The sequence below is a fragment of the Euprymna scolopes genome, chromosome 24, assembly GCF_053919585.1.
Source record: "Euprymna scolopes isolate OS-2025 chromosome 24, ASM5391958v1, whole genome shotgun sequence".
NCBI lineage: Eukaryota > Metazoa > Mollusca > Cephalopoda > Sepiida > Sepiolidae > Euprymna > Euprymna scolopes.
Window position 1 is genome coordinate 25,861,963 of NC_136505.1, and position 144,179 is coordinate 26,006,141.

A 144,179-nucleotide genomic window follows, 5' to 3' on the forward strand; every position below is an offset into this window, starting at 1 on the left:
TCAACAGAGTTAAATCGAGTTACATTTACGTTGAAAAATAATAATATGAAATGTAAATATGGCGGAGGACAAATTTAAAAAAAAGGAGCAAGCAGGAAAAATTTAAGCGTGGATACAATCAAATAGAAACACATTAAATCCTAAAAGATTTTCTTTTTGCTTTCAAAGAGAAGGTCTAACTGACTTAATATAGATGGTTTATCAAATTTTCAAATGAAATAACGAGTGCGACTTGCTGACACCCATTATTTCTTTGTTTATTTCGGAAATTATTTTGACATGTTCTAATTCAGCATGTACATTATATGAACTATAACGGCATTCGTCCTATCAACTCAAATTGCAAAGAAAATGATAGTCATATTAAACTATTCCGAAAATAATAAAAATAATGTTTGAACGATAGTGGACCAGTTTTGATGTGGTCCAGAATTTGTAACACATACGGATTTAGCATGCACATTGTCTGGACTATGATGACATTCTGTGATTCGTCCTTTCACTTCAAACAATAAAGAAAACGATAGTCATATTAAACTGGTTTAGTTTCTGAATTTAATTAAGGTTTTTTTTTCTTGCATTCAATATTGAACATAAATGGCATGAGGAAATTTTTTTTATTCTTAAGAAATTAACTACATCAAATTATTGAAAAGAAAAAAATAATGAAAAGTTAAATATTTGCCCCTAAACCATATGAAAGCAGTTAAGAGAGAATATCTACTACAAAGGAAATCTTTGAAAACGCTACGTTAAAACGTTTATGTTTCAGTCCAATCAGGTTATATGTTTGCCTAAATATCCACGAATAGGCAGGGGGTATACTAGTCATTGTTTGAAATAGAATTCTCGTCAATCTACCTTGCCTTTAAATAGGGCTCTGGTAACAGAATATTCTTTTCATTGTTTTGACTCTCGATTATATATCCGACACAGTTAGACACAGTTGATCAACAGAGAACCACATCTATCTAAAAGCATATAAGATATCAACGGATATACACCCGAGAGTCAAAGCAATGAAAAGAATATGCTGTTGTCATAGCCCTAGTTATAAATAGCAAATATTCTTGGTCTGTCTGGCCCTGATAGAAATAGAATTTGCATCGGTTGGTCATTCATAAGTTTGAAATAGGATTTTTATTTGTTCTATTTTCTTTTGTTTCAAATCGAATTTTCGTCAGTCTGTCATGGCTAAGTTTGTAATTAGAGTTTCACTTTATATGTCTGGCCTTGGTAGAAATAGAATTTGCATCGGTCTGTAATTTCTAAGTTTAAATAGCATTTTTTGTATTATGTTGACTTGTTTGAAATAGAATTTTCGTCAGTTTGTCATGCCAAAGTTTGAAATAGAATTCGATTTTATCTGTCTGGACTTGGTAGACATAGAATTTATATCAGTCTGTAATTTCCAAGTTGCAATAGCATTTTTTGTTTGTTTGTTTGTTTGTTTGTTTGCTTTATCTTGACTTGTTTGGAATAGAATTTTCGTCAGTTTGTCATAGCAAAGTTTATAAATAGGAATTACATGTCCGTTGTACTCTATTTTCTTGTATTTCCATTGTAAACCAATTTCGAATTACTTGAAAAGTACAGCCGCGTAAAAAAAAATGATATGCTTACATTTCAGGTTAAATCTTTTTTCCTTACTTTTATCTACACTTTCTCTAAAATTAATCACTTCTTGTTGAGATTCTAATATGTTTGCCTGTATTTCTGCAACGATATTTCATTATATTAGAGGGTCGGTGTGCGTGGGAGGGGGATAGCGTTGTTTCAGGACTGGACTTGTTCACCTGCAAACAAAAATGGATCTATTTTCCTGAGTGTCAATGTTTCATTATTATTTTGCCTCCTGCGTGTTTATATTTCTTTACATTTAGACGACTAAATCCTACAAATTGTTCTTGTTTTTTTTTTTTTATAAAGAAAAATCATTTCGCAGGTGGTCACCGTCTCTGTTCGTTCTTCGACTCCTTTTTCGCGTTTATTATTATCATTTTCTTTTTAATGTCTATTTATTATGTACCTTATTATAATTGGGAATTGTAAGTTCTAACAAATCTGTGCTTAATCTATCTCACCTGCTCCCCCACAAAAAAAAGGGCAACTTATCAAAGGACAGCACCTCTTGAAATACAACTAATCACACTCACCCATCCCGCACCACACATTCCTATCCGTGACTCAGCATCCCCCATCATCCCATCTGGCACAATCTTATTATAGTATACCCCTCTCTAATTTCCCCCGTCTCACAGCCCAAACATCTCCACAGATACACGTGCATAGAGTGATATTTTGAGAGTCGGCGAACTTTACATTAAAATAAATCAGAGAAAAAATTGTTTTCATTATACAAAACATTTTTGTTATACAAATGTGTGGTTTATTCTAAAGATCAATTCTTAAAATTTACAACCGATAGTTGCCAAATCTACAATTAAAGTAAATAGAGTTGTCAATTTAAAGTTTGTCGCCTATTAAGAAGCACCCTATACGTCCCTTAAATGTAAAGAAAAAATGGCCTAGCAGATTATAATAGAGAAAATATATAAAAATATCAGAAATAAAAGTAAAAAGTGGCCCTAAAGTTCGTGTGCTCCTCACAAATTTATAACTATATTTATTTAAAATAATCTGAAAAAAGGATTAGAAAGAACTATTTAATAAGTTGCAAGTTTTCACATGTCTTTCATCATTAGCAATTAATAGGGGAACAAGATTGTGTATGTCACAGAAAACATTTTCAAACTGATTTACAGTAATGCCTGACATCATATTGGTTATTTTAGCTTTTAAATCTATTAATGAACTTAGTCTGGTTGCATATACAATTGTTTGCACATGACCTCATTGAAAAATCGCATTATTCAAAGTATTAAAAACTAAATTTAGTTTGCACTAGTATTAAACACATTCTGTGAAAGTATTTTTAAAATAATGTAGCATTGCTGCGATGGGACACATCATATTTGGCAAGTGCTGAAATACTTAGCTTTCTCGTTTGAAAATATATTTCTGTCTATCATAAATCATTATTTTGTGCCCACAAGATGTACAAAAGTAACTTAAATGAATTAATTCATATTAGCAGGACCCGTGGAAATTCCATGGTAGTTAAAATCTTTTAAAACACATCAATAAGAAATTCCTTATTGTTATATTACAAAAATTAATGTATGGAAGCAAGTAGAACAAACAAAGAACTTTAGTTAAAACTTTTATTGATGGCCAATGCGATCGTAACTGATGCTGTTGATATTGTCAGGAAGTGCTGGTGATGATTGAGGCGGTGACAGGGACGTCGATCAGCTGCTTGGAGTGAGAATAGTGGTCAGTCAGCAGGTTCTGGGGAGTCAGACTGTGAATTTTAAAAAAACTGTGTGACATTGTTGACATCGATTTTGTGAAAGTTCTGATGACCCCAAGTTGTTTAATATTTCCGGACATCTTGGATTACATGTATAGGTAAGGAATAGGTCTGGCTTTCCATATTTACAGAAAACTGCCATTGCATCTTGATACAGTTGTTGAAGATTCCTAGGACTTCCTGTAAATGAAGATGGTAGAATAACTGGTACACCAGAATCGCCATCTTCATTCCTTGCTAAATGATCCATTAAGTCAGAATATTGAGCAGCTCTTGGTTGACTTTGATAGCTTTTAATGAAGTTAAATAAGCAACCGTCAACTTTTGCATATGCAATAGACTTTTCTATTTATTTTGAATTTTATTCAATGAAGATTTGGAAATTCACAAATATTTTTTAAGTCGAATTATTGATATAGATTTCAATTAATGCATCACAACTTCCTGATAATATAAATAGAACACTTTGAATTTTCTGTACAAAGGTTTTTTCCATAAAAACATTGTAATCTGTTATAATATTCAGATTCTTGTGTATTACATGCATATAAAATGAAGTGTTTCTGTAAATCTTACGAAGTACAGTTAAATTTTGATTTTTCGATAATCAAAATGATGTGAGGTAGGTTGTACCTATCAAATTTATGTCAATGTTATATAATTAAGTAAAGTTAAACAAACTGTACACTACTTTTTCATCAAATTATGAATTTTAAATATAAGGAAAGCAATTTAAAAAAAAACTTTCCAAAATCATATTTACATCCAAGTTAATTTTTAGATTCCATAGCTGTTCCTGATTGTTTTCATAACACTTCACGGTAAACAATATTCTTAGTATATGTTACACCACGCTTTCTGTCCTGATTATCATTTCTATGCAGTTGCATTACCTTAAATTTCACACTGTGCTTAGATCGAGCTCTTGAACATGCCACATACAGTTGACCATGAGAAAATACAGGTTGTTGAAGATATATACCAACCTTATCCAAAGTTTGGCCTTGTGCTTTATTGATGGTCAGTGAATATGCTAATCGTATTGCAAACTGTATCCGATGAAATGCAAACGGAACATTTGCATCACTTGGCTTCAACTTAATTCTTGGAATGATAACTGTGGAACCTCTATTAGATCCATTAATTAAAATAGCAATGATGCTGTTTTGATGACATTCTTTTATTTTCATCCTAGTTCCATTATAAAGTCCTTGATTTATGGATAAATTTCGCAGTCACATTACTATTGCCCCTATTTTCACATTAAGTCGGTGAGGTAACATTCCAGATGGAGTTAATGAATTTATGAACTCGATAGGATAATTTTGAAGTTCAGCATCATCATCGGAGATTTAATCTGTACTTAAATATGTATTTATGCCTCCGGGAAGATTATTTAGAATTTCTACATTTACTGTTAAACATTCTGTATTTTTTGGAGTCATGATGATTCTATTTTCCATTTCTTGAGGGCTGCAATCAAATATTTCTGAGATTAGAGAAGCATTACATACCGAATCATCAGGAACATCTATGGCATCTACAGGAACGTCATTAAGACTGATCGTTAGTGTACCATTACCAAGATGAAGGAGACATGTAGAAAACTCCTGTTCATTTATGTTAGTTCTGACGTCTTGTGTTAGTTGTAATTGACTGAAATGATGCCACAATGGGCATCTTTTAAGACAGGTGTCTATAATAGATGTAGGTGATCCATGTGGTACTACTGGCAAAATTTGCCTGAAGTCACCTCCAAGTATGAGAAATTTTCCACCAAATATTTTATCGTTATTCATTATATCTTGTAAACATCTATCTATAGCAAGCAGTGCATGATTAGGTATCATAGAGGCTTCGTCTATGATGAATACCTTTACCTTTCTCCAAAAAGAAGCATGCTCTGATAAAGGAGAAACGTTACAGACACCATTTTCTGTCAGGGGTACAGGTAGTTTGAATATACTGTGGAGTGTTTTCCCTGAAGTTAGTAGCATTGCAGCAATGCCGCAGTGGCGGTTACAGTGCTGCTGGAGGTGAAGTAATCATATAACATGTTGAATAAAAAGGTTTTTCCTGATCCGGCTGGGGCATCTAAATAGAAGCAATTGTTGTGTGGGGCTTCTTTTTCAGTTGCCATGACAGCCTTGATTATAGTATTAAAGACCTCTAATTGTTCATTGTTTAACAATTCAACATTAGGCCCGTTTGTATTTCGAGTCATATTGGAGGATCACCTGTTGGTTCAGGTAAACCCATTGCCTGGCAAGAAGAACCATGCTCATTAAATATTGCTTTTATCAAATGAATAACTGGGGGATATGTATATACACTGGCCCCCGCCCTTTGCGGCCCGGGCGACAAGATCAAAGTATAGTATCTGTTCTGACAGATACTGCAAGCAAAGACCATATGTGGGGGTAACCCCACATATCTACCTTGGTCAATGTAGGGGCAACCCTTCATGCCAGCAGTTCCTATCCAACTCCCATTTCCCACCCATCGGGAGCTGGTCCTCCATTTCCCTCCCCCTCCCTCTCTCTCCACATTAAAAAACGGCCTTGTGCCTAATTTGCTCAGTGGGGAAGTAAATAAATACAAACTGGGGGATATGTATAATATATCCACCAGTCCACTACACTTTACCGTAAAATTCGGCTAAAACAATTGTTGACGAATTACCTCCTTTGAATCGATATCGTCTGCTTGTGACAATTGAAACGAAAACCTTATTAGGTAATTAAATGCTAAAACATTTTAATACAGCTGGCTAATTGACTATAAAGTAAGTTATTCCGAACTTTGATCTAACAGTTTAATTAAAAAAAAAGAACTTAACATTTTCTTGTATCTTTTTTTTATCTTAAGAAAAATGTAAGCATCATGCTGAAATAATAAAAATGCCATTCTTAATAAGGGGAGAGGGTTTGACTATTCTAAACCTTCACCTAAATAACCATTTAATGAAAAAAATGTTTAAAATGTTCTTGTGTCTTTTTTATAATTTTTGTTAAATAAGAAAAATCAATAAACTTTGATAACACTATTGTAAGAATCATGCTGAAAGCCATTCTTAATATGGGGAGGGGGGTTAACTATTCTGAAACTTTACCTAACAATGTAAAAAAAAAATAAGGGAAAAATATATGTATGAACAATAAATATTTCTTCAGTTAAATAAAATATACTGAAAATCTTGGTTATCCTGACGCTCCGCACTTCTTTATTTACCTTGGAAGTGACATCACACAAATCTTATAATACGGATGGCTACAATTGTAAAAATAATTTGTTTTATTTTTCTTTCATTTTGAGCTCCTTTTTTCTCCCGTTTGTTTTTGTTTTCTTGTGGCTATATTTTGTTCCTCTTAGTGTTATTTTTATTGTTGTCATATTGTCACCTTTTTATGCATTTTGTTTTTTTTTCTTTGCTGTCTCATTTAGGATTTTGTTATTGTGTGCTTTAATAATCATTTCTAAGTTTTGCCAGTAACTGAAGGCCAGTTTTAAGTTATTTGTATTGAATATTATGCACAAGGGAGCTCTTGATTGGATTTACGAATTTCTAGCCAAGTTTATTTTTAGCATTTATTACAGGGCGATGTAAACCAGATTAGATTTCTTTTTCTTCTATTTCTAATTTTATTATAATTATTAGTATCCTGTTGTTTATATTTAATTTCGATATTATTATACACACTACCATTCAGAGCTATGCTGTACATTTTCCTGGAATTTTTAAATACAATTTGGTTGCTAGAGTTATTGCTAAGCCTATGTTCAATAGAATTAGAAATAGGGTTTATGATTAATATGAGGTGATGAAAGCACATTCAATATCAAAACAACAAAACAAAAACGCTGAATAAAAACGGCACTAACAACCCATGACTGGACACTCAAAAAAAAAAAAAGGAATGCTCGTCAATAATGAAGTGGAAAATAGTAAAACATGCCATTGCACACATAAATTTAAGACGATGTGTGTAAATTATATTTGAATGAGATGTTTGTAATTCTAAAGTATAAAGACTCCCAAAGTCAAAGTGCTGTAAAAAAAAACGTTATACTCATAATAAACTTTACTATAGGATAATAATGTATAAAAAATAATTAAATTCATAAAAGCTAAACTAAACCAATACCTAAAATAGCAACAAAATATAAGAAAAACTAATTCAAGCATGTGTATGTTAAAATAAAGTAACATGTCAATTCGACCCAGTCAAAAAAGGAGTGTGTCACCCCTATACAAAACAATAGAAAGTGTCAAGTAGTACCATTGTTTGAGATAAGTCCTGCTTTTGTTAATGAAAATATTAATCGATGAGAGGGAATAAAAATGTAATTGATTAGTTAAGTAGTAAGACAACACGCTACATGAATATATAAAATACTCAGTAACATGAATTCCATATATTTTAGCTTTCACATTCCTATGAGGATTAAATGCGAACGCCTCTGTATAGTTTAACTTTGATAAATATATTTTTATATTTTACTATCCAGCTACAATCATGTATTGGGCAATGTTAAAGTAAATATTAAAAATCGATACAAAATATATTATCTCTCCTTATAATATGATATAAGTATACATGAAATGACACACACACACACACACACACACACACACACACACATATATATATATATATATATATATATATATATATATATATATATATATATATATACAGTGGCACCAAAAAGAAAATCCGCACTTGTAATTTTTTCCAAAACCACAAATTTAAGCTAAATTGAATGTAACTGTTTAAACAATCCATACCTCATTTGATTCGCCTTTTATTCCTCTATAATTTTAACTGTTCATATCTGACTTTTAATTGAAGTATCCTAGTGTTTATGTCGAATAAAAAAAATTTAACTTAAACCCGAGAAGGCAAAAAGAAACTCTGCAGCAACAAATGAGCTTAAAACCAGATTAAAATACCCACCCACAGAGTGAAGATCAAAGAGATGGAGAAGGGGAGAAAATACACGGAAAGGGCTCTGGGAAATGAAACGTCAAGATAACACCACTAATAGTAGGAATGATAGGAACGATACCGAAAAACTGTGGAAAAAAGAATGGGAGAGATTGGAATCAGGGGAATTGCTGAGAAGATACAATGTATAATAATAATAATAATAATAATAATAATAATAATAATAATAATAATAATAATAATAATTATTATTATTATTATTATTATAATAATAATAATAATAATAATAAAACTGCAGAAATATTAATGAAAACCTTTGAATGTGGAGACTAACACAAATGAACTACAGACACAAACTGGGCATACAGAAACGGGTACAGTTGTAAAACACAAAGGAACATCACATGGAATTGTGTCTGGTGCAATATGTGGGTCAGACATCATTGACCCCTCGGCTTTATGTAGTTCTTCATATACCTCCTACTCCCATACAAAAAATTGATAGCCATAATAAAAGTGACAGAAAAACAAGGTCAAAAAGAACCGTTTTTATTGTTTAGTTTTTTTTTTTATATAAAAATAGTATTTTACATTCGTATCACAAAAATAATGTCAAACCTTTTCTGAATAGAAAATTATTGAAGTTAATTTGTATTAGATTTCTTAGACATGACACAATTTGAAAAGAAATAATTACGAGGTGCCCTCAATAAGTTTCCAGACTTTTTTCGTATGGGCACTTTTATTGATACTACACAAATGAAAATCTAGTACCCTTCGAAGTAATCTCCTCTGACTGCAATGCACTTGTTATACCGTCTTAATAACTTCTGGAAGGCCCCATAGAAGTTCTCTTGTGTGAGCATGTTAATAACCCTCATCGCAGCCTTCTTCATCATTTCAATCGTTTCATAACCTCTAAGTTTTCCCCTGAATTTAGGGAATAACCAAAAGTCACAGTGTTATGGTTTGTAATAAGCCACAAAGAAAACAGAACAACGGAATAGAGTTTGAACAATGTATTACTGGAACAACAATGTAAAAAGGTTACAACTGAAAAGAGTAGTAAACGTCACCGAGCAGGCGAGGGTCGCTCTGGTGTTTAATCCACACCTGGGATCAAAAGGTCTATGGTTTATATAATGGATAGAACAGTCCATTTGGAGGGTGATTCCCCCACAACACTCCCCTCCCAAGCTGATTTCCGCGGTTGTGAAAATCAGTATTTCTTTCTTTTGAAGCAGACCACCAAGGGGTTTGTGCGCTTCCTCTTTCTGCCAGAACGTCTGGGTTCTGACATCCCTTTTGGAGAGTCTATGTCAAAACGGTCATACACAGTTTCAATCGCCTCACTATCGTCCTACGGTGGTTCTTCTTGATCCTCGTAAAAGCGTTTCCTGATTTGGTTCAGGTGCCTCTTATGTTGGAACTTTGGGCCCTGAATGATGTATGTAACATGGCCGATTCTTTGTAAAATCGTTCCCTGTTCCCAAAAAGAAATGTCTAAAATACACGCTATCTCCGCTGTTAAACCGTTTCATTGGCATTGTATAGGTTCTGTTGTGTACTATGTGTTTGGGTAGCAGTTTATCAAATACGGATTTTATTTTCCATCCAAACATGATTTCTGCTGGGGATCTTGCATCTGGTTTGTTCGGATTTATCATGATTCTGTAAACCTGCAGAAACTGCTGAAGGGCCTTTTCTGTTGGTGTACCGGGCGCCTTTTTTAATGTCCTTTTAAGTGTATTGACGAAGGGTCGGCCTGACCGTTGCTTCTGGCATGGTACTCGCGAGTCATAATATGCTTGACTTTATATGTCTCGCAGAATTCCCTGAACTCTGTCGAGGTGAACTGTGTAGTGTTGTCGCTAACCAAACAGTCTGCAACCCCAAACCGAGCAAACAATTCCAATAAAAAAGTTGTCGTTGTTGCCGTGGTCGGTTATTTGCATCTTAGTACCTCTGGCCATTTAGAGTAAGAGTCAACTACTATCAGGTAGTAAAAATCCTTCACAGATCCCGCATAATCGATGTGGATCCTCGACCATGATTGTTCAGCCTTAGGCCAAGGTTTATATGTTATCGGTAGTGCTTTTGCGGCCAAAGCACAGCCTTTGCATCTGTTCAACATGTCAGTAATATCTTGGTCCATAGCTAGCCAATAAACAAAACTTCTCATTAGGCTTTTCATTCGGTTTCTTCCTGGATACTCCATGTGAAAATCCCTGAGAATTCTTTTTTGAAGAGTTTGTGGAATGACAACCCTTTCACCGTATAACAGTATTTCGTCGCAACCAGAAAAAAGTGTCTGACCTGGTGCCACCCAGTGCTAATTTCTGTTTCATGGTTTGAATGAAATTGTCATTTAAGGATTCTGACTAAATTTCCTGAAGTGTGACCGGCAGTTCGCGGATAATATTGTTTATCATGGTTTTTACATCACTATTAATACGTAGTGCCGCGATTACTGAATCTTCAAGAGGTTCTATTTTAGCAGGAATCAGTCTCGATAGACCGTCTGCATGGGTTAGTTGTTTTGAGGGGAGAAATTGAATTGTAAAATTATACTTCAGCAGAATAGTTCCCAATCTTAATATTCGGTTCACAGTGAATGTTGGAAGTCCTTTTTTTGATCCAAAAATGAATATCAACGGCTTATGGTCGGTTTGTAGAAAAAATGCCTTCGATACAAGAACCGGTGGAATTTTGAAACTGAAAATATAATTCCTAAGGCCTCTTTCTCAATCTGAGAATAATTCTTTTCTGCTGACAAGAGAGTCCGTGATGCGAAAGCAATATGCTGTTTCGAGCCATCCGGCATTCGATGTAGCATGCACGCCCTGATGCCATATTGACTAGCGTTACTAGCTACTATTAAGTCTAACTGCGGGTTGAAATGTGCTAGGAATAGTTTTAAAGTCAGGATTCTTTTTATTTCTTGGAATGATGTCTGGCAATCTTCTCTCCACTCCCAAGCCTTATCCTTTTTCAGCAATTCATTAAGTGGTGTGCGCAATTTGTGCATATTTGGGATGAACCCATGGTAATAATTTGCCAAACCTAAAAAAACTCTGCAATTGAATTATGTTTACTGGTGCCAGCATTTCTTTAATAGCGGTCGCCCTATCTGGGTCTGGGCGTCTGCCATCTTTATCGATTATTTGACCCAGGTATTTAATTGTTTGTAAAAAGAACTCGCATTTATCTGCTTTGATCTTAAATCCATAATCTTGTATTCGACTGGATACTTGTCTGATATGTTTTTCATGTTCCTCCCTGCTTTTGCTCGCTATGATAATGCCATCAAGATATGCGATTGCGGTGTCCAAGCCGGACAGCATAGTATCCATTACTTGCTGGAATATTGCGGATACCACCTTGATACCAAACACGAGTCTTTCGTATCTGTACAAACCCCGATGAGTGTTAATACAGAGGAGGTTAGCGCTTTTGTCGTTTACCGGAATCTGTAGGTAAGCGTTGTTTGGGTCGATCGAAAAAACTTGCCGCCATGTAATTTCGTGAACACTTCTACTGGACTAGGTAATGGATAGTGAAAATCTTCTAAGGACCTGTTGAGTCCGGTCACGAAGTCGGTGCAAACGCGAATTTTCCCGGACTTTTCTTTACGTAAACAGCCAGAGCAGCCTACTCACTATATTCAATTTTAGCCAGTATACCGATGCTTTCTAATCTGTCTAATTCCCGATTTATTTTGTTCTGGGAAGCGAACGGGACATTAAGTTTCTTTTTAAACACCGGTTGTATGCCAGGTTTCAACTTAAAATCTGTGGCCATTTTTGTACATCTCCCCAGGCCAGGAGTAAATACGTTTGTAAATTCTTTTTTAAAACAAGTTATAAGTTTTTCCGTTTCTGCTGGGTGGGTATCTATTTTCTTGCAGAATGTGGATATAGGAAGATCCCAGAGACGAAACTCCTCCAAGCTGTCAGAACCGAACAGGTTTTCATTATCTTTTAGCACATACAATCTTAGTTCTTTTGTTTTCCCCCGTAAAGTGACGTTTGTAATTAATTCACCTCCAAAATGGATTTTTTGAACCATTAACGGCCGTCGCCGTTCTGTTAGTTTTTAACATAGTCGGCTTTCGTAATATTTTCCACGTTTTGAGATTTATTATTGAAAGATCCGATCCACTGTCTAATTGGAATTTAATAGTCTTGCCGAAGATGTTAACCATTACATATTTGCGTAGATTTTCATCTACGACGTCCTTAGTTCTGGTTTTGACGTACACGGCTTCTATTCTGAGTTTTCCTACAGTGCGAACTTTTATGACCGATCTTATTGCATAAATGGCATCTTTTTATTAAAAATGGGCAATCCCTTACCAATGTATTCCACCACATCTGAAACAAGCACTCGGTGGTTAGTGTCTGTGTGTCATTTCGACGGTTTTTTCTTAGTTACTTTCTTTATATTCGCGATGCCTGCTTCGATATTTCTTGCATCTTTTCTTTTTAATAATTTCTACTTTTTGACAATTCTCAGTCAATTTTTGAAGTGTTAAGTTTGGTTAATTTTCTAATTTTGTAAGGACTCTGCGCCTAATTTCCGCATCTTCTTCCGAGGTTAACCCTTGCGCAAACACAAGACATTTAAAATTGTTTGCTGTTAGTTCAGACAACTTAAAGTCATCACAGTGTTTGTTCACTACAGCTGCGTAGGTAGCAAAATCGTCATTATCGTCTTTTACCACATTCAAACATCTCCAACGCTTATGGAAAAGAGACGTTTTCGGCGAGAAAAGTTCTGTTAACAAATTTACCGTCTCATTGAATGATACATCTGCTGTTTTCGAAGGCAAGATGTAATCCACGAATTTATCATGCTCAGCCGTTTCCAATTTTCATAGTAGAAGTCTGGTTTTCTTTTGATCAGACCATTTGCTGCAGTCAATATTAAGAAAATCTTCATAACGCCGAAAATACGCTGCGAATGATTTTTCCTCTTCCTCGTATTTAAAATTGTCTATCGCGGTCCATATTGTATTCTGAGAAAATACTGAATTGCTTTCCGCGTTCGCATTATTTTTAACAATTTCTGTAAGTAACTCCTCTGTTCGTAATTGACGTTCGGCTAACTGTTTTTCGGTTCGTATTTAACATTCCGCTAACTTTTTTTGTAATTTATTTTGCTGTTCCTCGAATTGTGACTGACGCTTTGCGGCATCGATATGCAACTTGGTCAAATGTTCCAACGCTACTTTCAAATTCGTCCATTTTGCTGTGTCAGCATTAGCAATTTCCAAACGTTCGCTGAATTTTACAAAACCGTTTTATTCTTTCTTATTTCTTCCTCCAGACAATAAAATGAACAGAAAAAAAACATAAATATATAAAAAGTTCATTGTCTAAAGAAAAAAAAAAAAGTCGTATATTTTTCTCCAGAAAAAAAAAAATAACACCCGATTTTAGCAGCAAAAACCACAAGTGAGGAATTCTTTTTCCAAAAGTATAAAAATTTACCTTTCTAAGTCGCGACAAACCTTTTTCTTTTTGCAAAAGTACAGCGCTATCTTTGAAAGTCGTGACGAACTTTTTGCTTTTAGACTCTTTTTTTCCGTAATGATCTGCGTGTTTATTTTGTTTATTTTTAGTTACCGTGAACCTTTCAGTTGCAAGTGTTATGTTAGACACTTCCTTAGTCTTGATAACATTTGAGTCCGACTTTGTTAGTATTTTTAGAATACTATTTCAACGCGAGTATTTTTTCTTTAATGTTACTGGTTTCGATTTTTGTATGCACCTTGAGTCCAATGTCGTCAGTGTTTAGTTTTTTAGAACACTGTTTTTAAACGTTAGTACGTTCTCCGAATCAAATAAGCCACAAAGAAAACAGAACAACGGAATAGAGTTTAAACAATGTATTACCGAAACAACAACGTAAAAAGGTTACAACTGAAAAGAGTAGTAAACGTCACCGAGCAGGCGAGGGTCACTCTGGTGTTTAATCCACACCTGGGATCAAAAGGTCTATGGTTTATATAATGGATAGAACAATCCATTTGGAGGGTGATTTCTCTACAACACACAGTGAGCAAGTTATGCACAATAGGGAGGATGAAGAACCGTTTTGATGTCCAGGACAATGTCCATGTTTCTTCTCTGAGCACCTTTGTGACAAACTTTGTACAAATCTTCCGAATCTTCAGATCCTCGCGAATAATTGTGTGTACAGTTCCCACACTGAAATCAAACTGTGCGCTTATTGTCTCGATAGACACACGACGGTCCTTACCCATGAAATTCTTGATTTGGCCAATCAATTCTGGTGTTCTGACTTCCTTACTTTCTCCACACCTCTAATCATTCTTCACAGACTCCCTACCTTCCTTGAATCTTTATGCCACTTAAAACCTGATGTCTATCAATACAAGATGCTCCAAAAGCAATCTGAAGTATTCCGTACGTTTCTGTGACATTTTTCATAAGTTTAAAACAGAATTTTATTGCATATCGTTGTTCTAAAATTTCATCACATCTAGATTGCATTTTTGAAATTGACCAGCTGTGACAATCAGGCTTTAGTAGGGTGTATTTCAATTCCTGCTGTAGCTATTCATTTAAACCTGAAATCATAAAAATTGGTCAGTCATCTCATAAGATATACAGCGATAACATACTGAATTTTCAAGGTTTTACTACAATTTTAAATGCCTGTACAAAAATGTTTGGAAACTTATTGAACGCACCTCATATTTTTAAAATCATCAGGTATTTCAGTCATTTACCCCTGACTATATAATTTTTTAGCCCTAGGGGTACGAAGACGAAAATGAACTTTTTTGTGCTCCAGAATTTATTTTTCATCATAGTCACCACCATTCTCAATTCTACATTTGTCAGCCTCTTTTGATACCTCGATGGTAAAATCTGGAGATCGCTTTATCACTCGCATCTCTGTTGCCACTCTGAAATCGACAGAACCCATCTCCTAACTGTGATGATATCAACTACATCAGCTTTGTCAACGTTCAACAGGCGCCGGTGAATGTGGATCGGTTCAATTTTTTCCGCATGGAGGAATTCAATGACACATCTCTACTTCTGATGCATATCCATGATCGGGTTTGCTTTCTTTGAGTCTCACACGGTAAATATCTGCAACAGAGAGATGAAACTCTCAGGTTTTGAATGCATAAGTTTAGTGATCATAACAATGCAATTTTGCAATCCCCTCTGGCCCATTTGAGAGGAATTAAAAAAATAGGAAGCATTCCATTGAGAACGTCCCTCGCATATGAGCAATAATAAACGGAGCATAAAAAAAATGTAATGATTGATTTCGCCTTTTGACTTTTCTAAAAGTATATCAATTTTTAAAAAAGTGAAACGAACTTGAGTCTTTTTGAATCATAGTTGTTGAAACGGTTGAGCCGCGGATCAACTTTACGCACTTTGTTAATTGGACATTTTAATTAATTGCAAGAAAAATTGACATTGGCTGATCTATCAGAATTACAGGCTTAAAGAGAGAAAAAGTTGTTTTTTTTAATGAAAAATCAAATCATATTCTCTTGTTTTTCTTCTTTGTTCAATAATTTGAATAAGAATGTAGCCGTTCTTCATCATTTAACCATTTATAAATGATCGTTTGGATTTTTTCATACAAAAAATAATGTTTTATACATTTATGGACGATCAGGCTGGCTTTGGTGTTGTGGGAGGTCATGTTGGTGATGTTTTCGACGTATGATGAAACGAAGTAGTCCAGCATATTCAGGTCGGGAGAGTGTACAAAGTCGTAGCATTCTTTCTGAAACCAAGCCGGAGTCTCTTTGGACTTGTGGGTCGGTGCAGAGTCCTTCTGCCACACCTAGGGGTTGCCATCGGGCACCTGATTGCACCAGAGGGTCATCACACTCATCAGCACATCCAAGTACACTTTGGTGTTGACTTTCAAGCCGACTTCGAAGATGTGAGGTGACATGATGTGACCCTCAAATATGATATTTATGCGTATTTTACGACCGGGCAACGTCGGGCCGACTGCTAGTATATATATACACACACACACACACACACACACACACACACACACACACACACACACACACATATATATATATATATATATATATATATATATATATATATATATATATAAAAGTGAACGCGTGTTTGGGTGTGTGTGTATGTGTGTTTGTGTACATTTCCCTACGCAATAACTCTATCAATTTTCAGTCGAAATTTGATTCGACTCCAAATTTGATATACAGGGTACTGAGACTTGAGAAAATCGATGTGATCGATTTTCGGCCAGAAATTTAGCGATTAAGGGGTCAAAGTTCAACGATTTGACCTTTGATAATTCTACCAAACTCCTCCAACAATTTTGGGTCTAAACACTTGAAATTTTAGATATAGATTCCTTGAACATAGATCTAACTTAATAACTTAATTTGAGCCCAAAAGAATAAATGATAAGGGGTCATAATAGGGGTCAAAGGTAAAAAAATTGACCTTTTTTTTTTGCTCAGCATAAACCTCCAAACACCCGGGCAACGCCGGGCACCGATGCTAGTATATATATATATATATATATATATATATATATATATATATATATATATATATATATATATATATATATATATAATTTGCTACTTTAATAGACCGATTATTATGAATGATGTTAGAACGCATTGATTAAGCACGGTTCTTTGAGTTTCAATTATTTCTTATCACCCTGACCTTTAACTGTAAATTTTAGACACGTTAGAAAGCCAGACATATGATTCTAAATATTCCTTACGTTGACGGAACTCTCTTAAATTGTTAACACAGAATGCTCAGGTGCCCCTGCTTCAAATAGAAAACGGGGCTCTACATTTCAAAGTCGCTGCCATTTGGATTTTTTTTAAAACCGCTTCGTTAATTAAAACATTTTTTTTTACAAACTACTCAAAAATACAAACCAATGAACTTTTCTATGATAAAAGTAACTTTTATTGACTATGGTAACATTTATTTCTTGTATATTTTAATCATTTATAATATAAAGCTGAAAGTGTGCATGTGTGCGTATCTGGCCACGAATAGGCTCCTATATGGTTGACTATTAAAAAAAAAACTTATTACATATAATAATAGAAGATGTATCGAGGATCAGGAATGGGTATATTTGATCTGGCAGAACGGTGGTTCATAAAAATTGTGGGGCCTGCGTTCGCGCCTGGCCTCCAAAAAATGGAAATAAAAAATGAAAAAAAAAACGTTTACAAGGGTTTTTGATATAGATGTACATAATAATACTTTGATAAGTATATTTCAACTTAAATAGGTATGGTATAATAATATTGTGGGGTCTGCGTTCGCGCTTGTACTCCATGGAAATATGGTATAAACTTTAACAAAGAATTTTCATATCTATTTGCCTAAGTATACTTTGATAATTATGTTTCAGTTTGAAGAAATATGGTATAACAAAATGATTGGGTGTTCGTTCGCTCCTGACCTCCATAGAATGTAAATATGTCACAAAGTTTAACAAGGTTTTTTAAAAGGGGTGAACGTCCACAATAACCCCTTAACTTTAATCTTAATTCACGTTAGCTTTTATTTATTTTTTTTAGTTGAATCATATTGTGTCGAATAAATTCACCTCATAAATTCACGTTCTTATTAAAGTGAAAGCAAAAAAAAAAAAAAGTCGGAACTTTAGACAATTCTCGACACAAATTTTGAATAACTCTGTTTTTTCCTTCTCCACTTGCAAGTGGCACTCTTTCGAAAATAGATAAATAGACAAATAATAAAAGATAAGAACGTTACTTGTTATCGTGTCAAAAGAAGGAAAAATCCAAGTCACGTGATTACGTGTCTTTTTAAAAACATTTACATAACCTTTTTATTTTTATTTATATATCTGTTGAAGCTTTTTTTGTCAGTGTGCTAGAAGGAATTCAGTTGATTACAACCCTTTCTGCGTGTTCTTTACATTACAATAGTACAACCCTGAATCCGACGGCACAATACTACACCGTTCAATACTGTAAAACTGAAACGAAGCTGTTCTGCTTGAAAACGGCGCCATTTTCTTTTTATTCATATTTATATCGATTGTTTGCTTGAAAAAACTAAAGTAATTACGTGTTTACTTTTTTAATATCCCATTTTGCTGTTTCGAATGATTTTACTGAAGTAAGTAAAGCTTCATTATTTTTCAAAACTGTTTTTGTTTCTTTGTTTTTCGATATTTTGTCGATATTATTTAGTAAGAGTGTTTAGAAGAAAATCCAACAAACGACTACCATAAAAAAATAAAATATACAAGAAATACATGTTACCAGAGTCAATAAAAGTTCAGTTCATGTTTTTTTTGTTTTGAAATAGTTTTTAATGATCTTTACTCGAAATAATTTCAGCGAACCGAAATTAAACCGAAATTTGAGGCGATAACTACTTCAATGAATTTTTATATAAACACATGCCATAATCGAATATTCCTCAAGCACAAAATAACGGAAAACATTAAAATATGTTTATAAATATTGCTTACGTTGACGGAACTCTCTTAAATTGTTAACACAGAATGCTCAGGTGCCCATCCTTCAAACTGAAAACGGGGCTCTCCATTTCAAAGTCGCTGCCATGTGGATTTTTTTTAAAACCGGTTCGTGAACTAAAAAAAAAATTTTTTACAAACTACTTAAAAATACAAACCAAAGAACTTTTCTACCATAAAAGTAGCTTTTAATTACTATGGTAACATTTATTTCTTGTATATTTATATTATTATATATATAACATTTTCTCTTTGTAAGGAAACATCATTTTGTTGGTCACTCTTGGCTACGAATGGAAACAAAGTTGATATAAAATATATATTTTCGCGAAAATTATCTTTACTTTCATCATATTTTGCTTAGGGTAAAATTTTTGAGTATCAAAACCTATCTCTTTACAACCCCCTCCTTTACATACTTTCATCAATCACAGTCCATTTTGTGTAGGCTGTTTTTTTTTGTTTTTTTCTACTATATATATATATATATATATATATATATATATATATATGTATATAGATAGATAGATAGATAGATAGATAGATATGATATATGAGATAGTCCTATATAGCGAACTCTCTAATGGCCGTCGTGACAGAGGGGCACCGAAGAAAAGATATAAAGACTCTCTGAAGAAGCCCCTCAGTGACTGCCACATTGACCACTTCCAGTGGTCTACTCTGGCTGCTGACCGTGTTACCTGGCGACATACTGTCCACCAGGCTGTCGCCTCCTTTGAGATCTCCCGCACAGAGAATCTGAGAGAGAAGCGCTGCAGGAGAAAGATTCGGGAAGCCACGGCAGCCACACCTGATGAGACTTTTGACTGCACCGCTGTGGCCGAACCTGCTTGTTCCGCATCGGGCTCGTCAGCCACAAGGGTGCCTGCAGTCGACGTGAAAATCTCTCTCATGGAATCTTCGTTTGCGAAGTACTGCCAAGAAGATATATATATATATATATATATATATATATATATATATATATATATATATATATGCACACACCCACTCACACACACACACACACACACACACACACACACACACACACACACACACGGCACAATCACATTGCCACTACAGTTCTAGCAAGATCACCGAAGTTAAGCAACCACGAACCTGGTCAGTATAAGATAAGTGACCATTTGGGAACGGTAGGCGCTGTATGACTTCTCCATTGTTTTCACTTGTCTTGGACTTATATATACTTACAATTGGAATTAAAACAGTGCCAACTCAAGAGAGGTGTGGTTGGAGATTGCGCAACTGCTGGACAGACGCATCGTGGATTTAGAAATAAAAATGTAATGTAACCTATTTTATAGACATTTATTCATGCTAATGTAATATATAATAATCTGACGGGGTAACTTGCGCATGGGTTTTCTTTTTTTTTATTTTTCTTTGTTGTTTGTCTTTTTCCCTTTCTCTCCTTTTCTTTTTCATTTTTAAAGTTTTTTTCATGTATCCGACGAAGACGGAATTCACCAGGCTTGCATTGTAAACAGTTGGAATTTTTGTTAAGGAAAAGTTTGTTTGCAACAATCACGCTGTTGCAGATGAAGACGACGATGATGATGATATATCTCACAGATTATTAAAAAAAAAATGAATAAGCAAATGAAGTTCAATTTGAAAGAGCGTTTAAAACGGCAGATTTCGTCAGTGATCATATCGATGTTGATGATGAGAACAATTAAGTTATTTTAAAATACGATACGTAGAGCAAGGAGGTATGGGCGGCGATGTTTTGTGCCAAGTTCAAATTGACAGAGCGTTTAAAACGTCACATTTCCTTAATGATCATGGCGATATATATATATATATATATATATATATATATATATATATATATATATATATATATATATACAAACAAAAAATAAAACAAAAATATTATCTTATCAACACCCTTATCCATAGAGCGTGTATGATATGTTCAGATAACAAACTAAATGATGAAGTCAAATTTATTACCAAGACTCTTTGCAATAATGGTTTTCCATTGCAAATCGTGGAATCTACAATTAAAAATAAAATTTCTAATTTCAATAAAATTAAATAGGCATCTGTCGACAAATGCCCTATCTACCTACGCCTACCTTGGCTAGGTAATATTAGTGAAAGATTTGCCAAGCAAATTTCTTCTGTCGTACAACAATGTTACTTTGCATGAAATACCCGCGCTGTTTTTTTCTTGTAAATCCATTTTGTCTTCAATTTGTAAAGACGTTCTTCCCCACCGCCCACCATAACATTCTATTATTTATTCATTTAAATGTAGCTGCGCTGTGCGCTACGTCGGGCGGACGTCTCAAAGATAGGATAATAGGGTAAAACAACATGTTCCATCCAAAATTCGAAATGGAAACTACCTACCTTCGGACGTTTTGAACAATACCCATGGCTCATCTATAGGAGACCACCTTATAAATAATCGTATTTGCACTTCGAATTTTAGTGCGGACTTTTTTCCATCCTTAGCAAGTCGCACTCTTTTTACCATCTCAAAATTCTAGAAACTATATATATTAAGACTCTGAGACCTTCTCTTTGCAAACAAAAAGAGAATCTCTTAGGGCTTAATCTAGTTTCTATTTAATAATTAATCCACCCCCTCCTTTTTTTCTTCTCCCCTACTTTTTCATCTCCGATTCATTGTTCCCCCCCCCTTTTCTTTTAAAACGTAATTAAGCTCGATTTTAGCTCTGTTGAGCGAGCTTCGAAACCGGTCAGCTGACAAATCAATTTTATTTTTTAATTTCACTATCTAAAATAATGTTTTCGAACAAGTTTAAATTTAGTCTTTACATAACCATAATATATATATATATATATATATATATATATATATATATATATATATATATATATATATATATATATATATTTGTAGTCATCGAATACAGTCCTGTTTCGTTGTATCACAACTCATCAGTGCCGCTAGACTAGGATCTCTCCCGAGCCAAGGATTGAACCTAGAACCGTCGTGTTGACAGTTCTCCCACTCGACCCTGGAATCGACGCCCGTAAATACCTCGTCGGAATGTCTATTTAAATAGATACTCGCCACCACTTTTATAGTGCTCAAATCGCCTGTTCGTAAACAAACAAACAACGAGCTTCGCATTTTCAGCCAATTAAGTAGCGGGTGAGATTATTTACGACAGTGCTCTACCCAAAGAGGGGGGCTTAAAAATATATATTTAAAACGAGGGGGGGGAGCTTAAAATATATATATATTTAAAAAAATGGTCGATCAAATATCAGTATCAAACCACACAGCTTGTTGATCATCAGTCAACTCACAGGACACGAACATCTGTATTTCCTTCTTCTTGCCAATCTCTGCCAGATGTCTTTTCAACTGATTCATGAGGTCCAATGAAAAAAAATCACGACACTTATTAAATACAACTATGTATTACTTAGTGTTTGGTCTAATAATATTTTATCTTTATGCATAGCTTCACACACACACACACACACACACACACACACACACACACACACACACACACACACATATATATATATATATATATATATATATATAAGACAAACATATATACGCTTGTATTCTCCGGAGGTTCAGTGTGAATGCGGACCACACGATTGTAACAAACAAAAAAAGAAAGAAAATAACAAAAAACAATACAAAATTAATATGGTCATTGGATTCTTCATAAATAATTACTTGAAAAACTTGGAGTTTGGTATGCTCCTCGTAATTTTCCAAACAGTAAACAGACAGTCTAAATATTTGAGGACTTAAAAATAGAGAGTCGGATATTTTGAAATTCTAGGAGTCGAAATATTTTGAATTGACTCCAGAACGCTGCTTTAAAAAAAAAGAGACGTTATAGCTCTCCCACAGCTGAAAAGTAGATTCTCTATTATTCTTGTTTGTGATTGCATGACTTGTTCATCAACCTGGTGTCAGAAGAATTTAGATCAATAATTAAAAATAAATATTTTAATTAATTTGAAGTCTGTTCCATGAAGCCTGAAAAATGTTGTCTTCTAAATAACTTTTCATTCAAATTCAGATTCATTTGTGTTTTCTTACTAATGTCTCACCACTTATCAAGGCTAAACAACACTCGAGTATAAGGGTTAATAATAGCGATGGAATTGGTATGAATAATATGAGAGGATTGAAAATATCTGCATATCAACTACTCCAAATAAAACTTGATGCAGAAATCAGCAATACCTCCTCATTTATTTTCAGAAGCATAGCTCTTGAAATGTGAAGATTAAACGACAAAGAGAAGTGGTAGTAATTGTAACCATTTTGGTACGCCATGAATTAAGTACCATTTATAGTGTACTGCTCTGTCTCACTCTCTCTTTGTGCCATGTGATGTCATGTACGTTTCTATTAATTCCCATAATTTTCCAATCCTCACCTCAGATTCATCAAATTAACTCTCCATTTCCTGTTATTCTCAACTAACCATTTTATTTACTAGTGGATTTACTCGACCAAATCTAACATTTGTATATATTAGCAATATACGAGCGACGTTCCACAAATAATGTCTCCTACTTTTTCATTAAATGCAGATGGATCAAGATCAGACAGGATTTTAAATTGTATTGTTATGATGAGTGAACTTATGCATTCATGATTTTAAACCTTCATGTGCCTGTTACAGATATTGATGGTGTGAGGCTCTAAGAAAGTAACCCCTGTTATGGACGTGTCTCAGAAGCAGAGATGCATCATTGAATTCCTCCATGCAGAAAAATTGAACCGATAAACATTTACTGACGTCTGTTAAACGTTGACAAAGCCGATATAGCTGATGTCAGCACAATTAGGAGATGGGTTTATCGAGTTCAGAATGGTGACAGACATGTAAGAGACAAATCACGTCCTACCCGCCATGCACAGCCGCTATCCCATCTCTATCAAGATTGCATTGAGAATGGTGATGATTACGTAGAAAAATAAATTTAGGAGCACAAAAGTTCGCTTGTTTTAATGGTACCACTCCTGTCTATGTAGCTCTTCAACTTTCTTTTTAGTTAAAAATTAAGGTGCTTTACTTTTCGAACGACCCTCGTGTATATATATATGTGTGTGCGTGTGTGTGTGTATGTGTGTTTGTAGAAAACTCAGATTAGCTTGCTTGCTTGGACGTTTAATTTTGGATATAACCATTAGCACATCAGCTGTAGATCTAGCAGAACGGAAACCATATTGCATGTCACTAAGGAGGTTATTTCTGCTGAGGTGGTTGACTACTTCTTTATTTAATATGGATTCCAGCAACTTACTCATGACACACAAGAGACTTATTGGTCTGTACTGAGAGGGAGATGACTTATCACCTGAGTTCTTAAATACAGGGCATACTGATGAGGTTTTGCAGGGTGTTGGAAAGCACTTCTCCTTAAGGCAACGCTTAAACAGTTTTGTAAGTATGGGGGCAAGTTCTGCTCAAAGCTTTTTCAACACTATAATTGGAATGCCGTCTGGGCCAGTTGCTTTACTGGAATCAAGGTTCATGATTAGCTTGGTGACCTCATGCACAGATATTTGTATGTTGCATAGTGTGTTGTCTGTTGTAGGAGAAAATACGGGGAGTTGATGGCCTTTGTTGCAGAGGGTAGAGTTAGATGCAAAGTTCTTGGCAAATACTTTGGCCTTGTCTGATGCTGATGAGATGACCTCAGGCCCATTGATGATGGTTGTGATAGAACGCACACTTCTGTTCAGGATCTTGTCTACTATTTGCCAAAACTGGTGGGAACCAAGCCGCTGATCAGCTACTTTGGATTTAATGGACTGAGCATATAGCTCTCTTGCATTTTCTATTACTCTTTTACAGTGGTTGCTGGCAGTCCTGAAAGCAGCTTTAGTCTCAGTACATCTATTACGTTGGTAGCTATGGAAAAAGTGATTTCTGTGTGCAATGGCAGCAGCACATTCTGGGGAGAACCATGGTTGGCTGTTAGGTTTTTGTTGGAATTTTTTGATGGTATGAATCGGTCTATGCCTACAATTAACCATTCGGTCAGGTCTGATACTATAGAGGAACCATCCTTTTTAAACATGGAATGCAGAGGTAGGTCAGATATGATTGTACAGAAGCTATCCCAGTCAGCCATAGAGTATCGATATACAGTACGGTGGAGAGGTACATCTGAAGACTTATTGTATTTCATTATTATCTTAACTGATACGACGGAGTGGTCAGAGGATTCCAGGGGAGATAGGACAGAACATGAACATAGCTCAGGGAAGTTGTGAGAAAAAGGTCTAGAAGGCTTGCATACTGACCGGTAGTATTGGGCACATGGGTGGGTTCGTGAACAATCTAAGTGAGGTCATAGGCAATGGCAAAATCATGACAAAACCTCCTCTCATCATCTGTCTTATTTGACTGGGTCAGCCATTCCACATTATGGAGAATGAAGTCATTGCAAATGTGAATGTGAGTCGAAGGATGAGCAGACAGTATGAGTTCAATTTTCTCAGATATACTCATAAAGACAGTAGCCTCGCTGTTGTGGGGGCAATAGAGGGCAAATATAAATGCAGTGCTGTAAGCAAGTGCAACCCGGAAGCACATATAAGGTAAATTAGGGTCTTTTCTGGAGATATCTCTACCACACGGAAAGCCATCTTTAATGTAGGCGCATATTCCCTGTCCATGGCTATCTTGGGGGTCAAATTTAGATGTTAAGTTAGAGTATCCCTTTATTATGAACTCATCTAGAGAGGTGGTCGGCCCTATGCCAGTTTCACTTAGAAAGAGTATGTCCGGTTTTGTCTCCTGTAATTTGGTTTCAACCTCTGGAAGGTTGGAACATAGACCCCTGATATTGGAGAAGTAGACATGGTAGTAGGGGTCTACGTTGGAGGGTGGGGTTCTAGGTTTATTTAAGTTTTTTTTTTTTTGAGACATTTCATGTTGAATTTTGGAGGGTTGTGGAACAGATCGACAGACTTGGTTAGAGTAGGACAGAGAAGAAAAGTAAGAGAGAGAAAGAGAGGAATGTTTTTTTGTAGCACATGATAAGGTAAAGCCGTAACAATTACCGACTAGTATGGCATCAAGAGGCCCCACCAGAAACTACTGCATGGTCCAGAATCCATTCACCAAATGGCAATAGAGCAGCCCCAGTACTTTACACCTGCTGATAGGTCAGCCTCCTTAGTGGTTAATCCAAGGTTCGGGTCCCTGACTATCAGGCGGGTAACGTCAGCCCAGATGGAACGTTTACCTCCAGCACCCTTACTAGTGACGTGGCCACAAGAATAGACATAGAAACAGAAACATTTCCGAAATCTCAGGCTACTGTTCACGAAGTACTACCGACATGGAAAGCAGCTTTTTCTTCACCCTTTGTCAGAAAAATCACTCATTGGAAATGAGGACTGAGGGACAAAAAAGGAGAAGTGAGAGTTACTGGAGCTGCCGATAACACATCCACAGTGTATTATCTACTCTCCATTAAAAAAAAAAAAAAGATTGAACTTTTTTCAAAGTAAAAAGTCGCAAAAAAAAAGAAGAGAACAAAATAATGATAATGGTGGATGGGGCTGAAGGAGGCAATGTCAAAACGGAGCTGTACATCGGTTCTGAAAATGGGGGATCGATTTACTAGAACATTGTACGTGAAATTGAACCCCCTTCCAAATCTTTTAGCATTGATTATTTTTTATAATCAGGTAGCTTAGTGTCCAATAATTCGCAGAAATAGTTGAAAAAAAGACAAAAAGGGGGTCATTTATGAGGGGTGCCGATTGTTCAGGTGCATCTACTATTATTTTAGAAGCATTTTCTTTACCCAAGTTGTGCGTGATTAAAACTAGAACTTGATCTTAAAAAAACTCCGTTTTTCGTGTCCAAAATTATTTATTTATGATTATTTTACTTGTATTTTTCATTACAAGTTGGAATCGTTTTCAAAAAAAAAAAAAGCAAATATGTTTTGCTAATGTAAAAAAAAAAAAAAAAACTTGATCAATTTACATATTTAAAAAAAATATTCGGGTCTTTTTACGACCTTACCCAGCGTAGTTTACCTCCTAAAAAGAAATCAAAATCTAATTTTTGGAAGGCTAATTCGTTTCCACGTCCTTTAATGATAATATAAAAGAAGGATTTTTTTAATAATAAAAATTTTACATTTTAGCATAGGGGATCACTTTTCTATATAAGTTTAACATAAAATGAAACCCCACATCTTGGTGACATAGGGAGACCTGTAATTGTTAACATTTATTTTCAAGTTTTGTGGCTAGGTTGGGGGCAGAAAAGGGAAATGGGGTGGGGTGGGAGTCATGAGTTCCAACCATTTTAAAAATATGTATACACACTTCAAAATGTGTGTGTGGGGGGGACTTTTCATTTTTTTTTTAAGATTTGCTTTAAAAAGGTCTCACCGTTAAATATTACTTAATCAGTTAATTATCATTTATTGATATTTTAAGGATGTTAACACACACACATACAAAAAACAAACAAACAAACAAACAAACAAACTAGGGTGAACCTATACAATGCACACTCCTGCATTGTATTTTCTTTTTCTTTTCGTTTATTTTTAATTTTTTTTCATCCCTCTTATATAAAGGATTTTTCATTTAATCTAAAGACAATGCTGTTGCGATCTTTATTATCCAATGTATTTTATATTGTTTCCGCTGGTTGTTATATTTGTTTTCGTGTGCGCGTGCATTCAATTTTTGCGTGCTTATACATTAATTCCGTATACTCACTTGCACTTCTATATATTAACTAATTAAATTATAATCATTATTCTACACTACGTGTCAAATTATTAACGCTATAACATTTTTTTACCAGTTTCAGAAACTTACCGGTAGTTTCGTATCAAAAGCTTCGGAAATGTTGGAAATGCTGAGCTGTGCATACTGTGAAATTTTCGTACTGTTCCATGCAATGTAAACAACTTGTCATCGTAATTGCTGAATCCACGGTATTTGTGGTGTGTCAAATTATTAACAAGGCAGTTTGTTTCGTCAATAAAATGGGCCGTAAAGGTGGTTTGAGTTGTTCTGAAAAGAGTACTATTACAGAACAGTTAGCAAAAGTTAAAACTATCCTCGAAATATCGAAAATGATAGGAAGGTACCAGCAAATTGTGAAAAACTTTGTCAAGGACCCTTGAAAGGTACGTAAGAGAGCTGATAAAGGTAAATCTAGAGTTGTTTTACGCCATTCTCTACTCCAAATTAAACGTGAAGTTGTTAAGCACTCTGGGAAGACAAGTCGAGAAGTCTTTGACCCAGCCGGATTGAAGAATGTCTCAAAAAGTACTCGATGTCGTCTTCTGAAAGAAGTGGCAAAGTCTGTTAAGCCGTGACAAAGCCTCTATTAAAACAACATAACATAAAAAACCGATTGAAATGGGCAGAGAACAACATGAAAACGGATTTTTCCAAAGTTCACGGATGAAGTGCGTGTTGATGGCCCAGATGGCTGGAGCAAGGGATGGGTCGTAGATTGACGACATCGTCATCAGCGTTTAAGGCGCCAACAAGGTGGTGGTGGGATAATGATTTGGGCTGGGATTATCGGAGGTACATTAGTTGGCCCATGGAGAGTCCCAGAAGGCGTAAAAATGACGTCAAATGCTTACATCAGTTTTCTGAAGGAGCACTTTGAACCATGGCTGAAGAAGCAAAGGTTGACGTTCAGAAGAACCATTATTTTATGCAGGATAATGCTCCCTAACATGCAGCAAACAAAAGCAAAGAGTATTTGCAACAACTGGGGTTCGTTGGGCTACGGAGGATGGAGTGGCCTGCGAGTTCACCAGATCTGAACCCAATTGAGAATCTTTGGAGCATCATCAAGCGACGCCTCTATGCAAATCAACGCCAATTTAAGAGCAAAGATGAGTTGTGGGATGCTCTCCAAGAGGTATCGCAAGGAAGAGCTGTTGACGAAATCACAAATTTGACTAATTCTGTTGACCAACGTCTTTTACAAATCATTCATAAAAATGGATCGCATATTCCATATTAATTATGTCAACGTAAAAATTGCTATGTAGTTATTGTGTCTTAGCATTTTTCCTAGTTCATTAAATATTTAAAAATTATTTCAATAAACAAGTTATGGGTATATTATGTTTTTTTTTTCAAACTCGTTAATGACTTGACACACTGAAATCAACAGATATTCCTATCGTGTGCCATAGTTTCGCTAATACTATTTTAAATACTTTTATTTTCTGACTGGAGTAGCCGAATAATATTGTAAGCACTTTCTTAAAGTTTCATGACTTTTTATTCACTCGTTCCTTAAATATTAAAAAAAAATGTAAACTTGTTAATAATTTGATACGCAGTGTATAGCTAGCTATAACCTCTACTTACCCAACGGGTCACGAGTAGTCTAGTATATATATATATATATATATATATATATATATATATATATATATATATATATATAAATGCACATTAATCTTTTTCTAATGTATGCTGCGCAGTAATACATACGTCTTTGATTTCTATGCAAAGAATTGTCAACCTAATTTTTCATATGATTGAACAATGGAAAATTGTGTTTTGGCATCAGAACGAATTTCTTTGTTGTTATAGGACTTTCATTAATCTTTGATAATATTTCTTTCAAAAATTGATATCGCTCTCCGTTTTCTCTAATTTAACCCCTTACAAAAATTTTCCAATGAAAACAGATTAAAATTGAAATCTTTCTTCATCAGCTTTCCTTACTTTTACAAGCGAATTTCTTTGTGGCTCTTTCAATTTGTTGATAAATATTTTTAACGCAATGTTTCAAAAGACTTTTGCTTTCTGTGTCTTTTCTGTCACTGGAGATTTTCAGAGAATTATTGTTTCCATTATTCTATAAATCCATTTTTGCACCTTTCACAATCTTTGGTTTTCTCTGAGAAATTTTGTTTGTGTTTTTTCTTTTTCTTTTCTAGATGAGTCTGCACATCTCTGTGAGAGGTTTTGTCTGTCGGTCAGTAGTTAGGTTTGTCAGACTGTCGCGCATTTAGTTTAAAATAGTATTTTCAACCTTAAATACACTGATTGAGTGATTGCATCGGGTTTAAGATGTATTAAGGCTCTAATCCATTGGTCAGTCTGTCACATTTGAAATAGCATTTTTCTCATTATAAAAATGAATAAGTTTTAAATAATTGATAACACTTATGTTTATCATCACATTTTGATTGTCTGTCACACTTAAGTTTGAAATAAATTTTTCCTTAGTTTGTGATGTTTTAATTTGAAATAGCATTTTCTTGATTCTAAAGCGCTTAAGTTTTAAATAGCATTCTCGTCAATCTACCGTACGGCATTGAAGCTGCACTTACCCTATGCGGGTTGAACCAAAGGAGTAAGTTTCATGGGAATATGAAATTCATAAGCGGTTTTCAGTCGAATGTATATTCTCATCAATCCGTAAGACGTACGAGGGGTGTGCAATAAGTAATGCCCCTGACCCACTTCCAGTTACCTGATCTAGCTGAAATTTTGCATGTGCAATGATTTATATCTCTACGGGTTATGTAGCAAATTACAGCTCTGAACTAATTGTGGTTTCTGTTTTACAGGTGTTTGAACTGAGTCAGGTGTCAAATGGAGCCTCTTGAATGTTGAGCAGCGATCCGGTTTTTGTATTTGAAAGGACGCACACCACAAGAGACTTTTGATGAAATGAAAGAAACTTATGGTGATAATGTCCCATCATATGACATTGTAAAACGCTGGCATCGTGAATTCAAACATGGCCGGAAGTCTATGAAAACAGCTTCCAGACCTGGTCACCCACCTTCTGCCATTGATGAGGCATCTGTCTGTAAGTTGAGGCTGCCATTTTGGAAGATCGGCGCATTACTATTCGCCAAATAGTCCAAGATGACAAGATTAGTACAGGGTCTGTGGAAACTATCATTCATGACCATTTGCATATGCATAAGGTGCCTTCCAGATGGATTCCCAGATTGCTCACATCATTCCAGAAGCGAGAACGCATTGAGTGCTCGAGGATGAATTTGGAGATGTGCCAAGAAGATGAGTCAAAGGTTTTCAAAAGACTGATTACACAGGATGAAACCTGTGTCCATCACTATGATCCAGAGACCAAAGCCCAGTCAATGCAGTGGAAACACTTGGACTCACCGCCTCCAAAGAAGGCAAGGGTGCAGCCCTCTGCTGGCAAGGTCATGCTCACAGTCTTCTGGGAGCAGGACGGAGTTGTGATGACAGATTTCCTGGCAAAGGCTACCACAATTACAGGAGCCTATTATGCTTCACTTTTGAGGAAATCAAGGGAAGCTATCAAAATCAAGAGGCAGGGCAAGATCAGCAAAGTTTCCCTCCACCTGCAGGACAACGCTCCAGTCCACAACTCGCATGTTGCCAGATCAGAAGCACAGGCATGTGGTTATGAAATCCTACCCCATCCTCCCTACTCTCCTGACCTTGCACCCTCTGACTTTCACCTCTTCTCAGCCATGAAGTTGTTTTTGAAAGGAAAGCGTTTCCCAGATGATGCAGCCTTGATTTCTGAAGTCACATCGTGGTTGGAGAACCAACCTGGGGTGTTCTACAAAAACGGTCTCTAGAGCTGCATCAAACGGTGGGAGAAATGCATAACTCTGGGAGGTTCCTATGTAGAGAAAGACTAATAACTGTGCCAAGTTTAGTTGCTCTACTCCTATGGGAAGTGGGTCAGGGGCATTACTTATTGCACGCCCCTCGTATGTGCATAATCACATAATGTTGGTCTCTCATGCTTAAGTTTGAAATGGCATTTTCATTGCAAAATAGCATTTCTGTTGGTTTGTCTCACTAACATTGTAAATAACATTTTTCTTCAACACTTAAGTTTGAAATAAAATTCCTTAAAGTCGTTCATGCTAACTTTTAAAATAGCATTTTTGCTGGTCTGTCATACTTAAATTTCAAATAGCATTTTCATTCATTGATTGGTCTGTCACATTTAACGTTTAAAATAACATTTTTCTCTGCCACACTTTAGATTGAAATAGAATTTCCCTTTGTCTTTCATGTTAAAATTTAAAATAGCAATTACTTCATTTAAAACGCTTTAAACAACATTTGCTTCATCTGTCACACTTATGTTTTAATTACATTTTCGTTGGTCTGTCATACTTAAGTTTGAAATGGCATCTTTGTAGGTCTGTCACGCTTCAGTTTTGAATAGTCTTTCCTTTCATTACAAAATGTTTAAGTTTTGTTTGTCTGTCACATGTAAATTTGAAATAGCATTTTTCTCTGTTATGTCATACTTAAGTTTGAAATAGAATTTTTCTCTGTTATGTCATACTTAAGTTTGAAATAGAATTTTTCTCTGTTATGTTACACTTAAGTTTAAAATAGAATTTCCCTTTGTCTGTTACACTAAAGTTTGAAGCAAAATCCTCATTGCAAACCAGCATTGTTGTTAATCTGTCACACTTAAATCTGAAATAGCATTTCTCTCTGTTATGTCACACTAAGGTTTAAAATAAAAATTTTCTTGAGTCTATCACTCTTAAGTTTGAAATAGAATTTCCATTAGCCTGTCATGCTTAAGTGCGAAATAACATTTTCTTTATTCTTAAATGCTGAAATAATATTCTTGTGGATCGGTCGCACATATGTTTTTAATCTAGTCTTTCATGCTTAAGCCGGAAATAGCATTTACCTGGATGTATCGTTCTTAAGTTTGAAGTAATATTTTTCCTTATATGTTAGCCTCAAGTTGTAAAAGTGCCGATGGGTTTGACATGTCTTGAAAATATCTGTTCGCGTTTTATTCTTCATAATAATTCTTCGGTTCATAATTATTATTTATTTCCTTTATCTTCCTTCTTCTGCAGAAACTGATTACATGTAAATCCTTTTTAACCCTCCCAATATCAAGACAGATTTATCAAATTGCTCAGAATTAATTAAGTGCGCTTTCAAAATTATTCCCTCCAAAAGATGCGAGCATGTGGCTGATATTAAAGAAATCAATTTCTCTGCACAATCAGATCCGTATTATCCAATCGTCAACTTGGAAACACAATTTGCAAGCGTTTTCTTTTTTTCAGGTTGTGTTTCTAGATTTATAGAAGAATCTTCATTGGGCTTCCATTTTAACCTTTCTTGTATAAATTTTGCCTCCATGTTTTGCGTCCATTTGTTTTTCTCTCGTGTTTTTCTTTTTTAATTTCTCTATTTATATTTATAAGCCGAAGTGCACATTTATGTCAGGTAAAATATTATAACTAAAAGCTTATAAATAAAATCCTCCTCATTTTTTTTTATATAGCTTTAACTAAACGGAGTTCAGAGTAATGACTCAGTAAATTTAGAGTCATCTCCCTTGAATCATTTTCAAATTACCTCCCGTGATCTATCCAAGCCAGGGTGAGAAATGAATCTCCAGTTTTTGAAGAACAAAAAAGAACTCGCACTTGCACAGCGCAAGATTCAAGATTGACAGAGTATTTTTTTCCAAGCTTTGGATTGGAGTAGACCAGACCTTTGGTCCAGTTCTCAGTTGTGTACTCATCGCTTTGCTCTCCATCTTCTATATGGGAATTCGCTTTGATATGCTGAGATGGGACCCTCAAACAGTAAACCATTTTAACATGGGAGGTGAAGGTGGTCAAGTGGTTAACGAAACTGGCTGGCGACCTAGGTGTTCCAAGTTCGAATTCAGTTTGTTACACAAAATCACTTTCACTTAGGATGCTGGCATTTTTTATGTGTTTCCTCCCGTAAATACTCAATGTTTTTCTAGACTAGGAAAACACCGTGAAAACCAATGCCAACAAAAGAATCTTCAGATTCAGACGATATATATATTTTAACATGACATCTTCCCTATACAAGTAAGTGTACATGTTCAAGTTCTCACGTGTTTACCAAGCAATCCATATATTGTCTTTGTAATCCATCAGATTTGTTTTATGGAAGCTGACTCAAGCAGCTTACTTTTTCCTCCCTTGAACACTTTTTTCTCCTTTCATCTAATTTTGGCCAACAATCTCTTCAAGAAATGTTGATATACCTTGCGACTCTTGAATCAGAAAGAGGTCTACACAGACACTACAAACTATTTCACGGCTGATTTCAATTAAAAGGAAGAGGGTTACTTTCTCAATCAGAATCCCTGCACCTTGGAATATACTTCAAAGGGAGGTAATAAATGCACTAACAATACAACAGTTCACAGTAAATTTGGACTGGTTCTGGATTACTGTATCTCTTTTGTGTAAATTTCTGCCACCTTTTCGCTATAATATGGCAGTAGAAACACAATTGTTTTATTTCTTGCCAAATAAATTGAATTAACTGATTATATCAGGTTTTTTTTTGTGTGTATCATGTTTCTTGTAAGTTTAATGAATGAGTGCATGTTTGTTTATATAAATGCAGTTTTTTCATCATCGTTGCTGTTTTCTTTTCTGTGTGTTTCTGACCATCATCATATTATCTTTTTTTTTTTACTGTTATTTCATCCTGAACAAGGTATACTGCCACTAAGCCGTAAGGGGCTACTATTTGGAACCAGATTTGCAGGCATACAATATAAGGAGTTTTATAGTGAGATGTATATTCATGTGATGTCATAGATCGCTAGGTGCCATAAAGTCTTCTACTAAAATATTTTCTTTTCTTGAACTGCTAGACTTTAGAATTCACTCCCAGATCCCTGCTTCCCTAACTGTACTGACATGCAGAAGTTCAAGTGTAATGTTACACTTTAGAATTCTCTCCCAGATCCCTGCTTCCCTAACTGTACTGACATGCAGAAGTTCAAGTGTAATGTTACACTTGAACTTCCGTATGTCAGTACAGTTAGGGAAGCAGGGATCTGGGAGTGAATTCTAAAGTCTAGCAGTTCAAGAAAAGAAAATATTTTAGTAGAAGACTTTATGGCACCTAGAGATCTCTACAGTGTAGGGGTGGAATTTTGCTGCTTATTTGTTTTTTTTGGGGGGGTATTATAATCTAGAGGGTAGTCATGCTTTGAGTTCGTCAGAGCACATTCCATTAAAATACTTGTAAAACAGGCACAAAGGTGCCATATTTTGGTGATGGGACAGAGGTTGGATTTTGGTTGCTAGTGCGGGACCTATTAGGTTGGCCATGTTGTTTTAAAGCCTATCTAAGAGCGAGAGACTAGTAGCAGATGCACCAGCCAGATGTTGCAACAATATTCCATGCATGGGAGAATAGTGGCTGAGTAATCTTCTAGCATGGTAGAGAGAGCCCACCTTCTTTGCAGTAGCCTTGGCAATTGCTTCAATATATTTGTTCTCATTCATGTTGCCTGTGAATGTTAAGCTTTGTTTACCCAAGAAAATATTAATCCAAGATGGCATTACCATTGTTAGGCAAAATGTTAACCATGTATGTGACTATGAAAATATACTAATGGAGTATTTAATAATAGAATATTATATTTTCTTGGATTTTGTTTGTGCAGCGTTTCAGGTTGGTTAGTTGTTAGGTTTTATAGCATGTTTACTCTTTTTAGCTCATTTAATGTTGGAACCTCAAATGTGTTTTGTACAGGAATGGTTTGTAGATTAATTGGCTTTGTATATACGAGCGGCGTTCAATAAGTAATGCCCCTGATCTACTTCTCTTAACAGTAGAGCAACGAAACTTGGCACAGCTATTAGTAGGGCTAGGACAACAGCATATTCTTTTCGTTGTTTTGACTTTCGAGTGTGTATCCGTTGATATCTTATATGCTTTTATGTAGAGTGATGTGGTTCTCGATTGATTAACTGTGGCAGATATATACTAGAGAATCAAAACAATGAAAGGATTATTCTTTTTTCATAGCCCTAGTTATTAGACTTTCTCTACATAGGAACCACCCAGAGTTAAGCATTTCTCTCACTGTTAAATGCAGTTCTCCAGACCGTTTTTGTAGAACAACTCAGGTTGATCCTCCAATGGCGACGTGACTTTGAAAATCAAGCTTGCATCATCTGGGAAACGCTTTCCATTCAAAAACAACTTCATGGCTGGGATGAGATGAGAGTCAGAGGGTACAAAGTCAATAGAGTATGGGAAATAGGAGAGGGCTTCATAGGCTTATGCACCTGCTTCTAACCTGATGACATTCACATTGTGGACTAGATCATTGTCTTGCAGGAGGGGGATAATTTTGTTGATCTTGATTTTGATAGCTTCTCTTAATTATCTCAAAAGTGAAGCATAATAGACTCTTGTAATTTGTACCCGGTGCCAGGAAGTCTGTCATTACTATTCCGTCCTAGTCTCAGAAAACTAAACCCTTGCCTCCTTTGGACTGGTCTCTGAATCATAGTGAGAGACCCACGACATAATCGCATTGACACACCGGTTCCCGCTGGATCAACGAAGTTAAGCAACATTGAACCTGGTCAGTACTAAATGGGTGACCATTTGGGACTTCCATGTGCTGTATGTGCTCTCCGCTAATCTAGGCATCGTTTCCAGTTGTCCTTGTCTTTTCCTTGCCACTGGACTCAAACAGTGCCGATTCAGGAGAGATGCGGTTGGCGATTGCGCAACCCTTGCCTCACAATTACATGCGCTACTGTCCCTAAGGGGTATCCTTTGTCTTTCAATACTGAAAGGAAGCATAGATGGATAGACCCAGATTTTATCCTGTAGAATCAATCATTTGAAAAACCTTAATTCATCTTCTTGGCAGATCTCCAAATTCATCCACAAGAAGTCGATGTGTTCTTGCTTCTGGAAAGATGTCAACAAATCTGGTGATCCACATAGCAGCACCTTATACACATGTAAATGGGCATGAATAATAGTTTTTACAGACTCTGTATTAATCTTGACCTCATGGTCAATTTAGCCAATAGTTCTGTCTCGATCTTACAAAATAGAAGCCTCAACTAAACTGAGAACTACATCAGCAATAGGTGACCAGCTCTGGAAGCTGTTACCACCGATTTTCGACCATATTTAAATTCATGCCAGTGTTTTACAAGTCCATATAATTAGGTATCATCACCATATGTTTCTTTCATTTCACCAAAAATCTTCTGTGGTGAGCATCCATTAAATACAAAATAAGACCACTGTGTAACATTCAACAGGTTCGATTTCACACCTGACTCTGTAAACCAGAAACCACAATTCATTCAGATCTGTAATTTACCACATAACTCATAGAGAAATAAATCATTGCACATGCAAAAATTCAGCTAGGTTAAACAACTGAAAGTTGGTCAAGGGTATTACTTATTGAATACCGCTCATATCTTATAAATAAACAGATGGGCCATTACAATTGCAAACCTTCTGGGGGAAAAAACAAAAACATCTCGGACTAAATCCAACTTAGCAGTGACTCCACACTGAGTATGACTTTAACTTTAGCTAATGGTGAAACCCAACATGGGAGTTTGGGAGACCAATTTAGGAGTTTGATAGGACCAACTTGAAAGTTTGGAAGCCTAATTTGGGAGTTTGGAAGCTCAACTTAGAAGTTTGGAAGACCAATTTGGGAGTTTGGAAGCTCGGCTTGGGAGTTTGAAAGCCCAATTTAAATCGAGCCACATTTATTATTACTTTGAGTTGTCTGTGAGAGGTTTCCATCTAGACATTAATTAGAGTTCGAACAGACTATTGCATTAAACTACATTAAGTGGTGAGACCCTAATTTGAAAAGTTTGGGGTGTGGTATTAAATTATATACATGTTATAAACAATTAATTGAACACAATTTGCTAGTACATCGAAGTTATGGAGAATTCGTCGCTTTCTCAATTGTATTATGGTACTAGAAGAAATCCATTGGGGTATAAACTCTTCTTTTTCCTACAGCCTCTTTCTGACAGAAGATATTCATGGTAAGAACTCGTCTTATTAACACAATACAAAAAACTTTCATTTCTTTTTCCATGAGCCTAAAATCAGGTAAACTTTCTATCAACAGAGTCTTTATGCAAGAATTTCTCGTCTGTGAAACACGTTACCATGTCACTGCTTCTCTGCAGATTTCAATATAGCCGTCTTTAAATCTAATATGAAAAAATACTTCTCCTAAATCGTTCATCATAAATTAGTTCATTCAATTAAACATTTCAATCCTCTTATGATGTTCTTCATCTTTCAACTGAGAATCATTCCATCTTATTGTAACAGAGCCGCTGACACTGGGAGCACAGCAGCAGTATATAACCTATGCAAATGGCCAAGCCGGCTATGCGATGTGACGTCACAGCAGAGACAATAAAGACATACGCTGTAAAGACTGAGAAGGAAGAACGTTAGGTGTTCGTAGGAGTAGTGTTTGAGGCGTGACAGATGTTCAGAAAAGCACGTGTTGAAGACACGTGGGTGACGTCATAGCAAAATGAGATGTCACACGCATATTTAGAAAAAAAAACGCGTTATTGGAAATACCAGATATAAAGGCTTTTATTAAAAAAACAAAAAGTGCGTTGAATTTTTTCCTTTCTTCTCTTTCTTTAGGATGGAGTGCACGTGTTGGTCCATTAATATGTAACAAGACTTTAAAAAAAGGTGTATAACGTTACATTATTAATCCTTATCCTTGAGTAGCTTTTGACCTTGATAAGTCGTGACTCATTAGTAAGTAAAATGAAATAAATTTAAATATAAACTGATTGACAGTTATTGTTATTTCGATTATTTGAACTAATGATCTCATCTTGAATGTTATTTTCTCAATGTTGTGGACGATGTAACGGTCGACTTTCTTCAAGTACATCTTGTCGAACTCAGGAATCTTCATGTCGAACTCAGGATTCCAGAATTCAACATAAAAAAATTGCAAGAGGTAAACAAAATGCACCTGAAGAAGATTGTAGGTTACATCGGTCGAAACGTTGTGAAAATAACATCTTAGATGAAAACAATAATCCAAGTAATTGAAAATGTTACAAATGATCGTCAAACATCAAGAAAGATGATGGATAGAGTCGTTTTTATAAAAATGCTTGCATCTAAAAATCAACTTACTTACTTACTTGCCTACAGAAACGGTTTGTAAAAATACATCAAATATCGACACTCACTCAGGCACATCTGCCGTGCACAGATTTTGTATACAAAACTTAGATAATGAATCCTCGCCTGCAGGAAGGTTGGAATAAGATACTAGACTTTCTTGCTTCGTTAGTTATGAACAAGGATCACTGTGTTGCGTTGATTTGAGCGGATGGATGCCCCAGCAATTGTAATTTAATTCAACCTGATGAGATTTTAATTTTACTCTTTTGTTTTGGCGCCAATTCTTTGGTCAGCCAATATCTCCTTTGATTCGTTTCTTCATTCGCTCCAACTCAACTCTGTTTCCGGTTTTCTCACTTTAACGCATACGTACACTATTTGGTTTTTGTTCTTTTTTTCATCAAAGAAGCCATCTGTAAAAGTGTCGAAATCAAACATAAATTTAGGACAGTATTTTCTTTCTTTTATCAACACGCCACCAAGAATTGCTTCTGTGGGTTTTTGATTTAATGACAAAATTAATACCTTATTATAGCTTCCAATCTATTGACATCTTTAACTTTTGGATTCGTATCTGAAAAATTCTGATAAAATACTTGACTTTATACATGTTATTAATAAAAATAAAAATCTCATTAGCTTCTATAGATAGAGTTAGGCATCTGTATATCTTTATGTATTTATATATGCAGGATTCGCTCCTAAACTAATTAACTGATCATTATGAATTTCGCAACATATTGATACATTTTATAAACAATCATGAAATGAACAAACTTAAAATGAAGAGAGCATATGGGAAGCGCACAGTCGTTCTACACAAACGCACACTCACTGTACTTGTAGGTTATCGCCGGTGAGCGATAAAAAAACACGATCAATTAATAAACGCATTCTCTTTGTTTTACAAATATGTGTCATCTGATCTTCATTCTTGATTGTTGCTTTTTTCATGTGGCTATTTCTTGTATCGTCTAGTGGCTGTGATCGGCTGCTTAACCCAAAACAAGTAGAACCTATGCATGAGAACAATAGGAGATTTGTTGACGGTTTTAAAGGTTTTATTGGGGAGAGACATTTTTTCACAAAGAGAAGAGACCAAAAAATTTTTTCCTTATAAAATATAAGCTAAAAGTAGTTTCTTAATTAATTTTCATATGTAATAAAAATTGGCCGATGAACAGGGTGTTTTGAAGAGATTTACTTAGATTCCTACTTTGTTTATACATTTAGATCAGCTGCTGCCTCACCACAAACTGGGTTATCGCCGGTGAGCGATCAAGAGACACAATAAGTTCTTTTTTGTTTTACATATATGTGTGATAATTCTTGATCATCGCCTTTCCATGCGTGTGGCCATCGATCTGCATTGTTCAGTGGCTGTTTAACTTAGGCGAACAAAACTCATGGATGGAAACACAAGGAGACTTGTTGGCGGGTTTAAAGGCTTTATTGGGGAGACAGGTTAGTTCATAAGGGATAAGACCGAAATAAAGGCTAAAAGTAATTCATTCTTACTTAATTTTTTTACTAAGTTTCAAAAATGGTAGATGAACAGACAGTCTCAAAGAGATTCACTTATATCCCTACATTGTGTGGGCACGTCTGGTGTGGCAGCTTCTTTGCTACAAACTGACCAAAGCTTTGTGTCGAATACATGACACAATCTCCATCTAATGATTCGGTACATGTGTTTAGCTTGTTTTGTCTAGGGAACTGACCCTTCACCCCTATTGCCTTGCTGATTGGATGCACCGGGGCTATTTCTGCTTGCCATCAGGCCATCTCAACATGTACTTCCGAAATTCATAATAGTTAACATAATTTCTATTTACTGACGAACGGTCCCAATATATAACAGCATATGTAAGGCATATGAGGTAGTAACGTGAAATGTATTTAGTTTCATGCAACAAGGTAAAAAGAGAGTGGAAGACCAAGAATGAAAATTTAGATTCGAATTTTGCAAAATTTTAACAATAAATATTAAAATATAAATCAATAAATATTCCACAAATTTCAATATTTCTGGAGTATTTGAACGGTTTTTAGGGGTCGTAATAATAATGCAACCTACAATTTGAAAATTCAGATATTTAGATTTGCACTGAATTAGATATATCGCCATTAACATTAATTAAGCAATATTCCCTTAATTTCAATTTATTCTTAAGAGGCCTTAAGCTTAGCCTTAAATTTTAAACATATAGAATCAAAACTTGAATGAGGATTCTAGTTATAAAGTTTAGTAACATTGTATGGCTACATTGACAGAAAAGATGAGCGTTCTTGGATTAGTAGATGTAGAGTAGTTGACTTTGCAGGTTAAGTTCGCAGGGAAATCCAGGGAAAATCTGAGAGGAAATGATAAGAATGTACTAGGAGAAGTGGGGACAAATAAATACCTGGCCAGAGATAGATTAGTTTGGAAGTAAATTTTTAAATGCTTAGTCCAAGTAACTTTATTTTCAGAATTATTATTGACATTTTTTTTTTTTTCTTATCATTTTGTTCGAGCGGAGGATGGGACGAGAGACCTTTTAAAGATTTTAACCGTCCCTTTAAGTGAAATTGTTTGAATCTCTCTGGCACTTGGTTCACCGGGTATATTTTCAAAGTAGTTTTTGAAATTCTTTTTCATGAGTCCAGTTGCTCTTATGAATACTGGAATAATGGAGATCTTCCTAAGATTCCAATTTTCATGTCATAAGACCTTGGTATTTTGTTATCTTTTTCCTTCTCAGTTCTTTTTAACCCAGCATCATTGTTTAAGCCATTGGAGACACTAACTTCTACTAAGGTTACTTCTTTCTCCTTCTTGTCTCATATCGCTATGGCAGATTTTATAGCTCCGTTTCATAGAGATATAGCTGTAGGAATTGCATAGTCATAGGGGATGGTGTAGGACTTATTTCCAACTGTTTTTGCTGGTATGCATGTTCCAGGGCTTGCTGCTGAATTCGATATTCAACCTTTTATAGATCGTCCAGTTGAGATATTTACACACTCCATTGGGTCACATTATACAATAGCCCCCCTCCCCCCCCCTCCGCAAAACCTTACAGCGGGATGTCAGGTGGCTCAAACTCTACTTTTGTGTGACAGAACCTGGACTTGTTATCGTTGCTGAGACCATATATCTATTTCCTCATATACACAAGCAAATGGGCTCACTTACACATGCATACATGCGTACATGCAAATGATGAGGACTGAACCATTAAACCTTCGGGAGAATATCATTTTTTACAATTGATTTTTTTTTTCAAGTACTCTAACCACTGCGCCACGTATCCTTGGAAGAAATAAATTGTGAAAATGATATTTTCCTGAAGGTTGAAGTTCTCCTGAAGGTTGAAGATTCAACTCTCGGTGTGGACGACCGAAAAAATACAATTGCAAATTACTTAGCATCTCTATCCAATCATGGCTGATGGAACAAGAACACGCTACCCCCATGAAGTAAATAAAGGGTTCTGTTCGAAATTCTGTCCGGATTCTCAAGTTCGACAAGATACACTTAAAGAAGGTCGGAGGTTACATCAACCAAAACGTTGTCAAAATGACACTCAAGATGAGAACAGCAGTCCATAGAATCCAAATACGAATAACCATTCTTCATACTCTTGTTCTGTCAGTTCTAATTTGAAATTGTATTTTGAGAATTGCCTACATTATGGATTGAACCTTCAACCTCCGGAACAGAATAACTTACAATTGAATTTTACTACGTACTTTATTCTCTATGCTACTGGTTCTTGGGAAAAGAAAAAACCCATCAGTATTCCATTATTTACCTTGCTCATAAATGGACAAATGTTTAAAAAAATTGGAAACTTTCTTTGGAACACTATTTCTTTTTATTTAAAATGTTTATAATTTATCAAAAATTATCCGATGTAAAAATTCTTTTTTTTTTGGTTAGCTGTTTTTTTTTTTTTTTTTACCTGAAGAAGGTCAGAGGTTACATCGATCAAAACGTTGTGAAAATAACACTCAAGACGAGAACAGTAATCCAAAGAATCCAAAGCCCTCAGACGTACCCCTCCACCGTACTGTATACCGATACTCTATGGCTGACTGGGATAGCTTCCGTACATTCATATCTGATTTACCTCTCCACTCCATGTTTAAAAAGGAAGTGTCCTCTATAGTATCAGATCTGACCGAATGGTTAATTGTAGGCATAGACCAATTCATACCATCTAAAAAATTCCAACAAAAACCTAACAGCCAGCCATGGTTCTCCCCAGAATGTGCTGCTGCCATTGCACACAGAAATCACTTTTTCCATAGCTACCAACGTAATAGATGCACTGAAACTAAAGCTGCTTTCAGGTCTGCGAGCAACCACTGTAAAAGAGTAATAAAAAATGCAAGAGAGCTATATGACTAGTCTGTTAAATCCAAAGTAGCTGATCAGCGGCTTGGATCCCACCAGTTTTGGCAAATAACAAATACGATCCTGAACAGAAGTGTGCGTTCTATCCCAACCATTATCAATGGACCAGAGGTCATCTCGTCAGCGTCAGACAAGGCCAAACTTTTCGCAAAGAACTTTACAGCAAATTCTACCCTATGCGACGAAGGCCATCAACTCCCCATATTTCCTCCTATAACACAGAACAAGCTAGGTAACATACAAATATCCGTGCATGAGGTCGCCAAGCTAATAAAAAACCTAGATTCCAATAAAGCAACTGGCCCTGATGGCATCCCAATTATAGTGCTAAAAAAGCTTCAACCAGAACTTGCTCCCATACTTACGAAACTATTTAAGCGCTGCCTTAAGGAGAAGTGCTTTCCGACCCCCTGGAAGACCTTATCAGTTTGCCCTGTATTTAAGAATTCAGGTGATAAGTCCTCTCCCTCTCAGTACAGACCAATAAGTCTCCTGTGTGTTATGAGTAAGTTGCTGGAATCCATATTAAATAGAGAAATAGTCAACCACCTCAGCAGGAATAACCTTCTTAGTGACACACAATATGGTTTCCGCTCTGCAAGATCTACCGCAGATGTGCTGACAGTTATATCCCACAGGATTAGTGAATCTCTTGACAAAGGCTTCCTGTCTAGGGCAATTGCTCTTGACATATCAAAGGCCTTCGACAAGGTATGGCATAAGGGTCTACTTCACAAGATTTCCAGCTACGGTATAACTGGAAATGTTTTCTCAATCATTAAATCATTTCTCTCCGATAGGCTCATAAGAGTAGTGGTAGATGGACAAAAATCGGAGGCCTGCAATATAAATGCTGGAGTCCTGCAGGGGTCAATCCTGGGCCCAACTCTCTTCCTGATCTACATCAATGACCTCCCTAAACACATACTTAAATCATTCGTTGACATCTATGCTGATGACACGACCATCTACGGCAACACATCAAAGGCTGTAAATGACAAAGTTCTCTCTAATTCTCTCTCCTCTGATCTCGAGCGCGTGGTTCAGTGGGGGAAGATGTGGCTGGTTACCTTTAATGCATCCAAAACCAAACTCCTATCCTTACATCATCAACGCTCTGATCCCCATCTGGCATCAATTGTGATGGATGGCTCTCGTCTGGGTGAGGCCCCGTGTTTTGATAAGCTTCTGGGCTTCACCTTTACTCCTGATCTGAAATGGAACACGTACATCAAGTCTGTTGCCAAGGTTGCTGGAAAGATGGTGGGATCCTTCTACCGCTCCAGAAGATATCTCACTACTGATGCAATTCTCTATCTATATAAAAGCCAAGTACGTCCAAGGATGGAATACTGTTGCCATATCTGGGCAGGAGCTGCTAAAAACAGCCTATCATGCCTTGACAGAGTACAAAATAGACTTCGTGGTTTAGTGGGGGATGCCCTTTTCTCTACCCTGCAACCTCTCTCCCACAGAAAAGACGTTGCGAGCCTATCCTTGTTTTATCGTTATTTTCATGACAGGTGCTCGTCTGAACTCCAATCTCTGGTCCCCCCTCGCCAATCTTTCACGAAAAACACCCGTCTAGCTGAATCCACTGTGAAAAATTTCCCCCACTCTATATCTGTGCCTAAATCAAAACGCGGATTCCATGAACAAAGCTTCTTTCTTAGAACTGCACGCCTGTGGAACTTTGTTCCGTCTGCCTGCTTCCCTCCGGACTACAACTTGGATATCTTCAAGTCCAATGTTAATAAATTCCTAATGAACCGCCCCCCTAATTAAACACTTCATCAAATCTCCACACTAACGTTATGTACTTGCAATAACCCTTATCCCTGAGTGGCTTCCGGGCCTTGATAAGTGGTGATCACTGTGTAAAAAAAAAAAAAATGATACGAACAATGACTCCTCATCTCAAAAATCCAGAAATGTGTACGTACACTTTTGAAGACAAACAGACACACCTAAAGGTAGATAACTCTTATTATGTATTTGCTTAGTTTGTCGCTTTTCTTATCTATTTGCTCATTTTCATCTATTTACTTATTCATATTTGAGAAGAACTAAGAATTATAGCGCGTTTAAATAGCCATTTTGCAATATGTTTTTCTAGTGTTTAATTTACTTCAATTCAAAGCTATCAACTGACATGCTGAAAAAAAAAAATACGACTCCACTCTTTCTGTTTACTTTCTCATGTCTTATGAATAAACCTTATTTAACGGTTTTATAAAAGGAATTCTAAAGATATTACAAAACAATATCTTTTTTACTTAAGCCTTTTAAGAAAATATGACAAACGAAATAAAAATGCAAATTCACATCTCTACGGCAAAACTCTTTTGCAATTAAATTTAATCTATAGATATATGTATATAGGTATATGCATATAGACATATGTATATAGATATATGTATATTAGCTAGGCACCGCCAAAACTGGGGGGGGGGAGGTAAGTACTTTTTGACGGACCGTCTTTTTAAAAATCTACCAAAAATCAGGTAATTATCCAATCAATACGAAATTTTCAGCTATTATTAAGAGAAGAATGAACTTTATAACAGTGTACTTATTTTTCATAAACGATATTTATATATATATATTTTTTTGCTTACAAACTTCCCCCCCTTGTTTTGAGGGGGTTCCAAATGTGCTTAAAATAATCATCTGAAACTGAACAAAACATATTGTGTTGTTGTAAGGGACAGGATTAAAGATTAAAAAAAAAATTGTTTGTATACCTTATTTTGACGTCTGAATATCAGGACTTCGACTGTGTTTAATTATCCCGCTTTTGAGTTTTGAAGTGTGAAATTCGGTGAATATGTTAAGTAAAATAATTAATTTAAGTTAAGCAAAACAAAAAAAATTTTTCCTAATATTTATACGAAAAAAAGCCATTTTAAAATTTTTGATAAATAAATTAACAATTTTTTTTTTTAGCGAGCCATCATTAAACAGGACATGCTTTGAAGAATCGATATAAAAAAATTCGATAAATATTGTACCCTTTGTGTTAAAAATATCATCATTTTTTCGATCCCGTTTGAAAACGTTTGCCGCCTTTTGACTAATATTAGCTGTATATAGCCGACATTGCCAAAGTGGATGAACCATAGCAAAATAAGTCAAAATAGAATATTTTTTCGATGACACTTTCTCAATAAAAAGATCAAATAAAAAAAATAAAGTAGCACCGTTCTTTCTTTACTTTTCATTATTACAAAATTCATTATTACTTCAGAAAACTAGAAAACTACTAACAACCGAAAGTATCGTGTACCTCTATAAGGCCATTATTTGCCCATGTATGGAGTATTGCTGTCACATTTGGGCTGGTGCATCTGCTACTAGTCTCTCGCTCCTAGACAAGGTTCAAAAGAGAGTCACAAATCTGATAGGCCCTGAACTGCCATCTAAGCTTCAGCCTCTGTCCCATCGACGTAATGTTGCATCCCTCTGCCTGTTCTACAAGTATTTTAATGGTGAATGCTCTGGCGAACTGCAGACACTTGTGCCTCCACGACGTAGACACCCTCGACAAACGCGACAGGCAGCTAAATCCCACCCCCACACAGTAGAGATCCCTAGATGTAAAAGATCTTTCTGCTCCAGTAGTTTCTTTCCCAGAACCGCTAAACTCTGGAATTCCATTCAAGGCCACTGCTTCCACAACTGTACTGACATGCAGAAGTTCAAATGTAACATGAACCGACATCTTGCTGCTCAAATCCCAACATAGTACCCCAGTAGTTGTTGCCCCTGATAGTAGCCCCCTGCACAAAAGTGGCAATGTGCCTTGTTTGGGGTGAAATTGTAAAAAAAAAGAAAGAAAAAAAAGTTCTCTCTGATTCTCTCAATGGGGAAAAAGGTGGCTGGTTACTTTTAATGCATCTAAAACCAAGCTTCTATCGTTACATCATGAACGCTCTGATCCTCATCTGGCATCAATTGAAATGAATGGCTCTCCTGTTGGGGAGGCTCCCTGTTTTGACAAGCTCCTGGGCTTGACCTTTACTCCTAATCTAAAATGGAACACATACTGTTCAACACAATCTGTTGCCAAGATCGCTGGGAAAATGGTGGGATCCTTTTATCGATCCAGTAGATATCTCACTGCTGATGCAATTCTCTACCTATATAAAAGCCAGGTACGTCCAAGGAGTATTGTTGGCACATCAGAAAGACCTTATCCTGCCTTGACAGAGTTCAAATTAGACTTTGTAGCCTAGTGGGGGATTCCCTTTTCTCTTCCCTGCAACCTGTTTCTCACAGCAGTGATGTTTCGAGCCTATCTCTGCTTTATCACTATTTTCATGACAAGTGTTCGTCTGCTCCCCCCCCCCCTCGCCAAACTTTCACAAGAAACACTCGTCTAGCTGAAAACACTATCAATAATTTCCTCACTCTTTATCTGTGCCTTAACCTAAACGTAGATTCTATGAACAAAGTTTCTTTCTTAGAACTGCACACCTGTGAAACTTTCTTCCATTTGCCTGCTTTCCGGCTGACTATGATATGGTCGTCTTCAAGTCCAACATAAACAAGTTCTTGATGAGCCGTTCCCCTTAAGTAATCCAATTTACCAAATTTCCACTACTAACAATTACTACGACATTTTCCCATTGACCACTGTACACTTATTAACTCTTATCCTCGTGTGGCCTCTGGCCTTGATAAGTGGTGATTCCTTTGTAAAAAACAAAATACTAGCTGTACGTAGCTGACGTTGCTCTGGGGGGATAAACTATAGAAAATAAATCAATGTAGATATATACTAGCTGTATACGGTTTTTCTAATTAACTTAAACAATCTGTTGCACGTGTCCCTCTCTGTAATACACCGTCTTACACCTGAACTTCCTGTTCTCTCCATGGTTCTATTTATGCATCTAGTATTGTTTCAATTTGCATAAAAATGGCGAGAGTTTGTGTTACATGATCGTTAAGTATAAAAGCAACTGCAAGTCACCATTTTTTTTTCTTGTCAAGCGACCAAACCTTACAAAGCACACACATTTACTCAAGTAAGTAAGGATTTTTCTTACATTTTAAGATTACACATCTATTTCGTTGATTAAGGTAAAAAATTTTCCGGTGTTAAAAAAAATGAATAAAATAAACAACGAATTTCTGCAATTTGCTACAGCTAACAAAAAGTATCACGTTGGAATAAATTTTTTTAAGAAATAAAATATTGAATGGAAATTATATTCTCACCAATAGTACAGTAAAAGAAAAAAAAAGTAGGCTAGTCCGAATCAATCATCGGTATGTAAGATAGATTGCTATTTATGTATAACTTCGAAAATTCGACCGACTTAACTTCATATATTAGAAAAATTTTTCATCAAATTTGATATATAAAAAGAATTGCAAAATTACGTTTTCAATGTTATTTACAAAGTACTTAATGTTACAAATTTATATCAGCTCATACAACTCTTAACATTACAAATCAGCTTACATGCCTGAATGTTACAGCAAGTTCAATCATTATTTTTTAGGTAATTATTTCAATGCAGTGTGCCTGATTGTTGCGTTCAAATAATTACTTAAAAATGATTCCTTTTAGGACGAAACCATAGCAGAAGCAACATCTGATGAGTGTCTGTTAGAGGCATGACACCCGGTGTAATATTGGAACACTTTGGGTAAGTTGTAACTAAAAAGGCAGACCCAAATCAAACTTTGGTTATGACTAGCAAATTTTAATTTGATATCGTTCTACCATGTTATTGGCAATATAATAAAGTTTTTCATGACAATTTATTTTAAAAATTATTTCCCCGATAACTGATAAAATAAAACATTTTTAAATGATCACCTAAAAATCCAAATAAGCAATCATGAATTTTCTGCTTTTAATTGAAGATGTTAATGGGCCAGGATACCAGTGTTCAATTCTTTATTGAGTCATACCAAGCACTAAAAAATTTTCTTGATACCTTTTGAGTTGTTAGTCATTTTAGTTTTTAAAAGAAGCAAAATTTTGTTCCAAAAAAAAATGGCAGTATCAATCCAAAGAAGCTTGGAACTGTAAAAACTTCCAGACTTTAAGTACTTTAATGGGATGTGTTCTCTTAGATAGAGTCCCAAAACGTCTCCAATTAAATAGGTCCCAAACTATCAAACAAGCTCCAACCCCCGTCCCATCACCACAAATGTTACATCCCTGTCCCTGCTTTACAAGTACTTTAAAGGGATGTGTTCTGACAAACTCATTCCACTTGCAACCCCTCGATGTACTAACCCTGGACAAACCTGTCTAGCAACAAAATCCCACCCCTTCACTGTAGAGGTCCCTAGATGCTCGAAAGCCTTCTACTCTAATAGTTGCTTTTCTCAAACTGCTAGATTTTGGAATTTCATCCTGATCTCAATGCTTCTCTAACAATATTAACATGCAGAAATTTAAATGTAACGTAAACAGGCATCTCGCGCATATCCTATGTCTCTGTAGATGTGTTCCCAAATCGTAGCCCCTTATGAAGAATAACTTAGAATTATAAAAATTTGCAGATGAGGAAAAGCATTTCCAGTATGTAGCCAATCTGTAGAAGTCCCGAGATGAAGAACAAAGTTCCTTTACGAATGAAGACAAGAAAGTATGTGCCGAAATTCTTAAAAATTCTGTCTATTTTATGGAGTGATTCCAGTTTCTGATTGGTTGCTAGTTCCATTTGATTGGTCAGTTCTTATCGCCATGTCTATAAGTAGAACCTTCAAAATTTGTGTAATTGTACTCTTATTATAGCAAAAATATTGAAACACTCAGTATTGTAAGGTAAAGAATCAAGAGTACGTGAAGTAATCTTGGGAAAGGAGTGGCACTGTCCCTGACATATCGGTTGTAGGTAATAAAAAGGGAGCCTTTGGATTGTGATCTATGCTCGGTCATGGACACACATCCTTTGTTAGGTATTTCAGTGTAGTAGGACCCGTTGATTTGGCTGGTGTTGATTTCACCTTCGGGTTGATATGCCGCTGGAAGTGAAATAAATCTCATGCACACAATATTTACTTAACTACAATATTTACTTAACTACAATATTTATTTAATACAATATTTACTTAAATACAATATTTAGTTAAATACAATATTTACTTAACTACAATATTTACTTAACTACAATATTAACTATATTACAATATTTACTTAATTACAATATTTACTTAACTACAATATTTACTTAACTACAATATTTACTTAAATACAATATTTACTTAAATACAATATTTACTTAACTACAATATTTACTTAACTACAATATTTACTTAATTACAATATTTACATAATTACAATATTTACTTAATTACAATATTTACTTAACTACAATATTTACTTAACTACAATATTTACTTAAATACAATATTTACTTAAATACAATATTTACTTAAATACAATATTTACTTAATTACAATATTTACTTAATTACAATATTTACTTAATTACAATATTTACTTAACTACAACATTTACTTAACTACAATATTTACTTAAATACAATTTTAGTTAAATACAATATTTACTTAACTACAATATTTACTTAACTACAATATTTACTTAACTACAATATTTACTTAAATACAATATTTACTTAATTACAATATTTATTTAATTACAATATTTACTTAACTACAATATTTACTTAACTACAATATTTACTTAAATACAATATTTACTTAAATACAATATTTACTTAACTACAATATTTACTTAATTACAATATTTACTTAATTACAATATTTACTTAATTACAATATTTACTTAACTACAATATTTACTTAACTACAATATTTACTTAAATACAATATTTACTTAAATAGAATATTTACTTAAATACAATATTTACTTAACTACAATATTTACTTAATTACAATATTTACTTAATTACAATATTTACTTAATTACAATATTTACTTAACTACAATATTTACTTAACTACAATATTTACTTAAATACAATATTTACTTAACTACAATATTTACTTAACTACAATATTTACTTAATTACAATATTTACTTAAATACAATATATACTTAAAGACAATATTTACTTCATTACAATATTTACTTCATTACAATATTTACTTAAATACAATATTTAGTTAAATACAATATTTACTTAAATACAATATTTAGTTAAATACAATATTTACTTAACTACAATATTTACTTAACTACAATATTTACGTAATTACAATATATACTTAAATACAATATTTACTTAAAGACAATATTTACTTCATTACAATATTTACTTCATTACAATATTTACTTAAATACAATATTTACTTAAATACAATATGTACTTAAATACAATATTTAGTTAAATACAATATTTACTTAAATACAATATTTACTTAACTACAATATTTACTTAATTACAATATTTACTTAATTACAATATTTACTTAATTACAATATTTAGTTAATTACAATATTTACTTAATTACAATATTTACTTAAATACAATATTTACTTCATTACAATATTTACGTAAATACAATATTTACTTAATTACAATATTTACTTAATTACAATATTTACTTAACTACAATATTTACTTAACTACAATATTTACTTAAATACAATATTTACTTAACTACAATATTTACTTAACTACAATATTTACTTAATTACAATATTTACTTAATTACAATATTTACTTAATTACAATATTTACTTAACTACAATATTTACTTAACTACAATATTTACGTAAATACAATATTTACTTAAATACAATATTTAGTTAAATACAATATTTACTTAACTACAATATTTACTTAATTACAATATTTACTTAAATACAATATTTACTTAATTACAATATTTACTTAATTACAATATTTACTTAACTAAAATATTTACTTAACTACAATATTTACTTAAATACAATATTTACTTAAATACAATCTTTACTTAAATACAATATTTAGTTAAATACAATATTTACTTAACTACAATATTTACTAAACTACAATATTTACTTAATTACAATATTTACTTAATTACAATATTTACTTAAATACAATATTTACTTAAAGACAATATTTACTTCATTACAATATTTACTTCATTACAATATTTACTTAAATACAATATTTAGTTAAATACAATATTTACTTAAATACAATATTTACTTAAATACAATATTTAGTTAAATACAATATTTACTTAACTACAATATTTACTTAACTACAATATTTACTTAACTACAATATTTACTTAATTACAATATTTACTTAAATACAATATTTACTTAACTACAATATTTACTTAAATACAATATTTACTTCATTACAATATTTACTTAAATACAATATTTACTTAAATACAATATTTACTTAAATACAATATTTAGTTAAATACAATATTTACTTAAATACAATATTTACTTAAATACAATATTTACTTAATTACAATATTTACTTAATTACAATATTTACTTAAATACAATATTTACTTAAATACAATATTTACTTAATTACAATATTTACTTAATTACAATATTTACTTAATTACAATATTTACTTAATTACAATTTTAGTTAAATACAATATTTACTTAACTACAATATTTACTTAAATACAATATTTACTTAAATACAATATTTACTTAACTACAATATTTACTTAATTCCAATATTTACTTAATTACAATATTTAGTTAAATACAATATTTACTTAAATACAATATTTACTTAAATACAATATTTACTTAAATACAATATTTAGTTAATAATAATATTTACTAAATTACAATTTTAGTTAAATACAATATTTACTTAAATACAATATTTACTTAAATACAATATTAACTTAAATACAATATTTACTTAATTACAATATTTACTTAATTACAATATTTACTTAATTACAATATTTAGTTAAATACAATATATACTTTAATACAATATTTACTTAAATACAATATTTACTTAAATACAATATTTAGTTAATTACAATATTTACTTAATTACAATATTTACTTAAATACAATATTTAGTTAAATACAATATTTAGTTAAATACAATATTTAGTTAAATACAATATTTACTTAACTACAATATTTAGTTAACTACAATATTTACTTAATTACAATACTTACTTAATTACAATATTTACTTAATTACAATATTTAGTTAATTACAATATTTACTTAATTACAATATTTACTTAATTATAATATTTAGTTAAATACAATATTTACTTAAATACAATATTTACTTAAATACAATATTTACTTAACTACAATATTTAGTTAACTACAATATTTACTTAATTACAATATTTAGTTAAATACAATATTTACTTAAATACAATATTTAGTTAACTACAATATTTACTTAATTACAATATTTAGTTAATTACAATATTTACTTAAATACAATATTTAGTTAACTACAATATTTACTTAATTACAATATTTACTTAATTACAATATTTAGTTAAATACAATATTTAGTTAAATACAATATTTAGTTAAATACAATATTTACTTAAATACAATATTTACTTAAATACAATATTTAGTTAAATACAATATTTACTTAACTACAATATTTACTTAATTACAATATTTACTTAAATACAATATTTACTTAATTACAATATTTAGTTAAATACAATATTTACTTAAAGACAATATTTACTTAATTACAATATTTACTTAATTACAATATTTACTTAATTACAATATTTAGTTAATTACAATATTTAGTTAAATACAATATTTAGTTAAATACAATATTTAGTTAAATACAATATTTACTTAACTACAATATTTACTTAACTACAATATTTACTTAATTACAATATTTACTTAAATACAATATTTACTTAAAGACACTATTTACTTCATTACAATATTTACTTCATTACAATATTTACTTAAATACAATATTTACTTAAATACAATATTTACTTAAATACAATATTTAGTTAAATACAATATTTACTTAAATACAATATTTACTTAACTACAATATTTACTTAATTACAATATTTACTTAATTACAATATTTACTTAATTACAATATTTACTTAATTACAATATTATGTTAATTACAATATTTAGTTAATTACAATAGTTACTTAATTAGAATATTTACTTCATTACAATATTTACTTAAATACAATATTTACTTAATTACAATATTTACTTAACTACAATATTTACTTAACTACAATATTTAGTTAAATACAATATTTACTTAAATACAATATTTACTTAAATACAATATTTACCTTACTACAATATTTACTTAATTACAATATTTACTAAATTACAATATTTACTTAATTACAATATTTACTTAACTACAATATTTACTTAACTACAATATTTACTTAAATACAATATTTACTTAAATACAATATTTAGTTAAATACAATATTTACTTAACTACAATATTTACTTAAATACAATATTTACTTAAATACAATATTTACTTAATTACAATATTTACTTAATTACAATATTTACTTAACTACAATATTTACTTAACTACAATATTTACTTAAATAAAATATTTACTTAAATACAATATTTACTTAACTACAATATTTACTTAATTACAATATTTACTTAATTACAATATTTACTTAATTACAATATTTACTTAACTAGAATATTTACTTAACTACAATATTTACTTAAATACAATATTTAGTTAAATACAATATTTACTTAACTACAATATTTACTTAACTACAATATTTACTTAACTACAATATTTACTTAATTACAATATTTACTTAAATACAATATTTACTTAAAGACAATATTTACTTCATTACAATATTTACTTAAATACAATATTTAGTTAAATACAATATTTACTTAAATACAATATTTACTTAAATACAATATTTAGTTAAATACAATATTTACTTAACTACAATAGTTACTTAACTACAATATTTACTTAACTAGAATATTTACTTAATTACAATATTTACTTAAATACAATATTTACTTAAAGACTATATTTACTTCATTACAATATTTACTTCATTACAATATTTACTTAAATACAATATTTACTTAAATACAATATTTACTTAAATAAAATATTTAGTTAAATACAATATTTACTTAAATACAATATTTACTTAACTACAATATTTACTTAATTACAATATTTACTTAATTACAATATTTACTTAATTACAATATTTACTTAATTACAATATTTAGTTAATTACAATATTTACTTAATTACAATTTAAGTTAAATACAATATTTACTTAAATACAATATTTACTTAAATACAATATTTATATTTACTTCATATCTATATTTACTTCATTACAATATTTACTTCATTACAATATTTACTTAAATACAATATTTACTTAAATACAATATTTACTTAAATAAAATATTTAGTTAAATACAATATTTACTTAAATACAATATTTACTTAACTACAATATTTACTTAATTACAATATTTACTTAATTACAATATTTACTTAATTACAATATTTAGTTAATTACAATATTTACTTAATTACAATTTTAGTTAAATACAATATTTACTTAAATACAATATTTACTTAAATACAATATTTACTTAATTACAATATTTACTTAATTACAATATTTACTTAAATACAATATTTACTTAAATACAATATTTACTTAATTACAATATTTACTTAATTACAATATTTACTTAATTACAATATTTAGTTAATTACAATATTTACTTAATTACAATTTTAGTTAAATACCATATTTACTTAAATACAATATTTACTTAAATACAATATTTACTTAAATACAATATTTACTTAATTACAATATTTACTTAATTACAATATTTACTTAATTACAATATTGAGTTAAATACAATATTTACTTAAATACAATATTTACTTAATTACAATATTTACTTAATTACAATATTTACTTAATTACAATATTTAGTTAAATACAATATTTACTTAAATACAATATTTACTTAAATACAATATTTACTTAAATACAATATTTAGTTAATTACAATATTTACTTAATTACAATATTTACTTAAATACAATATTTAGTTAAATACAATATTTAGTTAAATACAATATTTAGTTAAATACAATATTTACTTAACTACAATATTTAGTTAACTACAATATTTACTTAACTACAATATTTACTTAATTACAATATTTACTTAATTACAATATTTAGTTAATTACAATATTTACTTAATTACAATATTTACTTAATTACAATATTTAGTTAAATACAATATTTACTTAAATACAATATTTAGTTAAATACAATATTTACTTAACTACAATATTTAGTTAACTACAATATTTACTTAATTACAATATTTACTTAAATACAATATTTACTTAAATACAATATTTAGTTAACTACAATATTTACTTAATTACAATATTTAGTTAAATACAATATTTACTTAAATACAATATTTAGTTAACTACAATATTTACTTAATTACAATATTTACTTAATTACAATATTTAGTTAAATACAATATTTAGTTAAATACAATATTTACTTAAATACAATATTTACTTAAATACAATATTTAGTTAAATACAATATTTACTTAACTACAATATTTACTTAATTACAATATTTACTTAAATACAATATTTACTTAATTACAATATGTAGTTAAATACAATATTTACTTAAAGACAATATGTACTTAATTACAATATTTACTTAATTACAATATTTACTTAATTACAATATTTAGTTAAATACCATATTTAGTTAAATACAATATTTACTTAATTACAATATTTACTTCATTACAATATTTACTTAATTACAATATTTACTTAATTACAATATTTAGTTAAATACAATATGTAGTTAAATACAATATTTACTTAAATACAATTGTTCATATTTTACTAGACTCCACTGAGCCCAAAATTAACAATTGATGGATTCCTCTCTCTCAAGATGGCGGTGGAGGAATGCGGGGAAGAGAGGGGGATGACAACTCTCAAAAATCTCAGCTCGACTGACTATTTTGGTGCTGGGACTTACGTAGTGAGGTGATGGAGTAGATTGAGGCCGCTTCCTGGACCAATCGCAACTAATTACGTCATCTCAGAGAAATCCCCTATTTTCCCGTATGCACCAGCAGTTCTGCAAACTATCTTAGGTCTGTTCCTCACGATCGAAAGACCTGTGACCTCTCGGTCTGGTACTGCACTCAGAGACCAAGCAACTCTGAGTCAGCACTCGTTGGCATCGGAAACGAACTTATATTTCGTTATGTCTCTCAAAGTGACATCAAGTTGTCATTTTCACCAAAACAATAAAATTTATAGCTCAAATCTTTCTTTCAGCAGGTTTGGTTGCCGTCGCCTGGGCATACAACAACACTTAACAAATAAAACAATCATATCTGCCCGGCATTTTCCAGTGTTTCAGGAGTCTCAGTCTTCTCCCAGTGGGGAGCTCAATCGCTCCCTAGGACGGTCACCTTCAACTATGGTTGATCGCTTTATTTATTAATTTTTTGTTTTGTTTTTACCTTACAATAAGTTTGCTATAAACTAATTCAAAACCAATTGATTACTGACAATGAAATTCAGTGGTATATGTAGTTGGCTGTAACTGAAATCTTTAAAGATGTAATTAATTAGGTTAGGTGGATCCGTAGTCTTGAATTGGTAGGAAAATGTTAAACTTTTAGTTATATAACTTGGTCGTTGTGTCCCTTGTTTTGTGTGAAGTATCTACGACAATAAATATGACGTTTAGACAATCATGTTTCGTCCATAACATTATTATGATGCTAAAAAACTAACGGGAAAATCCTTCTTCTGAAGCCAAGTCATAGGAATTATTTGTTTATCTTAAGGAAAAAATGGTTTAATAAGAAAAAATTTGATGGTAATAGTTTCGCACATGTCTGGAGGGAAAAATTCAATTTGTATAATCCTCAACCACCAATGCCGTGATTAATAACATATACCTGAAAAAAAATCATACAAACTCCTAGGCTTAACATTCACAGGTAATATGAATTGGAACAAATAAATTGAGGACATTGCCAAGGCTGCTGCAAAAAAGGTGGTTTCTTTCGACTGTGCTAGAAGGTTACTCACACCTGAGAGTATTTTGTATCGCCACAATTCGTCCATCTACCACTAGTCTCTCCCTCTTAGACAGAGTCCAAAAAAGAATCTCCAATTTAATAGGTCTCAAACTATTAACCAAGCTCCAACCCCTGTCTCATCACTGCAATGTTACATCCCTGTCCCTGCTTTACAAGAACTTTAAGGAGATGTGTTTTGATGAATTCATTCCACTTGCAAGCCCTCGACGTACTTACCCCCAACAAACCTGTCTAGCAGTAAAATCCCACCCTTTCAGTGTAGAGGTCCCTAGATGCTGGAAAACCATCTACTCTAATAGTTTCTTTTCTCAAACTGCTAGATTTTGGAATTTCATGCTGGTCTCAATGCTTCTTCGACTATATTAACATGCAGAAAATTAAAGGTAATGTAAACAGGCATCTCGCTCATCTCCTCATATTAGTCTCGATAGATATGCTCCCAAATCGTAGCCCCTTACGTCTAAGTGGGAATATGTTTTGTTTGGGGTAAACATAAATAAAAAATAAAAATAAATAAAATGATAGTTAAACAACATGTAAGTATAATGATTTTCTTTTTCTTCTTTAGCCATGACTGCCCTTACTCTTTAGACCTTGCACCTCTTGACTTTCACCCCTTCACAGCCAAAGGAAAGCTTTCATCAGTTGATTGATATAGTTTTGATTTCTAAAATCATGTCGTAGTTTAAAAACCAACCTGAAATTTTCTACTGGTCCTTACGCAGAGAAAGACTAATAACTGCGGCAAGTTTCGTTGCTCTATTGATATGGGAAGTGGGTCAGAAGCATAATTTTTATTGAACGCCGAAGCGACAACAGACAAGGCTATGCGCCATAAAAAGTGAAGAACATCATAATATCTTACATCTGTAATATATTGTCAGTTCAAAAATGTCTTGAGCGAAAAACAAGGGAGTGTTTTATGAACAAAGAAAAAAAAAAAGTGCTTTAGGCTAAGCAAGTCAGTCACGTGACATGAATCGAAAATAAAATCTATCGTGAAGATTCCATAATTTCTGAGCAATTGCAAACTGATTTCTCAACAGGATAACAACCAAAATTAGAATTAATTTCTCAATTAAATTTGTTTTTTTTTCTTTTTTTTCTGTTTGTAAAATCATTCTTGGAGTTAACAGATCTGCAGGTTTATTTCTCATTTACTCAAAGAGTTGATGCCAAACTGATCCATGTGTGCCTTAAGGATTTATAAAACAAAGGAAAAGGAATGAAGCAAAGCAATATTCGGTGTAAGTATTTGGCGAAAGAGTCGGCGGCGGCGGTGGCGGCGAGGTTAACAAGCAAAATTCTTGCAGACAGAATCCCGGTGAGTGGTTCGGTATTTGATAAATCAATGAAACTGTTTATCACGTCTCCCTCTCTATCTTCCCCCCCCCTCTCTCTCTCTCTCTCTCTCTCTCTTTCTTTTGCTGTTTATTTCTGTTTCTTGGTGTTTCTCTCTCTGCAAATATGCTTTTTTTTATCTCTACATCTGTCATTCTCAGTGCGCATATTTATCTCTCTGTCCATCTGTTTATGCCATTCAGTAAGCATGCTTCCTCTTCTCTTTCTCTCTCTCTCTCTCTCTCTCTCTCTCTCTCTATATATATATATATATATATATATATATATATATATATATATATATATATATATATGTTCATCTGTCTCTAGCTTTGTCTCTCTGACTATCTGCCTGTCTTTCTTCCCCCTCTCTCTCTTTCTCTCTTTCTCTTTCATGTTTTTGTCTTTATTTTTTTCTGTATGTAAGGTTCTCTCTTCATTTCTCTCACTCTCTCGCTCTCTGCATTACTTATTACTTCATGTCTATTTGTATTCCTGTGTGCCACCCTCTTAGCTCCCATCTCTGTCTCTTTCTCTCTATTTCTCTCTCTCTCTCTCTCTCTCTCTCTCTTTCTGTCCCGTTCATTCGTTCTCTTCGTATTGATTTCTCTATGTTTATCCACATGACTGTATTCCTCTCTCTTTTTTATCACTCTTTATTCCATTCGTCTGCGGCTTATCTCTCTGTCCTTCTCTCACTCACTCACTCACTCACTCACTCACTCACTCACTCACCCACTTTCTCTCTATCTCTCCCTCCACAGGAAAGGCTAATTGTGTCAGTCAAAAAGCGATGAGTGGATGAATTAAATGAATGACTGGCTGCAGGGATATGACTTTCGAGAAGCAAAGATTCGATAAAATTAGAGAAGAAGAAAAACACACACACACACACACACACACACACACACAAAAAAAAAAGAAATGACATAAAAAGAGTGCAGTTGGTGCAGAACACAATTCGGTTTTAGTCTGCCCTGGGGGCCATGGCATGATATTTACGGAAATATTAACTTTGGGGCGAAAATCAGAAAACAAACTGTAATTAAGAGTACGATTTGATATACACACAAAACATGAAGATAAATAATTTCGTCTTATTTAAACTTACCTCTCTCTCTTTATCTATCTATCTATCTATCTATCTATCTATCTATGTGTGTGCGCGCTCGCTCGCTCGCGCGTGTGTCTGTGTATTCACATGCACGTTTTTATACTATATAAATCTATAAATCTAAGGAAAACACCCTGACACATATACAAAGAAAAATTATGTGTCACCCAAGCATATGTATATATATATATATATATATATATATATATATATATATATATATATATATATATATATATATATATGCTCGGGTGACACATAATTTTTCTTTTTATATGTGTCAGGGTGTTTTATAGTCTTTGACTTTGATAAATTTTTGTGGCAGGAGGCGCGTAATCTTCAGCCACAACTCTCCTGAGTTGACATTATTATGCACAGGACGACTGGAAACAAATGCCGAGATAAACGGAGAGTACATACAGCGCCTAGAATTCCCAAATGGTCACCCATCTGATACTAACCAGGCTCAACGTTGCTTAAACTTTGGTAAGCTGACGATAACCAGTGTGTCAACGCGATTATGCCGTATATATATATATATATATATATATATATATATATATATATATATATATATATATATATATATATAGATGAGGTAGGAACAGTAGGCGCGTTTTATTTTATAGATGTCTCGCCAGTAGCCGTAATCCTCTTTTCTAGTTTAATCTTTTTAGTTTTTAGTTTTTCCTCTTTCAAAATATAATGTAAGAATTGCAATCATTATTTTATATCAGAGTGCATATGTGAAAACTGTTAAATCCCCTTTTGTTTTAACTATTTAATGTACATTTAATATATATCTAAAGATGACATTAGTAATTTATTCTATTTAGGAAATAATTAAAGTTTTGTTTTCAGCAGCGCATATCTAAACACTGATAAATGTACCTTTTGCATGATTGTGAAGAGCCTCTACATAAACAACATTTTAGGTATGACCTCAAACAGGTGTGTAAATGTAGACTTTTTCAGGACTTCCAATGCGTTACCAACTGGCCATGAGAAAAGCGAGGTGTATGAAGATTAAGTTCAACAACTTAAAGCCTTTGTTTTTGAGCTATAGGTATAGAAAAACTGATTTTTATTGGGAATTGTAAGCGCTTGAACTAAAATGGCATGTCAGAAAGAATAAGGGGAATCCGAGGAATTAACACAGTTTCATCTTTAACATTTCCAGTTATCATAATAGTTTCCTGAACATTTGCTTTCAAAGATTTTATTGCTAACCGTGTACTATTACACGGTATGAGTGGATCAAGATTCTTAATAATATAACTTGAGAAATGAAATCCTTAGATCATTCGTAGACATTTATGCTGATGCCACTACTATCTATGGCAGCACATAAAAGGCCGTAAACGATCAAGTTCTCTCTGATTCTCTCTTTTGATCTTGAGCATGTGGTACAATGGGGGAAAATGGCTGGTTACTTTTAATGCATCTAAAACCAGCTTCTATCTTTACATCGTCAACGTTCTGATCCCCATCTGGCATCAATTGAAATGAATGGCTCTCGTCTTGGGGCGGCTCAATGTTTTGACAAGCTTCTGGGTTTGACCTTTACTCCTAATCTGAAATGGAACGCATACATCAAGACCGTTGCCAAGGAAAAAATGATGAGATCCTTCTATTGATCCAGTAGATATCTACCCGCTGATGCAATTCTCTACCTATATAAGAGCCAGGTACGTCCAAGGGTGGAGTATTGTTGCCATATCTGGGCAGGAGCTGCTAGAAAGGACTTATCCTGCCTTTACAGAGTTCAAAGTAGACTTTGTAGCCTAGTAGGGAATGCCCTTTTCTCTTCTCTGCAACCTGTTCCTCACAGAAGAGATGTTGCGAGCCTGTCTCTGCTTTATCGTTATTTTCATGGTAAGTGCTCATCTGAGATCTAATCTATGGTCCCCTCTTCGCCAAACATTCACGAGAAACAATCGTCTAGCTGAAACCACTATCAATAACTTCCTCCACTCTTTATCTGTGCCTAAACCTAATCGCAGATTCCATGAACAAAGCTTCTTTCTTAGAAATGCACACCCGTGGAACTCTCTTTCGTTTACCTGCTTTTCAGCTGACTACAATATGGCCGTCCTCAAGTCCAATGCAAACAAGTTCTTGATGAGCCGTTTCCTTTAAATAATCCAATTTACCAAAATTTACATTTCTAACAATTACTATGATGTTATTCCTTTTGACTACTGTACACTCTTTAACCATTATCCTCGAGTGGCCTCTGGGCATTGATAAGTGGTGATTTCTTTGTATACCCCCCCAAAAAAAGCTCCTTCCTCTAATATCAGGTATGGTTTGACATTTCAGGCGGTTGTAGTGAATTCTACAAGAAAATCTACTGCCTGATCTTCATTAATAACACAATCAAATGATTGGTAACTTTTGCAAAATATTATAATTGATTATATCAACACCATAATTTGTAGGGGCCATGATTGCTCTTTCACAAAGCCATCTAACAGTGCAAAAATTTTGAGTGAAGCCTTAGAAAACCTTAGTCATCAGGTCACCAATTTAATTTACCGTCTGTCCATATGGTAATTTGTGCAATTGAAGATCTCTATTCAATGTTATTGAACCAGTACCAATGAAAAAACAGATGATTTGAGAAAAGTGCTGCAAACTGATGATCAAATAAATGTGTCATCATAATAATATTCTCCAAACTTAAAACTAAAAATGTAGTTACCACGCAGTATTGCAGAAGTGCTAGATAAAATGTAAAAATGTACCACGCAATATTGCAGAAGTGCTAGATAAAATGTAAAAATGTACCACGCAGTATTGCAGAAGTGCTAGATAAAATGTAAAAATGTACCACGCAGTATTGCAGAAGTGCTAGATAAAATGTAAAAATGTACTACGCAGTATTGCAGAAGTGCTAGATTTTCAGATCACATTTTAAATGGAAAGAAAGAATTCGGGAACGAATCAAACGTTCGGCTCCCTATGACAACATCATTTTATTTGATAGATAAACCACTTATTGCAGTCAGTAACGTTCTGTTAGACGTATCTCTCTTACCATTCATCGGGTAACTTATAGTAATATCATAATTAAATATTAATGATTCAAAGTTCTGGTGTAGGATGATTTCGGAATACGATGTAAAAAGAACATAATTTTACTTTCAATATTGTAATGACTTGGCAATTGCCGCTTTGCACTTCTACCGGCGTGGTGTGAATGAACATAAACTTTATTAAATTTATTGTTTTTGAGCAAATTCAAATTTTATTGAATTTCGTTTAAAAATAATGCGCAAGAGAACTTCTGTTTATGTTTGAATGATTGCTTTTGTGTCAACCTTTCATTGGTTGATTTCATTCTCGTGGCGGTTTTTGGATTGTAAATGTCGACTTTTATAGATTTTCGGGTATACTGACAACGAATATCACAGTCAAATTTAGGACAGATGAGTCGTTCACTAAATATGAAAACATATGATATCCAACATAACAGCTAATGTAATCCCTGGCAGCCATTTTGTTTTCCCAACCGAGTAGTTAGTAAACTACTCAGTTAGGAAAACAAAATGGCTGCCAGGGATTACGTGTAACTGAAGCAGATGACAAAACAAATATTTTTTCATCCTCCAAATGGAGAAAATGAGGTATTTATTCTGAAGCCGTTCTTAACATAGAGAGGTTGGGTGTGTTTATTCTGAAAGCCGTTCTTAACATGTTGGGAATGTTTAATCGAAAAGATTTTACGCATGCGTATTACTAATTCTTCATTTGCGAAAAAAATTGCTGCCAGTGATTATAATAACTTTTACGTTGGATAACAAATATTTTCATATCTGGTAAACTACTTATTAGCCCTAAATTTTACTGCGATATTCGTTGTCAGCATAGCGAAAACCTAGAAAAGTCGACATTTTGAATGTGAACGATGAGTTGTAGTTTCTGTAAAAAAATACCGAAAAATTGGTATTTTAGTCAGAGAGACCTATTATTTAAAAAGCGTTATCGAAATTAATATTTATTTTCTCCAAATTTAATGATTATTTATATCTTATTAGCTACGAAAATTTCTATTTTGTATGAAAATAAACCTCTATTTCGTGTTGTCATAATTTTCTTTAAAAATATTTGAATTCAGCAAATGTGTAAGGAAAACTTTCTAAAAAACACAGCAAATGCATTCGAAAACTTTAGAACTTTGGATTTGAGATAATTATTTGTTTATCTAATCGATTAATGAATAAAAAGAAAAGATATAAAAAGATGTCTTCGTTTGATTTCTTTACAAAAATGGAGAAATTATTTGTAGAAAAAAGAAGTTATTTAAAGTAAAGTATAAGTTATTCAGAGAAAAGAAAATTATCTAAAGGGAACCGTAGTAATAAAGTTAGGTCAGACTATAAATATTTTCAATTTAAGAATCTCGAGCAATATTTACGTATTACTTGAAAAAAAAAAATGAAGAAAGAATAAAAGAAACGTAGGAACCTGACATGAGTCCAAGTAAGCTTTTCTATCAAAACTGTACTTAGAATTTGTCCACTGTCGTGAAAGATTAACGTAAGAAAAGTATAATTGTTTTTTCATTGATTTTTGTCTTCGTTCGTGAGGGATTTCTGTTAAAAAAAAATAATTGTCAAAAAAATATTTATTGTCTTAAAAGACTGTAAGAAATTAAAAAGAAAAATTTTTATTTTCCAAGCCTATAAATAAATATTTCGATTCCGCTTTCCGTAAAATACGTTTAAATATATTGAAGAATCATGCAGATATTCGCATTTGACATGATGGCAAAGTAAACAGCAGCGGCGGCTTGTACCTAAGATTAGTGGGGGTGCTGCTTCCAAAAGTTTTACCTATTGTTTTAATATTGTGCAAAAGAAAAACAAAGGTAAAACTTGCGGCGAATGCTCTGTTAAAAATTGCTTGGAGCTGCGAAATACACAGTTACACCTTCTTAGTGAAATTCTATTGTATGCATGCGCGCTTTAGACAGCCGATAAAGGCTGCTGGTGAACTGTCGCTTCTCGCAGCTCCGTGTCTCAGACGCTCATGAAATTCTGTGTTTGATTATTCTGTCTGTGCTTATATATATTAGAACATTTTTTTTTAAAGAGGCTTATTTACAAATGTTGGTAAAACTTCCGGGGAACGCTCTGTTTTACGGTTGTTTTAAAAGTGGAACGGAAATTTAAGTTTCGTTCCGGTTGACACTTTTTAAGCGGCGGCTTGTACCTAAGATTAGTGGGGGTGCTGCTTCCAAAAGTTTTACCTATTGTTTTAATATTGTGCAAAAGGAAAAAAAAGGTAAAACTTACGGCGAATGCTCTGTTTTACGGTTGTTATAAAAATGGAACGGAAATTTAAATTTCGTTTCGTTTTAAAAACAACTGTAAATCAGAGCGTTCTCCGCAAGCTTTACTTACCTTATATATAAAAAAAATAACAACATTTTATTAACAAAAAAAAAAAAAACGAAATAATTCAATTTTTAAATGAAAAAAGTCAATAAGGTATACCTTTTTGATATTTTTTGCGTAAGTCCAACTCACCGTTAACATCGGAAATGTCGATTTTTATCGGTTTACGGGTATGCTTACAACTAATAGACACCCTTACCTCCCCATTTCAGAATAGACAACCCAACCTCCCCATGTTAAGAACGGCTTTCAGAATAAATAGCCCAACCTTCTCATGTTAAGAACAGCTTTAGGCAATACTCTATGTTCAGTGAGAACCCCCTAAATGTTCTTGTTCCCAAAATTTTGCTATTGCATAAATATTCTTATATTTGAAACTTGTGCACATATCGATGGTCGTGCTATCAATTTGTTAAACTTAATTTTTATTATTTTATAAATTACTTTTGATTATTTGGGGCCATGCGCAAAAAAAAGTGTAAACCGGAATGAAATTAAAATTTCCGTTCCATTTTTAAAACAACCGTAAAACAGAGCGTTCTCCGGAAGTTTTACATAAATTTATAAATAAGCCACTTAAAAAAAAATGTTATAATACAGACACAGTAAGCAAACACCGAATTTCAGGAGCGTCTGTGACAAGGAGCTGCGAGAAACGACATACCTCAGCAGCATCTATCGGCTGTCTAAAGCGTGCATGCACACAATAGAATTTCACTAAAATGGTGTAACTGTGAATTTCGCAGCTCCAAGCAAGTTTTATTTTTATTTTTATATGAATTTCGAGGTGGTTACCGACATTAAATTTAAGGATTGTATAATGTACACATCGAAAGAGAAAATAAAATAATACAAAAACAAACGTATTATTTTTAATTTTATCGATAATATTGAATAAGGATGCTGCAGTTCCACAGACCTATGCACGAGCCGCCACTGGTAAAAAAATAAAATGACTAAAGCCATCAGCTAGAATATGAACTTCAGCGTTTCAGTCGCGTTCTCTATCTATGCTGTTATCGAGAGAAGCATAATAAAAACTAAATATTAAGACTTGAACAAATGCATTTTATGTGAGTATTGCGCAGAAAGAAGTACAAACATGTCTGCCAATTGAAATGAAAATTTTGGATTTCCACTTGTCAATATATGTCTGTACGTGTTATTTATCAAAGGTTTTACTCGTTATAAACAATCGTTGGTGAATAATTACTATTTCCTGTCAAATTTTATGTGACAAGTAGTTTAAGAGTTTACCGTTAAATATTTCTACACACATGCATCTACTGTTTTATTTATATTGAAGAAGATATAATATATATATATATATATATATATATATATATATATATATATATATATATATATATATATATATATATATATGATGATTGCCGCATCTGTCCAGATGATCGCCGTCACATTGAGTTCTCACAATCTTGTCGTCCATGCTATCTCAGATGACTCTGGACTACCGCCGCAGAATTGCACACCTTGAAGCAGATGTGACATACGAATTGAGCAATTTCCATCGAGTTGACTTCCTCTGGCGGTTGAAGGTTATATATATATATATATATATATATATATATATATATATATATATATATATATATATATACACACACATATATATATATATATATATTACACACTAGCGGGGGTACCCGGCGTTGCCCGGGTGTTTAGAGGTGTGTGTGCTCGGGCGGAGTAATCAAAACATAAGAATGAGCTAAATAAATATTTTTAAATATTAAAATGTTAAAACTTAAAAAAATCGAAAAAAAAAACACCCAAAAAATCTAACATAAGGCAAACGAACGATATTAAATGTAAAAATCGGGGAAAAAAAGAAAACGCGAATGTGATGGAAAAAGAAAACAGAAAAACGAACGTTAAAACTTCTTTAAAAAATGTGAAAAATAAAAACAAAAAACACATGAAAAATAGCTTAAATAACCCTGTTTAAATATTAAAATTTAAAAAATCGAAAATAAAGACACCTCACGATTCGAACCCAAAACCTTTATATAATTACCCCACCCTCTAAGCAACTGAGCTACTGACGAAATTGTACCGTTTTTTTTTAAATATTTAAACTAAATCATGTTCTGACGTCATTTGCGCATGCGTAGAAGCTAACTTGTCAAGAGAGGACGGTTTTTGCTAACCCCTCCTTGTAGAAAACTGATGATTTTAGGGTGAAGGAATTAATGTTTTTGGCCAATTTTTCGATATTTGTCGGGCGAAGGTTGGAAGTTTAAAATAATACGAATCTCTTGAAAATCCGTGACCTGTGCCGAAAGTTTTTGCGAGACATACAAACACACATACATACATACATACAAAAACACATTTTCGCTTGTATGTATATATATATATATATATATATATATATATATATATATATATATATTCATACTAGCGAGGGGTACCCGGCGTTTCCCGGGTGTTTGGAGGTGTGTGTGGTTTTGGGTAAATCAAAACTCCGAGGGGGGGGGGGTAAAATAAAAAATGTTTTGGTAGGTAAGTATGAGGATCGAACCCGAACCGTTGAGGAAAAGTTGTACATTACAGTGTGAAAAAAAAGAGTGCGACGGTTTAACCATTGGGCAAGCGCAAGATGCTAACGGGAACACGTTTGAATTTATTTAATTAGTTGGATTTGGCAGGTGCACGTTTTAATGATTTAATGAGGTCAAGTTTGACTGCGAGATAGTATTTCATTTACTGCGGGAATGCTTTTTTTATTTTTATTTTCCCAAGTTGTTATAGGAAAAAGACTAACCCACATGCGGCGAGCGACAAATGTTGAATATTTATCTTCCCGAAGTCGAGCAAATTAAATAGACAGGCGAGCTCCGTTGTTAACTCTGAGATATTACGATTTACATCTGATATAAAAAGTTTTAAAAGTTGTTGGGCAACCGACCGCTTCTCTGAAAAAAGCGTTTCTTGGACATGCACAAAAAGCGAACATACATTTTCGCTTTTATATATATACTAGCGAGGAGTACCCGGCGTTGCCCGGGTGTTTGGATGTGTGTGAGGGGGAGGGTTTAAAAAAAGTAAGTATGAGGATCGAACCCGAACCCTTGAGGCAAAGTTGTAAATTAAAGTGTGAAAAAAAAAACAAACAAAAAAAACGTGCGACGTTAACCATTGCCTCACCGCGAGATGCGAAGGGAAACTCGTTTGAATTTATTTAATTACTTGGATTTGGCAGGTACCCGTTTTAATGATTTAATGAGGTCAAGTTTGACTGCGGGATGGTACCTTCATTTACTGCTGAAGGCTTCCACCCCCCAAGATGTTATAGGAAAAAGACTAACCCACATGCGGTGAGCGACAAATGTTGAATATTTATCTTCCCGAAATTGAGCAAATTAAATAGACAGGCGAGCTCCGTTGTTAACTGTGATATATTACGATTTATATGTGATATAAAAAGTTTTAAAAAGTTGTGAATGTAGAGATACAGAAAAAGCGAACACACATACATACATACATTTTCGCTTATATATATATATATATATATATATATATATATATATATATATATGTAAAGGGTGTCCACAAAGTCTGGCTACATTATGTAGCGAGACTTCCACAAAATCTGTCTACATAATGTAGCGAGACTTTGTGGACAGACGATACTAGCAGGAAATGAACAAATGAAACAATGACTTTTACTTTTTTCTGAGAAATTGATCCAATGAAGTAGATATTTCGCTGATTGATGGAGTAATATATATATATATATATATATATATATATATATATATATATATATATATATATATATATATATATACTAGCAAATGTACACATCGTTGACTGGGTTCAAAAAGGCCTACAGAAAATGGACTCTGATTTATGAAAGTATGATAGGTTATGAAAAGGAAGGGTTTTAAAGAGATAGCTTCGAATTTGGGGGTATCAAAACCAAAGCAAAATATGATGAAAGTAAAAATGAAATAGATAAACCCTATAATTTATTATACCATACCTGTTCACACTGAAACACTTATCACAATATTAAAAAAAAACTTGTTAAACTTTGTGACATATTTCCATTCTATGGAGGTCAGGTGCGAACGAACACCCCGTAATTTTATTATACTATATTTCTTCAAACTGAAACATAATTATCAAAGTATACTTACGCACATAGATATGAAAAGTCTTTATTAAATTTGTGCCTATTTCCATTCCATGGAGGCCAGGCGCGAACGCAGGCCCCACAATTTTATCATACCATCCCTATTTAAGTTAAAACATACTTATCAAAGTATTCTTATGTGCATCTATATCAAAAACACTTGTAAAGGTTTTTTTTTTATTTTTAAATTTTTTATTTCCATACTGTGTGGACCAGGCGCGAACGCAGACCCCACAATTTTAATGAACCACCGTTCTGCCAGATAAAACATACCCATTCCTGTGTCTCGATAATCTTTTATCATTATATGAAATCAGTCAACCACATAGGAGCCTATTCGTGACCACACACACACACACACACACACACACACACACACACACACACACACACACACATTCAGCTTTATATTATATATATATATATATATATATATATATATATATATATATATATATACTGCGTATCGAATTATTAACGAGTTTACATTTTTTTTAATATTTAAGGAACGAGTGAATAAAAATTCATGAAACTTTAAGAAAGTGCTTCCAATACTATTCAGCTACTCCAGTCAGAAAATTAAAGTATTTAAAGCAGTATTAGCTAAACTATGGCAGAAGAAAAGAATATATATTGATTTCAGTGTGTCAATTTATTAACGACGTGAAGAAAAAAACATTATATACCCATAGCTTGTTTATTGAAATAATTTTCAAACATTAGATAAACTAGGAAAAATCGTTAGAGAACAAGAACTACATAGCAGTTTCTACGTTGACATAATTAGTAGGGAATATGCGATTCTTTTTTATGAATGACTTGTAAAAGACGTTGGTCTACAGAATTAGTCAAATTTGTGAGCATCCACAACTCATCTTTGCTCTTTAATTGGCATCCACTTGCATAGAGGCGTCGCTTCATGATACTCCAAAGGTTCTCAATTGGGTTCAAATCTGGTGAACTCGCAGATCACTCCATCTATCGTAGTCCAGAGAACCCCAGTTGTTGCAAATACTCTTTGCCTTTTTTTTTGCTGCATGCAGGAGAGCATTATCCTGCATAAAAATAATGGTTCTTCTGAACGTCAACCTTTCCTTCTTCAGCCATGGTTGAAAGCGCTCCTTCAGAAAAGCTATGTAAGAATTTGACGTCATTTTTACGCCTTCTAGGACTCTCCATAGGCCAACTAATGTACCTCCGATAATCTCAGACAAAATCATTATCCCAACCACCACCTTGTTGGCGCCTTAAACGCTGATGACGATGTCGTCAATCTACGACCCATCCCTTACTTCAGCCATCTAGGCCATCAACACGCACTTCATCCTTAAACAAAACTTTGGAAAAATCCGTTTTCATGTTGTCCTCTCCCCATTTCAATCATTTTTTTTTTTATATTATGTTGCTTTAATGGAGGCTGTGTAACAGGCTTAACAAACTTTGCCCCTTCTTTCAGAAAGTGACATCGAATACTTTTTGAGACATTCTTCAATCCGGCTTGGTCAAAGACTTCTCGACTTGTCTGCCCAGGGTTCTTAACAACTTCACGTTTAATTTGGAGTAGAGAACGGCGTGAAACATCTCTAGATTTACTTTTATCAGCTCTCTTACTTACCTTTGTAGGGTCCTTGACAAAGTTCTCCACATTTTGATGGTACCTTCCTATCATTTCCGATATTTCGAGGATAGTTTTACCTTTTGCTAGCTGTTCTGTAATAGTACACTTTTCAGAACTAATCAACCCACCTTTACGACCCATTTTATTGACAAAAAAACTGCCTTGTTTATAATTTAATCAAATACATGGATTCAGCAATGACGAACAAATTGCGTGGAATAGTATGAAAATTCCACAGTGCGCGCAGATCAGTATTGCCAACGTTTCCGAAGCTTTTGATACGAAACTACCGGTAAGTTTCTGAAACTGTTAAAAATTTATCTCATTAATAATTTGACACGCAGTGTATATATATATATATATATATATATATATATATATATATATATATATATATATATATATATACACATGCATATAGTAAGTTATAAAATATATATGGCGATTAAGCTACACAGAATATTCTGCGTTTCATCCACTCTCTTACGGCTGAAAAATCCTTGAGTGGATAACTTACTAACTAGCTCTACTTACGTATTGAGCACTGTTGAAGTAAATACTTTAAGCTTACGCATAAATTTATACTTTCGTATATTAATTTATGTGAGTAAATGAAGTAGTTATATATATATATATATATATATATATATATATGTGTGTGTGTGTGTGTGTGTGTGTGTGTGTGTGTGTGTGTGTGTTTGTGTGTGTGTGTGTATAAATTGTACAATTTTCTTTAAAAGTATAAATATTATCGGGCAACTCAGGGTTGTAATGAAAAAAGAACTTGTGCATTCGCATTTGAAACCAAATTGAGACTTGTGGCTTGATGACGCTGAATTTTGAAAGAAATCACAGCTGAAACATGTATGCGTATATGTAGCCAATCATTTTATGTAAATAAAGAAAATTATACAATAGCACAGTTTCACTTGTAATTAAGCATTATTTTATAAACACCAGGATTTCATTGGATTAAGAAACCACAGCAATACAATCACACACACACACACACACACACACACACACACACACACACACACACACACACACACACACACACACGCACACGCACACACGCACACACGCACACACGCACACACAGAGTCTCTCTCTTTCTCTTTCTCTCTAAATACAACTTTGTCTCTGTGTGTATGAGTTCGTTCCTTATAGACTTCGAAACGACAGCACAAATTTTCTTTCAAATTTACAGAACTTTAATGTATAAGTCTGGGTATGATCTTAGTTAAGTTTTGTCTAAGAATACCCCCGATAATTACTGATAATCGATAATCGAAACCGTTATTTTTAATTCATCTATCATCGGTAAAGCCATTTTTTCCATGTCGTCGCCTAGTAACAATGAGTCGCCTAGTAACAATGATAGAACAACGGGCTGTGAAAATTCTACTGAGTGTAAGTTGATAGCGTGCTTTAAAAAAATTTTGTTTTTGCATGACGTGGTCTGTAGGTTCCAACTCCTCACGCAAATTTCTTTTTTTTTTTCATTAACTGCAAAGAATTTCATGAGACTTGAAGATTTACATGTTTTTGTTTGTGTTTATTTATTTGTTTATTTATATATTTTGCACAACGTGGTCTGTAGATTCAAACCCCGCACATAAATTTCTTAATTTTTTTTTCGTTAACTGGAAAGAAGTGTATATGAAATAATTTTATGAAACAAACAGTAGGTTCTCTAGAGTGCAATGTAGAATAACATATTTTGGACTAAGTTACTGCATGGAAGCATGTGAAGCTTCCTTCCGGGCGATTTCACGGATTTCGATGACAATAAAAATATAGGAGTGTGAAATACTTGCTGTTATATCCCTGCATTCCTCGAAATATATATAATTTATGTTTTTCTCCCATCCAGGAAGTTTTTCCTTTGCTCTCACCCCCGAACCCAATATCAATATTTGTATTCGAATTTTTATTTACTATAATGTTACATACTTTATTAATTTCCTTACTGTCGGCTTCAGTTTAACAATGGAAAAATAAAAGCAGAAAATGCATAATGATTTGTCGCGATTAATTTAAATAATAGTTTTAATCACTCCAAAGCAAATGCTATTAAAATAAGAAAAATGCAGATCCCACGTAGTGAATGTTAAATTCCAAACGAAAAATAACCTGCATTTTAAGAAAGAAAGCGAAACGAATTATAGTGAACTAAAATTGTTATCAATTTCATTTGCATCAGACTGCGTACATCTATGCCTGATAGATTTTTCCCATGGACGCCAGCCGTAATGCACTGCTGATTAGTAATGGAAGAAGTGTTAAGTAATGAGATCGGGCAAAGCCGGAATAAACAAGAATGAAAATTGAAGTAAAATGACCCACCCACCCCAAAAAATCAGCAAGTGAGAAAAAGGGACCCAGATTCTGACCTTTGACGAAAATGTCAATGCTAAATAAAGGAACAACTGATTCAGAGTTATGCAATCGTAATAAAATCAAATAGTTTGGGTAAAAAAGAGATCAGTCAGTCGAGACGTCAGAGGCACGAGGAGAAACGCTTGCTACGAATCGGCCTGTCGCCACCACACCCAAATCTCCCCCTGCTTCAACCACGTACCGGCCAAATAAATAGCACTCGTTTTGATAACACCGACTTGTCATTTTATTGATAGACACAGTTATACGCTCGCACGCACTGAGTGTACGTAGAACCCTCTTTTGTGCATACATTGCAAGGGACGTTTCGTGTCTGTTTATATGTTTTTTTTGTTGACAGTGGTATATATATATATATATATATATATATATATATATGTGTGTGTGTGTGTGTGTGTGTGTGTGTGTGTGTGTGTGTGTGTGATTACTTAATTTCATCACATGAATTAATATACGAAAATATGAATTTATGCGTAAACTTTAAGTATTTACTTCAACAGTGCTCAATATGTAGGTAGAGCTAGGTAGTAAGTTATAAAATATATATGGCAATTAAGCTACACAGAATATTCCGCATTTCATCCACGCTAGGCTTCATCAGGCTTATGCATAATATATATATATATATATATATATATATATATATATATACGTTATACCTACGTTTACAGATATACACCTCTATGTAATAGAAATTTCTTGAAATTATTCCATCCACTTATATCTCTTGCACCAGTTCCCCACTGTGCTCTAAAGGTTTCACCAAGATGATAAAACTTCTGAACAACCTTAACAGCCTTGTCATCCAAATATACTTTCTTTACATCTGAATTCGCAACTATCTCTATTGTCTTACATTTTCTGCATACAGACTGGTTATTATCTTTCAACTGGCCTTTAATTCCACTGCATTTCTTGTGTAACCAATGCTTATACGTACCACAAAAAATATAAATAAAATATAAATAAATAAAATGCCCCTCTTTTTCTACAAACTGTATTAAGTAAACCTTCCTCTTGTTGGGAGCTTTCTAACACTAAAACCACTGCCAATCAGTTTGGTTTTGGTAACATTCACTTTCAACTCTTTAATTTTTATAGAATTTCTTTCAGTATTAGGGAGAAATCTCTCGTTATTGTACTTGAAGAAAACTGTGCTGTAATATGGAGGGAAGCAGTTCAGCAGAAATATGTTGCACAGACGGAAAGCCCCCTCAAAGAAGCTCTGTTTATAGAAATTTTGCCTTGATGCTAAGGACACAGAGAAAGAAAGAAACATTATTTTTTGTTCTGTGTAACCAAACAAGTTCTTACTGTGAATGTTTAATAAGCGAGAACCAGCGATTAGAGCTCAGTCGAACACTTTCAATGGAAATAAGGATAGAGTAGAAAGACACTAGCCACTTCTCTTTTATGAAAGTAGTATTTATTTTCACTGAGAAATTTGATTTAATTTATTTAAGTGTCGAAATAGCTAGTGCCTATCTAACCTAATGCTTTCAAGGTCAAAATTAAAGACAAACTGACTACCATAGTTCTGGGGCATGGAACATGATACCTCAATGCTGGGAAGATGTTTCTTGAAGGGCTGCTCTGTCGGGGGAACAACATAATCAGTTGCCCAGTTGTAAACCACACACAGACACACCCCCTTCAATTAAATCAAAGTTAATATCGTTCATAGTTTGACGAATCTTTTGCTCTGTTTTTGGCATCATTAATTCTCTCCAGAGAATTTATTATCTGGGCTGGGACCAACAACTGAAATTGAATGCTTGTCTAAAAGGAGCGAACAACATATATTTTTTTCATTAAAATATAAGATTTATTCATTAATTTCAAAGGAACATATAAAACCCAAAGATCGGTTCGTTGGTTTCATGCGACCAACGTGAACAAAATCAAAATTCCAATTGTAAAAATTTTCTCTCTTGTGGTGACAAAGATGATATATATATATATATATATATATATATATGTGTGTGTGTATATATATATATATATATATATATATATATATATATATATATATATATATATATAGAGAGAGAGAGAGAGAGAGAGAGAGAGTACATGAATAAATTTTAAAAACAAAGAAACAGAAAAATGTTGCTATTAGATCTACAGCCAAGTTGGTTTGATCATTGTCCCATCAGATCCACCTTCCAAACTCAATTTTATAAACATCTGTCAAGCTGTCACTGTCATGTTTTAATATCATCTTTTTGATTCTATGTGTCTCTTCACGAGAATCATAAAAGTTATACTCAAGACCTACTTTAATTGTGAGAAACTCCAGCTCCCCTAAAAGCGCACTTATCATTATGCTACAATGTCGGCATAAGAAATATTTGAACCGAACAGACCAACCAAGACAAATATGCCTCCAAATATGATATGTAGAGGTTTAGTGATACCCGGGTGATGCGCTGGTTTTGCTTGAAGCCAACTCCTTTACTGCATGCCCTGAAGACTCTAGTATAAGTCCTAGTACTTAGCAATATGAGAAATGGAGTTTCTTTTTGTACTAATTGATCATCACTTATTAAGGTCTGTAGGGTCACTTGAGAATAAAGGTTTAAGATATTGTCAGTTGGACGATCAAAAACACCATGAGAAGATTAGAAACGATAGGTGGCAAGGGCAAAATTTGATTATCCAAGATGACGGCTCAACAAGTATTTGTTTACACTGAACTTGAAGACGATCATGTTGTAGTTAGTTGTAAAGCAGTTCTGTGGTATTTTATTCCATAGATCGGATGTTTTAGGAAATATATTTTGTTCATGGAAATTCCATTTAGATTTAGGTACAAAAAGAGAAAAGGGAAATTTGGTTATAGATGGACGAGTTCTTTCTGTGAATGCTATACAGATAGAAACCAGATTAGAGCTCAATCGAGCACATTCCATGGAAATAACAGTAGAGTAGAGAGAGACTAGCGATGTCTCTTCTGAGAGAAAATGGCTGCAAGGAAGAGAAGAGATCTTCTCTCGCTAGATTTTGAAGTCAATTTTGTACTCTCTCAGGATAAGAAAGTGTGCTCCAAACGGCACATAACCAAGTATGACAGCAATACTCCATCTGAGTTTAAATATGATTAGAATGAGCTCCCAATTTGCACACCGGTGGGGTGAGGGAACCATTCCGCCCCTACCCCTTCTCCTGCATACCACTGGCGAAGATGCATCTAAAAATTAATATTTTTGAAAGATTAATTTTTTTTGGATTGTTAGAAGAGAAACTTTTAAAATCATAGGTTAAAATGCAAATTGATTTTTAAATGAGAACGAGTAATTATAAATTTGCATAACTCTTATTGTAATTAGCACAGTGTATTACTTTTTAATTGGTTCGCCAATTGCTCTTGGCATCAAGGAGACTTAACGTTTAAGGAGGTCAATCAAAGTAGCACCAAGAAAAGACAGCTCGAACATTATATCGCTACTAGTGCAGAAAACATACCAGAATTCCATAGGGGAACGATTCTGGTGTTTGAGAACGATTACCTCAAGTTTTTTTTCTTATAGAGGCCAAAAGTCACTTGAAGATAAGGGTTTGTTTCTTTTCTTACTAATGTGTCCCAAAGAATAATAGTCAAACATGTGTCAGGTGGACAGTGAGACAATACCGTGATGATTGGTAATTATGGTGGTGATAGGGAAAAATTGGGCTATTTAAGAAAGTAGACTTGATGGAACTCCTGTACTCAAAGGCTGTTCGAGGATAAGAGTTAACTAAGTATCAGTTGGATGGTGGACAACAATGTGATGATTGCTAATGATGGTGATGATTGTTAATGATGGTGATGATTTCTAATGATGGTGACGATTGCTAATGATGGTGATGATTGTTAATGATGGTGACGATTGCTAATGATGGTGATGATTGTTAATGATGGTGATGATTGTTAATGATGGTGACGATTGCTAATGATGGTAATGATTGTTAATGATGGTGACGATTGCTAATGATGGTGATGATTGTTAATGATGGTGACGATTGCTAATGATGGTGATGATTGTTAATGATGGTGAGGATTGCTAATGATGGTGATGATTTCTAATGATAGTGATGATTGCTAATGATGGTGATGATTTCTAATGATGGTGATGATTTCTAATGATGTTGATGATTGTTAATGATGGTGACGACTGCTAATGATGTTGATGATTGTTAATGATGGTGACGACTGCTAATGATGGTGATGATTGTTAATGATGGTGACGATTGCTAATGATGGTGATGATTGTTAATGATGGTGACGATTCCTAATGATGGTGATGATTGTTTATGATGGTGATGATTGTTAATGATGGTGATGATTGTTAATGATGGTGACGATTGCTAATGATGGTGATGATTTCTAATGATGGTGATGATTGCTAATGATGGTGATGATTTCTAATGATGGTGATGATTTCTAATGATGGTGATGATTGTTAATGATGGTGACGATTGTTAATAATGGTGACGATTGCTAATGATGGTGATGATTGTTAATGATGGTGACGATTGCTAATGATGGTGATGATTGTTAATGATGTTGATGATTGTTTATGATGGTGATGATTGTTTATGATGGTGATGATTTCTAATTATGGTGATGATTGGTAATGATGGTGATGATTGTTAATGATGGTGATGATTTTTAATGATGGTGACGATTTCTAATGATGTTGATGATTGTTAATGATGGTGACGACTGCTAATGATGCTGATGATTGTTAATGATGGTGACGATTGCTAATGATGGTGATGATTGTTAATGATGGTGACGATTGCTAATGATGGTGATGATTGTTAATGATGGTGATGATTCCTAATGATTGTGATGATTGTTAATGATGGTGACGATTGCTAATGATGGTGATGATTGCTAATGATGGTGGTGATTGGACAAAGTATGATTATTTAAGAGAACGGTTCACCAAAATTTAGTTCACAAGGAGCTTGCAAACAACCATATTGTAACCGTGCCCTAATCTCTGGTCTCCCCTCGCCAATCTTTCACGATAAACACCTGTCTAGCTGAAACCACTGTCAATAGTATTCCCTACTCTTTATCTGTGCCTAAATCAAAACACAGATTCCATAAACAAAGCTTCTTTCTTAGAAGTGCACGCTTGTGGAAATTTCTCCTGTTTGCCTGTTTCATACCTGACTACAATTTGGATGTCTTCAAGTCCAACATAAACAAATTCCTGATGAACCGCCCCCTTAAGTAAGACACTTTATCAAATCTCCAATACTAACGATTACTACAATACTATCCCATTGATTACTGTACACGCAATAACCCTTATCCCCGAGTGGCTTCCGGGCCTTGATAAGTGGTGACTACCATGTAAAAAAAAGACGAGCAGTTCTAAAAGAAAGAAGTTTGCTCATGGAAAGGTCCTACAGGAACTATCAGTTGAGTAACAATTGGCTCCACTTCTGATGGTTAAGAGTGATTACCTCAGTTTTTTCTTTTTTTTACATATGAAGGCCAGAGACCACTCGAGAATAAAGATTGAATGAGTATTAGATTAGTGTTAGGTGAGACAACACCGTGATAATTGCTACAATTCGATTCTTTACGGGGGCGGTTCAATAAGAATTTGTTCACATTAGATTTGAAACTGACCATGTTGTAGTCAGCTGGGAAGCAACCCGTGTGACCTTGTTCCACAGGCGAGCAATACTAAGTAAAAAAAAACTTTGTTCATGGAAGTTCCATTTAATTTACAGTAGAAAGAGAGAGAGAGAGAGAGAGAGAGAAAGAGAGAGAGAGAGAGAGAGGAAAGTGAAACTATTCAAAGTGGTTGTATCTAGATGAGTTTTCATTGTGAATGTTTACGGAGGATGGGAACCATAGATTAATGCTCAGTCGAGCATCTACTATGTAAATAATGACAGAGCAGAGAAAGACTAACGACATCCCTTATCTAAGAATGATTATTAGTTAAATGATGAAGGACCTTATGAGAGGATTTGGAAAGATAGATAGGATAAACCAAGCTCAAATTACTACTGCAGATTGTTTGTAACAGCAATTTGTTGACACTGGATTTTAAGACGACCATGTTGTAATCTACAGAGACGCAATCTCGCGTAAACATATCCCACAGTTGGGACACCCTTACAAAGAAACTCTTGTTTGTGGAAGCTATGTCCGATGCTAGGATTGAAATAGGAAAGACATTTTTTTTGTTATGGTCATCATCTCTTCATATTGTATGAAATGATTCTATTAATTACATTGGTTTCCCCGATAGTTTTCTAGTCAGAATTCTATCTAGAATAACGTCGGTTACTTACAGGAGGGACCATAAATATAATGCCTGAGCAGTGTCGATAATGAGTACGGAAAAGAGAAGTAAACAAGCAAATATATATATATATATATATATATATATATATATATATATATATACATATACACACGCGCGTATATATATATATATATATATATATATATATATATATATATATATATATATATATATATATATATATAACAACTAAGTGTTTCCGTAGGCAATGTAATTTAGGATAAATTATTTCACAGACACAGAAATTATAAAAACTGGCGTAAATTTAGTCAAATAAAAAAGGATGAAAAAATAATAAAAATGAAATTTTGTTCTGGTTTATTTCAGCCTTTTGAGCTTATAATGTGTTTTACATAAAAAATAAACAGTTTATAGATTTGTTCTGTCTGTCAACAAACGAAAACAAAATAAAAGTCTACGGACTGTAAGCGGTTGACACGATAAGTAACATGATTGAAGTCTAGAGAAATAATATAAGTAAGTAAAATCATCCTCAGTAATAGTAAATGTTATAAAAATAAGAAAAATATGACCCCCGAATCAAACGAAAAAAAAAAAAAGAAAAGAAAATAGGATCGTGTAAGGATGGAAAAGGCGCCCCAAAATCGATAAAGAAATAATTGTACCCGTGCGTTGATTTCTGTTTTATCGATTTTTCTTCTGTATGGTCGGTGTTTAAACTACGCTGTGCAGTCACACACACACACACACACACACACACACACACACACACACACACACACACACACACACACACACACACACACACACACACTCGCGCGCAAATAACGAACCATTATTCATTTCGATTTTCCCCGCGCGTTAAAAAAACAAAAACATGTTCGTTCGGCAACTGCTCATATTTAATAAATACGCCCACACACTTTTTTTTCAAAACAACAAAAGTAAAAATAACATGTTCGGCGGACGTAGCTGAAAGCAGGTCACGTAACACAACTAGCCAATGAAAAATTAAGAATATACTCTTTTTTATGAATTTCGAAAAGCGAATATAGCAGCAGGAGCGGTCCCTTCCTGGGGTCGTCCAAAAAGGTATAAAATAGCCGTCTACGGAGACATTCCAGCTTTATCTCCCTCTTAGCTCACTTCGTGACACCACGAGAGTATGTTCCTCTTGTTCACGGCCTCGCCGCCACCAACGTCGTAAACCTCACACGCATACGCCATGCAGACACAAAAACTACTTGTGCACACACGCATTCATCCCGGACCTCTACTAAAGCTAATAACAACAAAATCACTCACTTCTTGAATTTCTTTCCTTGTGGGATTTTTTAAGCAAGGCGAACTTCGCCAGATACACAAACATTGAATTCCTTTTCTTTAATTACTTTCACGCAGGATTTTCATCTAACATTTCTAATTACTATGACGTCGAAAGAACTCTCACTCTTTTGACCCTTTTTGATCACCTTATTGTTGTTGTTTAAAAAATAAATGCTGCGTATTTGAATCAGAAGGAGGTGTCGTTTGTTTCATTCTTTTTCTTATTATTATTTGTTTGGGTCGAGGAAATTTAATCTCACTTAAATTTCTGACCCCCCATTACAACCCGGCCAAGTCGAAAATATGGTCGATAACTATGTTACTTTATTCAATCAAGTGTTTACGTTGTTCATTACTGAAGATTTTCCGTTTTATTTTGTTTGTTTTTTCTGTTAAATAAATAGGTATAAATATATAAGAGATTAGATGTTCTTCGTTTACATTATTTAAGTATGTGTCAAATTGGTTTAAAACAATTTTCTGTAAATTCCAAATCATATTTCCCACGTGCATTGTTTTTCAATAAAACGTTCACGTTTTATTTTTGATCGTAAATTGTTACGTTTAAGTACAGTATTTTTTCTTGAAAAATAGTGAACGTGTAAGCATGACTTCCTTAGATTTCAAAACCCGATACTATGACCACAAAAGTACATTCAGCAATAAAAAACACCGTATAAAAACAACACTAGCGAATAAATACTGGGAACTCAAAGAAAGCGAACATTCGCCGGTAGTCGAATGGAAAATAATAAGACAAGCTACCACGTGTAGGCATTTAGACGACCCATGTAAATTATGCCTTCATGAAAAATTTGCTATCCTGTACTTTAAAGAACCCCAAAATCTATTAAACTGTAGAAGAGAAATAGCAAATAACTGTGTTCACAAAATAAAACTTACTCTAGGATAGCGATACAAAATAGTTTTAAAACTAACAAAAACAATAGAAAATAAACAAGTAAATAAATTAAATAAACATGAATATACATAAACGATCACACATATATGTGTGTATATATATATATATATATGTATATATATGTGCATATATGCATGTACACATATGTATATTTATATATATATAAAAAAATGTCTGTCTTAAACAACTACACTAGTTTCAAAACAGATCCTTTGTTCGATAAAATGCATGCCCATTGGCTGAGAGGAAGTGGCGCGGTGGATACTAGAAAGCTGATTGGCTAACTAAAATCCTCAACAGAAGAGGACCGCATAAAAACGATAAACAACCACAGAATTCGCGCATAAGCCTGACGAATCCTAGAGTGGATGAAACGCCGAATATTCAGTGTAGCTTAATCGCCATATATATTTTATAAATTACTAACTAGCTCTACCTACATATTGAGCACTTTTGAAGTAAATACTTAAAGTTTACGCATAAATCTATACTTTCGTATATTAATGTTATGTGAGTAAATGAAGTAGTTATATATATATATATATATATATATATATATATATATATATATATATGTCTGTGGAAATGTTTTTTTTTCAATTATATTTTACTTTTTTTACATACTAATCTTTAATTCATGAAACTCAATATAATTACAGAGCATATATCAAAGAAATGACAAAAGTCTAAATTCCAAATTTCATGATGTTGACCATCTTACACTTTATTCCTTTAATCACGTTGACTTTTACAATTCTTCACAGTAACTATATATATATATATATATATATATATATATATATATATATACATACACACACGCATATATATATATATATATATATATGACAAAAGTGTATATTCCAAATTTCAAGATGTTGACAGTCTTACCCCTTATTTCTTTAAGTATGTTGAACTGTTCAATTCTTGACAGCCACTGTTTCATTCATGTAATTATTTTTGAATTTATTCCGCCCTTAATTCATCAGAAGAAAAGAAACTCACACCCTTTAAGAGTAACAAAAAGAAAACACAATTGCAATTTCACTTCAGATTTTGGGATTTTGTAATCATGCCCATATTCCTATATTTTCTTGTAAAGTTAATGATTTCCTTTTCTTCTAATGAAATTCGGAATGTAGACTTCAAAACTTGTCTAGCTACAACCATTTTCAATTATTTCCATTTGTCGCTCTCTGCATTAAATCTTAAATAGCAGTTCTATGAACATAGTTTCTTTCCTAAAGCTATCTGTCTGTGGAAGACAATACTATGGAGTTACTTTCTAGCTGACTATAACGTAGTTCTTTTCAATTCAATGTGAACAAATTCTTGTTTAGCCGTTGTCTTAAATAATCAAATTCTTCTAGCTTCCTGATTAGTAATTCATTAAATCTCCTCGAATTAACATAACTGCGAAAACAAAACAAAGAAAAAGAAAAAGAAAAAGTAATGAAAAAGAAGACAAAAGAATTAGAAAGAAAAAACAAAATATGAAAAAAATAAATAAATAAAAGTAAGCCGCCAAGAAATCAAAGACATTTATAAATGACTAATAATTAAACGTAAGTATAACAAACAAAAGTCAAAATAAAAAAGAAAATAAAAAAAAACATGTCTGCTGGTGTTAGAACTGATAAGTTAAATGATAAGCAAAAAAAAAAAAAGACTAAAAAAAAAACAGAATATGTTCGAGCTAATTATACCATTTAGTGTTTGATCCTTGACATACTTCTCTTGATCTATTACTCCATTTTTCTTTGACATGGAAGAAAAAATAAGAATGTGTCTTTGATGAAATTACTTGAACGCTTTCATTTATGATCTCAATTCAATTAACAATTTTATCTTCACAGCTTTTTATTTTTTTGGAATGCAAGCAAACAAAAAATATATGTGTTCCTCAGAAAAAAAAGGCATTTCCAATCAACTGACAAAATAAGACGATCCCCAATGAAAGGCACAAGAAATCGTTCCGGTTCAAAATCGATAACTTTTCAGAAAGATTACATGATTACATAAATGAAAAAACGCAAAACGAAAAATCAAAATCGAGACTGACGTGACACTTTCAAAGCTGCGACTTTTGAGCAAGGAAGGGTTGACGGTAATATTCTATAAATAATTCACTAAAGTTCACATCTCAAATATGAGAGAAAAACGAACGGCCCCCTGATAAAATTGTGTCCGAGATGGGTATATACATGTTGATGACATCACAGTCTATAACAGACATGAAGGAAAAACGAATGTACACATATCCAAGGCAATGGCAGAAACCTTAGAAAACAACCACAGTCTGTAGTGGAACAGGGCCGTAATAGATGAAAGAATTGGCTCTTAATTATCGCCCTTTCAGTCTCCTCCCCCTCTTTGTTACAATCTTTGAATCATTAATCAATCAAGCGCTAGTCCACTACCAATGTTAAACTTCTTTCTAATCAACAGTATGGATTTAGGCAAATCTGTTTTACTGCAGATATTTTAAGTCATCTCTGAACGCATATGCCATGCAAAGGATAAGGTAGGGGAAACTTAATATATCCAAAGCTTTTGACAAGGTCTGGCATGAAGGTCATGAAAATTAAATCATACAGTATATTTTTTAATTAACATGATCAGATCCTTCTGAGAAACATCCAGGTTTTCCTTGATAGCAGTAGTTCCAAACAACATGATATTAATGTATGTGTCCCTTGTTAGTTGATCCTTGAACGTTTAGCATTACTGATATTTGTGTTAGAGATGGGTACATTTGATGATGAAATCTAATATAGTTATTAGACATGAAGGAAAATCGAATGCGCACATATGCAAAGCAATGGCAGAAAACTGCGAAAACAAACTCCAAATGGATGGTAACATCTAATGCTTCTTTCTTTTGCCAATTACAAGAAACCTTCCCAAACATCAATAACCACGACTAATAACACCTTACCCTAACAGCCCATCTTTCAAACTCTTCGGACTAACATTCACAGGCAACATATATTGAGGGATATTGCCAAGGCTGCAGCAAAAAAGGAGGATTACCTCTACCATGCTAGAAAACTACACTCATCTGAAAGTACCTAGTATTTCTAAAAAGTCACCGTTAGGAAATCTTATCACTGAAATATTTCATCCCTGAGTATGTTTTGCAAATACTTTAATAGAACATGTTCTGAAGTACTCGTTGTACTTTCTCTCGCTCGACGTACATACACCTGACAAACGTGTCTAGCAGCAAAATCCCACCTCTTCACAGCAGAGGTCTCTAGATGCTGGAAAGCCTTCTAATCTAAGTTTTTTCCCCTCGGACTGTTACACTATAACATTTCCTCCTTGTTTTATGTTTTCCTGACTATACCAACATGTAGAAGTTTAAATGTAAAGTTATAACACTATCTTCACGCACCAGGCAGCACCAGATCACCTTGCTTACAGGCTCAGGTGTGATAGTGGGATGTTTGCCACGAGGTTTGACGGTATCTGAAATTATTTAAGGCAATACTTATTTTCGTTTACTTATTTTCATTTATAAGAAAATGATCTCTGAAGTTATGATTGATTATTGATTGCTTTGATCTTTGGAAGATAATCCAGTTCATTTCCAGGTCTACCCTAGAACCTGATGTTCAAACTGCAGCTGCGAGAGGCCAATTTCTGCTGATCAATGCACCTGTAAGGAAGAGCTCAACCTCAACAACTAACAACAAACGACCAGCATGTTAAAGATCCTGCCACTCTGACTTAGAGCCGTGCACATGTTGTGCACTCTGAGCGTCAGAGCATTAATTCCAGTGACTAGTAAGGGTTCGTCACTATACAAAGATAAAAGTGTAGTCACTGGTACTTAGGGTTAGCGCCCCTTTGCCGAGATCGACGACACAACACTCCCGGTCTGGTTAAACTAATTGGTGCCATGATGCAGTATTGTGCAGCATCTTTCCGACGTGGCTCCAATGATATCTTGCTCATCTCCTCATATAGTCCACTGTAGACTTGGTTCTAAATAGTAAGTCCTTGCGTCCCAAGTGGCAATATGCTTTGTTTGGGCTGAATAAGAGTAAAAAAAAAAATACTTTATTAATAATTCACAAAAGTTCATCTATCAAATACTAGTGAACCAATTTTACCAATCTGTGATTTAATCAGGACTAGCGATGGGTACCCGGGGGGGGGGGTTAAAAAAAAGTAAGTATGAGGATCGAACCCGAACCCTTGAGGCAAAGTTGTAAATTAAAGTGTGACAAAAAAAAAAAATGCGATGTTAACCATTGCCTCACCGCGAGATGCTAACGGAAGCACGTTTGAATTTATTTAATTAGTTGGATTTAGCAGGTGCCCGTTTTAATGAGTTAATGAGGTCAAGTTTGACTGCTGGATGGTATTCATTTACTGCTGAACGCTTTTCAGCCCCACCCCCAAGATGTTATAGGAAAAAGACTAACCCACATGCGGCGAGCGACAAATATTGAATATTTATCTTCCCGAAATCGAGCAAATTAAATAGACAGGCGAGCTTTGTTGTTAACTGTGATATATTACGATTTATATGTGATATAAAAAGTTTTAAAACGTTGTGAAGCGAGCGACCGCTTCTCTGAAAGAAGCCTTTTGTAGACACACAGAAAAAGCAAACACACATACATACATTTTCGCTTTTATATACATAGATAACTTTGAAATATCAGCTTCTACTTTGACACAAGCATTTTTAAAACCTATCTGGCAGATAAGATGGGTAAAATTAAATCCTTGCACAGAACAGTTCTGTCCAACACTGAGGTCTCCTCACAAGCATTTAAATCAAGATAGCACCTTTTTTGCAGCAGCCTTGGCAATGTCCTCAATGTATTTATTCGAACTGATGAAGCCTGTGAATGTTAAGCCGAGAAGTTTGAAGGGTGAGCTCTCTCTTTCCTTAACAAAATTGATTGAAAATTGAAAAAATTAAGCGTAATAGTAAAATGAAACCAATCGTCTAATAAGAAACCATAAACAATGAATGATTAATTAATGAACGATTGTTTTTTAAAGGAATATGCAAATTCGTTCACCTTCATGAAGTCGCATATCCATGACTGAGTATATTAAAAAGTTCGTTTTAATAATTTTCGGGTCATACACGGAAATAAAAAATGTTTTAAACAATTCGATTCTAAGTAGGACGTCCCCCAGTACGAAAGGGTGAATGCGGTATTATGGTGCAAGATACTAGCTAAGAGAAACTTTTGTTTTAGTTCTGGAGTGACAAGGATGACCAACGACCCCCACTTTTTCCCCCCTTGTGCCTAAGTTATTTGTTCAGTTGGAACTTACTTTGTAATTTTAGCCTGGATAAAGAATTTAATATCTCAAAGTGTAGTACCTGTTCCGATGCTACTCTAAATAAATACTAATAGAAAAGGTAGGCTTTTTATATCAATGTCAGAACGAGAAAAAAAGAAAGAAAAAAACTCATCTTTATAGGTATATAGACAGACAGATAGATAGATAGATAGATAGATAGATAGATAGATAGATGATGTATAACTTACAATAACTATTGTGTTTTTAGATTAAATAACAAATTTTATTTATGGCATGTGTACATTCCACCCCTGCTGTGATTATTTTGTAATTTTTGTTCTTTTTATTGTTGTTATTGTTGTTGAAAAAGAAGAAGAACAACAACAATAACCACCACCATCATCATCATCAATATCATCATCACATTGTCATTCATTGCATTTCGGATTTAATTAGAAATGTGTGGTATATCTGCCGTGGATAAAAGCGATCAATTGTGATTGTCGAATAGGTGCTTGTAATTAACATGCATAATTACGTAGAAAGTGTTAGGGGAATGAAGGGGCGATGCTGGGAGGGGGAGTAGAAGGAGGAGGATCAATAGAAATAAACGTATTCTTATGTGTACTTGCATAAAAGGAGACAGAAAAACGTAACTTTTTTTTTTTTTTTTTTAATTAATCTTCCATTATTTTCGTTTGCTTTTATTTCAATTATTTCGACAAACTTCGACACGGAATTAGATTCCTTTATTTTGAGTGACATAAGAGAAATAATGAACTTGATATGACTATACAATTATTGGGATACAATGCAGAGACAATGATAATAATTACGAAGTGAGATGGAGAGATGAAGACAAGATGATGAATGGTGACAGGGATACCAATGAAAACTGACGATCTGCCGTACCATTACAGATTCCCGTCGATTCCTTAGTACCACTTCCACTGAAGATGCTTATAAGCTGCTTGTGTTTCTGAATATTTGAAACGAAGATTGGTTATTCGTATTATCTGGATTCTTCAGACAACTGTTCTTATCTTGAGTGTCATTTTCACAACGTTTTTTTTTTTTTTTTTTTTTTTTTACAAAGGCATCACCACATTATCAAGGCCCAGAGGCCACTCAAGGATAAGGGTTAAAGAGTGTACAGTAGAAATTGGTCAATATAGTAATCATTAGTAATGAAAATTTGGTAAATTTAATAACTTATATGGAACGGCTCATCAAGAACTTATTTACTTTAGACTTGAACACATCCATATTGTAGTCAGCCGGAAAGCAGGAAAACGGAAGACAATTCCACAGGCGTGCAGTTCTAAGAAAGAAGCTTTGTTCATGGAATCTACGTTTAGGTTTAGGCACAGATAAAGAGTGGGGGAAATTATTGATAGTGTTTACAGCTAGACGAGTGTTTCTTGTGAAAGTTTGGCGAGGGGGGACCATAGATTGAAGCTCAGTTGAACACTTTCCATGAAAATAACGATACATCAGAGACAAACTCGCAACATCTCTTCTGTGAGATAGAGGTTGCAAGGAGGAGAAAAGGACATCTCCTACGAGGCTACGAAGTCTATTTTGAACTCTATCAAGGCAGGACAAGTCCTTTCTAGCAGCTCCTGCCCAGATGTGGCAACAGTATTCCATCCTTGGACGTACCTGGCTCTTATATAGGTAGAGAATAGCATCAGCAGTGAGATATCTACTGGATCGATAGAAAGATCCCACCATTTTTCCAGCGGCCTTGGCAACAGATTTGATATACGTGTTCCATTTAAGATCAGGAGTAATGGTCAAGCCCAGAAGCTTGTCAAAACTTGAGGCCTCCTGAAGACGAGAGCCATTCATTTCAATTGATGACAAATGTGGATTAGAATGTTGATGATGTAAAGAGAGAAGCTTGGTTTTAGATGCATTAAAAGTAACCAGCCACTCCTTTCCCCATTGTACTACGTGCTCAAGATCAGAGGAGAGAGGTAACCTCCGACCTTCTTTAAGTGTATCTTGTTGAACTCGGGAATGTTTCTGTCAAACTCACAATGACTCATAGCACAGGTTAGAGTACTTGGAAAAATCAATTGTAAAAAGTGATATTCTCCCGAAGGTTCAAGGTTTAATTCTCAGTGTGGGCGACCGAAAAATACAACTGCGAATTACTTAGTCATCGCTGACGGAACAAGAACATACTACCCCCGTGAAGTAAGTAAAGGGTTCCGTTTGAAATTCCGTCCAAATTCCCGAGTTCGACAAAAACATTCCAGAGTTCGACAAGATACACATGAAGAAGGTCAGGGGTTACATCGACCAAAACGTTGTTAAAATCACATTCAAGATGAGAATAGGAGTCCGATGAATCCTAATAATATGATGAGCTTCTTGTTGTTCCCTCTTTTTTTTTTTTTACTTGGGAGTCACCACTTATCAAGGCCCGAAAGCCACTCGAGGATAACGGTTATTGAATGCAAGGTGATAGTATAGTAATCGTTAATGGTGTAAATTGGGTAGAATTTGATTATTTATGAGAACGACTCAACGAGAACTTGTTTACATTGAATTTGAAGGCTACTATGTTGTATTTAATTAGAAAGCAGGCCAGGGGAACAGTGTTCCACAGGCGTCAGTTCTGAGAAAGAAGCAGAATTTTTGTCAGAACCTTTTACTTAATCTACGGGGGTAGCATGTTCTTGGTCTGTCAACAATGATTGGATATAAGTGTAACATCACCCTGCACATTATAGCTTCAGTCGCAAAGTAGACAAAGAATAGGAAATAACTTCAATTCGCTTTTTCTCGTTGTAACAATGACATTTATTTCATCATCCTCCCACCATGCATAAGTTTTCGTTATGGTTGTGACGTCACACACGTCTATAACGTGCTCTCGAATGTCGTCCACGTCTCTAACGTGATTGTTTTCTCTAACGAGCTCTATTTATTTTTTATAGTCTTTTTTTTTTACTGGTGATATCATTTTGTATGCATTTGCATACATGCATCTGCGCTGTTACAAAAGTCCTAAGTAATTCACAATTATATTTTGATTGTCATCAGCACTGAATCTTCAACCGCTAGAAGAGTGTAACTTTGCAACTGACCTTACCAAGTACTTTATCTACTATGCTATGTACACTTATAGCATGAATTTTAGACGCTTAAACCTATTTTTGTTTCTAGATGTACAATCTTACTACTTATTATATATCACTATTTATGACTACATTTTATTAAAGTTTGTGCACAGTCCTAAGTTCGAAAACATACACCTGGAGAAGGTTGGAGGTTATATCGCCCGAAACGTTTTGAAAATAACACTAAGGATGAGAGCAGGAGTTCAAAGAATCCAGACAGTATGAATAGTCAATCCTCATCTCAAAAATTCAGAAACGTAAAAGCAGAATGAAGCTGATCAAGAAATTGTAACATGCTGATTCATATGAACTATGGCATTTTGGCTCAAAGTGTAGCATCTGTTTTGATACAAAGGTCAAAGGTCTAATGTCAAGGTCAAAGGTCATGGAACAAGCTAATCTGCAACCAGAAGTTTGACTCAGGGTAGCGGACATTGACATCAACGCTAGACAAAGAATACACCCTCAATGTCAGAGGTCAATGGCCATAGGTTCCTCAAGGTCAAGGGTGGTGGTAAAGGTTAAAGGTCAAAGCTGATTCGTATGAACTATGACGTTTTGCCTTGGAGTAAAGTGTAGCATCTGTTGTGATACAACATATTATTTCTATTTTCGGTCAGTGAGGAAGAAATCCTTCTAGATAAAGACAATTTTTATTGTTGTTCCAACTAAAGATTCCCCTTTTTGGAGAAGGGGAGCTGAATTTTCACCTCATTAAAAACTGATCTTGTGTTCTCGTGAGGGGCTGGTAAGTAAATAGGAACTACGGTTTTGACTATGCAAGAGCAAAAAAAATTATAATTTGCATTATTCGAACTACATGTGATTTCAGACCTTGTTTAGGTGCATCTTGTCGAACTCAGAAATTTTTAACTCGAACTTGTGTAAACATGAGTGAAAGTTTCATAGTTGCTGATATATTTGTCTTGCACACAATCCTTAAATTAAATTCACTAAGTAGTGACTCATAGTTTTAAGGACATGGATATGCATTAACTCGATTTTGTCCTTTAGTCCTCACATTCCATGAGCGATATTTCTGACAACGAGGAAAAAATTGCTGTTTCCTAGGTCAGAATCTATTCTGTCTAACTCTTATCATTTGCAAGTTTTTAACCTTGAAGTACTATTTTTTACCTCTTTACATCAAGTGGCTCCATGCCTTGTCTAGAACGATTTCCATAAATTATAAATAAAAAATAACTAAAGAACAAATAAATTAACATAGTAATTAAATTATATAAGTAATAAGTACTGTTGTCACATCTGGGCATGAGCTGCTCAGTGCCCTTTGATAGAGCTTTGATAGAGTTCAAAACCAGCATCGAAATCTAGTAAGTGATGCCCTTTATTCCTCTATGCAACCGCTTTCCCACAGAAGAGACGTTGCGTGACTGTCTCTGCTCTATCATTATTTTCATAAGTGCTCGACTGAGCTCCAATCTATGGTTTCCGCTTGTTAAACTTTTACAAAAAACACTGGACTAGCTACAACTACTATATATAGTAAATAAATTAACGTAGTAATATCATAAAAATCATTACAGAAATTAAATTACATTTAATCCTATGTGACCGTTTAAAAACATCATTTTTTTGCAAATTAATTATTGCAGAAATTATTAAGCTTGGCAAGTGTTAAGGATCTATGGAGAAAGGTATAAATTATTAAGAATATACATTTTTAAGGAGAGTAAAAAGTGGATCTTAGATTTACCATCGGCAACTGCATAAGTCTTGCTTCCCTTATTTTGTCCTTTGGTCCTCACATTCCATGAGCGATATTTCTGACAAAGGGGGAAGAATTGCTGTGCTCTGGATCAGAATGTTTTCATCTAATACTTATTGTAAGTTAATACAATATAGTAGCCTTCAAGTCTAATGTAAATAAATTCTTAAGTCACTTTAAATAATCAAATTCTACCCAACTTACACCATTAACGATTACTACACTACCACCTTAAATTCATTAAACCTTATCCTCGAGTTGCCTTTGGGCTTTGATAAGTGGTGACTTCCTTGTTAAAAAAAGTCCCGTATAGGCGAGAAACGAACACACAAAGTGGTGACAAAATATTAACGAAATGTAAGAAAACTGCTCAGTAATAACTCCATAATATGAAGGAGATAACTTATATTTTCATCTGCGAAGATTTATCCCTCTTACATAATCTGAGTCATTATTTAAAATTATCGCCATCATAATAATCGTCTTGACAAGAATAAGTTTTTTTATTTTCTTTTTGCAAACGAACTATTTATGCGTGGACAAATGTAAGAGTTTGTTGTCCAATATTTTGTCATGTTTAACTCGCCCCTTTAACATGCACTATAATTGCTTCTAAGTTTGAATAATATTGAACATATTTGAATGGAATGCTGAATCAGTTTTAGATAAGAGGCATTCCGGCACAGTGATGGAAACATTTCATTGTGTAATCACTACCCATGTTTATTAGACGGTGATATCTGATTTGGTGTCCCCAAGGAAACATCTTCCAACAAATATTTTAACTGAAGAAAGTTATCACATTCTTAGACGAATTATTATTATTATTATTAGTAGTAGTAGTAGTAGTAGTAGTAGCAGTCGTCGTCGTAGTAGTAGTAGTAGTAGTTTGGCGTAAGAATGAGACTTTGTTGTAAAAAAATGTTTATTTACTTTTAAGAATGTTTCCCATAAAAATAAAGTTCACAATTACAAGAAATAAATATTACATTGTTCCAATTATTTTCATATAAAATGTTAATAATAAATAACAATAAAAAAAAAATAATATTACAATATTACATATTATATATTATAATACACAATATCTGTTGGAAGATGTTTCGTCAGGGATGCCAAATCATCAATCACCGTTTAGAAAACAGCGAAAGCAATGTAACAATGAAATGTCTCGATAAATATGCCGGGATGCCTAGATAAGTTATGCCTAGTAAGAATATTGCAATAGATAAACATCCAAGACTCAAAATGAAGAATTTGTAATCTTTTAATTTAAGAGTGAAAAAAGTTAAAACAATATATTTTCTCTTTCAACTGACTATAATACAAATTGAATTATACACTAAAGCTTTTGTTTTTATTTCAGGAGGGAAAGGTAGGGGAGAAGATAAGCCAAAAATAAAAACAATAAAAAATAAGTGAGCGAAAGAAATACAAAAAAAAACTTTTCATCCATCTGCAAGCAATTATTAAACGCTCCAAGAAACTGCAAATAAAACCCTATTAAGAAAACAGCAGACATTTTTGTCAGAGACCCAAAGATTGCAATCCAGATAGTTCAAGTCATGTAATAATTTTCTTGGGTGTGAGTAACATGGGCTGAAGTTTAGATTTGAAGATCTTTCAGTACTTCTGAAGTTTAAATCTCGTTTTTCCGTGAACCTCGCTCGGCAACGCCCAGTGGACTACGAAAACTGCCGGATTATACCGAGCGATCGGAAGTCAATACAAAAACGAAAAAAAAAATAAATAAATAAATAATAAATAAATAAAATAAACAATTTACCGTAATAAATTCATAGAACTGACTGTTTTATTTTTTATTGTCAACTGTTGGTTTTTTTTTTTGTGTGTGTGTGTGATAAAAGTTCTGTTTCTTTGAATTAGTGGACAAATATTTTTTTTCTATTTTTTTATGCATGAAAAGTTATTTTTATTTTAATTTATGAAAAAAGTATTTGTTTTGTTCCAATTTGGTGTCGTCTGCTCATTCGCGTTTCTTTTTTGCGACTCAGTTTCTCAGTGAATACGTTCACTTGGCATTTTCCAGGCTGGTTTTCGTCGTTCGCCGGGCGTTGCTGAGTGAGACTCACTGCAAAACGGGATTTAAACTGCAGAAGTATCGACTTTTCTTATTGCGTTGGTTGACAACATGATATGTCCCACGAATGGGATATATCCATTTTACGTAAAATATTTGGCACCAGATGACTATGTAAGTAGATGAGCAAAATGTCTGTTTACATTACATTTAACTTTCTACATTTTAGTAGTCAGAGAAGCAAGAAACAGGAAGGGAACTCCAAAGTTTAATAGTCCGAGAGAATAAGCTATTACAGTAGAAGGCTTTTTGGCATCTAAAATCTTTATAGTGAAGATATGAGATAAACGATAAACGAGTTTGTCCCGGGTATTTATGTCGAGGCGCACAAGTATAATGAGTTCATCAGAGTACATTCCATTAAAACACCTGTAAAACATGTACGGGAATGCACCATTGTGGCGATGGGACAGTGGTTGAAACATGGTTGATAGTGCAAGAACTATTTCTGTAATGTGGCCGTTACACTTTACTTTAGTAATTCATAAAAATAAAACCAACCGTAACCAGACATTCTTCATTTTTGGACTTTACGCGTCCATTTTCTTCAACGTCAATTTGCTTCTCTGCAGAGCACGTGGTGTCCTTTTTTTCTTTTTCTTCAGCCACCAGCTCGCACACACTTCCTAATTTGCATATGTGCCTTTTGTTGGCTACTGCTGCTAGTAGCCTTGCAAGCGAGCTATCTTACAGCTGCTGCTGATATTTTCCATGACGCTCATATGCGTTCTGTTACATTTCTTTTTCATAAGGCTTATTTTGGATATAGGGAAAGATTTATTTTTAAAAATAAATTGAGGGAGATATTAAATATTTATTTTGGGAACGATTTTTAATAATAATCTATAAATATAAAAGCGAAAATGTATGTATGTCTTTTTTCAGAGAAGCGGTCGGTCGCCTAACAACTTTTTAAAACTTTTTATATCACATGTAAATCGTAATATCTCAGAGTTTACAACGGGGCACGCCTGCCTATTTAATTTGCTCGACTTCGGGAAGATAAATATTCAGCATTTGTCTCTCGCTGCATGTGAGTTAGTCTTTTTCCTATAACATCTTGGGAAAATAAAAATAAAAAAGCGTTCCCGCAGTAAATGAAATACTATCACGCAGTCAAACTTGACCTCATTAAGTCATTAAAACGTGCACCTGCCAAATCCAAGTAATTAAATAAATTCAAACATGTTTCCGTTATCATCTCGCGGTGGCCCAATGGTTAAAACCGTGGCACTCTTTATTTTTCACATTTTGCCTCAACGGTTCGGGTTCGATCCTCATACTTACCTACCAAAACATTTTTTTTTAATTTTACCCCCCCCCCGGAGTTTTCACACACACCTCCAAACATCCTGGCAACGCCGGGTACCCCTCGCTGGTCTAATTTATAAAACTCACTATGTCTGTCTGTCTGTCTCCATATTATCAAACTCTATCACTTCCGAAACTAAAAGGCACAGAGCGGCGCTGAGGGACATCAAATGATTGGATTTTTATGGAGGGTTCTTTTATGGGTCTTTAGCCAGTAAAAATAGCTTTTAAGGCGTCAAAAAGGGGTCGAAATTGAAAAAAAAAATCGCTATACATTTTGTATATTCATCTTAATTTATTTTGAATCAGCTCATATGTGTGTCACGTTGGTACAGTGGTAACGTCACCAGCTTTGAATGCTACACTTTTGGTTTCGATTCTAGTTGATGGAACCCAAATATTTTTTATTTTTTTACTTTTGAAATCACGACTCTATAATAATATATACGAAATTTGGACAAATCAAAATATCATATTTAAGTATTTTTTATGACCGGGCAAAATGGTCCCTTCCCACTAGTTTAAATATAAATTGAACAAGTGAAACATGCATGGTCCTCCCGTGAGTGCACAGTGAATGAGACATAAAAAAATGACTAAGTTCAACATTTCCCCCCCCTCCTTCCTCCTATTTAGCCCCAAAAGTCCCCAGGGGACGTCAAATTCTGGTGGAAATGAACAGACAGTGCAGTTTTAGGTCTTAACATATTTAAATTTGAGTTCAGCACCATGCAAAACTGCTAAATAGACATACACAGAAAATTTTGGACAAATATGGTAAAATAGTCCCAAAATTAGAGTGTTTTTATTAGCCCTAAAAGAACCCCTGGGGCCCACCCAAGAGCTATACCGAAGTATAGGCAAATAAAATTATATAGAAATCAGTCAGTTACAACTTTTGCAGAAAGTTTTATAAAAATCCAAGGCATCAATTTTTTTTAATAAGCACAAAAGTATCAATTTTAGTCATTTTACCCCGAAAGGCACACCTAGGGGGGGGGGCAACCGGAGTTTTTCCGGAAAATCCGTTCTGTTAATTTTTTTATTCATATCATATTTAATGTTTGTGAAAAATTTCAAAAATTTTTTCAACTCCCAATTCTGATTCTGATTAATCGTCCCAACACTAATTAGAGTAGAAGGTTTCTGGCACCTAGGGACATCTACAGTGAAGGGATGGGATTTTGCTGCTTCGTTTAATCAGATGAGGCGTTTTTCATTGTAAAGGCTTTGATCAATTACTAAACCTAGCATCCACGTTACTTTACTAATGAAACGTTCTTGAAAAGTGTAGAACACATTTCAAGTGGAAAAATGGTGGGATCATTCTATCACTCCAGTAGATATCTCACTGCCGATGCAATTCTCCACCTCTATAAGAGCCAAGTACGTCCTAGAATGGAGTACTGTTGCCACATCTGGGCAGGAGCTGATAGAAGCAGCTTATCCTGCCTTGACAGAGTTTCAAATAGACTTTGTAGCCTAGTAGGGGATGCCCTTTTCCCTTCCTTGCAACCTCTTTCTCACAGAGGAAATATTGCAAGTCGGTCTCTACTCTATCGTTATTTTCATGGTAAATGCTCGTCTGAGTTTCAATCTATGGTTGCCTCCTTGCAGAACTTTCATGAAAAACACGCGTCTATCTGAAACCATTATCAATAATTCCCCTCCTCTCTTTATCTGTGCCTAAACCCAAATTTGGATTCCATGAACAAAGCTTATTTCTTAGAACTGCACGCCTATGGAACTGTCTTCTGTTTGCCTGTTTTCGATTTGAATATAATATGATCGTCTTCAAGTCCAACATAAACAAGTTCTTGATGAGCTGTTCCCTTTAGTAATCCAATTTACCAAATTCCACTACTAACGATTACTACGATATTGTTCCATTGACTACGTACACTCATTAACTCTTATCCTCGAGTGGTCTTCAGACTTTGATAAGTGGTGACTCCTTTGTAAAAAAAAGTGACAGTAACTAACAGGTGTCATGGTTTGGAATGCTGTTCTTCTGAAGATGCAAACTTGTTCTTAGAGAAGAATCGCTGTTGAAGAAGATGGGAAAGTGAACAGTAGTGTTTATTTGCAAAGCCTGAAGAGTTATTTGAAAGTTGCCATGTCTTCATATGAGACACGCTCGTGAACACTTGCCCGATCCAATGCAAAACTGAAGCAAGAAACATTTCTGAAGAATTTTTGATTTTACTATTGTTGTGCTGCTCAACCTTACTAATAAATGACCTCTAATAATGACCTCTTCCACTATAAAAACGGAAGAATATGTCTTATTCGCTTATGCTCGAGTCTTGAATTTGTGGCAGTCGGACTGACGTATACCAACACTCTTTATTTGTTTCATTTACTTTTCTATTTATTATTTTTGTTTCCTCTAATTACTGAGTTGTGTTTTTTATTCTGGAACCTCACAGGACTACAATACAATTATATGCTGAGTATTTTTGTTTTATCTTTTTACAAGGGATTTACCACTTATCAAGGTGTGAAGGTCACTCAAGGATAGGGACTACAACATAGTGATCGGTAATGATGGAAGTTGGGTAGAATTTAAGGGGACAATTTAGCAAGAACTTGTTTATATTGGACTTGGAGACTCCCATATTGTAGTCAACTGGGAAACAACCTTGCAGTACAGAATTCCACGGGCAGGTAGTTCTAGAAAAGAAGCTTTGTTCATGGAATTCATGTTTAGGTTTAGGCCCAAATAGAGTGGAATAAATTGTTGATAGTCGTTGTAGCTAGATGAGTGTTTCTTGTGAATGTATTGCAGAGGGGCATAGATTGGAGCACAATTGAGCACTTACTATGAAAATAAATAGGTTTCTAAGCCGGTTTGGAACCCTGCCAAGACAGGAAAATGTGCTATGAACAGCTCCACCTCCACCTCCTCCTCCTCCTCCTCCTCCTCCTCCTCCTCCTCCTCCTCCTCCTCCTCCTTCTCAAATATGGCAACAGGACGCGATTTTAGAGCGTATTTAGCTTTTATACAAGTTGAGGATTGCGTTGGGAGTGAAATACCTTAAAGCAAAAAGTAAAAGCAAAAAGTACCAGTAGCATATCACCAATGAAGCAAAAACTAAATAGAGGCAGAATCTAGTTCCTATTTACAATGCCTCCTCACGGGACAGAGTTAGACACCAGGGTCGGTTTTAACGTTGACAAAAGGAACAAAAATAAAAATTGTCTCAGTCGTGAAGGAGTTCTCCTCCACTGAGAGAGAACAAAAAATTGAAGTGCAGCATCTGAAGAACAGTTAAAAATTGAATTGTATTTAAACAGATATAATAACAAAGCGTGTTTCTACTGGAGAGGCTAGAGTCAGTGTGGCTTAGTGAAAGAAGGGGTTGAAGCTAGGTCTCCATTTCGTGAGCAGAGTGAAAAAGATGAGTATATATATTTATATTTATTGATGTCGGTAAGGAGAATCTGTTTGAAGCTGTGTACAGATTTAAGGGCAAAACCTGTAAAGACGGTTTTTAATTGGCAAGTTATTCCTACTTGTCTGAAAGAAAGATCAATGACTCAACAGTTTCTGCCACTTCCTGCTCCTTGAGAAACCGTTGGTCATTGGTTCTTTCATCCACATTTTCTCTAACTTGTTTAGTTTAAAGACTGTAAGAAATACAGCAGAACCTCGGGATACGGTGTCCCCAGGATACAGTTTTCCAGGTACGATGTGGAATGCAATGTTTTTCCGGCCCCTGATTACGGTATTTGCCCCACCCTATGCTGTTATTTATGTTATTTGATTATATACATATGTATTATATAATATACTGCATTATGTTACTAATTTTTAGTGTCAATTAAGTTTGACACACCGTTTCCCCATCAGATCACTGAAGTTAAGCAATGATGAGCCTGGCTAGTACCAGATGGGTGACCAGTTAGAACTTCTAGGTGCTGTATATGCTCACCGCTTATCTCGGCACTGTTTCTAGTCGTCCTGGACTTCTCCTTGCCACTTGACTCAAGCAGTGCCGATTCAGGAGAGGTGTGATTGGCGATTGCCCTACCCTTGCCCCCACAATTACATGCGCAGTTGCCCCTATAGGGGGTATCCTTTGTCTTTTTTAAGAGTACTTCCTAAAAATCTTTTACCTCGCCAATAGTGACATTTACTTAATCTTTGATGATATATTGAGTAATCTAGTGAGTGAATTGAGATGCGATTCGAATGAACGCCAAAAAGTGAATAGGCACTCTCTTTTCCTGTTTGTTGGAATACACTCTCCTCTTACTTCCAAATAGTTTTCACAGGAATGTATTAACTCAATATTTTTCAACAAGTGAAAATCGTTTTAAACTCCAAATCTAGAAAGTAAAAACAATGACCTGGTCAATGAAACCAGAATTCTCCAGCCAACACACCTGAAGGACCCAAGAACATATGCTCATAATCCTCTCTCTGTGCCTTTGGCTGGGGAGGGGGGAGATGAAAGAGATAGCACTTCAAGAATCATGTACAAATTCCATTACTTCGGACACATCTACTCATGCACTAACAGAACAAGGTAAACCACGCTGCCTAATACTCATATACACATAAGACATACATATACCTAATTCACACTGACAAATATATAAATATACACCACTCAACCCCTTGGAACATTAATGGAATATGTTTTTACTAAAAAATAGTTGTATAAACTTTTCATAAATAAACATTTCTGACTAAAATGACTTTTAAGTTTTTATAAAGTTTTTGTAAACTTACAGTTGTTCTGTTATTTAATCATGTTTTTCTTGATTTTCCGTTTACAAAACGTCGTTCATGTTAGTTTTTTTTGGATTGCTCCGATTACTGTTCTCATTTTGGTTGTTATTCTCAGAACGTTTTAGCCGAGGTAACCTTCTGACCTTCTTCAGGTGTATTTCCACAATGGCTGTTTTTCACTATTCACCAATAACAGCCATTGTGACCAAAAGAAGGTCGGAGGTTACATCAGCCGAAACGTTGTGAGAATAGTAACCAAGATATAGAAAAGTGGTCCAAACAATCTAAATAACATCGGCCAACAATTTTATTTTTACTTTTTAAGTGGTGTCTGGATTTCTACAATTTACAATTAAAGACATTTTGGCACTGATGAATCAGAAAATGACATCCGGCTTTCTCTATCAGGTCAGTTTTTTTGAGAGGGTTGTTAATAAAAAAAAAATCTTGTGACAAAATCTGTTGTTGGCAAAACACTTTTCTCTTAAAAATATATGTAGGATATGTGCTAACAAAAATCAGCCGATAATGCCACAAAAATGGATGTGAGGATCGTCAAAGGTCATTTCAGGCATATAAGATTGAAAATTACAAGAGAGAGAAAATCATTAAACGAACGTTAAATAACCCGTTTACTTGAGTTCTTATACAAAGTTTAAAACACGCTATCCGCTATAAGAATCTCCTTCGTCGTTTTACAGTTTCTCGAGTTCTATTTACTATTTAACACACTACGTGTATATTGATGGTGTTTTAAACCGTTGCATTTCATATATATATATATATATATATATATATATATATATATATATATATATATATATATATATTGAAGAGTTTAGCTCCTAAATATTTGCGTCTTTTATATTAAGATTTCTCCAATAAAAAACAAAGCCATTTCACAAAATACCGAAGTGTTAATTATTTGCTCACGACGATTTCATCTTGTGACAAAATCGATTATATTTTTGTCGCATTATCAGCCGATTTTTATCAGCACATATCATCCTAAATATGGTTTTAGTAATAAAAAAAAATGTTTTGTCGACAACATATATTGATTACCTGATAGAAACATCGATTACTGTAAACTATATGGCAGGTATCGATAAAGATAAGTACACGTAAATTGGATGTTGATTTACAATTGTTCAAAATTCAGGGCTTGAACTTCCGTTTCTTCGAACTGCTGGAATGTTCAGCGGCAGGAAGGTCTTTCTTCAAACTCCAACAGTAGTCAGCAATCATGACTGCACCTCAACGAACCTGATACTTTGTCTTCATCTCTTTCATGAACTGATGGAATCTTTCCCCCTTGCTCGTCACCCATTAAAGCCAGGTTCTCAGGAAACCGGTCCATATGTGACAATAGGTAGTGAATCTTGACGCTAATGTTGTAGCTCTGGTTTCTGAAAGCAGTCATCATGTTGTTGACAGCTTTCACATTGATAAAAATCAATGCCAATTAATGATTAAACTGCCTTCTAATACCTTCAACTTCTGATAAGGTAACCGTTTCGCTAGAACCGTGTTCGTTACTGTTCAAACCTCTTTCAGACCCCCACGCCGCCTGGTATCGTCGCAAAGGAACACAGAAAGAAAGAAACAAACAAAAAATCTGACTCGGCTTTCTTTCGATTTAAGCTAAAGGCATTCATTAGTTAATTTCCAAACTTGTTTAATTTTTTACTGTTTATTTTATCTACCCTGAGATCAACAAAACTCGACCGTCTCGACACCAGCTTAAAAGTCTCTCGCTGACATCCCGAGACTACACGTTCATCCCGCACGGTCGCGTTTCTTTTCTCGCTTTATTGTTGCCAAGAAAGTTCCACGCTTCCAGTTCCACATCGTTCATTCAGTATTCGAACTCTGGATCTTTGATGAACTGCCGGATCTGAGAACCGTCAAAGATGCCAGCTTTCAACTTCTCCATGGTCAATCCTAGAAGAGCCTGGTACAAGTAAGTGAAGTAGTCACGATCGTTGTCCAGAGCCTTATTAAACTGCTTGATTAAGCTGAGCTTGATGTGCAGCAGTGGGGACAATATTCTGTCTCTGTCCACCAGATGGCGTTCCTTTCTTTGCAAGGCACGAATTCCTACCACACAGGCCAACGCTTTTTTCGTGTATGCTGGGCGCCAATTTTGGAAGATTTCGAGGTTTTATAACTTTTCGATATAATCACCCAGAACTATCGGACTAGAATACTTTTTATCATTAAAATAATAATTTTCAATGAAAAAATGGCATTTTACCGTCACCAATTAGTTTTAAAATGCTTCACACATGCGCACATGTGAACAAAAAACGTAAAAACGATGTGTATTAGCAGCTATTAAAAACGATGTGTATTAATAGCTCAAAAACTTGGCCTGATTGAACGAAACCAATGTGATTTTAGAATTCAACGTATTAGATCCGTTCTAAATCATGTGAAAAAAATACAAAGAACAAATTTGGTGTTGACTAGTGTGATTGATAATGTCATCTTGTAGTAAATAAAAATTCATTATCTTTAGATGTATCTTCATAATGGCTGTTAATAGTGGATATTAAAAAAGAATGTTTTTTGTTTTTTTTCCAACGAACCATAGAATACAGAATGCGTAATGTTTTTATGAAACGCCAAGAGCGTCGAGTCATTTCCACTTTGTATTAATTCGAGTCCATACCGATTTGATATAATATCTTTGAATTTTTGAAGATTGATAATTTGTATTACCATGTTTATGTTAAGTTAGCACTTGCTACCTGGTGACCCTAATATTACCTAATGTTTAATTTATTTCATTTTAATATGCATTCACGCTTGTTTTATATGCTTTATTTTTTTCTTTGCTATAACATAACTTTCATGAACAATTTATATTAATTACCGACTAATAGCAAAAGATACTGTTGTTGTCACCTGTTGTTAACGACAATAGCCAAAGATGCAGTTGTTGTCGCAAATGGTCCTCTTATCATTGACAAGTTTTTAACCTTGAAGTAGTATTCCATAACTTCAGACACATCCACTCATTCACTGAACTAACACACACAGTGCTACGCTGCCTAATACTCATATACGCATGTGTACACTGACAAATATACAGAGCACGACAGAAATATGTACTCCACACATTTTGACATGCAGTCTTCCAAGTCGTGCTCATGCAGTTTCTGAGCAATTATTAATTTGTATGCATGGAACTGCATATCAGTGTGTAACATTCTTCTGACTGTTCGATCAGACAATTTCAAGGCCAAAGCATGTTTGTGAGCTGAACGTGTAGGAGACTGAATAACAGAAAGTCTCACAGCTCGAATACTGTCTGGTGTTCCAGCGCTTCAAAGAGTTCCAGATGGATTTCTTTTAAGTACCGAACATGTAGCTCTGAAATTTGCAACCCATGGGTGTATTAATTTTCTATTTTGAGCAGTATCATATCATCCTAGCTTGTAATGAATTGGAAAGATCTCTGTGTTGCAGTTACAGATCCATCATTCTTCAAAAACATTTCTATAATAAAAGCACAACATGCTCTAGTCTAAACCATAATATTTAATAAGAGTACTTAAAAAAGTGGCTAGTTATTAGCTTATTGCATAAGTTCATTAGCAACATATAGTTGAAAGTTTAAAATGTGGGAGATATTTCTGCCGCACCCTGTAAAAATATACACCGCCCACCCGTCAGAACATCAACGGAATATTTTCCTACTAAAAAACACGAGTTGTATAAACTTTCACAAATGAACTTTTCTGACTAAAAATTACTTTTATCTTCTTGCAAAATTATAATTATATAAATGTTTTGTTGTTTAATCATGTTTTCCTTGATTTTCCATTCACAACACACTGTTAATGTTAAGTTAGCTCTTGCTCTAATATTTCTCAATGTTTCGTTTATTTCCATTTTAATAGGCTTTCTTTTATCTTACTGCTAGCGGGGGGGGGGTTAGCCGGCGTTGCCCGAGTGTTTAGAGGGGGTGGGGGTGTTAATGAAAACCTAAGAATAAGCGAAGTAAAAAAAGAAAACATAAAAACGAAGCGGGGGGAGGTCCCCGAGGGGGGGGGGGTAATCAAAACATCGAAAAAAAACCCACAAAAAACTAACGTAAGACAAACGAACGATGTTAAATGTAAAATGTGGGTTTCCAAAAGCGGTTGTTCTGGAAGATGTCTCTTTGGTTAAGTAAGTCGTTTTAGTAGTAGAGGCGAGGAAATTTATTATTCTCCCGGATATGAGAGTTTTTTCATTCTTCACTTGAAAGTTCTTTTTTTATTTGAGATAAATAATCTCAAGTAAAGTGTGCATAAATTACAATCAAATCACATATGCAAATTACATATGCAAATTACCAAATCACATATGCAAATTACTAAATCACATATGCAAATTACCAAATCACATATGCAAATTACCAAACACAATTCAGAAAATTTCCAACAATTGGTATAATTTTAGTTTCTGCAGATTCTTTTAAATATTTTATCTAAACTTGCCAATTCTGCCCATGAAATTAATTCTTTATGCTATAATCAAAAGATCAGTTAATATTACGAGAGTCATTCCAAAAGTAAAGCTCTCTATTTTCTAACTCCACAACTAAAACGTTGAAGAGCTACGAAAACGGGAGGGATATCATTAAAATAAGCGACCTTCTGTGCTCCAGAATTTACTTTTAGCTATATAGTCGGCACCATTCTTAATGCCCTTTTGCCAGGCTCTTTTGATGTTTCACTAGTGAAATTGTAAAGTTTTTGGCATGAGGAGCTATGTAATGTAGTCGCTAGTTCTACCATTAAATGGTCAAGCCAGGACATGTACAGATATTGATGACCCACGTGCCGAGTTAATGTCGCGTCAGTATTTTAAGGCGTTGTGTGAGTGTGACATCACAGAATGAAATATATATATATATGTGTGTATTAAGATCGGAAGAAAATGAGGAAGAGAAGAAAAGAAAAAGGAAACAACGCGTGGCGATTTGGACGTTACATTTCACAAGCATATAAGTTTGCTTCCTCCTACATTTTCAAAAGCGAGTCAGCCGACCTGTGAGTCATAGACAGAATTTAACCCGCCACTATACTGTTGCTAAAAACAAAGAACTGCTATCTGATGATAAAGAGGGAGAAAGAGAGAAAATACTTGTAAATATGTTTCGGCGACTTGTGAAACGAGCAAAGTAAATAAATCTTTCTTTCACCTGAAAAATTCGTGTCAAAGTTATATTTTCTTTGCAAGTCTCTAATTACAACGTTTGGGTTCACATTAAAAGTAATAACGACGTTACAAAATTCTAGAACGCGTTTTGTCACTCACATCTTTGCTGCGACTCTGCAATCGACAAAACTCATCTCCTAACCGTGCTGCAATTCACTGCATACGTGTTATAAACGTTCAACAGACACTGGTTAATGTTAATCGGTTCAATTTTTTCTGCGTGGAAGAATTCAATGACACATTTCTGCTTCTGACGAACGCCCATGACAGGAATAACTCTATTAGAGTTTCACGCCGTAGATATTTGCAACAGAGAGATGAAACTTTTAGGCCATTAATGCATAAGTTCAGTCATCATATTAATGCAATTTGCAACCCTCTCTGATCGATTCGGACGGAATAAAAAAAAATAGAAGGCGTTACTTTTGGAACGTCTCTCGTATTTTTAAAATCACTAGATAACCTTTGGGTAAACGTTGGTACATTGTATATTCGTGTATACATTTAATGCCTCGAACTGATTATGAAGATAAATTAGCTAAATATTTTTTAAGCACATTTATTCATGATTTAGATTCTTAGAAACAATTTACAAGACATTCTTACATTTTCTCATGATTAACTAAGTGTTTGCAATGGTACCAGAATCAATAGAGAAAACATCCAATTTTTGGCACGTCCCATTTTCGCGAAGACAAAGGATTTCCGAATACATTTTGGCATCATAAATAGATCTTGACATTCTTCCCTCTCTCTCTTCTTCCCCATCTCTCTCCACCGTCCTCTCCATTTTCTATATCTTCACTTTCTCTCTCTCCACCTTTCTCTTTCCTATATCTCTTACCCTCTTTTTTTCTCTTTCCTCACCGCTCTCTCTTTTTCGTTTATCTCTCTTTTCACCTTGCCTTCTCTCCTCATCTCCTTCTTTTCTCTTTTCTCCTTCTCTCCATTTGTATCCTCCTTTTCCCCTCTTGTCTTCTTTCTTTTCATTCTCTCTCTTCCTTTTTCGGCTCTTTTATTTCTCTCTTTCTTAATTCCTCATATTCTTTAATTTCTCACCTCTTCGCTTATCATTTACCTTTATTATATAGGTTATTCATCATCATCATCATCATCATCATCATCATCATCATCATCATCATCGTCGTCGTCGTCGTCGTCATCATCTTCATCATCATCATCATCGTCGTCGTCGTAGTCGTCGTCATCATCATCGTCATCATCATCATCATCATCATCGTCGTCGTCGTCGTCATCATCATCATCATCATCATCATCATCATCATCATCAAACGTCAGTTTTACATGTTGCCATGTGTTTGACAGCTTTTAGTAATTGATTTTCGAACCAACCAATCTCTAACCAGTGTTTTTTTTTTACATCCACAACCCTCTCAATTTCTCTCAAGTCATTATTATAGCGTTTCGCTCCATCGTCAGGCAGTGCCAAAGACATCATTCAGGTTCGCATTGGAGCAGGCCTTACTTAAGTAACAGTCTGCGAATATGTGTGCGGTAGTCTGCAGATTAGCAAAACAGGGACACTGAATGTCCTGTACATAATTCCACTTGTGCAGGTTGTCGTGTGCTTTGGCAACCTTCGCTTGGGCTCAGTTTGAGTGTTACATACTCTTTCAGGGGGAGGTCTTCTTTTGGAAGAGCATCGTTATTCTTGTCTTTGGCGGATCCATTCCACCAACGCAGGCAGAAGGATACTGGTGTTGTTCGTATGAGGCGTGTGACAGTAGCAAATCTCTTGTAGGATGGTAGTTGCTGCGGTACTTCTTCATGTCCAAAAATTGTCGTTGCTCTGCTTGTCACACTTTGCCTTCGCTATCGCCTCTCTCAAATGCATCAGTATAACTTCCTCCCTGTTTTCCTTGGCCTTCCCCTGTGAATGGAACCTGATACCTCAACTTTTATGCATCTACTAACCCAAGAACTCTCATCCATTCTTTCAACATGGACATACCATCAAAGTCTATTCCTTTGCACACATAATATCTATAAGACTCACATTACACATCCATCATACCATTCTCATACCGTTTCACTCCATGCGTTGCAGAATGTTTTCAACTCTCATTGGCCAGATTTCATTTCTATACATCATTAGTCTGTATACACACGTCTCATAGATTCTTCCGTTCGTTGATAGTGATAACACTCTGCTGATTAGTAATGGCAGAAATTTGCAGAACTTACTCTATAACTTATAACTAGGACTATGACAACAGCATATTCTTTTCCTTGTTTTCATTCTCAGGTATAAATCCATTGATATCATGTGTTTTTATGTAGAGTGATGTGGTTCTCGGTTGATTAATTGTGTCTGTGTCGGATATATACTCGAGAGTCAAAACAATGAAAAGAATATGCTGTTGTCACAGCCCTACTTATAACTCTTGTGCTTGCTCAACCCTGTGCTCCAATCATATCACAACTATAGAATGGTATCGTCCGACCATCAAAAACATTTATGTACAGACGACGTTTGAACAGCGACAAAACGTTAGCAAACAAGATTCTCAGAGTTTTAGTATACATGGATATACGCTAGTAATATTCTGGACATGATTGGACGACGTCTTCTAATAATTAATGATTATCGTGAAACTAGTTATAAAACTAGAACTTTTATAAACTTGATATTGCTGTTCAATTTTAATTTGATCCAGTCTTAATTTGTGTCGTCCTTTACATCTGATTGCAAATCTTGCATGTCGATGTCAAATTTGAATTTAAAATATTTCCATATCAGAATCTGAAAATCTTTTTGATTTCTGTTGCTCTTCAAACTATCATTTACGATGCTATTTACATTTTGATTTCGGAATGATTGGTTCAAATTTTTCCTTTTTTTTTTTTAAATGTGTTCTCACATTTCTGTAAAAGGCACTGTCCGTCGGTCATTCAGTCTTGCTTAAATTTAAAATAACGTTTTTGTCGGTCTGCCATACTTGGTTATTATTTGGATTGTTTAGACTACTGCTTTCATTTCGCTTTTTATTCTCACAACGTTTCGGCCGATGTAATCTCCAACCTTCTTCACAATGGCTGTTTTTCATCATTCACCAATAACAGCCATCGTGAAGATACACCTTAAGAAGGTCAGAGGTTACATCGGTTGAAACCAAGATGTGGACAGTAGTTCAAACAATCCAAATAATGCAAACTGCTATACTTAAGTTTGAAATACCATTTTTCTCGGCGTGCCATGCTTAAGTTTGAAATACCATTTTTCTCAGCGTGCCATGCTTAAGTTTGAAATACCATTTTTCTCAGCGTGCCATGCTTAAGTTTGAAATACCATTTACTCAGCATGCCATGCTTAAGTTTGAAATACCATTTTCATCAGCATGCCATGATCAAGTTTGAAATACCATTTTATCAGCGTGCCATGCTTAAGTTTAAAATACCATTTTTCTAAACGTACTATGCTTAAGTTTGAAATACCATTTTATCAGCATGCCATGCTCAAGTTTGAAATACTATTTTTCTCAGCGCGCCAAGCTTGTTTGAAATACCATTTTGTTGGTCAGTCACACTTAGATGCATTTTAATATTATCGGCCGTTGTCTTTTTTTTTCCAAATTTACTTAAATGTCCTCAATGTTTGCAAGGTGACAGCTTCAATCATTTTGTAAGACTCTTCTTAGAAGTTTGTGTTTATGTGGGCGAGGTTTGAATTTGTCACGAATAAATAAAGTTTGAAAGTTATTCTTCAGTTTAGTAGAAGTGATTTGAGGTAAAATCCTAACTTAAATATAATTGAAAGAATATTGCATCCCTGTGTCTGTTTTACAAGTAAACGGAATGTGCTCTGACAAACTCATTAACCTTGTACCCCTCCATCTGTCTAGCAGCAAAATCCCACCCCTTCACTGTAGATGTTCCAAGGATGCCGAAAAGCTTGCTACTCTTATAGTTCTATCAGAATGCTAAACTTTGGAATTCTCTCCATGTTACTTGCTTCCCTGACTGTACTGACATGCAGAAGTTTAAATGTAATGTGACCAGACATCTCGCTCATCTCTTTTCATAGTTCCAGTTCGAGGGCGTTCAATAAGTAATGCTCCTGGCCCATTCCCAGTCGTCTGATCCAGCTGAAATTTTGCATGTGCAATGATTTATATCTCTATGGGTTATGTGACAAATTACATCTCCGAACAAATGATTGTTTACAAATGTTCGAACAGATTCAGCTATGAACTGAAGTCTATTAGGTATCCCACAGAAAACTTTTGATGAAACGATAACTTATGAAGAATTCTTGGTCTTATTTATAACAATTTTGAATTGTCGTATTTTCTGGGTTTTTTTTTACATAGGAATCACCACTTATCAAAGCCAAGAGGCCACGCGAGGATAAGGGTTAAGAGTGTACAGTAGTCAATTGGACAATAAAGTAATCGTTAGTAATGGAAATTTGGTAAATTTGTTAACTTAAGTGGAACGGCTCATCAAGAACTTGCTTACGTTGGACTTGAAGACAATCAGATTGTAGTCAGCTGGAAAGCAGGAAAACGGAAGCGCAGGGCTGTTTCCCAGCTGACTACAGCGTTATTTTCAAATCCAATGCAAACAAATTCCTGTTGAACCACCCTCTTAAATAATCAAATAATGTTTTTTTTTCATAGCTAGAATTCTTCCTTTTATATAAGGATGGATAATTTATTTTATTCTTATTATTTGGACTACAATAAATACCTGTGACATAATAGATAAAGCGCTAAGTGATAATCTAAATGACGGTCTTTTCGAGGTTGATAGTTCAATACTTAGTGTGGGCAATACTAAGAATACAATTATGAATTACTTAAGACTTCTACTCGTTTATGGTTGACGGAACGAGAATAAACTATCCATGTAGATTAAGTAAAATATTTCATTCGAAATTTCGTACAGATTCTTGATTTAGACAAAACGATTCTTGAATGCAACAAAAAGTTTTTTGAAATCAACAAAAAGATTCTTAAATTCAACAAAAAGATTCTTGAATTAAAAAAAAAACATTCTTAAATTTATCAAAAAGATTCTTAAATTCGACAAAAAGATTTTTAAATTCGACAAAACGATTCTTGAATTCAACAAAACATTCTTGAATTCAGCAAAAAGATTCTTAAATTCGACAAAAATATTCTTGAATCTTATAAAAACATTCTTACATTCAACGAAAACTTTCTTGAATTCGACAAAAAGATTCTTGAATCCAACAAAAGGAAGGAGAGTTCAATAAGTAGTTTACCCACTTCCACTTATCTGATTTAGCTGAAATTTTGCATGTGCAATGATTTATATCTCTATGGGTTATGAAATAAATTGCAACTGTAAACTAATTATGGTTTCTGATTCACAGGTTTTTGAATTCAGTCCAGTGTGAAATGGTTCCTGTTGACTATCGCGCAGCAATCCAGATTTTTGTATTTGTGTGCCCACCCATGTGTACCCCCTTACCGTCCCGACAGGTCGCCGACTCTCAACGTCGTGTGTCGTGGATTTTTCCTTGAACTATTCTTCTTATGGCCAGATCGACATTTTCTCGCTGGCGACTGTCAATGGGAGCAAAGTTGAAATATTACAATAAAACAAATACGAAAAACACAAACGCCAATGTTTCACATATATTTAGCGGTTGGACTTGTGAGTTGTGTGTCTTCCCCTCGTTCTATTGATATTACGTTCGTCTGTCAGTCACAATTCGTCCCTATTTCTGTTTCGCAGTCAACTCTAAAAACTGCCCAACCATTGTCGCTATCAGCTCCCATCCGCCGCAAACGGCGCCTAGTTGTCAACTGTCTTCTCTATGTCAGTATCTGAAGTCTCCCCACCTCGACTACCGGAAGCTGCCCTACCCGGTTTTATCTGTTCTGTAGGTTTCTATTGTCATTATCAAATCTAAAAAGCCCGATCTAAAAAATACCTACAGATTCATTGTTTGCTACTTCCCATCTCTTTGTTTATTCTTCTTATTTCTTTATCTATTGCCACCACTATCCTCTCAGCACTTGGTGACTCAGGTCCACCTCTGGTCCACTTTATAGTATCACATTTGAAAGGACACACACCATAAGAGACTTTTGACGAAATGAAAAAAAAGTATGATAATGAGTTCCAAATCCTTAAAATCCATGAAACAGCGAAATGTGCATTTCCTTTTATAAAGCAAAAACAACTTTTCCTTTTGAATCGATTCTTGATTTTCTTTTAATGCCTATTGAATAAGTCCAGTTTCAGTATGAATTGTGTTCCTTCTCTTTTTCAAAGCACGTTTAAAAAGTTTTCTAATTCTTTTTTGCAAAAAGTTCTTATTTATTATCGACAGTTTGACTGTTCGATATACCTTGCTTACTTGTACCTGAAGCATGACGTCATTTTCAGTGATAAGGTCTGCTTTACGGTGGCCGTGGTCAGGGACATTACATATTGACATTACATATTGACATTACATATTAACATTACATATTGCCATTACATATTGCCATTACATATTAACATTATATATTAACATTACATATTGACATTACATATTGACATTACATATTGACTGGCACTTGTCATGCTAACAAACCCCTAGCCGTACAACTGTTCACTTAAGATGCCGCTGGAGGCATGGCCCTTGATTCACAGTAGCAATTGACGTCTCGGTGGCAACACTGTGCTTTGTTTACAATGAATTAGAGCAAGAAAAGGAAAATTTATGCAAAAAAAAAAAAAAAGATTGTTTTGTTGTTTTCCTTCTTTTTTTAATCCCTCCACATAAATATATCCGGCCGATCCGACAATCAGCAAACCCTCATCCCTTCATTGTAGAGGTCTCTAAATGCCGGAAATGTACCAGCATGCAGGAATTTAAATGTAATGTTAACAAACATCTTGCTGTTACAGTCTTTATTTAGGATGCCCCTGTAGTGATGGTCTCTGATTAACAGTAGCTTTTGTGTGTCGGTGGCAATGTGCGGCGTTTGCAGTGAATTAAAACAGAATGAAAAATCCGCGCAAAAAAAAAAAAAAAAAAAAAAAAACATGTAAGCAAAAAAAAAAAAAAGAAAGATTGTTTTATTGTTTTCTTTCGTTTTTCTTGCTTTTCTGGTTCCAGTGTCAGTTTCCAAGGTTGAGCAGAATGTTGGTTGTGTGACAACTTATGACTATGAAAGATTAATAAGCAAAAAATAAAAAACACTGAAATAATAATGTTATGCCACTTGTCAATTCGATGGTAGGAATGATATATATATATATATATATATATATATATATATATATATATATATATATATATATATACATATATATATATATATACATATATATATATATATACATATATATATATATATATATATATATATATATATATAGAGAGAGAGAGAGAGAGAGAGAGAGACAAAGAGAGAGACAGACAGACACACAGACACACAGACACACATACATACATACAGACAGACAGACAGATAGAGAGAAAAGCAAAAAAAGACAGAGAAAACCAGAGAGAGAAAAAACACAGTAATAGAGATATAGAGAGAGCGGAAGAAAGAGAGATAGATAGAGAGAAAAAGAAAGAGGGAGAGAAAGAAATAGACAGATAGAGAGGTAGAAAGAAAACGAGAGAAAGAAAGAGAAAGAGCGAGAAAAGGAGAGAGGGAAAAAGCCAAAGAGAAAGAGAGAAAAAGAGATAGATAGAGAAGCAGATATAGAGAGAGCGAGAGCGAGAGAGTGTGTGTGTGTGTGTGTGTGTGTGTGTGTGAGAGAGAGAGAGAGAGAGAGAGAGAAAGAGAGAGCGGACAGATCTTGTCTGAATGTCAAAGTTAAATGTTATGAACAAATTACGAGGATAAACAACTTTCTGATTTTTTTTCCAGGAGAGTGACACTTCGGGGTGATTAGCCTTATTAGTGCCTGTTGAACTCTCCACGGTTTACAAACTCTGGTTTTTTGGGGGTAGGGGACTCTTTTTGTCTATTTATTACGCATCTACCCAAAGTACACATATATTATGTTTACTTGAACTGGTTTATGACCAATAACCCTTTTGGAAACTATTTTTAAAATGGAAATCACTCCAGACAAGGCATGAAACTACTTGATATAAAAAGCTAAAGAAAAAAAATATACTACTTCTGTAATAGACGCGGACGCGCGTATGGCAGCTGTTTGCAAATGATCGAGTCGAGTGCGAGGTGACGTCGCTGCAAGGAAGGAAGAAAAAGATTATAAAAAAAGAATGTGTTACACACATGGGTCGAGAACAACAGGTTTGAACAAGAGATTCTGGAAAGTACCTGGAAATAAATGTCTGTTATTTCAACGGAAAAAAGTTGAGTCGAATTCTTTTTTTTTTTTTTTTTTACATTTTCACCCCAAACAAGGCACATTGCCATTTTGGTGTAGAGGGCTACTATCAGGGGCAACAACTACTGGGGTACTATGTAGGGATTTGGGCAAGAAGGTGTCGGTTCACGTTACACTTGAACTTCTGCACGTCAGTACAGTTGGGGAAGCAGGGACCTGGAATGGAAAGTCTAGCGGTTCTGGAGAAGAAACTTCGGTGTCTACATGTTAACATGTGACGTTGCAATTGAAGGTCAAAAAGTAGCCAAAGATAAGTGCTAGATGGACAGATTTCAACTCATAGCACAGCAATTCTTTCCCCTGTGTCAGAAACATTGCTCACGGAATGTGAGGATTAAAAGAAAAGAAAGGAAAGCGACGGTTACAAAGTTGCTGAAAGTACTATCTATCTCTCTCTCTCTCTCTCTCTCTTTCTCTCTCTCTCTCTCTCTCTCTCTCTATATATATATATATATATAACACGAACAGACGGTCACTGGCGTGTGACTGACCCACATGTTACACTAAATGTCCTGGAAACAGTCCGCGCATAAAGATCTGTCGATTAGACGTCTTTTGTTTGAGGTAAGATCAAAGGCATACCTGATGTGGCCGTCTCCTTCACTCAGCCATGTGTTCCTACTCTGGTGTCATTCTGTATGCAATCTTCTTCATCTTCAGGCCCGTTTCCTTTGACCTTAGGCAGACATTCAATACAGGCATAAACAACGCACGGCACAATTGTATACATAAGATCTTAACTATTTTATTCTACAAATGTATTCATACCTGAACACAGAGGGACAGAAAATACGTGCTCACCTCATGCTGTCCAGACGAAAAAGAAAGCGAAAAAAGGAAAGAGAATTCTGAGGTTGAATTTCTATGCATCCCTACCACCTGGCCATGTAGGGGGAGAGTGCATAAGCAACTACCAACCGTGGCACTACGATATAGTGCCACACACACACACACACGCGCGCGCGCGCGCACACACACACACACACACACACACACACACACACACATATATATATATATAATTATTCACTGACACGTGTCAATATATATTAAAAATACATATGCCGCTCCCCATTTAGGGGTACTAAATTAGTCAAAGGGAAAATTATTCCCAACTCGCACTTTCGTATAAATAATTGAATTGATTAAAAAAATATCGCAAAACAAAAACAAATAGCATCTCTCTCTCTTTCTCTCTCTCTCTCTCTCTCTCTCTCTCTCTCTCTCTCTCTTCTATCTATCTATCTAATCTATACAGTATAATCACATTGACACACCGGTTTCTGTCAGATCACTAAAGTTAAGCAACATTGAGCCTGGTCAGTACTAAAATATGGGCAACCATTTAGGAGTTCCAGGTGCTGTATGTGCTTCCCGTGCAATTGTTTGCATCTCTCTTGCATATTCACCGAGTATATTCGTTATGTAGTTTCGGAATTCTTTTTCATGAGTCCGGTTGCCCCTATAATTACCGGAATGATAGAAATCTTCCTAAGATTCCAGTTTCTTTTTATATCGTACATAAGACCTCAATATTTTATTTTTTCCCTCTCAACTTTTCATCATGAAAGACATAGGTTTCGGTTAAGTTTGCTCTTTGTCCCATATCACTATGCCAGGTTTTACAGCTTTATTTTCTGAGTACGTAGGAATGGTGTATTCATCCTGGATGGTGTATAACTTATTTCCAACTGTTCTTTCTGGTATATGTTTCCAAGACTTGTTGCTAAACTCAACATTCAACGTTTTACAGACTCCATTTTGTTGCATTGTATAGTAACCCCCCCCCCGGCAGAACCTTACAACTGGATATCAGCTGGCTCACATTCTCTACTTCTGTGTGGCAAAACCTGCACTTGTTATCATTGCTGAGATCATTCATCTGTTTATAGAAATACAAAAAAATTGTGACCCATTGAATTATCCATTGAGCTCGGTCAAGAAAAAGTGAGTTTGCAAACCAGTTACATTTTAAAAAATCAAAATTCAAAATCAGTCTCTCTGTTTGCTCCCCCTCTCTCTCCCCTTTCTCTCTCTCTTTGGGCTAAATAGTATTAATACTTGTGGTGATATTCCTTACCGCTCATAATGGACCATTCAACTCTGTTATTTCATAGTTAGTTTTATTATTTTTGTAAATTAATAGTGAAAGAGACAGAAGTAAGAGTTATCGAAATTGTATTAAATAAGAGCGAGACAAGACGGATAAGCAACATATAATGAAAAAGAGCGAGGGTAAATGACAGAAAGTACTTGATGATAAAATTAAAAATTACGGCTAATTAAAATATACAAGATAGATGCTTCTAAACATGCCGCAGCCCCAAATCAAGAAATGGTTTAATAGCTGGAAAAACGCGGAGATTTTATGCTGGGAAATTGTGTCAGCGTTTCGGGAAGCGGCATCTACGAGTTGTGAAATCAAAGCTTCTAATTGTTGTGGGCGACTTATTTTTGGTCCCGGTGAAGTACATTGAGTTAACATTTGACATGAAAAAAATGCTATAGTAAGCTGGGAAGAAACCCCGTGTTATTGTGTTCAAAGTACCTTTTATGGAAACCTGTATTTTCCCACAGTAAAAACTAGACTCACTCTGCATTTGTAAGGAGCTAAGTATTAAGGGATTGTTCTCATTCTATCACCCATGATCAGGTGGAAGTGTTAATTAATTTAATAAGTTAGTTGTAGTGTTTATCACCTGCAGTCAATATTTTTATTGTTTAATCTACTCATATTTCATAACATTTAGGATTGAACCTTCAACCAGCAGAAAGTTTTTTTTCTCTATTAAAGGGATGGTCACATATTACCATGGCTTAAAGGTCACTCGAGGATAAGGGTTAATGAGTGTCAGTTGAATGGCGAGACAACACCATGATGATCAGTAATGGCGGAATTTGGGTAGATTTTAATTATTTAAGAGGACGGCTCAACAAAAACGTATTTACATTAGATTTACATTGAAAACGAGCATGTTTTTTCTTGTTTTACAAAAGAATCATCATTTATCAAGGCCCGGAGGCCTCTCGAGGATAAGAGTTAATAAGTGTACAGTAGTCAATAGGACAATATCGTAGTAATCGCTGGTAGTGGAAATTTGGTAAATTGGATTACTTAAAGGGACGGAGCATCAAAAACTTGTTTACGTTGGACTTGAAAACAACCATATTGTAGTCAGCTGGAAAGCAGAGAAACAGAAGAGAGTTCCACAGGCATGCAGTTCTAAGAAATAAGCTTTGTTCACTGAATAAAGAGTGAGGGAAATTTGATAGTGTTTTCAGCCAGACGAGTGTTTTTGGATGAAAGTTTGGTGAGAGGAGACTATAGATTGGAACTCAAACGAGTACTTGCCGTGAAAATAATGATAAATCAGAGCCAGGCTCGCCACGTCTCTTCTATGAGAAAGAGGTTGCAGGGAAGAGAAAAGGGCATTTCCCACTAGGCTACAAAGTCTATTTTGAATTCTGTCAAGGCAGGACAAGTCTTTCTAGCAGCTCCTGCAAAGATGTGGCAGCAGTACTCCATTCTTGAACATACTTGGTTCTCATACTGGTAGAGAATTGCATCAGTAGTGAGATATCTACTGAAGCGATAGAATGAGCCCATCATTTATAGTTATAGTCAGCTAGGAAGCAGCCCTGTATAATTGTGTACCACAGATGGATAGTTTTTGGAAAAAACTTTGCTCATGAAAGTTCCATTTACTTTTAGGTACACCAATTGAAAAAGGATAAAGTATCTATAGTTGTTGTAGTTAGACGAGTTCTTGTAAATGTTTTACAAGGTGAAACCATAGAGTAAATGTTTAACTTTTACAAATTATATTAATTTTGCAAAGTAATGTGATGAATTTAAAAATGATATTATTTAGTTGCAAAATGCTGATGCAAGTATAAATATCAATGTGGAAACGGCAGGTCGAGACAGCTAGTATATATATATATATATATATATATATATATATGTATATATATATATATATATATATATATATATATATATATATATATATACCATAGTTTTCTTGTTTGTGTGGTGTGTGGTGTGTGATGTCATAAGGGTGAAATCAATTGTAAATTTTGTTTGTGCTAATAGTTTTTTGACATTTCATTTCAAGTTGCTTTTGGAAGAGCAATTATTTCGATATTTTAACTCTACCCCCCCATCACCGGCACCGCACCTCCCTATTGCTAATAAAAATCCATGACACTTGAAGGACATTTAACATTATATAGCAATGATACTAACTCTAACTTGTTAAATGCCGAATGGCAAATAAAAACAAATCAACACAATACCAAACCACACACACAAAAAAAAACAAACAAACAAAAAAAACCAAAGTCTCCGTTTGCCAACAAACGCCTCCCCTCACCTAATGACATATTTCTTGTGCTTCATATTATTAAACTGTGACACAATGGCACTGGAAGGCAAAGGTTGCAGTTCCACCAACCTAAGAAAATCGTAGTTCTGGCTTACCATTCCAAGAATAAAGGGAAAGCAAAAAAAAAAAAAAAAATGAAAAAAAAATAATAATAAAATAACAATGAAAAAAGAAAAAAAGACATAACACAAATAAAGATTCTGTTGTCGTTGCGGATTGATCGTTTTATCACATACATTATTCCAACTCATGTTCTCATATGGCACAACGGAAAAAATGCTAAGTAATAATCAGCTCGAAGTGACAGCCTTCTGAAGGCTGGAACCTCAGTACAGGTGATACTCAGAATATAATTAAGAATTACTTAAGACATCTGGTCATGGCTGGAAGAACGAGAACAATTTGCTCTTATGGATTACACAACGTTTATAGTTCGAACTTCCATAAAAATTCTTGAGTCTGCCATGAAGATTCCTGAGCTTAACCAAAAGCACCTGAAGAAGGTTGGAGGTTTTATCGGCCGAAACTATCTGAAAAAAAAAAAAAACATAAAAAAAAATAAATAACTCCCTTAACTTAATGGCTAGAAGCAAAGCATATTATGTTTGGATGCTACACATAGTCCATACTATCTTCGGCCAGTAAAGGAGAAATCCTCCTAGACTGAGGCAATTTAAATTTTTGTTCCAAGCCAAAGTGCACTTTCTTGGGGAGTTGGATCTCCACACATTAATAATCGACCTGGTGTTTAACATTGCCCTCTTGGGGAGTAAAGAAAATAGGAACATCTAAGAGAGGTGTGACGGTGGCTAACGACACGATCTGAAAACCTGAGTGTGTCAATTTCGAATCTAGTTCGTTTCACACAATCACATTTATCAAACTTACATCTTACCTTGTGTCTAACATTTTAAAAAGTATGTAAATAAAATAACATATAAGATGAGAATCCAGAATTATCCAATTATAAAGTTGAATTCAAATATAATCAAAAATTTATAATAGAAATATTAAATTAAGCCTGATACTTAGTAATAATAGTATTTAATTTCATTCATGCTTAATAATAATAGTAATTCTTTTCATTCATGCTTAGTAATAATAGTACTTCTTTTCATTCATACTTTATAATAATAGCATTTCTTTTCATTCATACTTAATAATAATAGTATATATTTTCATTCATACTTAGTAATAATAGTATTTCTTTTCATTCATACTTAGTAATAATAGTATATATTTTCATTCATACTTAGTAACAATAGTATTTATTTTCATTCAGAAACTTTATAAGATTCACTAAAGTGACAAATTATTTTTTGAAACTGTTGTTTATAAATATATTTTTGCAAGGTACTTATTAAATTCAATTAAGTAATTGTTAAAATTTTATTGTTTTACACTAAAACATTTTCAGTTGTTTATAATCCGCCCCCCTCTCTTTCTTTCGATATGAGTATTGGCTTAAGAGAGCTTGATATGGGTATCTAAAACGGTCCCTAATTATCGGGTTTGAAACCGACGGTACCGATGACTTACCTCATCTAAACTTTCTGTAAACCAAACTTAAAGGGTGTCCCAAAAGAAGCTGACGGATTTTAAATTTGATTAACTTCCTCAATATTTTAGTTATGCTTACCAATTTTCATATATAGGTAGATGAGTCTCTCATGAGTAATTATTTGAGATATAGTAAGATATCATAGATATTATTCTAATTTTATTTACAAAACTTAATCTAGGGTATATTTTTCACAAGGTCTAATTTTAGTTATGAAAAATGATGTTACTCAAATGTCCACCATTTTCATTTTCACACTCTTGTGCTCTCTGCAGGGCATTGTCCAGCACATCACTTAATGTTTCGGGGCTTATGGCCCTAATTTCCTCCTCTATATTGTTTTGTAAGGGCATTTATTGTGGCTGGTTTGTTTGCGTATACCAGCTCTTTGAGGTAACCCCCAAAAGGAAGAAATCTGCACATGTGAGATCTGGCGAGCGGGGTGGCCAATTTATCTCACAACCACGAGAAATTATTCGGTTGCCGAATATATCCTAGAGCAGATTTAATGTTTCTCGTGCCGTATGCACCGTTCTGCTGGAACCACATTGATCGAGAGACCCCAATTTGACTTGATCTTCTTTCTTACTGATGCGAATAGATCCTCGGCCACACCCTCTGCTAATCTCTGGCGATTCTCGTCACTTCTTGCCGTACGGGGTCTACTCGATTTAGGGAGGTCACATACAGGCCCTTGTTCATGAAATCTAGCCACCATAGCTTTTATTGCATTGGGAGTAGGGTAATTTCTTGCGTTGAAGTTTCGTCGAAATTCTTTTTGAGTTTCTGATATTGACTCATTCAACCGAAAATACGACTCTATGATAAATATCCACTCTTCGGTAGTGTAACGATTCAGGATGACCTTGGAAGGGTTACTCTAGATGATCTGAAAAAATAAAAGAAAAATATAAAAAATTAAGAAAGTTATGAATTTTTTTAACCATAAGCTTCTTTTGGGACAGCATATATATATATATATATATATATATATATATATATATATATATATATATATATATATATATATATATATAGAGAGAGAGAGAGAGAGAGAGAGAGAGAGAGAGAGAAAGATTATATATATATATATATATATATATATATATATATATATATATATATGACCTTGTCTCTGTGGGGGGCGAACGGTTTCTATGAAACTACTCTGTCAATTGTTTGTCTATAGATTTAAAACTTTATATATATGACATTAGGACTTGTGGAATAAATTTGATTATTTTTTTAACCGGTAAAAATAGCTGCTAAAAGGTCTTAATAGAAAATTGGAACTTGACAGGCGTAAGTTGATTTAAAGTGACTTTCTATGCATGCGCAAATGTATATTTATGCGTCAAAGTCGATTAATTATTAAAGTGTTGTTATCCATCTGCTGTTAGCTCACGAGGTAATGAGTAACGCTGGAGTGCTAAATGTTTTGATTTCGATTCCAACTGATACCACCCAAGTCATATATTTTAAAACCTTTTGGAATCACTATTATTTATTGGGTACAATATAATAAGCATATTTAAGCATATTTTACAACCGGGCAACATCGGGTGGCGTGCTAGTTACTATCTAACTGTGAGTTAACAAATTTTAGATACACACAAATTAGAAATGCATTGTAGTTTTAAATACGTAATAATATCAACGTAACTATAATTTTAGATAAAGACTAATCTGAATCGTATTGTATTTTTAAATAACCTCTCGTCTTGTTTTTTTTTTTTTACTGCTTACGGTCGTGGATGTATAAACGTGTGTGTTTTGTTAAACTCGGCTATTGACAGAAAATCTCGTTTTTAAAAGTTTTAGTTAAACAGAACAAAAACAGAAAACTGAAACGGGTGTGTACAAGAGAGAGAGAGAGAGAGAGAGAGAGAGAGAGAGAGAGAGAGAGAGAGAGAGAAGGAAAGAGAGATTAACTGAATTGGTTTTGGACATTACGGGATAGGTTTTTAACTAAAAAAGTTGATGAGCTACAAAGACGGGATTATTACTATTGAAACAAGCGACCTTTTGTGATGCAGAATCTATTTTTCTACATAGTCACCTCTATTCTTAGTGCACTTTTGCCAGGAATTCAATTACACCAATCTGCTACTGACGCACGTCCATTACAGTCTTACACCGTCGATATCTGCAACAAAGAGATGAAACTTTCAGGTCATGAATTCGTGTTCGATCATCATAACGATGCAATTTACAAACCCCTATGATCCATTCGGGCGGAATAAAAATATAGGAAGTGTTACTTTTGGAACGCCTCTCGTATATTACACTAAAATACAAACTCATATTTTTATTCCAAAATATATTGATGCTATATTATTCGATGACTGTACTCACTGGGAGTTTTCACACAGGCCATCATCGAAGATTTCTCTCTGTCAACAATCTGTGATGTTCCTTGGAGTCTAGGTGATAACTAGTCCCCTCAAATTTCCAGAACTTTCCACTTCTTTCGATAACATTTACAAATGAGTTTGCATTATCGCAACAGACGTTTATCATTGATTTCTAGTTGGCCTTACTAGGAATTTAGATCCAAATAAGTTAAGTAAATCTTGTTAGCCATTTTTTTTTATGGTAAAAAGATAACCCACTCTTTATCGGAGGGCGAAGTGCAATTACCCGTGACGCTATAGCTGCCTCTTTTTCATCCAACATAGTCTCCATCATTTGAAGGCCAACGAGGCGGAGTCAAGCATGATTTCAAGTGAGAAGAATGATTACAAATATTGCATGGTTTATAAGTGGATATGTGTATCTATGTTTTAAGCAGTTTCGAAAATAGTTACGCTCAATACAGTACACTTAGTAAAGTAATAAATCCAAAGAAAAGCAAAGTGGCCCTTCATATTTGAAAAGATTCCAGACTTTATATTAACTCCAGATCCGTCTTTTTGCATATTTAAGGCAATTTAAAATAAGTGGCATTTATTGGCCAATTAGATAGTAGTAGATGCCCCCCCTAAAAATGGCACATTAATCTTTGTTCCTTAAGCATCTGTTTCGTGGAAATTATTGAAGTATTTACCATCTTCCAGTCTATACTAAATGCCAATATGTGTTTATTTTCCGGATGAAACCATTTAATATCCTTACGAAAAGAAAGACAGCAAATAGCCAGCCCGACATCCTTCTCGTATCATTTAAAATGAATTTGAAAATATATCTTTCACTCTATTTTCACAATGAGCCGTTTTTCTTACTTGTTTTTCTTTCTCTTTCTCTAACGACTTTTCTTTCTTTTTCTTTTTAAAACTTTCCAGTTTGAGACGTTTTCTTTCTTTGTCTTTTAAAAAAAACTTAAATGAGAAGTAAATTATAACCAATATTAATTAATATAAACACTAATCCAAATAATCCAAATTTCATTCGTATTATTTGGATTCTTCGGACTATTTTTCTCATCTTGAACATTATCTTCACAACGTTTTGGCGGATTTAACCTCCAACCTTCTTCAGGTATATCTTGTAGAACACAAGATGCTTTCTCTCGAACTCTGGGGTCTTTCTGTCGCACTCGGGAATCTGCACGAAACCCTTTATTTAATCTACGAGGGTAGCATGCTCTTGTTCTGTAAACTATGACTGGGTAGAACTAAGTAATTGGCAATTTTACTTTGAGAGTCGCACTCCAGATGAGAACAGTAGCCCGAATAATCCAAATAATACGAATAATCAATCCTCATGTCAGAAATTCAGAATCGTAATCGAAATTTACAATATTGGTAGTAAAAACATGAGCAAAGCGTGAGACTTTTAATTACAAATATTAATCTGGAAATAAAATTACACCGTTTTAGTTTTTAGGAAATTTATTGTATTTTCAAATTTTTAAATGTACTTTTTCGATAATTTTATTTCCCTATCTATTGTGGACTGGTAAAGGCTCGAAAGAAAAATAAAACCCCATAATTAGTGGAAACAAAATATATTGAAGAGAAAAGCAAATGCAACAAATAAAGAATATGGTTATACGTCAGTCCGACTTCCAAGTGTGCATAACGCCTAGAGGTATATCTTTCCGATTATTATAGTGAACGGAAGAATTCATTGTTATCTTTAAGGTGGGTACCACAACATCCTTTTTCAAAAGCCTTAACTCTTCACGGGCTTAGGTATCGTTTACTCCTAGGGTTTATCACGATAAGGTCGTCTGATTATGTCGAGTCTACATTATCAAAAAAATTTGAGAAAAAGATTTAGTGATTTCGCATCTTATGAAAGTCAGTTTGCATTATTTTAGGGACCATTTAGTTTGATGCTGCTGACGCTAAAAAAACCAAATGAAATTCAGTCAAATTCCTCATTCAGATCAAAATATTAGGAATACCGGATTTTTTTTTTCATACTTTCCAGAAAGGCTTAGAAACTTAAAAAAGTGTACCACAAGGATCATAGCAATGTTCAGCTCCCCATATTTATGCGAAAAATTATTTTATTTAACGAAATAAAAAAAAATATATCAAACAAGATTGACTGATTAATATTTGTCATCCCTCATCAAACTCGGCACAGATATTTCAACCACACATACAAGAAATTGTCAACAAAAAGAGACACCAAGCCTCGGGGTAAAGCAGTGAAAGCCTGAATTCTTGTTGATGAATGCCAGTTTTTAATTTATATATAACGCATTTGCTTTTTTTTTGCTACTGTATTTAAATGAAGATCGTCCAAAATTTTCATTATTTTCTTTTATTGAACTATACGTACACTATTATTTAAATTTGCCAGTATCTTTCGAAATTGAAAAAAACAAAAAAAAAAACAAAACAAAAAAAAAAACAGAAAGATTTTATTTAACGTGTTCAACTTTTGCGGTCCTCATGCCAATACAAATTGACTAATATGACCCTGATGGAACTTTGGGTTTGACATGCCTGATGTGTACAATATTTCCAATCCTCTGCAATTAGATTTAAGGTCTGCGTTTCCTTAATAATATCGTCTATTACTTTCTGAATGACATCACAATTCCGTGTCGCAAGTTTATCAGCTATTTTGGTATTTCTATTTGAGCGTTCATAGGCAGAAACTGAAATGTTAGAAGCTAGTACAATCGAACCAACTTCGAATTTGCTAATTCTACCAGCGTCTCGGTTTGAGATTGGTTTTTGTATTTTCTCTTAAAGTTAGAACATCTTTAATATTGGTAATCCTAAATAATAAAAAAAGAAAAATGTCAAATTATGCGTTTGCAAATATCTGCTTCAATGATATTCCTACTAATCATATTTTTTAAATTCAATATTATTGCCTTGAAATTGTATTTGTTAATTTTCAATTGTTTATTTTACTTTTTGTTTACAATTGAAAAAACTCTTCTATTTTTTAAATCTCACCTGTCTGTTTAAATGTATGTTTGTATGTCTCACAAAAACTTTCGACAGAGGTGATGGCTTTTCACGAGATCAGTATCATTTTCAAGCTGGCCCTTCGGACGACAAATATCGAAAAATTGGCCAAAAACATTAATTCTTGTTTGCGTTTTAAATTAACTCCCGTTTAATACTTCTTCGTCTGTAATGATTTTACTTTCTGTTTACTCGTTAATTGTTCACGTCAAAGCTGCGTTATTTGCCATTGTCTTTTCGAATTACCCGCTTTATTTGCTTCAACATCTTCCTTGATTTGCTGCATGGGCTTTATTTGATAAATATTCGGTTGTTTTTCATAGACAACTTGATTTAGAAGTGATTTAGTATAGTACTTTTTCGTTTCTTGGAATTTATTCAATTTAGCTATTTTCTAGCACAAAACGTATTGGTTGAACTATGTAGCACAATATTACTTTCTGAGCATTTATTAGTACTTATCTATTTATCCCATTTGGATGAGTTCTATTTTTTAAAATACAATGAACATCATTTTCATAGAAATGTAAATAAACATATATTTGCTGTATGTTATTGTTTTTTTTTCTGGCCCCATAATTATTTTAGCACTATCCAGAAAAAGATCAGCTTTATCAAAACGTATTTGTTGATTAAATATATTTCTCATTCCGTGGAATTTTCACCGATCTTGTTAGTCAGTGATAATTCAGTAATTACCAGAATAATCAAGTAAAATTTAACAGGAACAATAACAAGAAAAGAGCAAACATGGTTGATGCCATTTTGATAATATTGTTTCAGTCTTCCCCGAAATAATGGATGCAACGAGAGACGATTATTTATGAAATATTCTTTGTCTTGCATAGAACAATAAAGAGAGATGACGACGACGACGACGGCGAAACACGTGACAATGGATAATCATATTAAAAAAAATAATATGTATGCCGCTCCTTATTTAGGTAGTGCCAAATTGGTCAAAGGGAAAATTATTCGCAACTCGCATTTAGGTAAAAATGCACTTTCGTATGAGTAATTGAATTAATTTAAAAAGTATCGCTAACAAAAACAAATACAAACACACACACACATATATAAGGGTATATTTGATTAAAAAAAAAACAAGGAAAAAAGTGCTCAATACGTTAGTAGAGCTCAATATGATTTTTTTTTAAATTATTTTCAACTTCAGGTGTATTAACTTAATCCATTATAAGTTGTTTCAATAAACAGGATAAAGATACTCCGTTTATATCGTCAGGTGGTTTAAGTAAAAATAAAAAAAAATGCATATATGTATATATATATATATATATATACAGAGAGAGAGAGAGAGAGAGAGAGAGAGAGAGAGGGGGACAGAGACAGAGGGAACGAAAGAGAGAGAAAGATGACATGCTTCACTAAATTGGCATACCAATGTTTCGATCTGTAGTTATTAATAACTAAGATCTTACCAGGCGAAAAGTCAGTATTTTCCTGTAAGTGTCCATATTGAAAGGTCTACCATTGTCATACCAATGTAGCGAAGCTTGTACATATCCCTATAAAACATATTAATATAAATAGCTCTATTTATTATAGATCACTATCATATATGAACCAATTGATATTCTCTGAATTTTATCCTACGAATACATTCTTTATCTTGATTATATTCATACATATATACGTGTGTATGTATGTGTATAGTATATATATATATGTGTGTATATGTGTATGTGTGTTGTGTATACATACACACACACACACACACACACACACACACACACACACACACACACACACATATATATATATATAGTGCAAAATTTTGTAGAAAATTCAAAGACTCGCATTTTCTTTTTATAACCTTCGTTTATTTGCTGGATTTTTTCAATTACAGCTGTTTAATTGATGAGTTGGCAATTTTACGATTCATGTTTCCATAAAAATATCCAGTCCTCACCAACTTCTTCAGATGTTTATTCATTAGATTTTTACAACAAATGGTATATTTTTAACATGCTGGACATCGTATTCGGGTAAAAGGATTTCCAAAGCCCTGCTTCCTGAGTTCCTCCATCTTTTGGTGTTATGTAAAGATAGTTTTCTATTTTAACCCCTACTTTATATATATATGCTTATTCTGATTTTCTACAACGTTCGTTATATGGTTTTATGTGTTTCTTTTCATAACTTATTCTAACTTTTATCATAACATAAATTTCACTAAACTTCGAACTTAATCAAAAATTGCAAAGTTGGTCTTTTCTATTCAACTAAAACAAAAAAACAGACGCATTTCATTTGTTTCTCACGAATTCTACATTTACTTTCACAGACTGCGCAAAAGTTTTCTTCTCAAAAATGTTATTTGTGAAAATCGTTCGCTTTTGTAAAATTGTACTTGTGTAGTTTTGTATGCTTTCTTTATTTTACGGCATATCTTCCCTTTTCGAGATTATACAATCATTTCGTACTTCTTTCCTTCCCTAACAAACACTTTATTCTTACCTAATTTGAACAATCTTAACTTGCGGTTTACTAAGGAAACATTGTTTTATGAAGCGTCGTTTTAATGTTTGATAAAGTAAGAAACTACATTTCAATGATTATATATATATATATATATATATATATATATATATATATATGTATGTGTGTGTGTGTGTGTGTGTCTGTGTGTGTGTGTTTTATTTGTTTTTGTTGGCGATAGTTTTTGAATAAATTCAATTATTTATACGAAAGTGCATTTTACCTAAATGCGAGTTGGGAAGAAATTTCCCTTTGACCAATTTGGTACCGCCTAAAGAGCGGTATATGTATTATTTTTAAAATATAATTATTATTTTAATTTTTAAAATATAATTATCCACTGTGCTTCGTCGTCTATGACTCACCAGAGCGGCTGAATCTAGCGATATATATATATATAAGTGAACGTGTGTCTGTCTGTCTGGGTACATTTCCTAACACAATAACTCTGTCAATTTTAAGTCTAAAGACTCGAAATTTGATATACAAGCTATGGAGATTTGGAAAATCTTTGTAATCGGTTTACGGCCAGAAATTTGGCTGTTAAGGGGTCAAAGTTCAACGATTTGACTTTTGAGTACTCTACCAAACTCCTTCGACAATTTTGGTTTAAACACATGAAATTTTAGATATAGGTTTCTTGGACATGGATAAAAATTAATAACTTGATTAGAGCCCAAAACAACAAATGTTAAGGGGTCATAATAGGGGTCAAAGTTTTAAAAAATTGACAGCTTTTTTTTTTTTTTTTTTTGTCAACATACACCTCCAATCACTCGGGTAACGCCGGGCTGAAATGCTAGTATATCTATAAAAGTGAACGTGTCTGTGTGTGTGTCTGTGGGTCTGTGTGTGTACATTTTCCTACGCAATAACTCTGTCAATTTTAAGTCTACAGACTCGAAATTTGATATACAGGGTACTGAGATTTGGGAAAATCTTTGTGATCGGTTTTCGGCCAGAAATTTGTCTGTTAAGGGGTCAAAGTTCAACGATATGACCTCTGAGAACTCTACCAAACCTTTCCGACAATTTTGGGTCCAAACACTTGCAATTTTAGATATAGGTTTCTTGGATATGGATCTAACTTAATAACTTCATTTGAACTCAAAACAATAAATGTAAAGGTGTCATACTAGCGGTCTAGTTTTAAAAAATTGACCGCTTTTTTTTTGTTTTTGCTCAACATACACCTTCAAACACCCGGGCAACGCCGGTCTGAAATGCTAGTATATATATATATATATATATATATATATATATATATATATATATATATATATATATATATAATTTCTTTGAAGATAGCTTTAATATATACCAATGGTATATAGAGATTTGTTGGCTCACTGACTCATGTAAATTATTTATAAAAATGCTTTTTTTTTCTTTGAACTTAAAGTTGATATCTGAGGAGTGAATAACGCAAATATGCGGTAAAGATAGTTTTTACTGCTTGTTGGTTGTGAACAAAACAGATCTGCAATGTGAACCTTAAGGGAAAAATATATAAATTATAAACAGAAAAATTGTCTTTGGAATCTAGCGAATTATTTTCAGAGACACACACAGACACACAGACACACACATATATATATATATATATATATATATATATATATATATATATATATATATATATATATATATATATATATATATACTAGAGTTTAACCCAATGTTGCTCGGGATTAAATGATGGTCAATACTTCCAATACTTTTATTTTCAGCAAAATCGGTAGAATTCACCGATTTTTCAATCAAATCAATTGATTGCCTGTCCGAATCGAGAATCCGCCGCGATGCACTGGCAGGAAGCTTCACATGCCTCCCTACAGTGACTTAATTCACAATATATTGTAGTTTACATTGCACTGTAAAGAACTTACTGTTGATTTTATAAAATTATTTTCATATAATGGCTTGAATTAAAGTTAAAAATGAAAAAGTCAAATATCATGGTTCAATCGGGCGCTAAACAGAAACATTCATTTCAAACGCGCCCCTGTCATATCAAAGAACCTACTGTTGATTTTATACGTGTCTGTGTAGTGGTACAATTTCTTAAATGCACTTGCGATGTTAGGCTTTATAAGGGTGTTAGTTTTAGTGAAAATCAAACTGCGCCTTCTTTAATCGGGTGTTTTCTCTTATCGATTTTCGATACTTATAATACGCATTCCGATACAAAATCTATCTAAGTACATTTGTGTGAAATTTTAAAAAATCGGCCTAGCTAACTCGGAGTCCATAGAGAACGAATATATATTATATAAGTACAGATACAGATAGACATATATATTATATTTGTCTTTGTTTATCTGTTTCACTTTTACTCGGAAACTACTGGGTTGATCTGGATGAAATTTTGCATGGATCTTTGTTATGATGACATGCCGCGAACTAATTGTCCACTCGATGCACAAGTATACATATGGATTAATGGAGATAAGTGACCCCAAAACTATGTATACTCTAGAAGTTTTCTCGGAAACAACCTGACCGATTTGGCTGACATTTTGTATGGACCTTTGTTATGATAAGGTGCAGCGAACCAAGTATTATGGTATCTGTATGATGCACAGTTAGGGATTAATAGGGATTATTATTTGATGCAAAAATTAGCAGAAATTTAACCATATTCGACCATCGGTTTGGCATAAAACATTCATTCTAAGTTAGCAAGCTATAATCTTTTTCTGTTTTTAAGGAGCCAAAAAGTATATATATATATATATATATATATATATATATATATATATATATATATATATAAGTACATCGGGGCCTTTTCTCCTGCAATATTGTAATTAGCTGGTGAAGCTAAAAATATCGGCTGGTAGAGACATTGAGAGAAACGTCGAAAGGTGCACAAGCATTACGCTAATAACGATACGCGTCCATGCTGCGACATATTAGATTTATTACCCTAACAAAAGCACTTAGTCAAACGATATATATCCATTCTCCGGGATCATATTAGTGGCGTCGAAAGGATTTGAAACGAACTGTCAATATATTAGCTACAACGACTCGGTAACGAATTACATCTAAATTTCTTTTGTAAATATTTCTATATTCTGTAATCGCATATTCTTGTTATGTTCAGTACCTAATCTAAACATACTGATTTACTGAGTTCTGATAATTCTCATGTTTTGGAATCCAGTTTTCCACTTTATAAACGAACGGTTACTAACATTAAAATATGGTGTCACTAAGAGACATATTATTTCGCCCGGCGTCAAGTTCATTTAATGCAGAGGTAATTTCAGTCATGTAAGATCGAAAAATACAAAAAAGAGAAAATCATTAGACGAACGTTCAATAACCACTTTACTTGCTTTCTTTTACAAAGTTTAAAACATGCTATTCACTATAAGAATCTCTTTCGTCGTCGTCGTCGTCGTCGTCCTTATTAAAGCAACAAAAATTTACACAACCCTTTGGATCGTTATTTTTTTTTTCACCATTGAACACACTTCGTAATACAGGCTGGTATTCTGTTACCTTTTTATTCCAGTTTACATACTGTCTTTCGCAAATTTAAACATTATGCGTTCTTTTAGAACCTTTAAGGCACATTATTCACTACAATAATCTCCTTCATTGTCGTCGTCGTCAAAATCCACAACAAAACAATTTAAACTTTTCGCTCTTGTTTTTATTCCATTGAAAACATTTTGCACTCCAGACATCCGTTCGTTGTAGAACCGCAGCAATTGTAATAACTATGAATATTGTTAATACAGTGTATATCTATCTATCTATCTATCTATATATATATATGCATATTTAATTAATATCTGTATAATATATTGTTATATATTGTTAATACAGTATGTACATATATATATATATATATATGCATATTTAATTAATATCTATATAATATATTGTTATATATTGTTAATACAGTATGTACATATATATATATATATATATATATATATATATATATATGCATATTTAATTAATATCTATATACAGAAAAGAAAGAAAACCCGTAATAAACAACTTGTGTTTCAAAAAAGAACAGAAAGCCGAGTCGGGTTCATTTATTGATTTATTTTTGTTCATTTCCGACGATTTTCGATAGCGTAGGGGTTCGAGAGAGGTTTGAACTGTAATGATGACTGCATGAGCATTAAACAATCGTATATAAAAATTATATACATTTATTTAAAAAATATTATGTGTGTGTGCGTGCTAGAAAATAAAGATTTCCTCGCTATTTATTATTTACAAAGAGGGATGTTTTGCTGAGGTAGGCAGACATATTAAAAGAGAAAAAGGTTTTTCTACTTTGGAGATAATTATAAATCTAAAAGGAAAAAAAAAAGACGAGATTTTTCAGAAACAAAATCTAAAAATCCAGATTAAAATAATAAGACAAAATAAAATTGAAAAAGTATCTATATTTTGAATTTTAAAAAGTAAAGTGGTATTTCATTTCATCAATGGATAATAATATGTTCTTTAAAGAAATATCTAGAGTTCAATTGAATAAATAGAAAATAATTCATCAGTTGTTTTTGTTTCCAAAAAACTCTTTTTGTTTAATTTACTTTTTATTTTTTCAGAATTATTACAACTTTGCAAATTCTTCAACCTTTGTTAAAAATAAATGTACATACAATTTGGTAAGAATATGTACTAATATTTCCCATAGACAATAGGGATAATTATACATACACAAATATCAAGTGAAATGTAGCTCAATGATTACAACTTTTAAAAAAAGTTTCTAAAATTATTTTTTAAGTTCAACAATTCATACTGGTTTAAAATGCCCCTACTACAAATCGACAAATATGTCTGCAATGATCGGCCGTCGAATGGAAAATAGTAAGACAAGCAATCACATGTAGAGACCTGGACGATTCATGTAGATTATTCGTTCATGAAAAATTTGCTATCCTATACCTTAAAGAACCCCAACATCTATTAAACTGTAGCAAAGAAATAGAGAACAACTGTGTACACAGGATAAACTTTACTCTAGGATAACGATACAAAATAATTTTAAAATTAACAATAGAAAATAAATAAATAAAATAAACATACATATACATAAATTATCATATATATATATATGTATATATATATATATATATATATATATATATATATATATATATATATATATATATATATATAAACTAACATAATATTTAAATAAAAAAATCATATTTAATTACACCTAGGTTTAAAATAAGTTAGATCACTAGATATCTACGCTTCCTACTAAAAAAGCACAACAAAGGAAGGGTTGAACCTAAGGTCAACTGGGCTTTTGTCCTGTAAGTGTCTGTCCATTGGCTGATTAGGAGGGCGCGATGGAAACTAGGTAGCTGATTGATTAGCTAAAAACTCAATAGAATGTGCGTATATAAAAATGCTGGATAACCACAACTCTTTGCATAAGCTTGACGAATCCTAGCGCGGATGAAACACGAAATATTCTGTGTAGCTTAATTGCCATATATATTTTCATAACTTACTATATATATATATATATATATATATATATATATATATATATATATATATATATATATAAAACTCACTATGTCTGTGTGTCTGTCTTTAATTTTTCAAAGAGCATCTCCCCTGAGATGTAAGAGGTAATGCAAATGATTGCATTTTTGTGGGCATTTGTTTTATATACATACGAACATGATCCAAATTATGGTGCACCAATTAAAAATCAATATTATGATTCAAATCAACATATTTCAAAGTTAAAAAGAGTAAATATTAATGAATCTATTTTAACAATAATCTATATTTGGAATGTCCTACTTTTGCCTTTACAACAGCTTTTATTCGTTTTTGCATATTATTGGCTAAATTGTTGAAGGTGGTTTTCTGTCAATCTTTATGAAGTTTGACCTCTAATTTTTTTTTTCAATGGGATTTAGGTTTGGAGATTGATGCGGGGAGGCTTCATCAGTGTAATCCGGGTTTTTTTTTCGAACCAATACATCGAAACTTTTGACATATGGCATGGGGCATTGTCTTGTTTGGAGGATTACATCACTTTGAATGTTATTATCAAATATTTTAGTCAAAGAGTTTTGGTAAACCTGGTTCAGCATGTTAGTATTAATAGTGGAGTTCATTCTATCCTTACATGTGTACAACAGACCAGTGCCTGAAGAAGCCGTGAAGCCTAAAACCATTACGCTTCCTCCTCCAAATTTTACAGTTGGAACCACACGATCAGAATGAAACATCTCTCCTTCCCTACGACGCTCATAAACAGCTGCAGGGGTGTCAAAAATCGGATGAAAAAAAATTAGAATTTGCTACAAATTTGAATAGATGTTATGGATGTGTATCCACATAAAAATTTAAATTGTTCCTTTTAAAGTTTAGGAAATAGAAGCTGTTAACTTACCTCAAAGTTACTTTTGGCCCAATCGTCAGGTGTCCAATTTTGACGTTTTTTTTTTTTTTTTTTTTTGCAAATTACAGTCGTTTTTTTTTTTTGTTGGTCTGAGACAAGTATGGCTCATTCCTTTTAATTCTGCTTCTAATAACCGTCTTCCCATTGTTTGAGCTGATATGTTTTTATTTGCACCCTCCCTAAGTTAAGCAGCAAGCCAAGCTCTGAAGAACTTTTCTTCCTATCTGCAAAGAATGCTCTTTTCAAAGATCTGTCTTCCCTGGCAGTTGCAGACTTTTTACGACTTTGTCCTTTTTTGTTTTTGAAAGACTTTGTTTCCTTGTACTTTTTAATCGTTATTTGAACTTCCTTCCTTGAAGATTCCATCTTCGTGGCAATTTCTACCCGATAACATCCTTCACCAGATAAAGCAACGATTTGTGCCTTTTTAATCTCTGAAAGCTGCTTCTTTGGAGGCATTTTCAATTCAATATACTATTATAACACTGGAATGAATCAAATATTACCTGAAAAATAAGAAACAACTTTTAGTATGACAATGAATAATTTTGAATTTGAATTTGAACTCGGCTAAAACTCTTGAAAGAGGTTCTAAAATAAATAATACTGCAATCTACTGTTAAATATTTTACATTTGCTCTCAACTGTTCATTGTACAATTCTTAAACTTTAAATGCGTAGGTCTAAACTATTATCTAAGTTTTTTATAGGTGCTCCTGTGTAGTCGTTTTCCGCTTTCTTCAGTCAACAGAAACTGAGTCATCTTCCGTTAATGTTCGTTCTCACATAGCACTGGTGAAAAAAGAAAAAAAGGAACATTTGTTTAGGAAATCTTAACCTATCCTGCATATTCCCCTACCTAGCTTTCTCAGATTATCACTTATTTTGAAGATTACAAAACCATTTCGATGGCTTTAGGGCAACACCACGAAAGTACATTGAACATTTTAGATTCATATTTCGCATCAAAACTTAAAGAGCTCTTTAACACATGGAATTAACTTATAGAGGGTTATTGTTATAGATAAAGATTTTCAAAAGCCTTTTTTTTTATTTTCAAGATGAAATTTTAAATCGGCAAAAACTTTTGCACTGACATAATACATACAAACTTAGATATATGTATAGTTTTAAAGAGATTCTTCTATCTTGAAAGACAATAGGCACACCCTGAAATGCTGAAGCAACGGTTGCTCAATCTCTTACTACATATTTTCTAAACCGACACTGTTTAAATCCAGCGCCATCTCTGGTCAAATTTTCGTATTTAATTTTCTTATTATTTTGTTTTAACTGGGGGGATGGGGCATCCTACCGGATCCCAGATACTTACCCACTATTTCATACATTCAAACCGAGAGATCTTTATAAGATTCTAACCATCCCTTTAAGTGAAATTCTTGTATCCCTCTTGCACTTGGTTCACTGGGTATATTCTCTGGGTAGTTTTTGAAATCCTTTTTCATGAGTGCAGTTGCTCCGATAATTACTGGAATGATGGAGATCTTCCTAAGATTCCAGTTTCTGTTTATGCCGAACATAAGACTTTGGTATTTCGTTATCTTTTCTCTTTTAGCTCTCTTGAACCTAGCATCATTGACGACACTATATCAGATCACGCACTGACACAAGAAAGTACTTTCCATTGATTCCATTTTGTTGTTACATAATTAAGTTGATGACCACACATAGACATTGTCAGACCAGCGTTTCGACCAGGCTAACCTTGCTTTCGTCTTTCTTCTGGCATCCATTCTAGGCATATGTTAGATCATCATACTCATCTCAAAATCCATTGTTGGGCAGTATCCGAGGAACCCTAAGGTCCACATCAGAGCCTCTCTTAGGGGATAGTATGTGAAAATATATGCGATAGTCTGCACATCGACACCACAGGGACACTGAGCATCCTATACGATCCCACTTGTGCAGGTTGTTCCATGTTTTAGCAATCTTTGCTCGGGCCCATTTGAGTGTTACAAACTTTTTCAGGGAAGTTCAGAATCTGCTGCATGGTTTTCTTTTGGTGCCAGAAGAGCCTTGTTCTTGTTGTCGTTGACTAAGCCATTACATCAACACAGGCGGAAAAATGCTGTTGTTGTTCACCCGAGGCTTGTGACAGTGGCAAAGCTCTTGCAGGACGGTAGTCGCTTGGTGTCTAAATATGGGATTGTCGTTGCTCTGCTTGTCAAGCTCTGTCTTCGCTATCACGTCTTGATGGATCTGTGGTGGAGTGATTCCGGACATCCTGTAGACAGATGTCAGGTTGGTCGATTTCAGGTTGCCAGTAACTTTGACATTTCCAGCATGAGCAAACTGAACCCATGCCGCAGTATATCTAAGATAATCCAGTTCCATATCTATTTCTATTTTATGAGACACATTCTTAATCTCTTGCTCTTAATTACTGGAGAGACTAGTGTTAGAGTTGTGATCTGATAAAATTCTTTAATTGGGATGTGATCTGTGAGTCTCCTCTCGGACATTAACTTCATTAAATGACTTACAAAGAAGAACTGCAGAAACCGTCTTTAGAAAGGAAATTTGTGAGACCTGATAAAATGGAGGAACAGCAGAGTCAGGATCCACCCCCTCCACGCGGCCACACACACTACAGACAATTACAGCTTTGATTCCGACAATCTTAGGCACAAAGTTCAAAATATTATTTAGTTGCAGGTCAGTTTTGAGGAAATTTGTTTTCAATCAAACAAGGCATGATTACTGGTGAAGTTGATACAATGTTGAAAAATTAAAATAAGCGATATAGCCAGCAAAAAAATTATGAATTTTTAAAAACTCCTTCTCTCTTTATATATATATATATATATATAATATATTTGTAGTCATCGATATACAGTCCTGTTTCGTTGTATCACAACTCATCAGTGCCACTAGACTAGCACCTCTCCCAAGCTAAGGATCGAACCTAGAACTGTCGTGCTGACAGTCGGCAGCTCTATTTCTTAACCACGGAAGTGACGCCTACAAATAAATTGTTCGAATGTCTATTTAAACAAACATCGCGTCCGAATGTCTATTTAAACAAACATCCGTCCGCTACTTGTACTGTTATTATTTATGTAAATAAAGTCATATCTTGCTACAATATGCAGACCGTTTCAATCATATTTGATTTCATCAGGTAAGAAGAATCAAAAATTAAAAATACAAAAATTAAAAAAAGTTCAAGACCATTTTCAAGTTTTGAGGAAAGAAAATATGCCATGACTGGCGTGAAGCAAAGTTAAAGCTCTTAACATATTTTCTCTCCTCAAAATTTGAAATGATTGAAACGGTCTGCACAAGATATGGCTGTATTTACACAAGCAATAATAAAAAAATATTATTTGCTCCCTTTGATTGAGCACTATACTATCTTTGTGGAAATTCAATTATTCTTAATTTTTGGATATCTTTCTACCTGGAATATATATATATATATATATATATATATATATATATATATATATATATATATATATATAAAGCTGAATGTCTGTGTGTGTATGTGTGTATGTGTGTGTCTGATCACGAATAGGCTCCTATATGGTTGACTATTCAAAAAAAACTGATTACATATAATGATAGAAGATGTATCGAGACACAGGAATGGGTATGTTTGATCTGGCAGAACGGTGGTTCATTAAAATTGTGGGGTCTGCGTTCGCGCCTGGTCCACAAAGTATGGAAATAAAAAATTAAAAAATTAAAAAAAAACGTTTGCAAATGTTTTTGATATAGATGTACATAAGAATACTTTGATAAGTATGATTTAACTTAAATAGGGATGGTATAATAAAATTGTTTACGCCTGACCTCCATAGAATGGAAATATGTCACAAAGTTTAACAGTGTTTTTTAATATAGATCCACAGAATATTGTGATAAGTGTTTCAGTGTGAACAGGTACGGTATAATACATTATGGGGTTTATCTATTTTATTTTTACTTTCATCATATTTTGCTTTGATTTTGATACCCCCAAATTCGAAGCTATCTCATTACAACCCTTCCTTTTCATAAACTATCATACTTTCATAAATCAGACTCCATTTTCTGTATGCTGTTTTTAAACCCAGTCAACGACGGGTACTTTTGCTAGTATATATATATATATATATATATATATATATATATATATATATATATATATACTTTTTGATCAATAGGCCCACTGTCTTGGGCTAACACTTGATCTCTATATGAGATGCATAGATATTCGCATGTTCCGTTAAAGTTCTACTTTACATCTCAAACACTGAGTTAGTTAAGAAAATGAGAACACAATTTCCTTCTCTCCAATTGACCATTTAAATATGTTATATCTTTCTTGTGATCTCTTGGTCTTATTTAATTCCAGGAATAAGAATTCATCTAGTCTGGTGGAGTATCCAGTTTCGTGCTGTTACTTGAGGTAACATCTGTTGGAGAAGGTGCACCATTCCCCATAAAAGCCAGGGGATATCTTATTTGGGCTGTGAATATTACGTGATTTTGAATATTTGGTCAAGCTTTACTTCTTAAGTATCCTCATGCCAGGTTATTCTGGCAAACTCCTGTCCAGAGAGACCAAGAACATTCGAGAATAATGTCCAGTAAGCATTCAATTTCTCTCCTGTAGGTATTCAAGTTCTTTCCAGTAGGCATTCAAGTATGTGTATATGTTTATATATTTGTATGGACACAATTCACTCCTAAACTAATTAATACACAACTGTTGTGCGTAGGGGGTCATAATATGAACTATATTTAGTTTACTTCTGTTGAATGCAAAATTGGTGGAAAGGATGAAAACCCTTCATTGTTAGATATTGGTAGGGCATACACACATTCAGGAATGTTAGTTATTAGTAGGGTAATGCTGAAAGATAAGAATGTTAGATATTAGGTAGGGCATTACGGAAAGATAGGGCTTACCCTACCGATATTGAATATCGTGAGTATTCAGATAATTCTTATTTTTGTAAACTTATAACACTAAATACTAAACGTTAATAAATATTTCCAACATTTCAGTTTATTTCGAATATTTTTAAGGATTTAAGGGCCATGATAAATGCACAACCTCCCATTTGGAAAATTCAAATATTTCAGATTTGCATTAATTGTGATTCATACTCATTGCACACTAATTAAGCAAGATTTCCTAAATTTAAATTTCTTCAGGCCTCTTAAGCCTAACATTTGAAATATTTTTCGCAAATTAAAATCCTGTAATTGATTTCTAATCAAAACTGGAATACAGATTCAAAACATAAACGTTAGTATCACTATATCCTGATTTTAATCTTTGTTACGAAATGTAAAAATGGTGAAAACTGTTCTGTTTGAACAATTTTATTCGTCCTGGAATGCGTATTCTTTCAATAGATATAATATGATATGCGGCATAATCATGATGACACACCAGTTCCCATTAGATTGCCAAAGCTAAGCAGCGTTGAGCCTGGTCAGTCATATAATGGGTAACCATTTGCGAATACCAGGTGGTATATGTGCTTTCCGTTTATCTCAGCAATGTTTTCAGTCATTCTGGACTTCTTGCCACTCAGCAGTGCCAGCTCAGGAGAAGAGTCGTTAGATCATAGGCTATTTAGCCATTTAGCAATAAAGCTACACATAGGCGTTTGTGTTTTTCATCCCCACAATGATTTTTTTATTACTGTTTGTTTTGTCTATCTAGTTAGCCAATCAGATTCGTTGTTATTTCTCCCTGACGGATTTATGTTTTCAGTGACCAATGGTTGGGCTTACTTATCTTTTTTCTTTATTTCGTTTGAATGAATGTGCATGCGAAAAGTTGCTGTGTATTGGCTTTTTAGATTAGCTAAAAAAAATTTCAGTTTGCACGTATACACGATAGTGATTGATAACCTCTAAAAAAAAAAATGTTATGATCATAAAATAAATTACGCGTTTTTAATCGATGATGACATGAACGGTCATAAGGCAAACCAAATACGTTTATTTCCATTTTTTACGTTGTTCCTCTAAAATAAATGATGTCTCTACGAAAAGATAATTGATCGCTTTACACGTGAAACCACCAGTCATGGCCAATAAGAAAAAACATAATTCATGCAATTTTATATATGTCTTGATGATAATCTTTTCAACTAATTAAAAACAAGATTTCACACTAAATAAATATGCAATTATTTCAAAATCATTATATATATATATATATATATATATATATATATATATATATATAGATATATAGATATAGATATATATATATACACACGCACATATATATGAATTTGTTTTTTTCTGTGTATTGGTATTCATAATAAAAACATTTTTTATATTTATTTAAAAAGAAAATACAACTTTGTTATATATGGGTCGTAGAATTGTATTCATCTACAAAAGATATAGCTAATTTGCATATTCTTTTAAACATTCATTTTAATTAATTTCTAATGAGGTTTTTCGGATGTCTCATAGGATGATCATCTTTAGTTAAATATTACGTGTAATTATATTCATGCAGATATTCTACATGATTTATACTTATGTAATATCTGCATAAAAAGGTTATAGTAAACATAAACCTCTTTCTATATATATATATATATATATATATATATATATATATATATATATATATATACTAGACTACCTGTGACCCGTTGGATCAGTATGTTATATTAGCTATGGAATTAATGTATGAGCGTGACACTTGTGACGTAAAGAAAATATATTTTTTTTGACATAACAGAAACATTTCTATGAAAGTATATTAAAATGAAAAAAGAATATAAATAGATTTCTATGAGTCGTTCTGTTCATAATTGTTTGTTGCAGGAATCCATAAAATTCCTTCGAATTCTTTGTATCAAACGCCATTTGGATCTCCTCTGTTATATCCACCCACCATTGATTTTTCATTTTTCTTAGCTCACGTTGCAATGTGGCTTTGATCTCTTTGTATTGCCGCTAATTAGTTGTATGACCAGAATGATTTTCACGAAGTACAGATTCATAAATAGCCTGTTTATTCATCAGCAGTTGACAAATTTCAAGATTGTTGTCGTTGAACCAGTCCCTGTTCGTATTCCTTTTGAAGCCAAGAACTTCAACACCTGCAGAATAGACCCATGTGCCATCGAATATAAGATCATCAAGCTTTTTCGCCATATTCTTTTGGACTTCAGACTTGGCGACATCAATACAGCTAGGTACCTTACCGCCACTATGACAAACTTTCTTATGCGTTCGTAGATTAACCTTCCCTTTAACCAACGTGATCGGTGTCACATTCAGCACTACGCAGGCACCAACAGTATATGCATCTCGAAGGTCACGTTTTCGAGTTATGATAAATCAATAAGGTGACCAATCCTTGATCATGGATGTCTCCACGTGGTTTTGTGCTTCAGTTTACAGTGAAAAAAGTGTAACAGATAGCAAGATTAAATTCTGAATACAGCTCTAGTAGTTTAAGGCCAAGAGCACTCAACACGGCGATGTTGTAATCACCAAGAATAACAATTTTTTCATTAATTGATGTAGATGCAACAACAAAATGCAGAGACTCATAGAAACACATCTTCATTCGTTTGAAGGGTTGTGCATAAACTGAAGGAATAGTGATGAATCTGTTGTGTGAGAGAGGAACACAGAGTTTCATGATGCGGTCACAGATACTGGAAGGAAATTCCACAGAATCAACGAAGGATGTTTTAATTGCAAAACCGACTTCACGAGCTTTGCGGATACTCTCTGGTTTACCAATCCAGACGAGAGTGTAGCCTGATGATACCTCTGTCATTTGATCTTCTCCAGAGAGACGAGTTTCTGATAGAGCAGCAATATCTATATCAAGTCTCCGTAGTTCTGCAGTGATAAGCGCTGTCCTGTGCTCTGGACGGTTGGATGATTCTTTATCAAGAAGAGTACGTACATTCCAACAGCATAAGTTGAGTTGAAGATAATTTTTGTTTTCTCCATGCTTACATGCATCACCGTTAGCTGCAGTTTTACAGACAATTTTTTGGTGCACCTTTTCTAGCACTTTCCCAATACTCTAGGTATGCAGTGCTCTCCCTAAATAGGGCTGCTCAGTCAGAGGAACTTCCACCGGCGTTGATCTCCGGTGTGTGAAGGCATAACAACGATGTTAAGATAGGGTTCCTGTCGCCTTTGTGCAGATTTGTGACTGTGTACCTCCAACTGGTCAGGTTTGTACACATTACCACTCTTCCATCGCCATGAACTACAGATGAAAGATAGAAAGATATAAAAAATATAAGAGAGAAAAAGAGAAAGATCTCAAGTAACATTTGTGCATCATTATATTAAAGTGACAAGTACGACACAGATGCCACTCTCTGAGCCTCTGCAACAATAGCCCAGTGACAAGCCATTGCAAAATTGACTGCAAATTGTTTGTAAGAGTTGTCCTCTCCTTGAAGGATTGCCTTCACTACGGCTTGTAGGAGCTCTTTCTACCTCCCCAATGTCATTTACCCATGACTGGGACTTAGGTAACTGGGCACCAGAACATAGTCTACATGCCAGTGAGTCATGAATGTCACAGTCAACAGGGCCTAAGATTCTCTGGAGGTTTCTGTCAAGGTTACCTCACCCTTAGACTTTGGTTCAAAATTCTTATCCCACAAGGCAGTCGGGCTCCAATTTTCTGGCTTTGAACACTTGCCATTCATCAGAGCTCAGTTCAGGTAGCAGAATTCAGGGTGTGCACGTGGGGATGATTTGACTGGGAGAAGCTATACAAGACGTTAGAGCATGTGTGTGCTTTTAACACACGCCCACACTAATTCTTGAACTCAATTTATATATATATATATATATATATATATATATATATATATATATATATATATATATATATATATATTAAATCAAAGGAGATGCAATGTTTACTTGATATAAGCAATGGTAAACTTCCAGCTAATATAAATATCAAGTATTTATATAGAGATATTTTTTTATCCTAACCAAAGAAAAAAGCGTAATACACAAATAATAGAGAGTAGAGCTTATTATAAGGGGAAATAAATTAAAACTTTAAGTTGAAATTTATGATCAAATTTATTGTTCGACTGAATACTCCAAAAATACGATTATAATTTTAAATTTTAACTTACAGTTTTCATTTATTTTCTCTTATATATATATATATATATATATATATATATATATATATATATAT